Genomic DNA, 139,894 nt, shown 5'->3' with positions numbered 1-139,894 from the left:
CCTTTCTCTTGTGGGTCTTGAGACCCTGGGCTAACCTCCGAGCCACGCTTGCATCCATGTCTGCAATAAAAGAAGATCATCATGGCTTTGAGATGGAATAAGAAGAAGGGGAAGTACTATAAAAAGGAGAGAAGAAGAAAAGAGGAGACAAAAAAGGGAGAGGTACCGACAGGGTTAAGGGGGCTCAGGCGACGTGAACAAAAGTTGCTCCCTCAAAAGTTCGGGAGAGGGGGGCTCGATAGGCCTCGAGCTTTTTTGAGGCCTCAAGGTCGTCCCTTTCCAGGCTAGAGGCTCGACGGGCAGAATCCCTCAGAGAACCCCAAGGGGTAACCCTAGCTCCAAGGTTGGGCATCGGACAGAAGAACCTCTCCTTCCAGTTATGGATGGAAGAGGGGCACCTTTTAGCAACCCCTTTCTACCGAACTGGGGGAGAAGTACCACCAATCCCTTGCCGAGGGATGACGTTTGAAGGTGTAGAAGCTCCTAAACAAAAAATAGTCGACCGAACTTTGACTAAGCTACAAAGGGAAAGAAACCCTATCAAAAATCTAAAGGAGTTCGCACAACGGAAGCTAGAGAAATGTTCAGAAAATGAAAGAGAGCAACAACAAAGGCGGCAGCGGGAGCCGAAGTCCGGCATGGAAGGCCTCCTGGTACAGACAGAAGCGACCGGGAGGAGGGCGCTAGCCCGTCAGATGGCCCGGGAAGCTCCAGCTCGTACTCCGGAGGAACTCCATATTGAATCCTTATCAGTGAGAGTTCATCCGGAGTCAAGGAGCTAGGGATGGTGTCCGACGCAAAGGTCGGACAAGGTCGATCCTAGCTACGGGTTCGTCTACGGTACAGTACTATAGGAACTGGGGCTGACGAACTTCTAGAACTACTAGAAGAAAAGATATCGAAAGATATTTGGATCGAACGAAAGCTACAAAATCCCAAAAAAATTAGAAAAATAGCGAATAGGCCCTTAAGAAGCTAAACGAAAGGGCACAAAAAAAAATAGAAAAATAGCGAGAAGTTCTAGGACTAACCTAGGTTGGCCTGGGGAGTGCGGGAGGATGGCAAGGGCGATGGGAGACCCAGAGGATGCCTAAGGTCGAGAAGGATGCTAGAGGAGGATGGAGCTCTCGGAGAAGAAGAAGGGACCGAAGGACTCTCTCAGGCAGGGTGAAACCCCTAAGGAGGAAGATGTTTTAAATAGGCAACAGGACTCGGAGCGGTTATGATCGCGGATCCTCTGACCGGCCTATACCTGCTGCGTGTCCCACTCACTTTGACAGGCTGTTGAAAATGGCTGCAGCTGACAAAATAATTATTGCACCGTACCTAGAGCCATGCCTAGGAAAATCCCAAAAAGAAGAAACCTTTTCCAAAAAAGCTCCAGTACCAGCGTACCGAGCGTCAAAATATCTGACGACCACTGAGTACGAAAATCGAGGAGAGCAGCTTCGACCGTGAGAAATTCTCTGTACTTCCTTCGTTCGAAACCCAAACTCGGAAGTAGGGGGACCGGTGTTGGGTATAAAAGTGCCCCCCGATCGAAGTCTGCAGAGGACTGATCCTTCGGGCTCCTCGGCTCCCGATCTTGTACGTGACACCTCTCCGAACTCCCTCGATCGTCCGAACTTCTTCAACGATGGGTCTCAGTGTTCACCCATCGGGCCGCCCAAAGGCCCTCTGAGCCTCGCTGTTAGCCATCCTTCTACAGCAATCGACTACCCCGAACTTCTTTCGGCTCGTCAGCATCCGAGCTTCTCCGACAACGAGATTTCTACAGTAACCAGGCTCCTTCCACATTTCTACGATGTCGACCACCTTCAGGATTCCAGCCGAGCTCCTGCGATAGCCGAACTTCTACCACGAGCGGCCTACTCCAAACTTCCACCACGAGTGGTCTGCCCCGAACTCCTGCTGCGAGTAGTATACTCCGAACCCTTATAGCGGACGGCCTACCTCAGAAACCTACTGTAAGCAAATCCCATTCGAGCCTCTGTTGTAACATATTCCTTCCGAACTTCCATTACAGGTAGACTTCAGTCGAGCTTCTTCGTAGTCGGGTCTTGTGACAATCGATCTTCGATCGAGCTTCTACAATGGGACAGGACTCATCAGCCAGGTCGCTACTCTGAGCTCCCATGATAACTGACCTTCGACCGAGCTTCTACAATAAGCGGTCTCCTTTCAGTTTCTACAAGAACCAGACTTCGACTGAACTTTCATAGTGGTTGGATATTGGATGAGCTTCTACGACGATCGGCTCCAGCAGCTGGATTCCTACAACGATCGATCGCCTCCTATGTCTGCCGAACCCCCCAATGCCATCCGAAGTCCATCACCAGCCGACCCTCCATCAGATCCTTCACAAAATCGAACTTCCCCAACGGATCATCTTCAGGTGAGTTTTCACATCGGGCGAATCACAGACGGACTTCTCTAGCAATCGGATTCCTATCGGGCTTCGCCAATGGAAAGTCTCTATCTGAGCTTCTACAGCAGGTGACTCCCACCTGTATATCAGTGCCTAAGCTACCCGATGATAGTAGCCTCATCAGCAGCTTCGGAGACATCCAAGCTTCCCAGACCAACGATAGAGAGCCATTCTGCTCCATCAGATGTCCCAACCGAGCTCCAGCCGACGGATCCGAGCTCTCTGACAAGTCACGACAAGAGCCGCCCTCCTGCTCTACTCCCTGCAACGGATTTCATGCAGCTCCATCACTCTCTGGCAAGTCCCGACAATGGAAACCACTCCACTCTCCGCAACAAGCTCCACGTGGCCCTGAACGACCCCTGACGCCACTACTCTCCGTAACAAACTCCACACGGCTCTGAGTGGTCCACTACCAGATGGTTACAGACGTCGCTGTCGTCGGTTACACCCTCCGTCTATATATAAGGAACCCCCAGACATGTTCTTCTCTAAGCTGGTAACTCTATCTCGAAACTTTGCCAAAATTTCTGCTCGAGCACTCCATTTCTGTTGAAGCAGAGTACTGACTTGAGCATCAGAGGGTCTTACCGGAGTACTCCCAACTCCGGTTTAGACTTCTTTGTAGGTTTCGGTGGCGCCACGATCATCCCAGCTCTAGCTTCTCTGACTTCGATGGAATTCTGCACCAACACATTTAAATTTGAAATTCAAACTTCTACAGTAAATATTTTATTGTTATATGTTCAGAATACATTATCTTTGTATGGATAGTCGATCGCCATAATCTGATCACGTCGGGAGGGTCTGATCATCGTAATCAGCCACACAGTATGTCTGACCTCTGCAGATCATCCACATGAAGCTCTCGATCTGATCGGCTCCTCATGAATGCTAGTTCATGGCAGAATCTTTTCGACGGCGATGTTGATCGAACTCCTTCGATCTTGATCTGTCGACTCTTTGGATGCTTCGAATTATCAGTAGAGGTATTGAGAGGTTGATGAAACTCTTTCTAAAATTTGGTGGCTCACGACACTCGTAGCTCACCTTTTCACTTCCGAACCCTAGGCCAAAATCCTAGGTACTCACCGAAGAAACTTGCGCCCACTCTGTTTCTTTCTTTTCTCGCTTTTCTTTTCTTTTCTCATATAGGAAAGCTTTCTCACACCACCCTTCTCTCTAGGATCAGATTAGTGCATGCCTTATCTTCTCTTCTTTTTAAAAAGAGTGAGAAATGCATCTTTGCAGCGTTTTTTCTCCGCGTGAGAGAATAAAGATAAGTGGTTGCTCATTTGAATTCAAATCGAATTTGAATCAAATGCCAACCAACTCATGTTTATCCACTCTTGGTGTGAGAAGAGAGAGCGTGGCTACTTTGTGCGTGCATAATTTTCATGAGAAACCTTTTCTCGTGTGGAAGAAGTAGTGCACGAAATAAAGGGTGGGCGCAGAGATTTGTTATCCATTCAAATTCAAACATCTTTTGAATTTGAATGGCCAACCAATCTCATCTTTATCCATTCAAAATGGAACACAAAGAAGGGTGTGAGATGGCTTCTGTGTGGGAGAAAATTCATGAGAACTCATTTCTCGTGAATTCAAATGGGAGCATGTGAAGTGAGGTGGCGCAAGGAGATTAGTCAAGGTGGTTTGAAATCCAATTGAACCAACCTTATTTAAAATAGGTTAGACACAATTACACTAAATTAAATCCAACACAATTAGGCTTAATTAAGCTCAATAAAATTCTAATCAAATCAGAAATTGACTAAGCCCAACTCCTGATCAAATCAGTGACCAAAACACCTTAGCGATTAGGTCAACACTTAACTAATCGGATCAAATCCAACTAAATCCAATTCAATTGGACTTGATTCAAAATAATTACTCAATCAAATTGAGTAATTAGTGATCAAATTACTAATTAAACTTCTCATAAATACTGAGTCCAAATTCGATGGGCAATTGGACATCAGAGTCCATCGATATGAAATCCTGATCAAAAAGTCCCAAACCAGTAAGACTCTTGACCCCGGTACCCAAAAATATGTGATACTCGTGATCAGAGAATCTGATTCTTGATCATAGAGTTTTAGACATGTAGGACTCATAGTCCACGAGCATTAGGATTTTTCATCAGCCATCAGATCAGATAGAAACCTCTAATGTGTGTGACCCGCAGGTTCGAACCTAAGCCGGTAGCACAGGAACCAATTCCTGTACTAATCGAAGTGACCATCTAGTAATGGTATCCGACATTCAATAGGTCGAATAGTCACAATCGCAACATTCAGAACCTACGTGAATATGGTTACTATATAATTCATCCTTTTGACCCTTTGTGTTTAGGATGACTCAGGGTTAAACTGTCAACCCTGATTAGATCATCCGAATCGCGCTCAACTCCAACAGTCCTGTGACTCCTCACTAGGGACTACCCTGATCAAGATTTTGCTAAATTAAAACATGACTGTACACAGCTCCTGAACTGGAGTGGTCAATCCCATCTTGACACACACACCGACAAGTCAAGTACTTGACTACACCCAGCATCCTTCCGTCACTGAATTAGAAATTCAGATAGTCTAGTGCCTAAGTGTAGTGAGTTGCTTGCAAGTCACCATGGCGGTCTCAGGTCGGGGACATTTATACCCATATCCCATCAGAGCAAATTTGACAGTAGAAATAACTCCGGAATCGATCACATTCAGTGCAGATGTACCTTTACATCTCACCTGTATGCCATACCATGTCTCCACACTCCTTGGTTAAGAGGACAACCAACCATATGGCACACAACGACCTATGCTTGATAACATCGTTATCCTTGGTAACAACGTATCATTTGGTCGCGAACAGGTTAAGGACTAAACGACAAATCCTCCTTCGTCGAGTCTAAATAGTCCTAAGGACTTCACCACAATACAGGAGTTCGTTAGAAGATGAAATAATTTGTGATGAAAAATACTAAAATAACTTTTATTTTTATAATTTATATACTAATACAAGAAAGAGCACAATCATCAACAGGCTGACGATTGGCTTTGGGACACTATTCCCAACAATCTCCACTTGGCCTAAAGCTAATCGGTGTAGTATCTAATACCCATCTTCGACTTGAAGTCATCGAACTCCTTCATCGTAATGGCTTCAGTGAATGGGTCGGCCAAGTTTTCCTTTTTGTCGATCTTTCGAAGGTCGATGTCACCTTGATCCACGATTTTCTGGATGAGATGGTAGCGGCGTTAGAATATGCTTCGTCCGTTGGTGTGCCTTCGGTTCCTTCGCCTGAGCAATGGCTCCAGAGCTGTCACAGTAGAGCAGAATGGACCAACAAGGGAGGTGCTACTCCGAGCTCGATGATGAATTTTCTCAGCCACACCGCTTCTTTGGCAGCATCTGATGCAGCGATATACTCTGCCTCGCAAACTGAATCAGCCATTATGTGCTGCTTGGAACTCTTCTAGCAGACAGCCCCACTGATGTGCAAATCTTAAAATTTGTAAATAAAACCGCAAGCGCACAGTGTGCAGAGTAGCACGACCAGCGAGCACGGGTCAAACCCACAGAGACTTGGTTTAAAAATGATTTTCAAATCTATGCTCAAGCGAGCTTTAACGAAAATCGAAAATCGAAAGTTGTTTGCTAAAGACAATAAGACTAAGGATCTAGGTTTTTGAATCCACTAGATCTAGATTAGGGAATTCTACCTAGAATTTTTTTATTGATCCTAACGACTACTCCTCTTGTCTTTCCCAAGCATAGATTATGAAGGGACTAAGGCCCAATGATAACCCATCAAGATTCTTTACAGGGGAGTAGTAACTAGGATCTTAGGGTTTTCTCCTCCTATGCACTGAATCAAGCATGAACTATGAAGGGACTCTGACCCAACTATAGTTCATCAAAAATTCTTGATAAAAGAGAAGAAAAAGAAACCCTAAGAAAAAGAAAGAACCCTATGTAAAACCCCTACTCATGATCTAGCTTCATCGCAAACCCTAGAAGGGATGCCAGCTAGACATGATCTAAATCTACTTACAAAATTTAAATGCAGAAAAATAAACTACCCTAATTTCATAAATTAAACTATCCTAATTGCATAAATTTAAACTGCATAATTTAAACTAACCTAATTGCATAAAATTAAATTGCATAAATTAAACTATCCTAATTGCAAGAAAAATAAATTGCATAATGTAAAGAGATAAAATTGCATAAAAATAAGATTTATATAAAAAAAATTTATTACAAAATTCAAAGCTCGAGGCTTGAGAAGAAAGCTAAAAACCCCACTATCTAGGGTTACAAGCTTGATCGGAAGGAAAGAATCCTTAAAAAGGGCCTTTGGGGCTTTTTATAGGCATTTGGGGGTTATAAGTTTTCAAAACTTTAGATGTGGGACTAAGAGATTTTAGAGGGCTGTTAGGGGTTTAGGGCTCAAATCTCGCTCAAAAAGCACTTAAATCCATCAAGAAACCCTAGAAATTATTTCAGCCGTCCGATCTTCATCTAAAGGACCCAATTCATCTAATAAATCAAGCCGGGAGTGATTCTGGGCCGTCGGATCACGATCTGGAAGCTGCCGTTGGATGCTGCAGAGATGGGATCAGGTCGGATGCATCGCAGACCGTCCGATCAAGGCGCTGGAAGATTTCGTCCGTTGGATCGCGCTGCAGAAGGATCCCGTGTTGTCCTAGTGTTTATTGATTCTTGCAATTGCCTTGATTACGGTTGGATCTTGACCGGCTGCGATGGTGGCCGTCCGATGCGCAAAAATATGGAGCGTTGGATCTTGATCAGAGAAGATCGGACCATCGAGTGATGTGAAGTTACCAGGTTGCCCTTCGGACCTTCTTCTCTCTCCTCATGAGCCCTGGACCGCGCACGTGGATCGGGCTCGCGATGCGTTGCGGTGAGCCGAGACTCGCTGATTGGCTGGTTTATGGTGCGCCGATGGGTCCATGGTCCAGGCACCTGTTGCTGTGGACCAGGCGGCTAACCAGATCACCAAATCAGTTGATTTTTGACCAATTTTGACCTGATTTGACTCGGGTTTGACCCAATTGAGTCTTCTTTCTTCATTCTTCAATTCTGGGTCAATTTAACTTCCGTTTTGGCGTAAATTTGTACCGTTGGAATCCTCTTTTCCTTGTTCTTTCTATTGATGACCTCTTCTTCTACAAATATAATAAAAATAATCAATTTCCTAATAAAGTTAGATAATTTAGATATTAATTGATACTTTTTATGTTTAATTTGTGACATAAATCACACCCCCCAACTTAATCATTGCTAATCCCTTAGCAATGTACCAAAATAGATCATATTCCAAAAAGATCCTTCCTTTGCAAATTAATTTAAGATCAAAATTCAAGAAGTTTTCTAGTATTACTAAGTAATGAGCTTCGAATTAGAATCGATAGTCAGTCTACTTAGAAGCTTCTTAGAGTACACTTAAAGTTTTATAGCACTTGTGTGAGTGATAACTAACTTAGTATTTCAGTATTAACTTGTACAGGCCAATTGTATCATTTTTCATAACTTAGTTCGATTAATTTTCTATACACCCCAGATTAAACAAAGAACTAAGGTAGCTTTCACACTGTTTTTTTTTTTTTTTTTTTTTTGTTGGAGCATCCTGGCCTCCCACCACCGTTTGACGCGAATCTCAATACTTGACTTAGGTGAAGAGACCCGGTTACTAGGCTTAGGGCAATCCACATTTACTCTGTGTTTTGCATTTTATTTCAGGCAGGTAGCTCTTTCCTTAAATTCAAATTTCTTCAATTGGGGTGTAGAGAAAATTATCTAATTTAAATAATACTCAAATTCTTAATTGGCCTTACAATTAATACCTACTTTACCTTGTTAGTGTGCATGTGCAATTGGAAGTGCTAATAGTCTTTAAATGACCTAGGCCACAAGAGTCTAACCAGCTAATCTTCTCCGTGACTCACTACATTTATTAGCAAATACTTTCTAACTTACTCTTATTTCTTTCTAGATTAATTTATTTTAATTTTTTTTTTTAATATATTAAATGCAAGAAATAACTCATAGTGGAAGAAAAAAGAAATGATAACACCTGATTTGTTCAAGCTCTCCCCCCAACTTGACCGACATTATCCCCAATGGAGTTTATCTAATTTATTTATCCTAAGCAAACTGAAATAAAAAAAAAAATATTAGAAATTAAATAAGCTGGGTTGCCTCCGAGAAGCGCTAAGTTTTATGTCTTCAGCCAGACCAAACCTCGAAGTAATTTAATCAGAATAAGTTGGTTCATAAAGAACCATGGCATCTTCAACAGTCTCGACAGGTAATTCCAAGAATGGTTTTTAATCGTTGACCATTAACTTTAAAGATAACACCATTACTTGGGTTTTCTATCTCAACAGCTCCGTGTGAAAAGACTTCCTTTACTAAAAATGATCCTGTCCATCTAGACCTAAGCTTTCCTGAAAACAGATGTAATCTAGAGTTATATAAGAGCACCTTTTGTCCGATATTGAAAGTTTTTCTCATAATTGATTGATCATGAAATGCTTTGGTTCGTTCCCTATATATCCTTGCATTTTCATAGGCTTCATTTCTAAGTTCTTCTAATTCATTCAACTGAAGCTTCCTATGGTTTCCAGCGTCGTTCAAATTTGTATTTAGTTGTTTGATGGCCCACATGGCTTTGTGTTCTATCTCAATAGGCAAGTGACATGGTTTACCAAACACAATCCTATAAGGAGACATTCCTAGATTGGTCTTGAAAGTGGTTCGGTATGCCCAAAGTGCATCAATTAATTTCAAAGACCAATCATTTCTATTGGCACTAACATTTTTTCCAAGATCTGTTTGATTTGTCGGTTTGACACTTCAACTTGCCCACTAGTTTGAGGATGATATGGTGTGGCCAATTTGTGGGTGACATTATACTTTTTCATCAATGTTGCAAAAGGTCGGTTACAAAAATGGGTTCCCCGATCACTAATGATTGCCCTAGGAATACCGAAACGGGAGAGAATATTTTCTTTAAGAAACTTAATGACCATTTTGCTATCGGGTGTTCTACATACAATTGCTTCTATCCATTTTGAAACATAATCAACTGCTACTAGAATATATTCATTTCTAAAGAAATTTAGAAATGGTCCCATGAAATCGATCCCCCAAACATCAAAAACTTCAACTACCAAGATTGGATTGAGTGGCATCATGTGTCGCTTGGTGATTCGACCCATTTTCTGACATTGAGCACAACTTTTACAATATTCATGAGCATCCTTAAACAAATTGGGCCAATAAAAACCACATTGGAGAACCTTAGCAGCAGTTTTCTTAGACGTGAAGTGACCCCCACATGCTTGATCATGACAAAAAGATAAAATATTCATGACTTCGTTATCTGGGATACACCTTCTAATAATTTGATCAGGACATTGTTTAAAAAGATAAGGATCATCCCAAATGAAATACTTCACTTGGACAAAGAATTTATATTTATCCTGCTTAGTCCAATGAGAAGGTATCTTACCTATGGCTAAATAATTTACAATATCAGCAAATCAAGGTTCAGTAGACACAGACATGAGTTGCTCATCTGGGAAAGATTCATTGATGGGTGGTTCACTAGATGGTGCGACTGGAATTCGGGACAAATGATTTGCTACAACGTTCTCAGTGCCTTTCTTGTCCCTAATTTCTAGGTCAAATTTTTGAAGGAGCAAAATCCATCTGATTAAGCGTGCCTTGGCATCCTTCTTTGCTAGGAGATGTCTAATGGCTGAGTGATCGGTGTAAACAATGGTGTGGGTCCCAACTAAATAAGATCTAAATTTCTCTAAAGCAAAGACAACGGCAAGAAACTCCTTCTCAGTTGTGGTGTAGCTAAGCTGCGCATCATTTAAGATTTTACTTGCATAATATATCACTCTAGGCAGCTTATTTATCCATTGACCTGAGATTGCACCCACAATATGATCGGACGCATCACACATTAATTCAAATGGTTCAGACCAGACAGGAGGATGAATGATTGGAGCTGATACAAGTATTTTTTTAGAAATTCAAAAGATTCCAAGCACTCATGAGTAAATTCAAATTTGGTATCCTTTGCCAAAAGATTAGTCAGTGGACGTGCTACTTTGCTAAAGTTGGCAATAAACCTTCTATAGAATCCAGCATGACCTAAAAATGAACGTATTTCTTTCACAGATTTAGGTGGTGGAAGATTTGCAATTAGATCTATTTTGGCCTTGTCTACTTCAATCCCCTTTTTAGAAATGATATGGCCAAGAACTATTCCCTGTTTGATCATAAACTGACATTTTTTCTAGTTGAGAACTAAGTGCTTCTCCTTACATCGTTCTAGAACTAATTGCAGGTGATTCAGACACTCAGAGAAGATTAGGCCAAAAACAGAAAAGTCATCCATAAAAATTTTTAGATATCGTTCTATCATATCTGAAAACATGCTGATCATGCATCTCTGGAAGGTTGCCGGTGCATTACATAGTCCAAAGGGCATTCGTCTATAGGCAAAAGTACCAAATGGATAGGTAAATGTAGTCTTTTCTTGATCTTCAGCGGCTATGGGGATCTGGTTGTAACTGGAGTATCCATCAAGAAAACAGTAAAACTCTTGTCCGGCTAGTCTTTCCAACATTTGATCAATAAATGGCAAAGGAAAGTGATCTTTCCTTGTCGCAGCATTCAACTTTCTATAGTCTATACAGACCCTCCATCCCGTTTGGGTCCTAGTTGGGATAAGTTCGTTTGCATCATTTTGGACCACTGTTACCCCAGATTTTTTGGGTACTACCTGAACTGGGCTTACCCAAGAGCTATTAGAAATAGGATAAATTATTCCACTATCTAGGAGTTTCAGAATCTCCTTTTTAACTACATCCTTCATAGCTGGATTAAGCCTTCTTTGGGCTTCTCTTGTTGGTTTAGCCTCTTCCTCTAAGTATATTCTATGTTGAACTATAGAAGGGCTTATTCTTTTGATATCTGCTATGGTCCAACCTATTGCTTCTTGATTTGCTTTTAGAACTGACACTAACTCCTCCTCTTGCTTGGGATCTAGGTCTGATGCAATAATTACAGGCAAAGTTTCTTTGGATCCTAGATATGCATACTTGAGATGTTCTAGGAGGGGTTTCAGTTCTAAAATGAGTGCTTCCTCTATCGATGGTTTAGGTGATGATTTCACCATCTCAATGATTGGTTCAGTAGGAAGTGTCGATTCCTGATTAATCTGATTTTCTTTAAGTATTTCATTGACATCCTCAGACTCATGGATTAACCAGGGGTTAGACTCTAGGTCGACTTCATCATCACTAATGTCAATGGATTCATAAATACCATCTTGGACTACATTGACATCAGCATGAGAAGAGGATTCCTGTTCTAAGTTAAAAACATTAAGCTCAATGATCATATTCCCAAAGGATAACTTCATTAGACCATTTTGACAATTGATTTCAGCATTGGCCGTAGCTAAGAATGGTCTTCCTAAAATGACAGGTATATGTCCTTTAGGATTCGCAACTGGCTCAGTCTCTAAAACAATAAAATCTACAGGAAAAATAAAATTTTCAACCTTTATCAGAACATCCTCGACCATTCCCTTAGGGATCCTGAGAGATCTATCGGCTAACTGTAATGTGATCCCAGTAGGTTGAAAATTTTCTAATCCTAGTTGCTCATACACCGAATATGGAAGGATATTCACACTAGCTCCTAGATCTAGCAAGGCCTTTTTTATATTGGTTTCTCCAATAACACAAGAAATTGTTGGAGCTCCAGGGTCCTTATATTTAATTGGCACATGGCTAGATAGGTATGAACTGACACTTGCAGTCAAAAATGCTTTCTTTGGTACATTAGTGGTTCTTTTCCTAGTGCAAAGATCTTTTAAAAATTTGGCATAAGTTGGAACCTGATGGATTATATCTAAAAGAGGAATATTAACTTGGACTTGTTTAAATACCTCTAAAATTTTGTCTAAATGTTCAGATTTATTGGATTTCAGTCTGTTTGGAAAAGGAGCTCTAGGACTTTTAAGTACTGGACTAGGTGAATTTTTAGTTTCTGGTGCTTGAGGTTGAAAGGTAGTAGTTTTAGAAGGTGACTCGGCAGATGAGTCCTCTATATCATCAAGTGCAACTACCTTATTGTCTATTTGTTTTCTCGATCTTAAGGTATGAATGGCATTTACACCATTAACTTGATTTTCTTGTTGGGGTCGTGGACCATTTTGGTTCCTAGGATTTGGCTCAGGTTGGCTAGGTAACCTACCATGTTCTCGTTCACTAATGGTCGAAGCCAGCTGACTTACTTGCATTTCCAGACGGGCTATAGCTTGGGTGTTATTATTTATGAATTGACCCGTGGTTTGTATAAAGCTGGTATGTGTCTTCATCATGGCTTCTAGGCTTTTCTCTAAAGAGGTAATTTTCTTGTCATTATCATGGAAGCCTGGCGGGTTGTTCATCACTGGGTTGGACCTTAGATTTTGCTGATTGAAATTTGGATTGCCTACATTAGGATTCTGAGACCATGAGAAATTCGGGTGATTCCTCCAACCTGGGTTATATGTGGGTGCATAAGGATTGTTCAATGGTCCTTGATAGGTGGCATTCACCTGTGCACACTCATTCGAGTAGGAACATTCTTCTAAGACATGGTCTGGTGCATTGCACCCTTTACACATGGGTGCAGATATTTGATTTACATTGGCTGGTCTCTGTAATTCTAAGGCTTCCAATCTACGTGTTAAGGTTGCAATCTTGGCCTCTGATGCTAGGGTTGGTTGAATTTGATGCATTCCTCCTCTTGAAGGTGTAGCTTTATCAGGTTCCCTGTTGTTTCCCACTGTAAATTTTTCTCGGCTAGGTCTTCTAAGAATTGCCAAGCTTCAGTAGTTTCTTTGTCCATAAATTAGCCTTGGCACATAGACTCTAGCATGGTTCTTGAGTTTGAATCTAACCCCTCATAGATGATCTGGCATAGTCTCCAAGTTTCTATTCCATGGTGTGGGCATTGGGTCAAAAGATTCTTGAAACGATCAAAGTACTTCCAAAATGATTCACCAGCTAGTTGGTAAAATTGATTTATTTCATTCCTAATCCTAGCTGTTTTATGATGGGGGAAATACTTTTTCAAAAATATTCTCACAAAGCCCTCCCAGGTAGTGACAGAATGGTTTGGCAGACTATAAAGCCACTTCTTAGCATCATCCTTAAGGGCAAAGTTGATTAATCTAAGTTTGATCTCATCCTCTGTTAATTGCAGTTTCATGGTTGTACATACCTCCTCAAATTCTCTAATAAATATATAAGCATCCTCTAATCCTGTGAATTTTAGAAGCATATTTATGATTTGAGGTTTGATTTCAAAATTGTTAGCTGTGGATTGTGGCAACCTGATACAAGATGGTTGGATGGAGCCAACTGGATAACACAAATCCTTAAGGGTCATGGGTTGGATTGGTTCAGCCATTGGAACAACAGGAATTGACTCAATTCTAACTAGACGACCTGACACTCTTCTCCACACACGAGGTGTACGGTTCTCGATGTTTATATAATTTTTTTTTATAAAAATTTTTATGTATAAGAAAAAGAAAGAAAAGAGAAAAAGTTCTAAAGAAAAGATCCTAAGGAGTCCTAAATCTAAAGAAAAGTAACCAAATTAATTTAAATTTTAATAAATTTTTTTTTTATTTTTCAAACAAGTGAAATAATAAATTAAACTCAATCTATCCTAGAGTTAACCTAAATCTAGACAGCTCCTAACTGTTCCAAGATGACCCTTCAAGCCTTCCAAGTGGAGATTGATCAACTAGTTAGCCAGGTAAGTATAAGAGGTGGGAGGTTTACTCATCGTTGCCTTTCTAGACACCAAACGAGTTGGCCAGGCCAGCAACTGAACCAATTTAACAAACCACCCTCAGGGACTTGCCTAGACACCAACTAATCAAACAACTCAAACTTGGTAGAACTCTTAGGGTTCCTTGTCCTATTGAGCTCGAATTCTTTAAGGTTGACGTCTAATTGATTTTAAGATTAAAGGTCTAGGTAATGCAATATGATGGAGATAGTTTTTGGGCTAAGGAAGGGTAATAAAATCCCCACCTTATCTTGTTAATGGGTTGATGCCCTTAGATTAATTATGAAAATGCAAATGCAAATAAACAAGATGACCAAGAATGTAAAAGATTTTAATTTAGAATTTTTTTTATTTTAATATTTTACTTCACGATTATGAAATATCTTTTGTTTTGTTTTTTTTTTTTTGTGATTAAGTAAATTCAAATGATTAGGTCTAAAAGGAAAAGTAATTAACTAAAAATAATAAAAGAGAAATTAGAAGCGTACCTGAGTTTTTCAGCAATCACCAACTAAATCTAGAAACCTAAAGAAAAAAGAAAGAGAGTTATAAAGCACGAAGAACAAATATTTAAAAATAATTTAAAATGCCAAATCCCCGGTAACGGCGTCAAAAACTTGATGTGCAAATCTTAAAATTTGTAAATAAAACTGCAAGCGCACAGTGTGTAGAGTAGCACGACCAGCGAGTACGGATCGATCCCACAGAGACTTGGTTTAAAAATGATTTTCAAATCTATGCTCAAGCGAGCTTTAATGAAAATCGAAAATCGAAAGTTGTTTGCTAAAGACAATAAGACTAAGGATCTAGGGTTTTTGAATCCACTAGATCTAGATTAGGAAATTCTACCTAGAATTTTTCTTATTGATCCTAACAACTACTCCTCTTATCTTTCCCAAGCATAGATTATGAAGGGACTAAGGCCCAACGATAACCCATCAAGATTCTTTACAGGGGAGTAGTAACTAGGATCCCTTAGGATTTTCTCCTCCTATGCACTGAATCAAGCATGAACTATGAAGGGACTCTGACCCAACTGTAGTTCATCAAAAATTCTTGGCAAAAGAGGAAGAAAAAGAAATCCTAAGAAAAAGAAAGAACCCTATGTAAAACCCCTACTTATGATCTAGCTTCATCGCAAACCCTAGAAGGGATGCTTAGCTAGACATGATCTAAATCTACTTGCAAAATTTAAATGCAGAAAAATAAACTATCCTAATTTCATAAATTAAACTATCCTAATTGCATAAATTTAAACTGTATAATTTAAACTAACCTAATTGCATAAAATTAAATTGCATAAATTAAACTATCCTAATTGCAAGAAAAATAAATTGCATAATGTAAAGAGATAAAATTGCATAAAAATAAGATTTTATGTAAAAAAAAATTATTACAAAAATCTCAAAGCTCGAGGCTTGAGAAGAAAGCTAAAAACCCCACTATCTAGGGTTACAAGCTTGATCGGAAGGCCAGATCCATTAAAACAAGGGCCTTTGGGGGCTTTTTATAGGCATTTGGGGGTTATAAGGTTTTCAAAACTTTAGATGTGGGACTAAGAGGTTTTAAAAGGCTGTTAGGGGGGTTTAGGGACTCAAATCTCGCTCAAAAAGTACTTAAATCCATCAAGAAATCCTAAAAATTGTTTCAGCCATCCGATCTTCATCTAAAGGACCCAATTCATCTAATAAATCAAGCCGGAAGCGATTCTGGGCCGTCGGATCACGATCTGGGTGAAGCGCTGCCATTGGATTATGCTGCAGAGATGGGATCAGGTCGGATGCGTCGCGGACCGTCCGATCAAGGCACTGGAAGATTTCGTCCGTTGGATCGCGCTGCAGAAGGATCCCGTGTTGTCCTAATGTTTATTGATTCTTGCAATTGCCTTGATTACGGTTGGATCTTGACCGGCTGCGATGGTGGCCGTCCGATGGTGCAAAAATATGGAGCGTTGGATCTTGATCAGAGAAGATCGGACCATCGAGTGATGTGAAGTTACCAGGTTGCCCTTCGGACCTTCTTCTCTCTCCTCATGAGCCCTGGACCACACGCGTGGATCGGGCTCGCGATGCATTGCGGTGAGCTGAGACTCACTGATTGGCTGGTTTATGGTGCGCCGATGGGTCCATGGTCCAGGCGCCTGTTGCTGTGGACCAGGCGGCTAACCAGATCACCAAATCAGTTGATTTTTGATCAATTTTGACCTGATTTGATTCGAGTTTGATCCAATTAAGTCTTCTTTCTTCATTCTTCAATTCTTGGGTCAATTTAACTCCGTTTTGCATAAAATTTACGCCGTTGGAATCCTCTTTTCTTGTTCTTTCTATTGATGACCTCTTCTTCTGCAAAATATAATAACAAGTATCAATTTTCTAATAAAGTTAGATAATTTAGATATTAATTGATACTTTTTATGTCAATTTGTGATATAAATCACCTGTGGACCGCATATTATTTTCGATGGACCACATCCTAACTCTGTGGACCGATCGGTCAGTCCACCGTGCATCGAAGGTAATAAAATTTATTTTTTAAGATATTTTCACTTGTTTTTCGCTCTAATTTTTATCTGAAAAAATTAAAAAAAATATGCATTAAATTCTTTATTAATTTTTTAATATTTTGATATTAGATTTTCAATTAAATTAAATCAATATTTATTTTTTATAAATATGCTCTAATTTTATATTTTTTTAAAATTATTTATTTTTGCAAGACAATCTAATTTATTCATGAAATTAGATTTTTAAGAAGATGTTAGCACCATAAATTATCAAAAATATTTTTAATAAATAAAAAATATATCACTTATTAATAACAGTTAGAAAGATAAACGACATATGAAACAGCTTCAGCCTAAAATTCTTTCGGCATCTTCTTACTCTTCAACATGCATCTAACTGTTGGATGTATGCCCTAGAAACCAAATTGAGTGATACTTATAAAATTTTTTTAAGGCATAATTTATAAAATTGATTTTTATATTAATAAAATTAGATTATTTTCATTCACATTATGTTTAATTGTGTCTGTGAATCATCCATTGGATTAATAGGTATGATAACACATATTCTTAAGAGTTGAAAATTTGAGACATGTATTATTATAGTTAACTCATAAATTACTTCTGATCGTAGGAATATCATGGAGACGGTGATCGATCTGAAAGATTGGTGTATGATTATTTTTTTCGGATAGGTGAGTCTTGAATCTATGGTGTAGAGATACTGGAGCGAAAGTATGGGTATTTGTTAAGAATAAGAATACTGAGAGTGATCAATCACGAACAATCATAAGAATATCACCTTCTCATCAGTGATATGTTCATAGCTATGGTTGTGTATTTAGTTTTCTGACCTGAGGTGCATCAGCCATTTATCTTGAGGATACTATAGTTTGACTACGTCATAACTCAATCTCCTAGCCATACGGAGTCTTGAGGTGTAGATGTTCATTATAGAAATTAGATTACACCAAGATGGAATCTATCGATCTCGATAAAGGAGTAGTTCTATGAAGATTATGAGATTGAGTCCTAAAGTTTATAGTCATGACAGTGTGAAAGATAGAAAGATATTTATATTAGATTTCACATCAGACTCAAATCGATTGATTCTATCATATGACAGGAATGAGGTTTGATGAGTTAATTTTGATCTTAGTCCTGTCAGAACTTACGATAGAAGAACTAGATCACATGATAAATGTACCTAAAAATTTATTCTTCAGTTCTACTGGATTGTCACCACATGCTGCTAGATGTCACTGGTGGATTATGAGACTAATTAAGAATTATTTTGATGATCAATGATTCTTAATTGACTGAATTGGAAAGAGTTTCGATCCATCGAAAAGAGTTTCGATGATGTTGCTGATAGAAATCATAACATATCTCACTACCAGACAGAATTGGACCTGTGAGATCACACAGACAAAGATTTTGATCTTCGATTGCACAATTGGGCTAAGTGTAGTCTAATTGGGTTAGAATTAATTAAGTCCTAGTTTTAGGTTTAAGGAAGCCATGCTAGCACATGGTTAAACTCATTTTCTTCTACTTGATTTGGGTTCTCTATTAGATAGGATTTAACCAAATAGAAACAAGTTTGAATTGGGTTCCAAATGTTGGTTAGCCCAGGTTCAATTCATGACCTAATCAGCTTAGGTTTGTGGGGCCACCAAGTATTGGCGCCACCCAATTATTCTCGCCAATGGAAGGGATGTGCGACCACATGGATTTGATCCATGTGTGTCACCCAAATTCAGATAAGAGAGAGGGAGTGGGACAAGCCTCATCCACTAATAGATAAGGATGTATAAGAGATATGATCTCATTTGAATTCAAGGTTGGTTCAAAATTTGAATTGTTTGAATTCGAAATAGAGGAGTTTGAATGGGACGATAACCATCCTATCCTTTCTCCATGCCAACTAGCTTTTCTCGTTAGTCTTCTATGACAAGATGTGGGCGAAAATCAGATGGGGCGGGAACAGAAGAGTCCTTCTATTTTAAGCATCTGATTCGATCAGATTAAAAGATAAATAGGGCATTATCCATCACAGGAGATATTTTTTTATGAGAAAAAAATTCCATCGCCTCCTCCCATTCTCTCCATGCCAACTCCCTCTCCACTCTCTGATATCTGAAGCTCTTCCATGTCCAAGTGTGTTGGACAGACCATCTGGTGGATTTGAAGTGTGAAAAGACATCAGATCTGTGCAAGGAGTGAGAAGACTGTGATCAAGCATCGATCGGAGCCTTGTCAAAGATCAGATTTGAATCTAATCAAGGAGCTTGCAGATCTGTCTAGGAGTAGATGAATTGAAGAAGGAGAAAGCATCACAGATTAGATTTGAGTAGATACCTATAGAGGCTGGATAAGTATGCGGCTCAACAGCAAACTTCAAATCCAATGATTATCAGACTGCGATGTCCTTCTACCAGCACAAGGTGATTAACATTATCACATTTCTCTTCTTTCTTATATGCTAATATAAATGGTTAATAAATCTGATTTAAATCTATGCATCACATGCCAGATCGGATCAAAAAAATTTTGAAATCCACTGTCTCTAATCCCAACCGATCTGGTGCGTAATACAATCCTTCAACTGGTATCAGAGCCAAGTTGTATGGATCATAAATCTAGATTAGATCAGATCTGATTCAAATATCATCTAAAGTAGTGATTAGATCTAATAATATTAGATTAGATCTAATTTTCAACATGTTTAAATAGATCTAAAAATAGTTTAGATTTGATCGCAAGCATGTTTTTAGATTATATCTGTTTTGATATATGAGATATATGCGTAGATCTAGTTTAAAGTCTAAGTAGCCAAGTACTCCAATTAGATTTATCACTAGACCATCCGATCATAAGAGGAAGCAGCGATTAAAGTCCCTCTCTTGTCCAATCAAAGGATACTTTTATGACGTGTAGGGGTACTGTGTGATTACATTCCATAAAGAAGAACAGCAAAAGGAAAAACTTAATTTTCTATAAAATCTTAGATCCAAAAATCCTATATTTTGATGCATAATTAAGTTGTTTAGACTTTAAAATTATTTTAATTTTTAAATTAAAATTTTTTATTATGCATGGATCATAAAACTTTATGAAACTCATTCCTGATACGCTCGTCGAGTTGACTCGCTTCTTTTTCGAGCCGACTTGAGCCCCTGGCGAGTTGACTCCTTTTCATCAGAGTCGACTTGAGATCCTATGGAATCAGCTTGGTTTACAGACAAGCCAACTTGGTTTAGCGAACTATGGCAAATGGGTTCTCTGTTCATCATAGGGAGCGGGCTCGGTTTTAGACTTGAGTCAACTTATTGTGATGAGTCAACTGGAGTCTAAGGTGAGTCGACTTGAGGGTGAGCAAAAAATTTTGCATGTGATGCATTGTTGATCTAAATTGTTTAGACATATGATTAGACCCATGGACTTAATTAAAAATTAAGATATAAAATTAAAAAGATTTAAAAATTAAAAATTGAAGATCTAAGTCAATTTCATAATACATGGGTTAAGGGTGTAGGTAGCTCAATTAGGTCTAGTTTGAGCGGTTGATCAAACTGAATCAAATATTGGTTATGATGGGATCAAATGTGCTCATGACCAATCCAAATAGTTGAATTTGATCAGATCGATTTATAGTTACATATTATCGATCAACTTAAGATCTAATTTAGCTCAGTAGTTCGAGTCTAGGTCAATAGGCTAACCTGATCAATTCTAATCAATCAATTTAGTATCTAAAGTAAGTATATAGATGATGATTTCTTAATTGATTCCATTGTTTGACCTGGCCAATTCATTGGTGTCTAAGAAAAATAACAGGGAGACCCCAACACATCTTAACTTATCTAATGATGTGTCTTAAATTTATCGCAAGCGCATGGTGTGTAATGTAGCACATCTGACGAGTATGAGTCGATCCCACGAGAAATTGAATTTTAAACTGTATTCAAATACTTACTCAGGCAAGCTTTAAAGAAAAAGAGGAGAGATTGTTTGTTGAATTACAAATTACTTAAGCAGTAAACTAATCAAATATAAAAGGTAAATTATCTAAAAGATCTAGGACTTTTGAATCCATCAGACCAATGAATTAGAGAGCCTTCATATGATTTCTCTTATAATGTCCCTTGATTAAGGTGTAAAACATGATCAAGTATGGATCATGAAGAGATTTAACTCAACTATGATCCATCAAGCATTTTATTTTCATCCTAATTAAGAGACTTTTCCTTTCTTTACTTCTCTTGTGTTGTCCAAGTATAGGCCATGAAGGGATTCTGACCCAACTATAACCCATCAAGATTTTCATAAGAAAAGAGAAGAAACGATTTAGAAAATTGTGAGCCTTCTACCAATCATTCACTCTTGCACCGAATCAAGTATAGACTATGAAGGAATTCTGATCCAACGATAGCCCATCAAGTCTCTTGACAAGAAAGATGAAGGGAGAAGGACTTTAAAATTACAAACTCGAAAAGAAAAATTCAAAGGAGAAGATTTCTATTCATGGTCTAGCTTCATCGCAAATCCCAGAGGGATTGCTTAGCCAGACATAGTAGATTTGAAGTACGAAAAAAAATTAAAATAAAATCTAATTCTACTTGCTGAAATTTAACTTGTAAAAATTAAAAATTATAGAATTAAAAGATATAAAAATTTAAACTATCTTATTACATAAATTAAAATTATAGAAAAAAATAACTAATTTATTACTGAATAAAAATTCTGATTATAAAAATTTTTAACTCCTAAGCCATTAACAAGGCTTGGAGTTAGAACAGAAAATAAAATTTCTTACGGAACCTAGGTTCTCTCCCTCTTCTAGCTTGGGACCAACATCCTCCTGGCGACTCTCCTTCTCATGTATTGGAAGGAAAGGTAGAAGAAAGTGAGAACAAGATGACTAAAAAGTTTAAAAGGTGGGTATGCCTGCCTATCATACAGATCTCTTACAAGAATTATGGAGTGGAGAGAGATATCTCAATAAGAAAATGTAAAGAATTTTTTATAGATGTTAGGGGGAGAAGATTTTCATAATTTTTTGATGTGGGATTAAAAAAAAGAGTAAGAATTAAGATATGAATGGATGAAATTTGAGGGATAAGAGAGGATAAGGCAAGCCGTTTAATTTCCATGATGTCTCAGATTTTATTTCCGCATGAAGCGTGCATCCATTCGTCTGCTCGCATGAAGCCCATGGTCCCGCTTGACCACATGAAACCGCTTGTACCGCTACTGCTTCTTGCGCACTTCAACGCATGCGCCATGCCTCCTGGATTCAAATCGCACCCACCTGCTTCCATTTAATTCATGCAGCGCCAAGCCCAGCACCTTCTTTTTAAATCCTAGGTGGCCTCATTCCATGTTGCTGTCATTTAAATCCTTCTGGGCCCTCATGACTTTTAATGCTCTTCCAACAAAAACTGCATCACAGCAACTTTTTAAGAACCATGAGTCCCATTATTTAATTTTTGTTTTCCACTTCTTCAAGCCAACGCCTCATGACAAGAAGACTCCATGTTGCATATTCCCATGACCAGCCAAGTCCTCTAACCCATTAAAAGCTATATGGGCCTTTAAAAGCTTTGGGCTTTTAGGCTTAGTGATCATAGATATCAGGCTATTATTTCCTTAAAGATTGCTGATTGATTTATGAATAATTTTTTTGTGATTAATAATTAACGTCTCCATGCAGCACTTCTTTTTTACGAGATATATAAAAAAAATATCAATTTCAAAAAAAATAAAGATAATTTAATTCATAAATTAATATTTCTATGGATAAATTTATGCACTTATCACCTGACCATTTTGAAAGATTATGTTTTATATTAGATTACTTGTTGACTCGAGCTAACCCATGCTACTAGGTTAGTCATAACTATTATGACTAATTAAGAAAGAGTCCTAAATCAATTTTTTCTAATAAAATATTAAGTCTAACGGTCTTCCACCGTTGTAGTTGTGCAGGCCCTTTTCGGGGTTGACTGTTCTCGATAGGACATAGTGGTTCAGTTGCATTGAAAAAATGCAACCACGCTATTAAGCATAAGATGCTGTAGGATTGAGATAGAGTTGGGCTCAATATTTTGGATACGGTGAGAGTCCCAATGATGGTTTCATTTCGCACAAATGGTGGGTCTGACTTAACTAAGAAGTGGGCCAATATTTCAGACATGATGAGACTTTACAAATTAGAGATCGGAGTTAGCTGCAATATATTTAAAGAAACATTGGACAAGAGTTATCCATTTATTGGTTGGCCCATCACCAATAATTATTAGGTGAGATGGTGAGTCAATTGGTGAGACCACAGCACCCATTAAAATTCTTTGATCATGGAGGTTTTTATTTCTCTACTGAGAGAGTGGGGATCTGAGAAAAATAGTGAGAGTCTTAATTTATTTTTAAAATAAAATTTTTAAAATAAATTGATTAAGTCAATTATAAAATCTAATTAAAACTTTTGACTCTCTATAGGAACAATGTCTGCTTCCAATCTCCTAGCTAGAATCTTTGAGACCAATAAGTTAACTGGATCGAATTTTAAAGATTCGCTTTGGAACTTGAAAATTATTTTGAGTTTGAAAAATTAGCCTATGTACTTGACCAAGACCTTTCTCCTTCTTCAACCCATCTGACTGCTGATCAGAGAGCATCTCATGAGAAGTGGTTGGCGAGGATAATAAGGTTAGGTGCTATGTGTTCGCATCAATGTCTAACAAATTGCAGTGCCAATATGAGGACATGAGGACTGTCAAGCAAATGCTGGCTCATCTGCATTGTATGGTGACCAAAGCCATGCAGCTCGCTATAAAGTATCCAAGCGACTCTTCAAAGCGAAGATACGTGATGGACAGTTGGTCAATGATTATTATTTGATAATGATCAAGGACCTTGAGGAGCTTGAGAAGCTCGAGATATCCATGGATAAGGACTTACAGATTGACCTCATTCTACAGTCCTTGACTGATTCATATGGTCAGTTTATTGTAAACTTTCATATGAATAAGATCCAGTGCATCTTGGCCGAGCTTATGAATATGCTGGTCACTACTGAGGAAACTTTGAAGAGTTTAAGGGGCCTTGTACTTGCTATGGAGTGGACTTCTTCTAAGAGAAAGTCTATTGGAAAGAAAAAAAATCCACAAAGAAATAGAAGGTAGAGAGCAAGAAGAAGATGGTTCCAAAAAAGAAAGCCACTGATAAACAAAAATATTTTCATTACAATATTGACAGCTACTGGAAGCAAAACTACCCTGCTTACCTGGCGACACTGAAGAACAAGAAGAAATGTGGACCTTCTGAAGGTATGCTCATCATAGAAATAAATCTAACAGTTTCTTCTACATGCAGTTGGATGCTTGACTCTGGATCTAGTGTTCATTTATGCACTTTTTTACAGGATCTTAAGGATAGTTAGAGGCTGAGGGATGGTGAAATGATCCTACGCATCAAGAACGGAGCAAAAGTTGCTGTTATATCTATGAAAACATATCCTCTATGGCTACCATCAGAGAATATTTTACTATTAAGAAACTATTAGCTTGTACCTACTGTGAGCAGGAATCTAATTTCTATCGTTTGCTTAACGTAAAAAGATTATGTAATTAGTTTCTTTAAGGATCACTGTAATATTTATTTTGAAAATAATAAAGTTGGTAGTAGTTTTCTTATGAACGGTCTTTTTCAGTTATATGTAGATGCTTTTGTGAATTATGTCAAGCAAAATGTCAATGCCGTAGGTTCTAAACATCTAAGAGATAACGTAAATGAAAAGTATTTGTGGCACTTAAGGCTAGGTTACATTGGAAAAGACAGAATTAATAAATTGAAGAAAATCGGACTGTTGGATCCGTTGACTTACAAGTCATATCTGGTCTGTGAATCATGCCTTCAAAAAAAATTGACCAAGCTGTCCTTTATAGAACATGGGAAAAGAATCACAGAGATACTTGCTCTGGTGCATTCTAATATTTGCGGTCTATTTGATGTGCCAGTCAGAGGAGGTTTACTCTACTTTATTACCTTTATCGATATTTTTTTACGATATGGATATGTGTACCTTATGCGTCATAAGTATGAGGCCTTTGAAAAGTTCAAAGAATTCAGATATGAAATAGAGAAATAAACCAAAAAGTCTCTGAAGGTTCTTCGATCAGATTGAGGAGGTGAATACCTTAGTGAAAAATTTTTAAATTATCTCAAGAAACATAGCATTGTCTCACAGCGGACTTCGTTTGGAATGTCTCAACTCAACGAGATTTTAGAATAGAAAAATCAAACCTTATTAGATATGGTTTGTCCATGATGAGCTTCATAGACCTTTCTATTTTTTTAGGAGGACATTATCTTTTGACCACCATATATATACTGAATAGGGTTCTATCTAAAATCATTCCTACTACACCATATGAGATATAGCATGATAAGAAACTGAGTCTGAGTCATTTCAAGATTTGAGATTATCCATCCCATATCAAATGACAACAGACGAATAAGTTAGAAATCAGGTCCCTTAGAGCTCGTTTTATTGAATATCTTAAGGAGTCTTTAGGATATTATCTCTATCTTTCAGAAGACCATAATATGATTGTGAGTCAATATGCAGTCTTTCTTGAAAAATAGTTTTTTCAAGATGGAGGCATCAAAAGATAGATTAGGCTCGAGGAGAAAGTCTCTGAAGAACAGCAAGCCTTGGAATCTGAGGAGCCAATTCAGTCTGAGCCAACCCACGTACTTTCTCCTCCATCTTGTAAGTCTAATAGGATTTTTCATCCTTCTGAGAGGTACTTAGATATTATCCTAGAGGATGTAAAGAAAATATTTCTCATAAAAAATAGGGTACATGGAGATGACCCCAAAACTTATTATGAGGCGATATCATATCGACTCCGAAAAATGGCTAGAGGCAATAAAATTAGAAATTGATCGATGTACTCCAATCAAGTCTGGACCTTGATAGATCCACCTGAAGATACTGTACCTATTGGGTGTAAATAGATCTTCAAGAGAAAGATAGGTACAGATGAAAAAGTAGAGACCTTTAAAGCTAGGCTCGTGGCAAAAGAATATAGTCAGCACGAAGGCGTTGACTATCAGGATACCTTCTCGCATGTGGCATGCTTAAGTCCATCTGCACATTGCTTGTCATTGCAGCATATTTCGACTACGGAATATAGCAAATCGATGTGAAAATAGTATTCTTGAATAGATATCTTGAGGAAGATATCTATATGAAACAACCGTTTGATTTCACTTTCAGTGATAGTGATCACAGGGTTTGCAAATTGTAAAGGTCCATTTATGGATTCAAACAAGTATCTCGGAGTTGGAATGTTCGTTTTAACGATATAATCAAATCATTTAATTTTATCAAGAACGAGGAGGAACCGTGCATCTTCAAAATGGTTAATGAGAGCACTGTCATATTTCTCATATGGTACATGGATGACATTCTCCTGATTGAGAATGATATTTTCATATTAACTACCACTACTATAGGAAAGGGCTATGACAGTGATTGATAACCATTGCCATAGCCAAAAGGACCACTACCATAATCTACAACAGTGGTTCCGCAACCACTGCCACTGTCACTATTGCCGTAGGTCTATCGCAGTGGTTTATATAACTGCTGCTACATACCGTGTATCGCAGCGGTTGCTCAATTCCTGCTATATCTTTAGATATAATAGTGATTTACAAACTACTACTATAGAGCCTATAGCAATGGTTAGGTAATCATTGCTGTATCTAAAGTAGCGGTTATCCATCCATTGCTATAAATTCTATAGCAGTGGTTATTCAACTGCTGCTATGTCAAGTCTATGACAGTAGTTATAAATAACCACTCCCGTAGACTCTATGGCAGTGGTTTTTGAGCTGTTGCCGTAGTAAATACTGCCATAGGCCCTTTCTATACTAGTGCACGGTCAAAGTTTGGTTATCTAAAGAGTTTTCTATGACAGAGCTAGGATAGATATCTTTCATTTTAAGGATTAAGGTCTATAGAGATAGATCTAGGAGGATGCTAGGATTGTCACAGAAGATGTACATTGAGAAGGTACTGAAGAGATTCAGTATGGAGAACTCCAAGAGGGGTCTGGCACCCTTCAGATATGGCGTTCATCCCTTTAAGAAAATGCATCCCAACATATCGGAAGAGATTGAACGCATGAGCAAAATCTCTTTGCTTCGGCCATAGGGAACCTCATGTACACCATGCTTTGTATGCGACCTGATATCGCCCATGCTGTGAGTGCCATAAGTAGATATCAGTCGAATCCAGATGAAGAGTACTGGACTTCTATTAAATATATTCTTAAGTACTTGAGAAGGACTAAGGATATGTTTCTGATCTTTGAAAAAAGAGAACTTAAAGTGCAGGGGTATACTGATTCAAACTTCATGTCTGATACTGATGATCGAAAATTAACAGCAGAAAGCATCTTCTTGTGCAATGATGGTGCTGTTAGCTGGAAGAGTTTCAAACAGACTGTAATTACAGACTCCACCATAGAAGCAGAATACATCGTCGCATCAGAAGCTGCGAAGGAGGCATTCTAGTTCAAAAAATTTATTGTAGAGCTAGGTGTGATGCCATCAGATGCTATCCTACTCTACTGTGACAACAACGGCACCATAGCCCTAGCTACCAGAAATTCAAGCACATCGAGCGGCGGTTCCACCTAATCCATGATTTTTTCGAGAAAAGATACGTCGAGATGAAGAGAGTCGATACCACAGACAACATGGCTGATCCACTGATAAAGCAATTGAGCCAACAAAAGATTGAAACCCACCTCAAGAAGATAGGATTTAGTTTTGTAGCTAATTGGCTTTAGTGCAAGTGGGAATTTGTTGGATGTATGTCCTAGAAGACAGATTGATCGATATTTGTAAAAAATTTTTAAGATATAATTTATAAAATTAATTTTTATATTAATAAAATTAAATTATTTTCATTCACATTGTATTTAATTGTGTCTGTGAATCATTCATTGGGTTAGTGGATATAACAACATATATTCTCAAGAGCTGAAAATTTGAGATATGTGTTATTATAGTTAACTTATAAATTATTTTCGATCATAGAAATATCATGAGGATCGTAATCGATCCAGAAGATTGGTGTATGATCGCTTCTTTCGGATAGATGAGTCTTAAATTTATGGTATAGAGATATCAGAGTGAAAGTACAGGTGCTTGTTAAGAATAAAAGTACTGAGCATGATCAATCATGAACAGTCATAAGGATATCTATCTTCTCGTCAGTGACATGTTCATAGCTACGGTTGTGTGTTTAGTTCTCTGACCTGAGGTGCATCGACTATTTATCTTGAGGATGCTGTAGTTTGACTACACCATAACTCGATCTTCTAACCATATGGAGCCTTGAGGTATATGTTGGTTGCAGTATATTCATTGTAAAAATTAAGTTGTATCAAGATGGAATTTATCGATCTTGATAGAGGAGGAGTAGTCTTATGAAGATTATGAGAGTGAATCCTAAAGTCCATGGTTATGGCAGTGTGAAAGATAGAAAGGTGTTTCTATTATATTTCACATCAGACTTAAATTGATTGATTCTATCACATGACAGGAATGAAGTTTGACGAGTTAACTTTGATCTCGATCCTGTCAGAACTCACGATAGAAGAATCGGATCACACGGTAACTACACCTAGAGATTCATTCTTTAGTTCTGCTGGATTGCCACCATATACTGCTAGGTGTCACTAATGTGTTATGAGACTAATTAAGAATCATTTTGATGATCAATGATCCTTAATTGGCTAAATTGGAAAGAATTTTGATCCATCGAAAAGAGTTTCAATGATGTTGCTGATAGAGATCATAACATATCTCACTACCAGATAGAATTGGACCTATGGGGTCACACAAATAAAGATTTTGATCTTGGATTGCACAATTGGATTAAGTGTAGTCTAATTGGATTATAATTAATTAAGTCCTAGCTTTGGATTGAAGAAAAATATGCTAGCACATGGTTAAATCCATTTTCTACTACTTGATTTAGGTTTCCTATTACATCGGATTTAACCAACTAAAAGCAAGCTTGAATTGGGTTCCAGATGTTGGTTAGCCTAGGTTCAATTCATAACCTAATTAGATTAGGTTTGTGGGGCGCCAAGTGTTGGCGCCACCTAATTATTCTCGCCAATGGAAGGGACATGCGACCACATGGATTTGATCCATGTGTGTCGCCCAAATTCAGAAAAGGGAGAGGGAATGGGATAAGCCTCATCTGCTAGTAGATAATGATAAGAGATATGATCTCATTTGAATTCAAGGTTGATTTGAAATTCAAATTATTTGAATTTGAAATATAGGAGTTTGAATGGAACAATAACCACCCTATCCTTTCTCCGTGCCATCTGACTTTTCTCATTAGTTTTATGCAACATGATGTGGGAGAAAATCAGATGGGGCGGTAACAGAAGAGTCCTGTTTTAAGCATCTAATCTGATCAGATGAAAAAATAAATAGGGCGTTGTCCATCACAGGAGATATTTTTTATGAGAAAAAAATTCCATCGCCTCCTCCCATTCTCTCCATGCCAACTCCCTCTCATCTCTTTGATATCTGAAGCACTTCCACGTGCAAGTGTGTTGGACATGCTATCTGGTAGATTCGAAGTATCGAAATCCATCAGATCTATGCAGAGAGCGAGAAGACTGCAATCAAGCATCGATCAGAGCTCTGTCAGAGATCAGATTTGAATTTGATCGAGAAACTTAATTGTAGATCTGTCTAGGAGTACACAGATTAAAGGAGGAGAAAGCAAATCAGACCAGGTTTGAGTGGATATCTATAGAGATCGAACAAGTGTGCGGCTCAACAGTGAATCTCGAATCCACTGATCATCGGATTATAATGTTCTTCTACCCGCACAAGGTAATAAATATTATCACATTTCTCTTCTTTCTTATATGCTTATATAAATGGATAATAAATCTGATTTAGATATATACATGTATGTCGAATCAGATCAAAAATATTTTGAAATCTGCTGCCTCTAATCTGAGCCGATCTAGTGCGCAGTGCACGATCCTTCACTAGCCATATTTAAAATTATTTAATTCTTTTTTTGATTACTTCAATTTATTGTGGCGATTTAGGACTGTTAGAGGGTGGAAAATTTCATATGTTTCATAGAAATTGTTAAATTCTTTGGAAGAAAGTTCACCTCCTTTATCAGTCTTTAAAGCTTTGATTTCATAACTACTCTCTTTTTCTACAATTGCTTTAAAGCTTTTAAATACTGCAAAAGCTTCAGATTTATTTTTTAAGAAATAAACCCAAGTCTTTCTATTATAATCATCAATAAAGAGTAAAAAAAAATTATCAAGTAATGGTGATTTAATGGGGCCACATACGTCAATATGGATAAGTTGAAGTGGCTTAGTGGCTCTTGAGATAGCTTGCTTTAGGAAGCTCTTTAATACTTGCTAAGTAAACATGCTTCGCATAGTGGATCGAGATGATCAATTGTTGGCATGTCCATTGCCATTTTCTTTTCTCCTAAAATTTTGAGTTCTCCAAAATTCAAATGGCCATATTGCATATGCCATAGCCATGACAAATCATCCACACATCTTCAAATATATGGCTCCAGCAATTTATAAATTTAAAAGGAACATCTTATTGCTTGTCATTGATAATTTAGCAAAAAGATTAGCATTTTGATCCCTTAACCAAAGGTTACGATCTTCTAGATAAACTTTATAACCCTTCTCGATCCAGAAGTTGCCCTGGACTTAAAATATTGCTTCTCAACTTTGGAATATAATAAATATCAGACAATATTTTATGACTATTATTTTTTGACTGAATTAAAATTATACCTTTGTCTTTGATTTTCATCTTGGATGAGTCTCCAAAAGTTATATGCCCACCAATATTACTATCAATCTTCATAAATTTACTTCTATCACTGGTCATATGATTACACGCTCCATTATCAAGATACCACATACTCTTCTTATTTTTGCTTTCTTCTTTAAGTGCAAGCAATAAGACTAGCTCCTTTTCAACTTTATTTTCAATAAGGTTTGTCTTCTCTTCAACTTTTTTGCTATAGCACTTTCAAGAATAATAACCAAATTTGCCATGATTATAATATTCAATATGAGACTTGTCATACTTTTTTCATTATTTCTTCTATAGTTGCTTTTTCCTCTTCCTCTACCACATCCTCTTGAAGAATTTTGATTTTTATTCACATATGAAGAATTTTGTTTATCTCTTCTTCTTCCTTGGCCATAACCATGACCACGACTATAAGTTCTTCCACATCCATAGCTCCTTCCACCTCTCTCAAAAGCATCTCCCTTAGTTTTAAGAGAGAATTTTGCTCGCAAAACTTACTCCACAGGTTCATATTTACTTTTGTTTATTCTTTCTTCATGTGCATATAGAGATCTATTCAATTGATCAATCGACATAATCTCAAAATTCTTGGACTCTTCGATAGCCACTCCCACATGCTTAAACTTATAATTAAATGAGTGAATTATCTTCTCAACTATACGAATATCTTCTACTCAGAATCTCCTCTATTATTCTAAGATAGTCTAAGTTAAGCATTCAGAGGTCTCTCATCGAAAAACTTTCGAAAAGTAAACTTTCTCTATTTGTGATGTTTTAGGATCGATCTGAATATTGAAGCGAATATCCAATCATTATCGACCATATCGAGATCTCCATTCAGCTACTTGAATCTCTTTATCATCCCCTTTCATTTTTCTAACTCATTAGTCTAAGCCGGACCAATCCCCAGCAGCAGCAACATTTAACAATTTTTATGGATGAAATCAATCAACCTGCTTTTAATAATGCCGCTCAACAATTACATATATAGCTACTTGTAAATAGTCTGTGATGAGCAAGAACAAACACTTCAATTATTGTGATTTTAGTATCTCAACCAAAAGTACTTTACATATTATTTGATGAGTTCAGCTCAATATTTGAATGAATTTTCTTCTGTTTTTGGACCAAGTAAATGCAAGTTTTGGGCCTAAATCAATTGCCAGTTGCCCAAAATCCTAGCAAAAACAAACCACTAACAAAAATGTACTATATTACATTTTGTATTTTAATAAGTTTAATATGATCAAATTGTAAAAATGTCATAGAATTTGTAAATAAGTTGTGATTGGTTTCTTTTTAAAAAATAATTTAAAAAATAATTCAATAATTTATAAATTAAAAATATTTTAAATATTATTTTGATAAGTTGATTAATGAAAAAATTAATTAATTTTTTATAATAATTATTCATAAAAAAATAGATCGTAAAGTCTATTGCAATCACATCCAGTAAATTTTTTTTTTAAACTTTAATGTAAAAAAATAGCATTGGCTTTCGTTACCGCCATGTCAGTCCACAACGTTGTATTTCTCCCTTCCTATGAGAGAGTTCACGTTCCATCTCAAATGGCCTCGTGCTGCGACTTACCCAATTCCTCCCGTTCTTTCTTTCTCACACTACCACTTATCCCATATGACACGGTACCGGAACTGGAAAATTACCCAGGGTTGACCGGAAATGAATGACATTCTGGTAAATTCGTACGTCAAGTAAAAGGCGTCTCTAAAATCAATGCTTCCTGCCATTTTTCCCTCTACCGCCCGTGAACGTACCTTCCCCCGTTCAACTTCAACTTCAGCCTAAAGAGAGAACAGTACCACACCACCTCCACTTCCACGCGAGTGATGGAGATTTTTCTTTATTGTTTTACCGTGTTGGCAGGAATTGAGGTGGTCCATCGACTGCAGTTAAGTGAGTGCGGGTGCCATCCCGTTCCGTACCTCTACCCGATCTGGACCATGGAGCCCCGCACATGACGACATATCCATCTTTACCGTCTCCATCAACTACTCACCCGGACTCAACCATCTGGTTAGCATTTCTTCGTATCAATCAATTGCTGCTGGGATGCATTTGCTCCGTGATCGGAGTCAAAATCATATGAAAATTAAAAAAAAAAAATTCATATATATTTTTTTTAATGCATGTTTGATGCATGATCGAAAGCAAAATCAAATTAAGATCTCTGAATGAAAATTAAAATCTTTGGCGATCAAATAATAGCTGGAGTAAAAATTCCTTTTTTTTTTTTTCTTTTTCTTTAAATCATGAAGTAGTTCTCCTTCCAACGAAACACAAACGTGCCCTCAGGCTTCTATCTTGGATAAATCTGACCAGAACGGCTCTCACTCGCTCATCGAGGGTGACTCACTCCAAAAATCCAAACCCTGCTATCCGTCCGGTGCCAGTATTAATGATCGTGATTGATCCGGCGAATGGGTCCCTTCAACCCCCATGTGCTCTTGCCTCTGTCTCCTCCCCCTCCTGCCTCTCCTTCATCATCACGCATTTCCCTTCCTCCAACTCATTGATCTCCTCTCTCCCTGCCCGCGCTGCTCGTTCGACTCCATTTCTTTTTTCTATTCTATTCCAATCCTTTTCTTCTTTTATCCGCGAGGGCCATGAGCGGCGTCCTGACGGGCCACTCTCACCAGCGCCAACAGATGACACCGGGAAATAACGATAACGGCAACGGCAATGGCAACGGAGTCCCGCTGGTGGTGAAGAAGGCGCCCTCGAAAGACCGGCACAGCAAGGTGGACGGCCGCGGCCGCCGGATCCGGATGCCGATCGTCTGCGCCGCCCGGGTCTTCCAGCTGACCCGCGAGCTCGGCCACAAGTCCGATGGCCAGACCATCGAGTGGCTCCTCCGCCAGGCCGAGCCCTCCATCATCGCCGCCACCGGAACCGGCACCACTCCCGCCTCCTTCTCCACCCTCGCGACCTCCCTCCGCCACTCCACCTCCTCCTCCTCCGCCCCTCTCGACCACAAACCCCAGCACCACCCCTCCGCTCCCTTCATCCTCGGCAAGCGTCTCCGGGCCGACGACGACGACGACGACTCCTCCGCCACCAAAAATGGCGGTGTAGGAATGGGGCCGATGGGCGGTTTCTGGGCCGTGTCGGCCAGACAGGACTTCGGGCAGGTGTGGAGCTTCGCGGCGCCGGAGATGGTCGTGCCGCCGGGGTCGCTCTCCGGGAGCTTCGCCGTCGCTGCGCAGCCCGTCGGGAAGGCGTCGGCGGCGAGAGGCGGGAACTACCTCCCCATGGTGCAGGGCCACCTCAACCTGCTCGCTTCCTTGTCGGGCTCGCCAGCTGCCGCTTCAGCGGCGGGCAGGAGTACTGAGGACGAGCCTCGCTGATTGCTCTGGTGTTTCGCTGAGGTTGGGTGTGAGGGATCCCTTCCTTGGAAGGTTAGGGTTTGTGGACTTGGAATGACGTAGTTAGCGTTTTACTGCTTCCCCTCTTGCCGTCTTTCTTTGTTTGCGCGTAGGCGTTCCATCTTCTGCTCCTCTCTCCATTGGACTAGAGATTTTGGGATTGAAATGGTTTTCAAACTGCTGGCATTCGAAAAGTAGAAAGGATATAGAATTTCGGTTAAACCTCAAATTCTTGGAAGTTGGATGCCGCAGCGAATGCAATCAAAAAGGAACTGAAAAGATTAGGTTTTGATTCGTAGTTGAGTGTGGAGTGTATCGATTGAATTCTCTTCTCTTCTTCGCAACCCCAAGGAAGCACCATGGGAAGTCAAAGAGTTAATATTGAGATGAAGTGAGGGTTTGGGAGCTCTGCTTCATGACCGTGATCATTCTCTCTATGTCTTCTCTCTCTATCTATCTATCTATCTATCTATCTATCTATCTCTATTTTAAAGAAAAAAATTATTGGTTAGGGAAAGCTTCTGTGCTTGGCCCGTAAGTTCTCCACTTTTAAAGCTCGATCTGTATTAATTCTAAGCCAGAATTTTTGGGTTTATCGGCATGGAAGTTTCTGTATGTAATTCTGGACTGTTTGGGTGTTCGAGTGCAAATAAAAAGTGTAGCTTTTTACCAAAAAAATATAAAAAATAAAAAAGTGTAGCTGATCTTGCTGCTAAACTTGGTTATGCTCTCAGTATCTAATTGGCGCGAATACAAATCTATATTCTCTCTTCTTTTGTTTCTGTGCCTAGCAAAAAGATAAAAAATAATCATAATCATGTTCTAGTGTAGTTGAGCCTATGTAATTGGTTTTTTGAGTTTGATGGATTCACACTGTTCAACTTGAGTAAATCGTATTCAGTAGATCACAAGCTTTATTTTTGAACTTAATTTTGGAGGAAATATCAAGAAAACGGGCAGATTTAAATCCAGTATTCTTTCCTGAAAGCAGCAGTTTCCAAACCTGAACCACAGTTCATGTATCATTTATGGCTCCAAGATTGTTGCATATTTATTTTCACTTCACATGCATTCATGAGCATTAGCATTAGCATTTCAGCATATTCCATGTCCATTGCCATATATATATACATACACACACATTCACTAGTCTTTTTATCAAATCTTGGTTTCTCTTTGCAAGAATTCATCAACTGTGCGCTGGGAGAGACGGTTGGACTGAAAGAGATGTCTGCACATTTCTTATTGACTCGAAGCTGAGCTAACTTTATCAAAAAAGTTTGGTGCTTAGGATTGATTTTAAGGCTTGAAATTGGAGCCATTTCTCCTTAGTGAAAAATCAAAAGAAGGGCAACCAAGCTCTAGTTTACTGTGTTCAAGACAACTTGCCTTTTTCTGAGTCATCAACTTCCAAAGTTGGTTTAACCATCAAACGGCTTTTAATAGTAGTGCAATATGATCTTACCAAAACTAATCTAAATTATGTACTGGTTGAGGTGCTGCCTTTTTGGTTTGAGGGCCTACATTGCTACAGGTGTTAAATGAACAAAAAAATTTATAGGGCTGCTTGGAATTTCGTAGCTGGGCCAACTTGTTTATTTGGATACCTCCAACTCAAATTGTATAGTAAGCAGCTTGGTGGTTGTAACTTAGAACTATTTTATGGTAGCTTGACTTGTGGTCAATATGGCCACGTGATCCTTGCCCGTCCCTTCTCATCCTTTTTCCAATCCTACTCTTAAGTCAATCCTCACCAGCCCCCTTAATGCTATTGCCAGCCCCCACCACCTGTGGGAGGCCCACAGCCATCTCTGCTGTCTCAAACTTCACCATAAAAGCTTCTCCTCCTCCTCCTCCTCCTCCTTTCCTTTCTCTCTCCTACCCCTACCCCACTTTTGAGCCCCTCCTCACTATTGCCATCAATGTTGCTGCTATCCTCATCGCCTCTAGGATACCCACAACCATCTCCACTGCATTGGACTTCATCACATCGCCCTCTTCCTTCACATCACTGCCTCCACCATTATTCATTCCCTCCACCCTCCTCCACCTTCTTTGCCCTTTTCAAGTCCTGCAATGCCTCCTACTCTCTTCCCATAGCCGCCTAAGTTGATACCCAAACCCTCTCCACTAGTCACTTTGATACCTCTTCAACCAAAAGACCCTTATCTTCATGCATGTCAAATACTCTGACCTACCATCCACTTTCAAGGTGACAGAATGTCTATTAAAGACATCTCTTTTTATCCCAAACTCTCCTCAAAACATAAGAATTGAGCATTTTTGTAAGTCAATATCGAAACTTCAATTGCAATGTGAGCTGAGTTGTAGTATAACTTCAACTAGAAGCCTCAAACAGCTCCTATAATTAGTTTAAGTTAGTTAAATTTCTTTAGATTTAAACTAGCTGAGATATTATTGTTAGGTTAATAGACCTTTTTGAGTCAAATGTGTGGAGACTAAAACACAATAATCAAGCTTGTGCTAATTAATTCAAAACTTGATTTAGTTGAGTTCAGTAATGCATTATTTGGACAAGTTATTTTCTAGATTTTTGTAACATTTTACTTAAGTTAAATATATAGATCAAAAGTGACATAGATTTCATGATAAGTCTCTTTTAATGAGGATGCCATTTTTGAAGATTATGTTAACTCTACAAAAAAAAAAATTATGTTAATGCATGTACATAAGGAACCCCTCTCTAGAGTGAATTGCACTCCATTGATCATTATATAAGATATATACAAGTTATAATAAAAAATTGCTAAGCGGGGATAGCTCAGTTGGGAGAGCGTCAGACTGAAGATCTGAAGGTCGCGTGTTCGATCCACGCTCACCGCAAATATTTTTTTATAATAAAAATTTATAAATAATTTTTATAAAAAAAGAACCACTCTATATAAACAATTCAAAATTCTCAAAAATATTATTTATAAAAATATCAGAAAATAAAATTAAATATAAAAATTTAAAGCTCTATGACCCTGGATATAAAATCCCCTAATTTTTTTAAAAAATAAAAGCTACTTCTATGTAAAACTTTACAACTCTTAAAAGTATTATAATAAAAATATTAGAAAATGACTTTAAATATAAAAAAACTACTCCTCTCTTAAATTTAAATGTCTCAAAAACATGAAAATTATTTTATGTAAAAGTTCAAACTTGTCCTACCCTTGATATAAAAGTCTCAATAATATGTTTTATATAATAGGAAATTATTTTATACAAAAATTTAAAATTCTACTATCTTCACATAAAAGTCTCGCTAAATCTCAATAATTTCAAAAGGTATTAATCAATAATTTTAGATATAAAAAGTTTAAAATTATCTTGTTGTATATATAAAATTTTCAAAACTTTTATCTCTTTTAATTAATTAAATATTTAAGTATGACTATAATAAACTTATTTTTCCATAAATCATAACATAGAAGTGATAGATCATAATCAGTATATGCTTTTCTCATTGAATGCTAATTTATTAAATATTTTTATAAATAATTTATTTTCATAATTTTATTCTACATATATTTTATTCATAACAACTAAAGTAATAAGTATTGGAATTTTTTTTTCGAGAGTTTTGTTTGTGAAGTTTACAAATATAAAACTTCTTTAAACAATTACAATAATCTATAATTTATGTAAGGAAATTATGGTATAAAATCAGTATTATTATTTGTAAAATTTTTGGAAGAAGTTTATGGTTCTTTTAAGTTATAAAGATTTGCATTACATTTATAATAGTTTGAATTTATTTAAAGAAAAATAATAGAATATTTATCTAATGAATCATTAAGAAAATAATATATATCATCCATAGTTTACATATTTATATTTTTTAATAAAATTACAATTATATTTTGCTTAAATTATTTTGGAATCATGAGTATTTAGTAATATTTCAAAAAATAACTAAAAGCAAAATAAAGGTATTATTAGATAGTTATGATTAAAATATAAATGGATATAAATTACAAGAAAAGGTTAGATATAATGTCGACAAAAAAGATGGCAACAACATCAGCATTATGAACAATAAAAAATAAAATTATAGGACTATTCATATAAAGAAAGAATCTCACAGTAAATATCTAATTCATTTACTAAATCCACACTAGTATTATATAATAAGTAGTTTTTATAATGACAGAAAAAACTAGACTTGCTATATCAATATAGGCTAAACGATATTTTTTATCTCTAATGTTTACGAGGCAATGATTAGAAATTACCAATCATTAATTTGCTTTGCAACGAATTTTGTCCTTCTAAATCATGATTAATGATGTAGATTTTTTTTAAAATATCTACCTTGGATTTTTATTAGAAAGCATTCGGATGAAAATACTCTTAGAAGTGTTTTAGCTTGAATCTCCCTCTCTCTCTCTCTCTCTCTCTCTCTCTCTCTCTCTCTTTCTCAGTGCTCTTTCCATCTCTCTTTATATCAAACATTTGTTAATTTTAGCTTCTTGAAAATATTACACAAATTTGCCAGTTCTAGAATTAGAAGAAAAATCTTATGCTATTTTAATGTTAATATTTTGCTCGACATTAATATTACTTTTCATGTAGGTTTTTTGAGAGAAAAAGAAGGAGGCTCACTCACACTACATTAATTTTTTAGATTGTGATACTTGGGGATACACTACCTAATTCTTGAATCCAGATACTTTAGATGCTAAGCAAAGGATATGATAATTAAGCAAGCCTTTTTATTTCTTACAATTAAGTTTCTTATTAAATAGTCTCTATTTTTTATGCAAACCATATAATTATCATTTTTTTAAGATACTTGTGCAACCTTCATTGTTTTATTGTTCTTGTAAAATTTATCTTTGCAAAGTTTATACTAAAATAGCTTATACAATTATAGACTTTAGATGTTTAACTATAACAAGGAGGTTTTGCAACTACAAAAAAATTTGAAGCTAAAAAGAAAGTTGTGCTGATGATAAGAAAATCAACAACTTAAATTTTATGATTTTTAGGTTTTATAATATTGTTCAAAATAGTTCTTTGGGAAAGTTCAATACATTTATTTGTATAGATTTAAGAAAAAGAAGATTTTGTATGAATCTGAAAGCAATATAAGATGTTAGATTTTCTTAATCTACTTATCTTAGAATTTAGTTATTTCAAGTTTGAGTCAAGTTATAAAGCTTCCACATGTGTATTTTTGAATCTAAAACCTATAAAAACTCATTAATGTACTCAATTTTCATCATTAAAATTTACAATATTTTGTCTTTGAGATTCTTCTCAATTATCTTGTATGATAAGGGCCTACACAAGAGCTCACGGTACAAAGCTGTGAATCTGGAGGAGACACTTATGCAGACTAAGATTTTTTAATTGAACCTTATATAAACGGATGGTTTAAGCTAGAAGGATTGGCAAGAAAGGAAGATGCCACACCTTCTAGTTATTATTTTGATCTTAATCGTATTTCTAGTTCTATTTTTGGTTCTACTTCTTATTTCTAGTTCTTTTATTGTGCTACTTTATTGTCATGTAGGATAATATGCTCATCTGGTCTCCACATCTACATCATTCCTCTCTTATAAAAATTATTATTATATTTTAAATAGTTATATCTTTTTATCTTATGCAATCATATGGATATTTTAAGAGTCATAACACTCGATATATGTACTTTGAGATTATATAAGAGCAATTTGTGCAAAGGTTGTGTTCTTACACATTGCATCTTCACTAGAGGTTTCATATAATAATAAACATAAGCATTGCATGTCTATCGTTCCAAAGCCAATTATAATAGTTCACCCTTATTTTTTTTTACATAGTCTTTGCTTACACTTTCCTAGAGTACTTTGTTCTCCTACTAGCATCATGTAATACTAATATTTATCTTACAATATTTATTTTGTATGTTCTTAAAAAAAAATATTAACAAGAAGCATAAAAGTGTCTAGCAAAATTTTAATTATTTTCATGCTTTGCTTCTCAAATAGTAATTATGACTATGCTTGTAAAGATGTTAGCCATCTTGGTTACAAATTGCAAATATTTGATTATTATGACAGCACACAGACAACTTAATAGCAACTAAATAATCACCATGTAAAAAAGTGGTGGATTTCTATAAAAAGAATTTGCTTTATAAAATATCTATATATCTTTTATTCTTATGAAATAATGAACCTATGCTATAAGGATACGTGATAATTTGTAGGCACTAAATATTATTACTTACAAGGATGTTTACAATTTGAATCATGAGCATATAATTGAAATATGCATGTTCTTCATTTCTATTTAGTAACACCTATTTTGCTTTCAGTTATTTATCAAGTAATTATTTATATGTGGTTTTTCTTGAACTAGTTTAGCATTAGCAAACATAGCTATCCAAGAAATTAAATGTTTGATCGAACACATCCTTATTATTGTTGGTGGTTCTCTTGCTTTTTGCCATTAATTTTTTTGAAATAAAGAGAGTCTGTATGAGACAAAGCACATACAGTCATCTAGTTTTATTGAAAAGAAGCTAAAAAAATAGAATGATAGATTCATTAGGAATGTAAATAAGAAAAAAAAAATAGTAAGGAGTTATTTGATTGAAAAATAAGACACTGCTATAAGTAGAAAATAGGAACCATGAAGTCGCACAATAAGTCCAATGAGCTAGGAAGGAAGCTAGCTAGTCCAAGCTTATATGGAAGCTATTAATCTTTTCCCAAATCTTGACAAAGCTATAATCGACTAATCGTTAAAGAGATTTAGACCCTTTGCAACTAAAGCAAAAGGACACAGCCCTTTTTGTAGAAATCCTTGCTTTTATCTCATTCTAGCATAACTAGAAAATAGCAACAATGAGCATAAGAATAGCAGGCTATAGATCTTTAGAAAAATATTTTTACCTCCAATTAGAGCATAAGTCCATCAAAGATCTAGAAAGCGGAGGAACCCCAAGCTAATTTGAAAGATAAAAGGGTAGCAAATGAAAATGTGCTTCTTAGATTTAAGAGGATCATCAAAGAACACATAACCCCTCAAAAATTTCTTAAGATTCTTGAAAAGATTTTATCTTGTAGTCAACTTATTTAAGTTAGATAACCATAGATAGCATTTGACATTGGAGGGGTTTTACACTTCTAGAGGTTTGAAGCAATATCCCATTGGACCCTTCTAGAGTCTAAGAATCTATAACATGAGGCAATAAAGATAAGCTTGCTTACCTGCTTTCCAACCAAAAATTATCTAGAAGAATATCCAATTCAGCCTGGGCTTGAGAAGAGGGAGGAGAAAGGCATCTGAGATTTCAATATTGAAATATATATCGAGTTGAAGAATGAAGCAACTTTCTCTAATTTAGATAGACAAGCCCAAAATAAGTTTGCAAAGGCTTCATTTAAGGAAATGTCCATGGTCCAATAGTCCTTCCAAAATAGAATATCCGTATCATTTTCAACTAGATGTTTGAATCTGCTCCAAAAAAGGGTAAGTAACAAATAGTGTCCCACCATAAACTGGAGCATTTTCTTTTAAGTTTCTTTTTTGAAGTAAATAGAAGAAAGGAGCCTTGTCCAAGGGTCCAGTTCTCTTTTGAGGAACTTCCAAGCCTGATCAATGTTAGTCCTTTAAAGATTTCTAATGTTCCAATTTAGCGATTCAGAACAAATGAAAACTTTAGTGTTGACTTCTTTTACAACTTCATTAACTTTGGAGGTCTTTGATATTCTTACTACAAAATTATATGAAAATCAACGATTCCAGAAAAGGCGAGGGTGTTCTTACAATTAGATTTGAGGAACAAACTTCATACTGGTAATGTGCTTGCAAAGAAAGACTGGTTTGTGAATTCTAGTTGTTCTCTTTGTGGTACTAGTAATGAAACTATGAATCACTTATTTGTAAGGTGGTTATTTACTAGGAGTATTTGATGCTTTAAAAACTCAATTGGGACTTAGAGGGAGACCTTGCACAATGCATAACATTTGGATAGTTTAGAGAAAACATAATCTACAAAAATTATCTAAGAAGGCATGTGACCAACTGTTGGTTATTATGTGTTGGCTGGCTATAGGTCTTTAGAAAAACCATTTTGTCTCCAAGCAGAGCATAAGTCCATCAAAGACAGAAGACGGAGGAACTCTAAGCTCATTTGGGAGATAAAAGGATAGCAGATGAAAATATGCTTCTCAGATTTAAGAGAATCATCAAAGAACACATAAGCCCTCAAAAATTTCTCAAGCTTCTTAAAAAGATTTTATCTTACAGCCAGATTATGTAAGTTAGATAACCATAGATAGCATTTGACTTTAGAGAGATTTTACGCTTCTAGAGGGTTGAAGCAATATCCCATTGGATCCTTCTAGAGTTTAAGAATCTATAATATGAGGCAATACAGACAAGCTTGCTTACTTGCTTTCCAATAAAAAATTATCTAGAAGAATATCCAATTCAGCCTGAGCTCGAGAAGAGAGGGGAGAAAGGCATCTAAAATTTCAATATTGAGATATATATCGAGTTGAAGAATGAAGCAACTTTCTCTATTTTAGATAGACAAGCCCAAAATAAGTTTGTAAAGGCTTCATTTAAGAAAATGCCCATGATCGAATAGTCCTTCCAAAATAGAATATCCATATTATTTTCAACTAGATATTTGTATCTGTTTCAAAAAAGGATAAGTAATAGATAGTGTCCCACTATAAACTGGAGCATTTTCTTTTAAGTTTTTTTTTTGAAGTAAACAAAAGAAATGAGCCTTCTCCAAAGGTCCAGTTCTCTTTTGAGAAACCTCCAAGCCTTGTCAATGTTAGTCCTTTTGAGGATTTTGATGTTCCAGTTTAAAGGTTCGATATAGGTAGAAACTTTAGCGTTGGCTCATTTTGCAACTTCATTAACTTTGGAGGTCTTCAATATTCATACTACAAAATTATTTGAGAATCAACAATTCAAGAGAAGGTGAGGGTGTTCTTATGGTTGGCTTTGAGGAACAAACTTCATATCATTGATGTGCTTATAAGAAAGGCTAGTTCATGAATTCTTATTGTACTCTTTGTGATGCTAGAAATAAAATCGTAAATTACTTATTTGTAAGGTGGTCATTTACTAGGAGTATTTGGTTTACTTTAAAACTCTAATTGGGACTCGGAGGGAGGCCTTACATAATGCATAATATTTGAGTAATTTAGAGAAAACATAATCCACAAAAATTATCTAAAGGCAAGTGATCAACTGTTGCTGCTATATATTGGGAGATTTGGCGTGAACATAATATAAGAGTTTTTCTCAAAAGGAATGGCTCTGTTTTTACCATGGTTCAAAAGATCCTTCACTCATTTCGAAGCTGAGAATATTTGTGTACTAGAAAAATTGAAAATCTCCATAGATACTTGTGGGAGAAGCTCAGATCCTTAGCACAGACAATAAGATGACCTTTTGAATTTGTTGTAATGTCATTTCCTTAAGTTTTCTGGACTCTATAACCATTGTAAGCAGTTGTCCCCCTATTAACTTCAAATTTTCTATGTAAATCTCTGTTACCATGTACATATTATGATTTCAATAAAGCGGGAGTAGCTTCACCTACATCCTATTTATATGTATATATAAACCTCTTTGAGTACTTTTTTTTTTTTTTAATATAACCGCTTCTTTGGCCATGTAAACTTTGTCCAGCTGATCTTATACAAGAGGCCCAGGATATTGTCTAGGCCGTTCCAATAGAGGGACTTTCTTAGCGATTCAATTTTTTTTAATAACCATCTGAGAACTTGATGGAGGCTTTGAGGAAGGTTAAAATAATTAAGATAATGGAACAGTCTCTTCCTTGATCCTCCTTTCCATTCATGCAACTCTATCAAATTGCTTTATGTATAGCGATTCCATTTTGGCCACCCAGGGGGGCCAATCAAATTTAGAGAGCTTATTGGGTTTTAGAGGAATGCCAAGATAAGATATGGGTTGAAGAAAATAGTTGGTGGTACCATCACGGTCATTGAAGAATTTGCAAGTTCCAGCCATTTTGGTCTAATGACTCCTATATTTTTTTTTTTCTTCAAAATAACTTTTTAATCCTTCTAGACAAGGGTTCGCACTTTTCCATATCCAATTGATACTCATTTCTATGCTGCAAATCTGTTATGCACATTACTTTTACTGCTAGTCCTAGCCACAAAACCTATGTTGCCTCTGGAGATTTGTTCCTGGCAATTATTGTGCTGGAAGTTTTTATTGTTTTTGGGCTGTATTTAAATAGGGATTGGACTAACTTGGTTGCTAATTTTGATGCACGTGGCAGCCAAGTTTTAAAACTTTGATGCTGTAATTATAAAACTTTGACACCCTTTATCATTCTTGCTATTCTTTAAAAAAATTTAGTTCTTGCTCTTTCACGTCTTATGCATCTCCTTTTTTTTTTTTTGGATAAGATGTCTTATGCAAAAATGAAAAAGCAAATGCTCAAAATATATGAAACAGGGATTCTGTTAGTTTTTATTATAGTATTTTTTGCATATACATAAAAATCTTTATCACCGTCGCTCCTCTAACTCCATCTTAGATTACCTTAAAATCAGCTATATAGTTTTATAATATTTGCGAGAGCAATGTGAGACAGGCTAAGCTTTCTTACCATTATATATTCTATCAAGTGAATGATGCAAATCACATATCATTGCTTTGGTATACTCCTGTTTAGTGCATTTACATTTACTTTTTGTTTCTGAGAGCAGGAGAAGCATGTAGTAAATAGTATGTGATACCCCAAAATTGTCAAAAATGAATTTGCACGGATCTTAAAGCAGTATAAAATAAAAAAAATTGAGAAGAAGACTCCGTTAAGGAGTCTTCTTCTCCTAAGTGACTCCCGACCGGAGTCAGAAATCACCATCGGGAAGAGTCAAACTCCTCCCCTCGGTCCTATTTAAAAGGGAAGGGCTTTCTCTCTTCCCCCCCAAAGAATAGAGAGCAATCGGTGAGGATCGTCAAAGATTTTTGTGAAAGTCCTTTACCGTGCCTGCCTCGATTTCTCGCCACAACAGTCGCAGGAGCTCAAAGGGTGTAGTCATCTCACAAGAAAATATCCAGCAAAGGGATACTATGATCTGATCTATGAATTGAAGATTTTGAAAAGAAAATTATAGAATTATATGGATTTGTTGGAGTACTTATAATGTAAGTAATGCTTCACTTTTTTAGATTATTCAATAAATTATAAAATATTTTCTATATTAAACTATGCATGATTTATAAATATGATGCATGGTGTTTTGAATTGTTGAATATGCTTCTTGTTGATTTATAAATATGCATATTAAATTCGATATGGATTATATTGATTGATTTCAATATCACCTGATTTGTGATTTTCGAATTAGAATATGAACAAGTATTTTGAATTGAGATGGATTTTGATTCGCAGCCTGACTAAGTTTCGAACCCTATCAGTGGAGGTTATATGCTGGTATTTCGATATTTTGCCAGTAGAGGTTATATGCTGGTATTTCGATACCCTACCAGTGGGAGTTATATACTGATATTTCAATACCCTGCCAGTGGAGGTTGTGCGCTGGCACTTTAATACCTTGCTATTGGGGGTTATACGATGGTACCTTGATTTAGTTTATGGCTGTCGAGATATGTATGTTGTTTTGAAAGAAATTGATTTATGAATCGAAAAATTTGAAAATAAATTTTGAAGAACTGAATTTGAATGATCTTATTTTGATTAGTGTTTTATGTTTAAATTGATGCATCTTGTATGTTTATTTTTCAGTATATTATTATTACTAACCTTATCTAGCTAAAGTGCACATTGCTTACTGGGTTGTTTAGCTCATAACGAGTTTTTATTGTTTTTACAGATTCAGAGAGCTAGCTTGATCCAGAGATTCAATATGGGAGAGTGAATTAGAGAAAGCTTTGACATTTTATTTTAGATTAGGATTTATTAAGATTTGATTGTAAAACTATGAAATTTTATTTTGTAAGATATTTGATTTAGTTAATTGAAATAAAGTTGAGTCATAAATTATTTAAATTCTATTCTGCTGTGATGCATTGATATCGTGATAAGATGCCTTGCATGCTTTTGGAGAGAGTTCTTCATGTGTATGCGGCAATTGCCGCACCTTCGGCTCACAATCTCATATCGAAGGCTGATAATTTATATGAAATCAAAGCATAAGTGGATAAACTATATAACACATAGAATCAAATACGAGTGTAGGTGGGTAGGCATTAAGGACATTGGGACAATGACTTATACTGATCATGATATAATTTAGAAACTTAAATTGACACAAGTACACCAGTGGATTGAATCAAAGTGCATAGCGAAAGTTTAGTGGTCTGAATTGTTTCTAAGTCAATAGAACAGTAAATTGATTGAAGGATATTATGATGAAAGATTTAATTTTAAAATTTGAGAACTGATTATGATTTGAGATAAAAATGACCTTGAATTTGAATACTTAAGCAAGAAAAAATTTTGAGATGATATTTTTTTTAAAAGGAGAAATGTGATACTCCAAAATTGTCAAAATGAATCTGCACGAATCTTAAAGTAGTATAAAATTAAAAAAAATTTGAGAAAAAGACTCTGTTAAGGAGTCTTTTTCTTCCTAAGCAGCTCCTGACCGGAGTCTGAAATCACCATTGGGGAGGAGTCAAACTCCTCCCCTCCGCCCTATTTAAAGGGGAGGGCTCTTTCTCCTCCCTCCCAAAGAATCGAGAGCAATTGGTGAGGATCGTCGAAGATTTTCGTGAAAGCCCTTACCGTGCCCGTCTCGATTTCTGCCATAGCAGTCGCAGGAGCTCGAGGGGTGTAGTTATCTCAACAAAAAATATCCAGCAGAGGGATACTGTGATCTGATCTATGAATTGAAGATTTTGAAAGAAAAATTATAGAATTATGTGGATTTGTTGGAGTACGTATAAAGTAAGTAATGCTTCACTTTTTCTATATTATTTAGTAAATTATAAAATATTTTTTATATTAAACTATGCATGATTTATGAATATGATGCGTGGTGTTTTGAATTGTTGAATATGCTCCATGTTGATTTATAAATATAATATTAAATTCGATATGGATTATATTGATTGATTTCGATATCACCTGATTTGTGATTTTGAATTAGAATAGAACAAGTGTTTTGAATTGAGATGGATTTTGATTCGCAGCCTGACTAAGTTTCGAACCCTACCAATGGGGGTTATATGCTGGTATTTCGATACTCTGCCAGTGGAGGTTATATGCTGGTATTTGATATCCTATTAGTGGAGTTATATGCTGGTATTTTAATACTCTACCAGTGGAAGTTATCGCTGATATTTGATATCTGTCATTGGAGGTTATACGGTGGTATTTTGATTTAGTTCATGACTGTCGAGATACTTATGTTGTTTTGAAAGAAATTGATTTATGAACCGAAGAATTTGAAAATAAATTTTGAAGGACTGAATTTGAATGATCTTATTTTGATTAGTGTTTTATGTTTAAACTGATACATCTTATATATTTATTTTTCAGTATATCATTATTACTGATCTTATCTAGCTAAAGTGCGCATTGCTTATTGGGCTGTTTAGCTCACGACGAGTTTCTATTATTTTTACAGATTCAGATTCTTGATCCGGAGATTCAATATGGGAGAGTGAATTAGAGGAAGACTTTGATATTTTATTTTAGATTAAAATTTATTAAGATTTGATTGTAAGACTCTGAAATTTTATTTTATAAGATATTTGATTTAGTTAATTAAAATAAAATTGAGCCATAAATTATTTGAATTCTATTCCGCTGTGATGTATTGATATCGTGATAAGATGCCTTGCATATTTTTGGAGAGAATTTTTTATGAGTATGCGGTGGTTGTCACGATCTCTGATTCACAATTCCGGATCGAAAGCGTGACATAGTATTGCCTTGCAAAATTATTAACTTGCAACAAATATAACATACTAATATAGTACAGTGTCAAATCAAAATATTATTGTTCTTTAAGTGCTATATATTCTTTGCTACTCTACGCATGCTAGCATTTGTGCTGGCACATAAACTTTCACATAAGATGCTTAACATGCACATTGTTTCATCAAGGTCACGCTAAAAAAATATATATAGCATCCGGATTATTTTTATTTAGAGAACTATCTTATGCAATTACAATCATGCCATCAAATATTATGTAATTTTCGAGCTCCCCCTTGCATGGCCATGGGCTCTTACAATATATTGATGCCGAAGCAAGAACACAGAGTTGCAAGGAGGGAGATCCTGGGGTTCAGTGCTTTTGGTTCATCACAGGCCACAAGACTGACCATACATGCAAAGGAGTCATGAAAGGGAACCAATCTGTGACAGGCACAGGAATTTGAGCTTCTCTGATCATAGCAACTTGAACACAAGATGCTGACTTCGCGAGCACTTGATCCATTATATAACAAACCTTCGAAGCTCAAAACTTCAGGTTAATTATTAATTTACATAAACAAACGTCATGAGATCTGCTGCATGACTTTATTTAATTCTCGCTCTCCTCATGCAAGTTGCAAACACATAGCGGATCATTGCTCAAATATGGCTCGCTCTCCATTAGTCTACGAAAGTATGATATCTTCAAACCTTTTCTTCGAGCCATATCAGAACGCACTCTATCTGCGTACCTCGTTTGCGAACCTGTTATTACAACTGCTGTCTCATCTGTTACAAAATTCGCCAGTGCTACCATTGTATCAGGTTCAGTGGCTGAAGAAGCATCCACCATGAAAATATGAGAGAAATAGCCAGGGCTGATGCCACTGTTTTGAAGCCTGAAACAAGTCATGAAAGTTGATACTATCACTCTGAACTTGTGGAGATCAGAGAGTGAAGGACTGGAGAAACATTCGCCGTCGTGCGAGCACAGCGGGAAGACATCATCTGGCACGTCTTCGACCTCTCGAAAACTGGCATTGGCACGGAACAGATCCGAGTCTGGAATTCTTTTGTTCAGGCAACTGATAAGTGTATCACAAGTGTGGTTTTTAGGAGAAGTCACCAATATGCGGCTGGCATTCATGTGGAAGTAAATTTGGAAGATTGCTTCTGTAATGGTAGTCCCAACTGTGGAGAGAGTAGAGTTTTTCTGTGGTACAGAAGGTGGTCCATTTATGAGATAAGGGGGAGGACCTTTGAGCCGTAAAATATTATGGATTGCTGACATTTGATCAACCCCGAAACGCTGATTCAAAAAAGATGCAGATGGTTGAGAGATCTCTGTGGTTCTTGGGTGACAACTTGGGAAAAGCACATGATGAAACGAAGGAGCTAATGCAGCCTTCACAGCCTGGTGAGATCTCTTTAAACAGGTTCTATTGAAGGAAAAGCTAACATCATACTTGTATGATGGAGAATAATTTGAGAGAAAATCATTTCCAAACTCGGTCAATATGTGAGTACTCTTTACCACCCCAATCAGTCTTCCCTGTTTCACCAAAAAAAAAAAAAGTAATAATATGTGCGAAGCATAATAACTAACCAATTTTATAATTGATTAATTAATATGCAAAGGAATAAAAATTATATCGTCTACATCAAAAAAAAAAAAAAAACAAAAGACCCAAAAATTTGATATGTATTGGTCTTGCTTTAATATTACAACTTGTTTGTCACTAGAACATATCAGGAATCTAAGAGTTAGTTTTTTGCTTGTTCGGAGTAATCTCCAACTCTCACCAAAATTAGTTATAATAAAAGAATTGAGCATATGATGTCATTGCAGAATGAATATTGCCTTTTTTTTTTTTTTTTTAGGAAATGAAGATTCCATGCTAAAATACTGTTGTTGTTTTTTCTTAATGATTACTAAATCTTCTTGTAGTTGGCTAGAGTTTCATAGTATATCCATGTCATATTATTTCCAAGAACAAAAAATTACAATCCAACTGTGATTACAAATGTGCAAGGTTGAACTTATCTTATATAGTCCATTTCCAAATTATAGATGCAAACCTCAAATTTGGTCTTCTTTCCTGATCGTCGCACAAAGACATATCCCTTGATAATAGATATGGTCGTCTCTCAGGAACGGAAGTGATTTTAAATGACACAAGTGCTTTCTCATCATTCTGAGCGCTCCTGTAGAAATTCTTCTTCTTCATTTGCTTCTTCAACTTTTTATTATCCAGCTCCAGAGGTACTCTATACAACTGGAATTTGCTCCATTTCTGGTCATAGTAGGTGCAATATAAGTTGCTCATAGTAATAAAGCAATATGAAAATGGACAAATGCACCAACACACAACACATGGGACAGCCACCTCAGACAACAGAGATCCTAACTAGTCCAGCATGGGTGAAAATGCGATACTACCAATATATTTCATCCAACTAAAGCAATCACCACTAAATGATTCCCATATCATTATTCGATGTTCAAATCGAGGTCTGAATTGGCAGACCAGTATGGATTATTTCTCTGGTTGCCAAAATGATGCAAAATGAACTAAATCAATGTCCAAACCTAGATTTTCATAATATCACATAGATCATAGGCAGGGTTGGAGCTCGGTTAACATTCATTTGAGTGAACTAACTCAGGAAATAATGGTAAATAACTGCAGTTGTAAAGGGGGAAAAAAAAAATACTTGCGATCTTCTGAGTTAATTTTAGTGATCTGTGCTATATTTAGGTTCGAGAGGCAATTACTATGTATAGGCATTTAAATCTTTCAATGACACACCACAGATCAAAATATATATCGTTTCCATCCTGTCTTTCCGGTATGGCTTAATTATTGTCATCCACCAATATCATCAATCCTTGGTATAGGCCACTTAGAAGATGAGGCTCCGCTATGAAACTTAGTTTGACTGGAAAAAATTTGATGTGCTGTGGATAAACAGAGAGTGCCTCTCCCAAACTTCACAAGATGCCTCAACTAGATCATTGCCATCTTCCACAACTACAAGACAAATGAACTAAAACATATATTCTTAAATGGGAGCAATGTTCTGTTTCTTCTCTCCAGGTTTTAACTATATCTTGGCAACCTAGTCAAATGCAATCAAGTGACTAGGTTCTTGTTAGATAAAAGTTTCTTATCCTTTATTCTCTCTCTTTTTTTTTCCCCCAATATGCAAATTTTCTTGATTTGGAGAATCACAAAGCTACAAATTACTGAAGCGGGTAGGATTTTTCATGCAGTGTATCCGGGGCCTCGAGCTCTTCTATGAAGACCACAAGAAGAGAATGTGAATGCAGAATCTCAAGGATGCATAAAACTTGGCTTATGTGCAAAAAACAATGCATTTAAGCATAGGTTTGGTACTGATGACCTTTGGCAACATAGGCATTTGACAATTATCTGTATTTAAGTACGTGATAAAATCAAATATGCTAGAAAGAAGCCTGGTATGACAAGTACAACAAATGTATAAGAAATGTATATGACAAATGGTTTTTTGATTATGTCTTAAGTTACAAGTTTTAGAAAGTTGAGTCCATATCAATTCTAAAACATCACTTAAGATACCAGTTCAAGTCCATGTTGACTTGCGACATCACTTCAACTCTAAATTGATTTGCTCTATTATATATGGTCCTTGTAACCCCAAAGGAAAAGTGCAATTGAGCATCTCAAAGATCAGATGTATTGAGGAATAGAATTTGTGAGACAATCTTGTACTTTATAATACTCCATTTTTTTAATAGTCAAGTTTTTGTATTATCTCTATCTGTATATGTAGGTCAATAGACTGAACACAAAAATCTTGATACTCTTTTTTTTTCATCTTATTTTGTTATTTTTCTCACTGTCGCAATAAGTGGTATTAGAGTCTTGATCTTTTCGAGGCAATGACAACTGTAAAATTCAAAATCAAAAGTTCAATGATGTGAAGGACTTCGGCATCTGACAAATTAAGATATGAGTCATTTTGATGCAATAAGGGCTGTGAAAGGTATTGAAAGGTAAGAAGAAGTTACTGGATAGCATATCTGATGAAGACAAGAATGAGTCATGGGTGAAAGCTCATAGTATAATTTAATTATATTTGATAGATGAGATGCTTGAAGAAGTCATTGAAGAAAATGCAATACCTAGATAATAGCTAAAATTAGAGAGCAATACATAACCAAATCACTCATAAATCGATTATACCTAAATTATTGCCACTACCACCTGTATATAAAAGAATGTATGCCCATACAAGATCATGTAGATAATTCAATAAAGTTATTTTAGATTTTAAAAATATTAGTATTCAAATTAATGATAAAGATTAGGCTCTTATTTTATTATGCTCATTACTACCATCTTATGAGAAATTCATCAATACCATATTGTGTAGTGGAGAATCTCTTTTTATTAGTAATGTAAAAGATGACTTACAATCTAAAGAGTTCAAAAAAAAAAAAGATGCCTTGGAGTTGTAAAGGAGAGTCAAGGAGAAGACATGATTGCTAAAGATAGGAGTAAATACAGAGGTTCTAGTAGTAAGGATAAGTCTAGATCAAAATTGAAAATAAAAATATCTATTGTTTCGTTATCAAAAGGAATGACACTATAGAAGACTTTGTCCGGAGAGAAAAGAAAAGGGTGAAAAGAGAGAATCTATCTCTGAAGCTACTAATACTAGTGTAGATTGAAAAATTTTGATTATGTTGGTAGTGAAATTTTGCTAGTTAGTGTCAATAGCTCTGGGAGAGCATGAATTTTTTATTCTGATTATTTCTCTTATATAATTCTTAATAGAGATTAATTTTCTACCTATCACATTAGAAAAGAAAAGTTTCTATTGAAGACAATAAATCCATTGCAGTTATTGGTGTTGAAACAGCTCAAATTGAGATGTATGATGGTATTGTGAGAATTTTGGCATGTTGCGAAATTGAAAAAGAATTTGATTTCTTTGGATACTCTAGATTCTCAAGGATATTATATGATGAGAATGGTTTGTTGAAAGTCTCTAAGAGAGCTCTTGTGATGATGCACGGAAAGTTGGTTAATAGATTCGATCACTTATAGGGTAAAACAAATAATGGGTACTAGAGTGGTTTCTTCATCATTAGAGTTGTCAGATATACATTTAGGGCACATTAGCGAGAGAGAGAGATGATGATTCTATTCAAAAGAAGCTTGCTTGATTGTATGAAAATAGAGAAATTGGACTTCTGTGAATGTTGTATATTCAACAAATAGTGCAAGGCAAAATTCAATATTGACATTCATAGTTCCAAGGGCCTATTAGATTACATCCATTTAAACCTATAAGGCTCCTCTCCAGTTGCATCAATGAATGGACATCATTGTTTTCTAATACTTATTGATGATTGTTGTAGAAAGAAATAGGTGTATTTTTTGAAACACAATAATGGTGTGTTTGTGAAATTCAAACAGTGCAAAATTTTTGTTGAGAAGCAGACCAAAAAGAAGATTAAAACATCAAGAATTGATAATGGTTTGGTGTGTTATTCGGGTGCATTTAACTAATTCTACAAGAATAAAGGTATAATGAGACACCGCACTATATAAGGAATATCATAACAAAATGAAATTGCAAAACATATGATTAGGACATTTATGGAGAGAGCTTGATGTATAATCTCAAATACTAGACTTATGAAAGTTTTCTGGATTGAAGCAGTTAATACAGAATGATACCTAATAAATTGGTTTCCATCAACTACAATTGACTGCAAGATTCTGTATGAGGCATGATCTAGTCACTCTATTAATTATTTTGATTTGAGAATATTTTATTGCCTTGCATATGTTTATGCAAATGATAGTAAACTTGAACTGAGGGCAAAAAGATGTATATTCATAGATTATGCAGATGAGATGAAGATATATAAATTGGGGTGTACAATATGATTTTAGGTTACTTAAAATTACTGTTAGCAAAGATATTACTTTTGATGGATGTGCTATGTTAAAATAAAAGAAAAAAAATATATTGACAATGCAGGTATTGACCTTGATGTTAGTAAACAAATGGAGTATGATGTTAAAACTCCAAGGAGGTCATCACAAAACTCTCCAATTTAGTCCAATAAATCATAGATGTGGGATTCTATCAAGGATGATTCATGACAATAACAATAATAATATAATATTTCTACTGATAGAGAGAGAAGGCAGATTAAACCATCTTCTCATTATGTAGACATCTTTCAATAGTTGAGAGTATTGTGGGTGAGAAATATTCCTCATATCATAATGTAGTTAACAACAAGGAGTCTGCAAAATGCTTCATGGCTATGAATGAAGAAATTGAGTCACTTAGAAAAAATCATTCTTAGAAGTTAATCTAGTTGCCAAAGGGTAAAAGAGTAATATAGGCTGTAAATATATTTTCAAGAAAAAAGAAGGCATTCTTGGGGCTAAGGTAGGATGGTTAAAGGTGTTGTTAATTGTAAAGAGACATTCAGAAGGAGAGAGTGGACTTTCATCAAGTATTCTCTCTTGGTGTGAAGCGAAGCGCGATATATGTTCTACTCACCATGATTTGTATTTTTAGTTTAGAGCTTGAGTAGCTTAATATTAAAACTATCTTTTTGCATTGTGAGTTGGAAGATCAAATCTCTATGTCATAGCTATAGAGGTTTCTTATTCCAAATAAAGAGAATTATATTTGCTTATTAAAGAAATCTTTATATGGTTTGAAGCAGTTATCTGGACAATAGTATCAGAGGTTTAATGCTTCCATGGTTGATAATAGTTATACCAAAAATTACTATGATAACCATGTTTACTGTAGAAGCTTCTAGATGATTCTTATATATATCTCTTGTTATATATTGATGATACATGGATTGCAGCTAAAGATAAATCTAAAATCAATGGTCAAAGAAGAGCCACTTCGGACCTAGATGATCTATTAGCCTCGAACTAAGCCAAAGGGAAATCATGATTCTGCAAGGCCAAAATTTCCGACAGTGGTTATGCATAAGATTGCTATCAGATCGCAATGGCCCAGATGAGTTGCCCAAAATAATTGGATAACAGCTCACCTCGATTGCATATGATAAGTAGCTAGAGTGTGATCTCCACAGTTATAACCACTATCTACTATGGAAGCAGCCACCAGACTCCCTTTATAAACAAGGAGGTGATAGGGGACCAGGTAAGCTCTCGAGGCCCTCTTGCTCTCTTCTTTCCACCATTCTCTAATTTCTGGCTGACTTAGCATCAGTAGTGTTGCCCAGCTATGCAACCCAAGAGGGGGGTGAATTGAGTTTTTAAAAATTTAAAATTAACTTACAACTATGAGGATTATTTAACAATGAGCAGGATAAATGTGGAGAGTAAAATTTATGCAAGGTGTAGAAGTTGGATGCAAGAATGCAAGAAGATAAGAAAATTTAAAAGGAGAGCAAGTAAGCACAACACAAATAAAAAGATTTATAGTGGTTCGGTGCCAACCTTGCACCTACATCCACTCTCCAAGCTCCTACTTGGAAATTCAAATCCACTAAACCGTATTCAAACCGAATACACCGTCGGAACCTCCGACTCTAGCTATTCCAAGCTAGAATACTTATTTTTCAGATACAAGCTAACCCAATATAATCCGATTCAAGGTTTGAATCAACCTTTCCATATTTTGGAATCCTTCCAAAATAAAAAATCAACTCAAAAATAGAGTATAACACTTAATCACACAGAAATACAGATGTAGCTCTTTTAATAAGCAAATAAAGCTTTAAATACACTTTACACAATAAGAACGAAGCTCTTCTGATTTCTCTCAAGATGGTTGAAGATTTGAATGAGCTCTTAAGGGGTTGGTGAACTTGAAATAAAAGCTTTTTGAACGTTTAAGAGGGCTCTTGCTTAGGGTTGAAATGAATGCTTGAAGAATCTTTTCAAAATCTTGTTGATTTCCTCCTTTAAGTGCCTTTTATAACTTCAAATGATGGTGGAGAGTAATCTGGACTGAAATAGAGCCATTAGAGCACATTAAATGGGCATTAAATGCAGTCAAAATGAGCTGAAAACTAGCCGTTGCGGAGTTTTTCTGTCACAGAGGTCGACTCATGCTCATGAGTCGACTCATGGGGTCGACTTCTATGGCACAGAATAGAAAATGACTGTTCTGTAATTTTGGCCTACACAGCAGCAGAGGTCGACTCATGCTCAGGGATCGACTCATGGGGTCGACTCACAAGATGTGTCAGCTAAAGAATTCAGCGTGCCATTCAGTCCCTTTTTGCCATAAGTCGATTCATGGGGTCGACTCAAATATATAAACATGATTTTCTTTCAAAATACATATTCAAAAATATTAAAATTATCTTCAATAAATTATAAATCTTATGTTCTTGCTCTTGAGGCTTCCGAATCAGAACTTGATAAAATTACGATTTTGCTTCTGAAATACAATAAATCTTTTTTCAAGCTAAAATCATTAGTAACCCCCTCAAATACTTTATAATCATCAAAATCAATTTAAGGAGCAACAATCTCTCCCTTTTTGATGATGACAAAATACTTGAGCAAAAGCATATATAAAGCATTGAACATGAATTTCAAATTTATGAAGATGCATCACTTCAATATCATAGCTAAATATTTGAACAAAATGCATCATAAGCAATTTGAAGATCCATTTGAAATTTGCTTATAAGTTCATTTGCTTTAAAAATTAGATAAAAAAAAAAGAGTTGACAATTTTGGTTCTTTGACACATTTGCTTAACAATTTTACTTATTACTAATTTCTTTATTGCTTATTGCTTATTTCTTTATTGCTTATTGCTCAAATTCAATTTTGATTCTCTACTCTCCCTTTTTGGCAACATCAATTAAGATTCTCTACTCCTCCTTTTAAGAGATCTTGAAAGGACAAATTTTCTTTACTCTTCCTTTTTGATAGCATCAATTAAGATCTTAAGAGATTTTAAGGATAGAGAAAAGAAAAGAAAGATGACAAAAAAGGACATATTTTCTTTACTCTCCCTTTTTGATATCATATTTTACTTCTTTAGCATCCTTCTTTAATTGCTTATTTCTCTACTCCCCCTCAATATAGCAAACATAAAGGATATATCAACTTGCTCATTTAGAAGATATTCGAATTCATAGTATTTCTCAGCACTAATATGAGTTATTTTTCATATCTCATAATTAAAATAATTCAATTTGATCACATTCATAGATATTTATTGAAAGTCAAAGCACATATATATATATATATATTCAAAAGTGACTGAATACAAAAGGTGTCTCAATACACATGAGTCAACTCAAAATACAAATGTCATGGATAAAAACTATCCAAGAGTTAATTAGCCAACAAATACAAGCCCATAAGATAGATCCTAGACATAGGAGACAAACTAATCTAGATCTAATAGATGTCATGGCAAGAGGGATCAGAATCTGAAGAATCAGAGATAGGGTGAGGAGATGTAGGATCAAATCCACGAGCACGACCTCGACCACGTCTGCCTCGGCCATGGGTAGAGGTACCAGCACGAGTAGAGGGGTGAGAGGATCATGGAGCCTGAGAAGCTACGGACTGTGCAATAAAAAAAAATCTGATGGTGTCCAAAAGATCCAAGGCTCTCGATACAGACTGCATCAGGGCACTGAACTGAGTAGAAGCATTCTCACTGGAGCTCCTAATCTCTCTCCTCAAGAAGTCAAAGCTACTCTCTAAAACTCCTCGAAGTCTAGCCGCCTCTGCAGATAGGTCTGAGACCTCTGTGATATCCTCATGCGGCTGGGGATGGGCTAAAGCTAATACTTGCCCCTGTAAGTCTAATACTCTACCTGTCAATCTCAAAATACATCCCTCAAGCTGCTCAATACGTACCGACTGATCAGTAAGCATCTGAAAAATAGTAAAAATGTGAGGGATTAGAGTCTGGTCTGAGTCACCTTGGGATGTCGATCTCTGAGTAAAGACTGAAGTGGCAAACTGCTGAGATAGAATGGAGGCAACATGCTGGAACATCATCTCAATCTGATCATCTGTTAGTCTGAACTCTGAAGGATGTGCCCTGCTCTCTGACTGTGGAACTGAAGCATGCCTCCTCACAGACTCTGAAGGACCAGCCTTGTGATCAGATATGAACTAAATATCTGAGGATGCTCTGTGATCACGAAGAGGTGAAGATGGTCTCTCCTCCTCTGCTCTATCCTCTGCTCTCTCCTCAACATCCTTTGTCCAACTGCCATCAATCTTAGAGAAACCCATGCGATGCAGTGTGTGGCGGTTGATGGTGTTAGAATGAGATAATCTAGCAACTGCCTTCTCCTCAAAACTGATTCCGAACCTTCTAAAAACTAAGGTGAGTGCCATACCAAAAGGCAAGTGAGCCTTGGACCTATTTAGGGTTTTCCTCATGGCCTCAAACATCAATGTCGGAAGGTTCAAGGGGGTTTGGGTGATCACATGGTACATAATGCAAATGTTTCTACCAGATAGAAGGTCGTATCTACCACTCCTAAGGACAAACAATTTGGTTACCAAGTGATGTAACAGCCTCATCTCAATAGAAAAAACTTTTGCTTCCAATTTATTTAGACTTTCAGTATAAGTTCTCCCTAAGATAACATTAATTCCTTCTTCTTTAATAGGGAGCTCCATATTGGTATAGCCTTCACAAGGCAAATGCAGTATCTGTCCCAAATGTACTGGATCAAGAATAACATCAATACCTTTTACTATAGATTTCACTGTTCTATTGCTATAGCTCAAATTTAAGTAAAATTCTCTGACTAGATCGACATAAGTATTTTCTTTTAAAGAGCAGTAAAATTTTTATCCTTGATACTTAATCTTCGATCCAATAGTGAACCCTTCTTTTTCAAAAAACTTGAAATCAATATTTTTTCCGGATTTCACTTTCCGATCAGAGAGAGGTACCTTGCTTGGGCTGATTGGGGACTGAGTGGAAGCTGAAGCAGGACCTGGAGCAGGGATTGGAGTAGGAGAGGGCTCGACTGCTAATTTCTTTCTACGCACACTCTCTTCCAACCCGCGAATAAATTTTTTCCTCTATGGAAGCTTCATTTTGGGAGCCATTTGCACAAGAAGGACTTGCACAGAGCTTTGGAGACTAAATGTGAGGGAGAGAGGAAAAGATTCTAGTGGAAAGGCAAAGATTTTGGAGAGGTGATATACCAATTTGGAGAAGATGGATAGAGTCTAGGGCAAGCTCGAACCACCCCAAATGAAGAAGGAAGAGGAGAGAAACTTGGTTGCTAAACGGGCGATTTGAAGAGTGAAAATCGGTGGGAGGAGATATTTGAGAGAAATCTTTGGTTTGAGGGAGAAGAGATGGAGAGCTTTTGGTTCGATGGGAGGAAGAAGACGAAGGGCTGAGTCGACTCAAGAAAAAATTCTTAATAAGAAGAGAGCGTCCGAAGGATTTTGATAAAATTGCAAGTTTACCCTAGGGTAGACCCTGGGGGTCGACTCATGGTACAGAAAAATTCAAAAGAATGATGAAATAATTTTAAAAAAATTTGAAACTCTGAGAGAAAGATGTTTACCCAAATATTGATCATGTGAATGATAGTTTTAAGCTTTTGAGCTCTTAAAAAAAATAAAATTGAACTCAATAGATTTGGTTCAATGAATTTTTGACATTAAGAATTTGAAATCAGAGAGATACTTAAGCTGATGGATCAAGGATTCCTAGTTCTCTTCTAATTTTACAAAATCTATCTTCACTTAAGGTCTTGGTAAAGATGTCAGCCAATTATTTTTCAGTACAAACATAATCAAGAATTATATCTTTATTTTAGACATGTTCTCTTATGAAATGATACCTAATTTCAATATATTTTGATCTAAAATGCTGATTTGAATTTTTAGTTAGATTTATAGCACTGGTGTTATCACATCTTATGGGAGTTTCATTGAGTTTGATGCCAAAGTCTTCAAGTTGTTGCTTAATCCACAAGATTGGAGCACAACAACTTCCGACTGTAATGTATTCGGCCTCGACCGTAGACAGTACTATCGAGTTTTGCTTCTTGCTAAATCAAGAGATTAAGTTAACTCCAAAAAATTGGCAAGTTTCACTAGTACTTTTTCTATCTAATCTACATCCAGTAAAATCGGCATCTGAATATCCTATCAAGTCAATTGATGAGTCCTTAGAATACCATAGTCCTAGAGTTTGTGTACCATTTAAATATCCAAGGATTCTTTTAACTGCATTCAAGTGAGATTCTTTCGGATTTGATTGAAAGCGAGCACAAAGATAAATACTAAACATAATATCTGATCTACTAGCAGTTAAATATAATAGAGAACCAATCATGCCTCTATAAAATTTTAAGTCTATATTTTTACCTCCTTCATCCTTGTCAAGCTTACATGATGGGCTCATGGATGTACCAATTACTTTGGAGTTCTCCATTCTAAATCTTTTGAGTAGTTTTCTTATGTACTTGCTTTGGGTGATAGAGATTCTTTTCCTTGTTTGTTTGATTTGAAATCCGAGGAAGAATGTAAGTTCTCCCATCATACTCATCTCGAACTTTCCTTGCATGAGCTTAGCAAAATCTTGACAAAGAGTTTCATTAGTAAATCCAAAAATAATATCATCAACATATATTTGTATAACTAATATATCATTTTGATAATGAAAAGGGTTGTGTCTACATTTTCTCTTGAAAAACTATTATTAAGCAGAAATTTGCTTAGCCTTTCTTACCAAGCCCTAGGTGCTTGTTTCAAACCATATAATGCTTTGTTTAATTTAAAAACATGATTAGAAAAAGCATGATTTTCAAAATCTGGAGGTTGTTCTACATAAACTTCTTCAGCAATATATCCATTTAGAAAAGTACTTTTGACATCTATTTGGAATAACTTAAAATTCATAAAGCAAGCATATGCAAGTAGAAGTTTAATTACTTCTAATCTAGCAACAGGTGCAAAGGTCTCATCAGAATTAATTCCTTCTTCTTGATTATAATCTTTTGCAATTAATCTCGCTTTATTTTTTATCACATTTTCATGTTCATCCAATTTATTCCTATATACCCATTTTGTGCCAATTATTGAATAATTTTTAGGTCTTGAAACTAAAGTCCATACATTATTTCTTTCAAATTGATTAAGTTCTTCTTACATTGCATTTATCCAATTATAATCTTTTTCAGCTTCATCTATGATTTTAGGTTCAAGATGAGAGACCAAAGCAAAATGATTGAATGCATCTCTAAGTGAAGAGCGAGTTCTTACACCATGTATAGGATCACCAATGATTAGTTTCTTGGGGTGATTGTGATAATACCTCCATTCTTTGGGTAGATCATTTATACCTAGAGGTTGTTCTTGTTGTTCTTCACCTTTCTCATCCTGTTTGTCTTCATGCTCTTCATCATCTTGAATGGTTGAGTCTTTTAGAGTGATCTCCTTTATCCCTTCTATAAGAAGATCTGCATCATCAATACATTCATTCTTTCTTGAAAGAAGATCATTAGTTTCATCAAAAACAACATGTATTGACTCCTCTACTATTAAAATTTTTTTGTTGAAAACTCTAAAAGCTTTACTAAAAGAAGAGTAACCAAGAAAAATTACTTCATCGGATTTAGCATTAAATTTTCTTAATCTTTCTTTACCATTGTTCAAAACAAAATATCGATAACCAAAAATATGAAAAAATACAATGTTTGATTTTCTTTCTTTCCAAAGCTCATAAGGGGTTTTCTTTAAAATTGGTCTAATTAAAGCACAGTTTAATATGTAACATGCCGTGTTAATTGCTTCCGCCCAAAAATATCTTGAAAGGTTGCTTTCACATAGCATAGTACGGGTCATTTCTTCAAGAGTTCTATTTTTTCTTTCTACTATCTCATTTTGTTGGGGTGTCCTAGGTGCTAAAAAGTTATGGTCCATATCTTTTTCATCACAAAACTTTTTAAAATTTTGATTTTCAAATTCAGTTCCATGATCACTTCGAATATTTTGAATTGAAAAACCTTTTTCATTTGTGACTTTTCGATAAAATTTTGAGAAAACATGAAAAGTTTCATCCTTATGTGCTAAGAAGAAGACCCATGTAAAACAAAAGAAATCATCAATAATTATAAAATCATATCGTTTTTCACCTAGACTAGTAGTTCTAATGGGTCCAAATAAATTCATGTGCAATAGTTCTAATGGCCTAGAAGTTGAAACAATATTTTTAGATTTGAATGAGACTCGTGTTTGTTTATCCATTTGGCATGCATCACAAATTCTATCCTTTTCAAAATTTAATTTGGGTAAGTGGATAATCAATTCTTTTTTAATAAGTTTTGAGAGTGAATGCATGCTAATATGTGCAAGCCTACGATGCCAAAGCCAACTAGTCTCATTAATCTTGGCATTCAAGGCTACCAGACATTGCATGCTTATTTTGGAAAGATCATTTAAATCTACCATATAAACATTACCATGTCTATGCCCAACAAATTTAATGCCTTCATTAATAGGACTAGTTACAATGCAAACTGAAGATTCAAAAATAACTTTGTATCCTTTATCACAAAATTGACTGATGCTTAATAAATTATATTTTAAACCATCTACTAATAAAATATTTTTAATATACTTGGAGGGAGTGATACCAATGTTACCTATACCGATGATCTTTTCTTTGCCATTATCTCCAAAGGTGACCATCCCTCCATTTTTAGCATCAAGTGTGATGAATTGGGATTCATCACCAGTCATGTGTCTTAAGCACCCACTATCAAGATACCATCTCCAGTTTGCTCCTTGGGATGCAAGACACACCTATACACAAGAATCAAGTTTTGACTTTAGGTACCTAAGTTTTCTTGGATCCTTTTAGGTTAGTCATAATGGTTCCTTTTGGAACCCATATTTTCTTTACATTTAAATTTTTAGATTTGTTGAAAAAATATGAATAGAATTTGTGTCCTACTTTATCACATTTAAAGCAAATTATATTTGAAAACTTGTTGTACGATGAGTTTACAAAGATATTTTTTAAAAATTTTTATTTCTTTAAAGGGTTATATCCAAGACCAGCTTTATCATAAATGATCTTTTGATTGTCATGTATCATGTAAAGTTTATTTGAATTTAAAATAAACTTTTCAATCATTAGTTTTAACTTGGCAATCTCATTTTTTAAGTTCAAATTTTTTTGAGATAGGATTGATTTTTCATTTGAAATACTCTCATTTTCTTTTAGTAAAGATTGATTCTTTGATTTTAATTCTTTGTTCTTTACCCCTAGCTTCTTTAGTTCATCAATTAGGTCATAAAATGCTTCATGAAGTTCTTCAAAGGTAAAGTCAATAGGAGTTTCAGTATTTACCTCATTTTCATATGCCATAAGGTACAAGTTGGCTTGTTCATTTGAGTCTTCTTCTTCAAAACTTAACTCATCATTTTCGCTCCATGTAGCCATCATGGCCTTCTTCTTATACTTCTTGGATTCTTCTTCAGTTGTGGGCATTCAGACTTAAAGTGTCCCGATTTCTTGCATTCATAAGAAATAAGGGGTTGCTCCTTATCCTTCTTTTTGCTATGTTCTCCTTTTATAGGTGGCCTCTTCCTCATTCCTTGTCTTCTTTTCTTCAAGAACTTCTTAAACCTTCTAGTAATGAGGGTCATTTCTTCATCCTGCTCTTCATTTTCTGTATCATCGGATTCTTCATCAGGTTGAGCAGTGGATTTGAGGATAATTATCTTCTTCTTTTTGACATCTTCTTCTTAGTGTTGTTTCATGCTTAGCTCGTAAGTCATCAATGATCCTAAAAGCTCCTCCAAGGATAAGATATTCAGATCTTTGGCTTCTTGGATTGCGGTCACTTTGGCTTCCCAAGTCCTTGGTAAAGACCTAAGAATCTTTCTTACGAGATCACTGTTAGAATAAGACTTACCAAGACTTTTTAGACCATTAATAATATCAGTAAAATGAGTAAACATCTCAGTTATTGATTCATCATGCTCTATTTTAAAAAGTTCATATTTATGCACAAGCATGTTGATTTTTGATTCCTTCACTTGATTAGTTCCTTCATGAGTTACTTCTAATCTATCCCATATTTCTTTAGCTGACATGCATGTTGAAATATGATTAAATTCATTAGCATCTAGAGTACAATACAAAATATTCATGGCTTTAGTATTTAGTTGAGCTATTTTCTTATCAACCTCATCCCATTCTTTTTCGGGTTTGGTTGATTCCACGCTATCAATTATTTTAGTGGGTGTGTGTGGTTCATTTACTATGATACTCCATATATCATAGTCAAGTGCTTGAATAAATATTTTCATCCGAGCTTTCCAATAGGTATAATTTGACCCATTGAAAAGTGGAGGTCGGTTTGTGGACTGTCCCTCGGCTAGTGAAGTGCCAACTTGAGTTGTCATAGATCTTTAGCTCTTTGATGGTTAAATCAAAGTAAGGCTAGAGCACCAAGTTCTGATACCACTTGTTGTCCAGCTATGCAACCCAAGAGGGAGGGTGAATTGAGTTTTTAAAAATTTAAAATTAACTTACAACTATGGGGATTATTTAACAATGAGCAGGATAAATGTGGAGAGTAAAATTTATGCAAGGTGTAGAAGTTAGATGCAAGAATGTAAGAAGATAAGAAAATTTAAAAGGAGAGCAAGTAAGCACAACATAAACAAAAAAAATTATAGTGGTTCGGTGCCAACCTTGCATCTACATCCACTCTCTAAGCTCCTACTTGGGAATTCAAATTCACTAAACCGTATTCAAACCGAATACACCGTCGAAACCTTCGACTCTAGCTATTTCAAGCTAGAACACTTATTTTTCAGGTACAAGCCAACCCAATACAATCCGATTCAAGGTTCGGATCAATTTTTTCACGTTTTGGGATCCTTCCAAAATAAAAAATCAACTCAAAAATAGAGTATAACAGTTAATCACACAGAAATATAGATGTAGCTCCTTTAATGAGTAAATAAAGCTTTAAATATACTTTACACAATAAGAATGAAGCTCTTCTGATTTCTCTCAAGGTGGTTGAAGACTTGAATGAGCTCTTGAGGGGTTGGTGAACTTGAAATAAAAACTTCTTGAACTTTTAAGAGGGCTCTTGCTTAGGGTTGAAATGAATGCTTGAAGAATCTTTTCAAAACCTTGTTGATTCCCTCCTTTAAGTGCCTTTTATAACTTCAAATGATGGTGGAGAGTAATATGGGCTAAAATAGAGTCGTTAGAGCACATTAAATGGGCATTAAATGCAGCCAAAATGAGCTGAAAACTAGCCGTTGCGGAATTTTTCCGTCGCAGGGGTCGACTCATAGGGTCGACTCATGCTCGTGAGTCGACTTCTATGGTACAGAACAGAAAATGATTGTTCTGTAATTTTGGCCTACACAGTAGCAGAGGTCGACTCATAGGGTCGACTCATGCTCAGGGGTCGACTCATGGGGTCGACTCATAGGGTGTGCCAGCCAAAAAATTCAGCATGTTGTTCGATCCCTTTTTGCCATGAGTCGACTCATGGGGTCGACTCAAATATATAAACATAATTTTTTTTAAAATACATATTCAAAAATATTTAAATTACCTCCAATAGATTACAAATCTTGTGTTCTTGCTCTTGAGGCTTCTGAATCAGAACTTGATAAAATTATAATTTTGCCCTTGAAATACAATAAATCTTTTTTCAAACCAAAATCATTAGTAACTCTCTCAAATACTTTGTAATCATCAAAATCAATTCAAGGAGCAACAAGTGGATTCCCACCAAAAATAACTCTAGCAAGAGACTTCTATTGCGGGTTCAATCTTCACTGCTCATATCCCACAACCACAAGGATGACTTGATTAGTCTACCTCACACCAGTTGATCTGAAGCTTAGTTTGGAAAGTAGTAGCAACAAATTGGCACTAGAAGTAGGGACCTAAGCTCATTTTTGAAAGAGAGTAAGAACACTTCATCACCATGAGACCATGCAAAGGGGTGTCAAATGCTTCATGCCATACGAACACCTCTACATCTAGGCCATTCGAAGCATTGCCTCCGCTAATTAATATATTGCCTCTACTAGCCGACAAACCACCTCCACCTAAAGTGCAAATTCCATCACCCCAGTCCATGTTGGGGGTGGCCCCTGAGCAGTTCAATTTGCTCGTACAGTCGATGCAAACCCTGATCGCAAAAATCCAAGGATTGCAACAGATAGCCATGGCTCCACCAATGTGCGAGGCTCCGCATACAGTTGCTGTCTAGCAGACTCCTTGGTCCGCTCCCCAAAACTCGAATCAAGTACAACAAAGCCAACACAATCAATCTAGGAGTCTCGAATATGGTCATTAGAGATGCTCCCAACTTAACAATCAAGAAAGTTTTTGTCACACCCCGAACCCAACACTTGGGTGGGACACGTGATGGCTGCACATTCTCTAGGACAAGTCCTAAAAAATATGCAAGATTTATAAAATTTTTTATAATCTCAACATTCCATGAACACTATCGAACTCAGTTCATAATAAATAATTTCATATTAACAAATATTAACCTTGTACAATGTACAAAACTCAGCCATCCAGCTATTACTGATGATGCTCTATCTAATCAATCCTTTCAACCATATTGCAACTATAGCCCAATGCATGTATCCTGTAACTCTAAAAAAGAAAAGAGGGGAAGAGAAGGTAGTGAGCTTTACAGCCTAGTAAAAATTTTCACATACTAATACCAATATAATAATAATAAATAAGAACATATCAATAGTTATTACTCATATAAATCACATATCAAAAGATACCATGATTTATAAAACATATTTAGCAAACATATATCTTTTTGTGTAATAAATCATATCTTATAATTATCTCAAAATAACACATCAAATCTGATCATATGAAGGTGCTCAACTCTGGACATCACAGCTACATTCCAGCCCATGATAGGGCACCAATACTGGCTAGCCTAGAGGACCATAAGCGCTCAAACCCCAACTACCACAACTACATTTATTGCCTATGGCAAGGCACTAACAGTGGATAGTTTAGGGAATCATAGATGCTCAACTCTAAACTACCATAGCCACATTTATAGTCTATCACAAAGCATCAATATTATAGCTAGTCCTGTGGACTACCACAACCATATTTTTAGTCTGTGGCAAGGCATCAACAATGTGGCTTAGCAGTACAACCTCACATATGGTCATACAATTTAATTATCGACTTGTTAGGTATTGAAATTCCAGATCACACCTTTTTTATGAAAGCTTGATGCATATGATTATTAAAATCTATCCAAATCAAGATCATTGATATGTAATACATAAAGTCATATAAGTCATAAATATATACTTAATAATTAAATATATAATATGTCACTATTAAAAATATATGAATTAAAATCACTGATGCATAAAATAATTTTTATATAAATAGATGACCAATGTCCAAAAATTCTTACCTCTACTATCGTCAACCTGTACTCACTAGATTTACAATTAAGATGTCAAAAATCTTGCTTGTTATCCTCTTATCCAAGAAATTATTCTCCTACAAATTCAAAATTAATATTAAAATAAAATTCATAATGTAATGATTATCTATCTAGAACCCTGTATCGGGGTTCATTGGGTCCATTGACAAATCTTTGGATTTTTTTTCCACATGGATCCCTTGCTTCATCTAAGAGTAAATACACAAGTCCCTAAAATTTTCCATCTAAAATTTTTCTAATCCATCTAAGAGAGAGAAAAAGAGAATAAATAAATAATTAACTAATTAATTAATTGATCAATTAATTGATAATCAAATAATTAGAGAAGAGAGAGAAATGCTCTCCTCTCTTCTTTTCTTCTTCTTCTTCAAAATAAGGGGTTCTTTCCCATTTCTTTTTTTTCTTCCCAACCATGATGATGGTGGAAACTGGGGCCGACCACCTACAATGGCTCCATGTGGCAGCGAGACTATGCTACCGAAGACAACTCTTATCAGTAGAGGTCGGCGGATTTCTAAATCCAAAATAGGGACTGTCCTATTTAAAAGTAAAATCAACGGCTTGCCGGTTCCATATCGTGTATCGACGATGAGGAGAAGCCTGAAAAAAAAAAGAGAAGGAAGGGGAGGAAGCGACCTAGGTCTGGCGAGGCCAACGAAGAGGGATCCGATGGTCTTTTTCTAGCAAAATCAAGAAATCTCGGAGGGAAAAACTTAAGAGATCCATGATGCTTGATGATGATTCCTCGAGAAATCATGATGGAGTTCAAAGGAGGGGTGGTGGTCCTCTCATAGAGGAGATTTTCTAGGATTTATTGGCCCATTTTGGCTTGGATTAGGCCTCTATCCTTGATCTCGTCAGTCATGGGAGAGGAAGAAATAGAGTCCAATCTGGACTCTTTTCTTTGGTTTCTTCTCTTTTTTTTTGACTTTAAGATTTATGCGAAAGAAGTTAACAAAAATCAGGATTGGATTCTTACATTCTCCCCCCTTTAAAATAATTTTTAAGATGCATAATCCTCATATTATCCATGAACTTCTAATAGTCTACATCTCAGAGTGCTTGCTTCATAAGTCCTCAACCTAAATAATTATGTGATATTTTAAAATTAGATCATTTCTTTTCACAAGATAATGAATGTCCTTGATCTCTTAATCTTGGCTTAAAATACACCTCATTTCTTGCCCACAAAATTGTTTGCTCTTGATTAATTTCTTATGAAAATTATAATTGACCCAATCTATTTTTAGTAAAAATAGAAGAATCTAGAGCATTAGATGCTCACCATAATCTATGGCCTTCTTTATCATTTTAACTTCTAACATGATGTAACAATTAAACTCTTATCGTAGAAAATGTCAAATCTATTCAAATAAATAGAGTGATAATGTCAAGACTAAGAAAAGGACATCTATACCCAAAATTTTTTGCATTTGAGTTCAACCAAGGATTATCAATCCAATAACCATAAACTTAAGATGCTCAAAATTATTTTGATCATTACCAATAACAAAAGAACCAATCACCGAAGATGGTATTGCAATCTAGATAAGCCCAAGGATCAACAATTTGTCCTTTTGTTTATCAATGGCGGTCTCTAAAAATCAAATTAAGTCTCCAATCATTACACTTATTGAGTTAGAATTAGTACTATTAACTAGTTTTAATATAAGTGAACCACGACATTTCTGCTGCACACTCTGATCTAAACCCACTGATTCCTCTGGGGTTACCAAATGAATCTTAGTAAGAATAGTGCTTTACTTCTGAATCTAAAAAAAGATCATCCTTTTAAATTTTTTGATAGGTTTAGAGCAAAATTTTTTAAGTTTTTTTGTCCCTCGAACATATCACATCAAAATTAACCTTGATCCACTTTCATGTTTGAAGTCTTTGCATAAGATCTACTACTCATCTAAAATTCCATAAATCCAGAACTAATTGGAGTGAGTGAACCCTAGATTTATCTAAAAATTAATTAAATAATTCTGATATGTTCTCCGATAACGGTGCCAAAAATTGATATATTCTCCAACAACAACGTCAAAAATTGATATGATTGTAATATTGTCATTAGGATACCGTGATTATTAATCTAATTTCAACTTCAATAGAAATTAAAAATATGTAGAGAGTAGTGAGTCGGATCGAATTCATAGAGAAGATAAAATTTTGATTTAAAATTTTTAATTTTATAAAAAAAATTGAAGAAAGTAATTTATGTCGAAAAATAAAAATTAAAAGTATGAAAAATAAATCAGATACTAAGATCTACTATTTAGATCCTAGCTTCTACTTGCAATAAAAATAAATAATAAAAATTTAAAGAGTATAAAATAAATTGATACTAAGATCTACTAATTAGATCCTAGTATTTAATTATAATAAAAATAAAAAATAAAAATTTAAAGTATAAGAAAATAAATTTTTCAGTTACTAGAATTGAAATTTAAGTACAAAAAATTTAAAAAATAATAATAAAATAAAATAAAAATGAAACTGTAACAAAGATCTAAAGTTAATCAGTTCAGTCTTATCAGAAAGATGGTTGATGATCTCTTTTTTTTTTCATACTCCGTAGAGCGAACCGACTTCTCTTCTTCTTCTCCTTGGGTCCCTAAAGTTCTCTTATTTTTTTTTTAAATATATGTATAGTTATCCTACACAAGTTTATAAGAAGTAAATTCTTCTTTGATTTGGTAGAAAAATTTAGAAATACTCAAAAAAAATTATTTATGTTCTAAACATAACTCTTTATTGAGTTTTCTTAATACTTTATCCCTCAATATCTCACAAACTCTCTAGTCTATATATCAATTTTCTTTTAAAAATACTTGGTTTAACTTGATTCTTAAGTATAATCAGGTGCTTCAATGTTAAATATTAACTTACTTGAGGATTTAAAAAAAATATATTATTCTCCCTCTAATTTAATCAACATTATCCTCAATGGAGTAGGAAAAATGAAGTGTGTATGCAAAGAGAAAGAAAAGGAGAGATGTCACCTGATCCAGAAGTCTTTTCAAAATTAGAGAAATGAAGTGTGAATGCAAAGAGAAAGAAAATGAGAGATGTCACTTGATCCAGAAGTCTTTTCAAAATTGGTTCTCCCCCTAACTTAGCTAAAATTATCTTCAAATTCCTACAAAAGATACTAAGACTTGATTAACCTAAAAAAATATCAAAAAAAAAAGCTGAAACTGGGTTGTCTCTTAGGAAGCGCTAAGTTTACCATCTTCAGCCAGACTATGCCGATTCTTTCACCTACCCCATATAAAATATTGGATTGATAAATTTTAATAATTTTTAATTATCAATCTCAGAAAGATAGCCTACAATAAATTTTAATATTTTATTATCAATCTTCAAAAAATATTTTACAATCCCATTCTTTATCAGTTTTATTTTTTTAATATTAAAAAGATAATTTACAAACCCATTCACAGACCCTTGTTTGTTGAGAATTTCTCCTATTTGTTCTTCTAAAATGCTTATGAATTGAGTTTTTGGATTATGAGTTGAGTTCGAAGCAATGGATGCTGGAAGGGTGTCACTTGATTTTAAATATGCATACTTAGATGTGATCAAAGATGACCTCAATTTTGGGGGAGGTGATTTTAAAGTGAAAGAACCAGCTTCTAAGAATGAAGAAAATAGGACTCTTGGTGAATATATCTGGGGTAACTCATCCGTTCTCTTCTTTCCTTTGTCCTTTTCACTCAGATCAATAACAATTTCGGGCTCAGATTTCTCTATTGGGTTAGCCTCAGTACTAACCTCCTCTTCTAAATTTTCACTTTGGCTAGCATTAGTACTAGCCTCTTTCCCCTGATCTTGGAATGGATCCTTAAGAATCTTATCATTTCTAAGCTCAGAGATTACTTTGTCATTTTCAAATTAAAGATTCTTAGGTGGAACATTAAATTGATGACTAGGTCCAGGTGGTTGGTGGATGGATGGATTGTTTTTGAAATTCGATATTGGTTGGCTTGGTAATTGACCTAATTCTCTCCTTATGGTAGACTCGGCTAATTGACCTATTTGTGCTTCTAGCCTAGCGAGAGATTGTTGTTGGATCATAATCATTTATTGAAGTTGGTTGAATCTATCGTCGGCTAGATTGGTCTATTGAGGAGGTGGGTATGGAGACTGATTGTAATAGGATAGCTGAGTAGGCTAACCTTTATTATAAGCATAATTCTAGTATTGGGGCCTATTTTGAAAGTTTTGTACAGAAAAAATTTGGGTTGGGCCTGAGTCTGTTGAGCTCTCCAAGAAAAATTAGGATAGTTCCTCCAATCTTGGTTATATGTGTTTAAGAATGGATCATTGACAGGATTGGAGTAATCTTGAGCAGCTTGAACTTATTTTTGGATGAAAGATGACAACTGTGCAGCCGTAGGACATTCACTTATATGATAGGCTGGGCTAGTACAGATAGAACAAATCTCCTGATAATTGAAAGATTGTGTGTATTGCATAAGAGATTGTGGATCTAGAGCTAGGTATTTATCTATAAGAAGATCAACTTTATCTAATTTTTGAGCTATCAGGTTCAAATCGATCTTAGGACTAGAATCTGAATGTTTGATTCTATAGAATGATAAAAATATTAGTGGGTTATAGGTGGAAGGAATAAAATATTTTTTCATCTGCCTAGGTGGATCTCAGGATTTCCAGCCAGTTGATTATTAGGTGTAACATTGATCAGCCATTCAACTTCAAAATTAGGTTCAACTAGATCAAAATAAAAAAAATTATACCGTGCATGTACCAGTGCAAACCCTAATATGTGTGGTTTAGATCTTTTTTTTTAAGAAGAGGGAGAAAAAAAAGAGAAGAGGAAGAAAGAGAGAGGTTCTAAAGGTGAGAACCTTAAAAAAATCCTAAACCTAAAGATGAAAGATGAGAAGAATTAGTTATGGTTGAGTGTTAATTGTAATCAAGTTAGCAAGCAATTAAACTTAGACACCTACGGATTTTCTAGACCTAACAATTTGATGTAGAATGGCTTAGCCTAAATACAAATTAAATTTGTTCTCACTTCCTTCAACTTGCCAGGTAAGAGGTGGAGTCATGGGGGTCTCTCTGTTGCTTGCCTTAGACACCAATTAGATTGATCAGGTAAGCTAACGAAATCAATTAAATAACCACGAGTCCACTTAGGCTGAGTCTTTGTAACCTCTTACCTTAGACATCAGTTTCAAAGGTGAGTCCAGACTTACTAATCAAACTTAGGTGCATGAACAAGGTAAATTAGATGCATGAAACTAATCAAACTTGAAAATTTATCTCATTTCCAGCGATCACCAAAAGAAAATCTAAGATGGTGAATGCTTCTAACAATTAAGTTTCTACTCTTATCATGCAATTTTTGTTAGGTTTATGTATATGAATTTTAGGTTAATTTTAAAAAAAATAGTAATTAATACTAAAAAAATAGTTAAAATTAGGGATAGGATTGATCTCATCAAGCAAAAATAGTTAGGGTTAGAGTCGGGTCGAATCCACAGAGAAGGTAAGATTTTGATTTAAAATCTTTGATTTTATAAAAAGCAAATAAAATTTTGAAAAAAATAATTTTAAGTCAAAAAATAAAAATAAAAAATATGAAAAATAAATCCGATACTAAGATCTACTATTTAGATCCTAGCATCTACTTATAATAAAAATAAATAATAAGAATTTAAAGAGTATAAAGTAAATTGATACTAAAATCTACTAATTAGATCCTAGTATCTAATTATAATAAAAATAAAAGATAAAAATTTAAAGTGTAAGAAAATAAATTTTTCATTAATTAGAATTCAAATTCAAGTATAAAAAATTTTAAAAAAATAATAAAATAAAATAAAAATAAAACTATAACAAGGATCTGAAGTTGATCAGTCCAGCTTCATCGAAAAGATGGTTGATGACCTCTCCTTCTTTCTTCATACTTTGTAGAGCGAACCGGCTTCTCTTCTTCTTCCCCTTGGGTCCCTAAAGTTCTCTTTTTTTTTCTCTATTTTTTTTTTCACTCAATTTTTCTTCTTCTCAAGACTTATTTCCGAACCCCCTATTTATAGATAAATTTTTTATCTTTTTTTAGTCACAAAAGGAGTCCTAAAACCCTTAAAATTAGTATAAAACTCATACTGATTTTTCCTGACCATCGGATCTTCCTTGGACTGCCCAAATCTAATCAAAAACCACTGTTTAAATCCTTCTTATGGTCGAATCAATGCTGACTATCTGATCACATGATAGATTGAATTCTGGCCATCGGATGGTGCCTTTTATCTCCTTAACACAGTCGGGACAAACAGCAACCGTTGGATCGAGCGATAGATTGAATTTCGACCGTCCGATCGCATCCAAAAATCCTTCTTTCAATCGGCAACCAATGTGGACCATTCAATCTCCCTCAGAATTGATATCAACCATCGGATGGTGTAATTTTTCTTCTGTTCGCCCGTAGACCGCACCAAAACACCGCGAACTGTTTCTATGGACTGCGCCATTGCTTCTGTGGACCGAGCGGTTGGTCCACCGTGCACCGAAAGCAATAAAAATTATTTTTTATGATATTTTTATTTGATTTTTACTTCAATTTTTGTCTAAAAAATTAAAAAAAATATGTATTAAATTTTTTAAAATTTTTTCATTATTTTGGTACTTAAATTGCTCAATTAACTCAACATCTATTTTTCATAAATATGCTCTAATTTTATATTTTTTTAAAATTATTTATTTTTATAAAAAAATTTAATTTATTTATGAAATTAAATTTTTTAGAAGATGTTAGCACCATAAATTATCAAAAATATCTAAAATAAATATAAAAAATATCATTTATCAAATTTCAAATCGATCTTTTCTTTTAAAAATAAAATTAACTCCAAACCTCAACAAATTACAAGACTTCAAATCAACATCCTTATGAGTAGAATCAACATCCCTAAGATGCTCAAAATTTTTCTGATCGTTACCAATAACAAAAGAACCAATCATCGAAGATGGTACTGCAATCTAGATGAGCCCAAGGATCAACAATCTTGTTCTTTTGTTTATCAATAGCGATCTCTAAAAATCAAAATAACTCTCCAATCATAACATTTATTGAGTTAGAATTAGTATTCTTAACTAGTGTTAATATAAGTGAACCACTACACTTCTACTGTGTACTCTGATCTAAATGCACTGATTCCTCTAGGGTTACCAGGTGAATCCTAACAAGAATAGTGCTTTACTTCCAAATCTAAAAAAAATCATCCTTTCAAATTTTTTGATAGGTTTAGAGCAAAACTTTTTAAGTTTCTTTGTCCCTCGAGCATGTCACATCAAAATTAACCTTGACCCACTTCCATGTTTAAATCCTTTGCATAAGTTCCACTACTCATCTAAAACTCCATAAATCTAGAATTAATTGGAGTGAGTGAACCCTAGATTTACTAGAGAATCAATTAAACAATTCCAAACCGATCTTTCTTTTTAGAAACAAGATTAACTCCAAATCTTAACAAATTACAAGACTTCACATCAACATCCCTATGAGTAGAATCAATTCAATTATTCATATAGAATTTCTTTCATCATGCCTTTAGCATCAATAAATAAATCAACATATGAAATGTTATCCCTTATATGTTAAAACTTCATATAAGTCTTCCATTTTTTTTTTCAACTCAACTTGATAATAATAGTAAGATACCTTAGATTAGCTCATAAGCTTAGCTCTGAGTTGAAATCTATCATACCCGATAATTTCTAACAAATATAAAAAAAATCAAGTAAGCTGATCCAAAGATGATAGTTTAAAGTATTAAAGATTTTATCATAATATATATCCCATGTCCTCTCAATAAAAATCTAAACCAATCAATAGAACCCAATGTCTACATAATTAACCAATAAGTGCAATTCCCCAAAGAATATTCCAAACTCTAAATAATTTGTTGCTAAACCCAAAATTTACAACCAAATAATCAATAATAGAACTAAGGTGGGCTATTATGGTTTGCATCTATATCAAATTTGAAATTCCAAAATTATTTAAATAACAATTAAATAAGTACACACCATAACATACAGATATTGCAAATGATACTCCAGGGTCAACATATCTTACTATTAGGTCAACTTCACTTATCATGATTAGAAAAGATAAATTATTCAACCCTTTTATACTCATCATATGCCAACTTATGCATAGATTTTTATCTCTATGCTTAATGAGCTTAAATCCTAGCTCTGAATCTATTTCTGCTATGTCCCTTAAGTCCCTAATGATCTTAACCTACGCTTTGATACCATTCTGCTATATCCTAATCACTTATATCATAGTCCCAATGATTATAATCTAAGCTCTAATACCACTCAATCATGTTCCGAACCCAACATCTAAGTTGGGCACGTGATAGTTACACACTTTTATAGTGAGCCCTAAAGAATATGCAAGGCCTATAAAATTTCTTACAATCTCAACATCCCATGAGTACAATTGAACTCAATTCATAATAAATAATTTTATATTAATAAATATTAATCTTGTATAATATATAAAACTCAGTCAACCAACTATCACTGATGGTATTCTATCGAATCAATCTTTTCAACCATGATTCCAACCATAGCCCAATGCATGTACCTATAACTTTGAAAAAGAAAAGAGTAGAAATAGAGGATGGTGAGCTTTACAGCTCACTAAGAATTTTCATACGCCAATATCGATATAATAATAATAAATAAAAAAATATCAATAATTCTTGCTCATATAAATCACATGCCAAAAGATACCATGATTCATAAAATATGCATAACAAATACGTCTTTTTATGCAATAAATCATATTTTATAATTATTTCAAGATAACATACATTGGATCTGATCATATCAAGGTGCTCGACTCTAGACTACCATAGCCACATTTCAACCCATGACAAGGCACTAATACCGTGGCTAGTCTTATGGATTATCACAACCATATTTCCAATCTGTGATGAGGCACCAATATCATTGCTAGTCCTGTAGACTATCAAAACCATATTTTTTATCCATGGTGGGGCACCAATACTATGGCTAGTCCAGGGGATCATAAGTGCTCAAGCCTCAACTATCACAACCATGTTTATAGTCTATGGTAAGGCACTAATAGTGGCTAGTCTAGGGGACCATAGGTGTTTAACTCTGAAATATCATAGCTATGTTTACATTCCATGGCAAGGTATTAATATCGTGGCTAGTCCTGTAGAATACCACAATCATATCTCTAGCCTATGCCAGGGCATCAACAACGTGGCTAGCCCAAAGTACCACAACCCCACATATAGTCATAGTATTCAATGACTAGCTTATTAGGTATTGAAATTTCAGATCACATCTTTTTTGTGAAAGCTTGATGTATATGATTATCAAAATTCATCCAAATCAAGATCAGTGATATGTAATATATAACATCATACAAGTCATAGATATATACTTAACAATTAAGTATGACATGTCACTATAAAAAACACATGAATCAAAATCACTGATGTACAAAATAATTTTTATATAAATAGATGATCAATGTTCAAAAATTCTTACCTCTATTGTCGTTAAACTAAACTCACAAGATTTACGATCTAAATGTCAAGGATCTTGCTTGATATCCTTTTGTTCAAGAAATTATTCTCCTATAGATCCAAAATTAATATTAAAAAAAATTTATAGTATAGTCATTATTTGTCTAGAACCCTCTACCAGGGTTCATTAGGTCCATTGACAAATTCTTGGATTATTTTCCTCGTGAATCCCTTGGTTCATCTAAGAGAAACTAAACAAGTCTCCAAAATTTTCCATCTAAAATTTTCTTAATCTATACAAGAGAGAGAAAAAAAATAATTAATGAACTAATTAATTAATTAATTGATAATCAAATAATTAGAGAAGAGAGAGAAACCCTCTCCTCTCATCTTTTCTTCTTCTCCAAAATAAGGAGTTCTTTTCCCTTTATTTTTTTTTCTTCCCAACCACGATGATGGTGGAAACTAGGGCCGGCCACCTACAACGGCTCCATATAGTAGTGAGACTATACCCTCAATGACAAGCCTTGCTAATGGAGGTTGGTGGATTCCCAAATCTAAAATAGGGACTGCCCTATTTAAAAGTAAAATTAGCAGCTTGCCGGCCCCATACCCTGCGTCGGCAATGAGAAGCCCGAAAAAAGAAAGAGAAGGAAGGGGAGGAAGCTACCTAGGCCCAGTGAGGCCAATGGAGAGGGATCTGGTGGTCTTTTCTCAATAAAACTAAGAAATCTTGAAAGGAAAAACTCAAGAGATCTATGGCCCTTGGTGACGATTCCTCAGGAAATCATGATGGAGTTCAATGGAGAGGTGGTTGTCCTCTTATAAAGGATATTTCTTAGGATTTATTGGCCCTATTTGGCTCAGATTAGGACTCTATCCTTGATCTCATTATACACAAGAGAAAAAAAAATAGAGTCTAATCTGGACTCTCTTCTTTGGGTTCTTCTTTTTCTTGGCTTTAAGATTTGTGCAAAAGAATGTAATAAAAATTAGGGCTAGATTCTTACAATTCTCCACATCAATATGTTCTCTACCCCGACACTCAGAATACTATATTGCCGAAGATGCCAACATACATCGACTATAGGAGATGAAAAGGCAAAACGAAGTATTGCAGATCAACCCAACATAGAATGGTGAGGTTGGTTTCGACATGGATCTATCTTTCAACAAGAGAATCATGGATGAGCCAATCTCAAATCAGTTTAAAATGTCCCAACTAGAGCCATACAATGGGATAACCAATCCTATTGATTGCTGGAGAGTTTTAAGACTCTCATGCTCCTCCATAGAGCTACAAATGGTATTCTTGATCGAGCATTTCCTTCCACCTTATGAAAGATAGCTCAATACTAATACTCGAGCCTCCAACCAAACTCCTTTTATTCTTTCAAGCAGCTAAGCCGATTATTTGCGGCCCACTTCATCAGTGCAGAAAGTAACATTGTATATTAGATTCCCTCATTAACATGAAGCAGACAGAAAAGGAATCCCTCAAAAACTACATGAGCCATTTTAGTACGGCCACTCTGGAAGTGCACAACCTAAACCAATCGATTGCTATGTCCGCTCTAAAAGGTGGACTTCTCATGTGTCAGTTCCTTTTCTCCATAGAAAAAATGTGTCCAAAATATTTTGCTGGGATACTCACCTGAGTAGAGAAATATGCAAACACCGAGGAGACAATGGAGGGACATGGGGGGGTCACCTGAGAAAAATCCAGAGGAGAAAAACATAGGCAACGAAGATATCAAGAGTGGGCCAAAATAGGACAATCTCCATAAAGGAAAAACTCGCACCAATCTCAGACTCCATCTCGAAGAACCACCTTGGGAGTGATGATCTCACTTTCCACCTTGTTCGGTACATATACCCCCCTAAATACTCCATGGGCATAGATCCTGATGGAAATAAAAGATCAAGAATATCTATCATGTCGAGGAGAATGTGGGCTCCCCCCAACAAATGAGACCTGACAAATACTATCTTTTTCATCATGACCATGGCTATACCGAGGAGTGCTTTCAACTCAAGGATAAGATCGAGGTGCTTATTCAACATGATGGCTTGATCGGTATCTTTAACAATCATCGAGGACAAAACAAAGACCACCCTGAACCATTGCGGCTTGAGAGAAATCTAGACAATTGACTTATAGCTGGGGTCATCAACACTATTATCAAGAGAAGCTCGGTGGTGCTTCTAATGTCCTTGGGTGAGGAGAAGAGCGAGAAACCATAGTAAAGAAGTAGAAGACCAAAGATGCCATCACCTTTTGCTGATGCAGATTCATAAGGAATTCACTCCCCACATAACAATGCAGTCATTATATCATTGACTATAGGTAATTATGATGTACACCATATTCTAACTGATAATGGAAGTTCTATCGATGTATTGCCTTATGATGCTTTCTCTAGGATGGGTTTAACCTCAAATCAGCTAGGGAGATTCAACTCCCTCCTCATAGGCTTCTCAAGGGAAGCCATCCTAATCGAATGAGTGATTATCCTATCAATCATCATAGGTCAGAAACTATGACAATCAACCTTTCAACTCGATTTTCTAGTCATCAAGATGCTATTAGCTTGCAATGACATACTATGCCAGCTAAGATTGAATGCACTTCAAATCGTTATGTTGACCAACCACCTATTGGTGAGATTTTCGATGAAGAATGGGGTTGGTGAAATCTGAGAGGTTGCTTATCCAGACTGGCTAGCAAATGTAGTCCTCATTAAAAAGATAAATGAAAAGTGGCATGTCTGCATCGACTTCGCTGATCTCAACTAAGTGTACTCGAAGGATAGCTACCTATTACCTTGGATTAATCAATTGGTCGACATGACATCGGGCCATAAAATTTTTACTTTCATGGATTCTTTCTCGAGCTATAACCAAATCTGGATGGCACCTTAGGATGAGGAGAAAACTATTTTTATCACTAACCAAGGTCTTTTTTGTTGCAACATCATACTTTTTGACTTAAAGAATGCAAGGGAGACCTACCAAGGACTGATGAACAAGATCTTCAAAAAATTGATCAAAAAAATGTGAAGGTTTACGTGGACAATATGCTAGTCAAGGGCTGAGAAGCAAGTGGGCACCTTGCCAACCTTGAGGAGGCCTTTTTGATCCTTTGCAAGTTCTAGATGAGGCTTAACCGGAGTAAATATACTTTTGGAGTTACATTCATTAAATTCCTCAGTTTTATGGCCCACAACAAGGAATTGAAGCCAATCCTAAAAGATTCGAGCTATAAGTCAGATGAATCCTAAAGTCGATAAAGAAGATCTAATTCCTTATGAAGAAGATAGCAGCTCTCAATCAGTTTGTTTCTAGGTCGACAGAGCAATACCTATCCTTTTTCAAAACTCTAAAGTAAGCCAAGAACTTTCAATGGATCAATGAGTGTCAGACAGCATTCTATGAGCTAAAAAAAGATACCTTGGCACTCCATCTCTCCTCAACAAACCCAAGCTAGATGAGGAGCTACATCTATACTTTACTATTTTCTCGACCGCAATAAGCTCAGTACTCATATGGGAGGAAGGGGGCAACAGAAATTGATCTATTACATCAATGAAAACCTCTACAATGCCAAAATGAGATATGTGAGGCTCAAGAAGAGGGTCTATGCTTTGATAATCTAGGCAAGAAAGCTATGCTTATACTTTCAAGCCCACATGGTAGTGCTCCTAACAAACCAGCCAATGAAAACTATCCTCCACCAACTCGATACCTCTGGTTGGTTAGCTAAGTGGGTGGTAGAACACTCAGGATTTGATGTAAAGGATCGGCATCGGTCATCCATCAAGGCACAAGTGCTAGCCAACTTTATCCTTGAGTGTGCCATCCTAGAAGAAGATCCCTTTGAAGCTGAGCTAAGGAAAGTAGAAATGAGGAGCTTGGGATTTTGTATGTCGATAGATCCTCGAGCTTGCAAGGTTCAGGAGCTAGTACTTGTTGAAAAATATATCCCAAAGTCAATCATCAGCCTGTTGACGATTGTACTCATATTTATAATTATATATAAATTTTTATTAATAAAATTTATTTGATTTTTTCATCATATTTTGTCCAGCTTATTTGAACTCCTGTATTGTGATGAAGTCTTTAGGACTATATTTAATCGACAAATAAAGATTTATCGCTCAGTCCTTAAAACATATTCATGATCAAATGATATACTGTTAATAGGATAATAGCTATATCAAGTATAGGTTATTGTGTGCCATATAAGTTGGTTGTCCTCTTAACCAAAGAGTGTGGGATGCTTGTATGGCATGCAGATGGAATGTAGGTATACATTCACACCGAATGTGATCATTTATCGAGCACTCTACTGTCAAGAGTAGCTCGTAAAGGGTATGGATATAAGTAACCCACGGTGACTTGTAAGCAACTCACTATACTTTAATACCGGACGATCTGATTTTCTAATTCAGTGACGGAAGGTTACTGGGTGCAGTCAAGTACTTATCAAGTCGGTGCATGAGTCAAGATGGAATTGACCTCTCTAAATTAGTAGGAGATATGCATCAGTGTATTTCAATTTAGTAAAATCTTGATCAGGATAATCCATGTGATGGATTTGAAAGATTGAAATATAATATGGTGGATCGTATTAGGGTTGACAGTCAAACCCTAGGTCACCTTGAGTATTAAGATCAAAGAAATGAATTATACAGTAATTATATATCAATAGGTTCTAGAATGTTGCTTTGCGATCTTTCGATCTATCCGAACGTCGGATCCCATTACTAGATGGTTACATCGGTTAGTATAAGAAATTATTTCTATAATACCAACTTAGGTTCGAACCTATAGGGTCATACACATTAGAAGATTCGATCAGATCTGATGGCTGCAGAGTCTAATTGGATTGTGACTCTGTTGAAGAGTCTCACTGAAATTGGGACTCTGGAGGAGAGTCCCACTGGACTAGGATTCTATTATTAATAGAAAATTAATTAGTAATTAAATTATTAATTGACTCAATTTGATTGAGTAAAGAGCTTTGGATCAAGTCTAATTGAATTAGATTCAATTTGACTTAGATTGGATTTGATTTGATCAAATCTGATTGAAAAAAAAAATTAATCTTGATTCGATCAGGATTTGGGCTCAGCTAATTCTTAGTTGGGTTAAAAATTTATTGAGATAATTGAGCTCCTAATTAGATTAGATTTATTTCTAATATTGGGTTCAAATCAGATTTGATTTAGTTTAGAATTAATTTGAAAATAAAGAGTCCAAGCCAACAGGGACTCTATCTCTTTATCCTTACACCACCCCTAAACCCATGCCCTATTCTCAGTGCCAAATTGGATTTCACTTGAGATTTTTGGCATCATGAGAGTGGGCCAGTAAAGGTGGGTGGCAATGCATCATGAGTCATGATCATATCTCTTGTCTAATTCAAATGCGATCCAAATTAGAGATAAGGAGATAAGAAAGAAAGAGATTTTTCAAACAAGAAAAGAAGGAAGGCACCAATTAAATTTTTCCTAAATTTCTTTGAGAAATTTTTAGGTGTGTGAGACTTCTAATCTCCTTCCCCATACCAACTCTTAATTTTGAAAATTTTGAGATGCCCAAAAGATGTCCGATGTGGACTCTATTGGCGCCCTCCTTTTGACCAAAACCCTAATCCCCTTATTATATAAAGGGGGCTCCAATAGTGGATGCCCCATATGTTCTCCTTTGCTAGTTTACTTTTTCTTCAAAGCTCTTTCTCCTCTCCTCTTCCTCCTCTAGATATTCTCTTTCTTTGGAGTGTTCAAGGCTTTTGAAGAAGAAGAGAGAAATTAGCCTCAAAGATCCTTGCAAGCAAGCACTTCCAAGGAGCCTAATCTACATTGGTCTTCATGTGGACTTTCTGTAGAGGCCAGACGACTTCGTGTGGCTGCGAGCAACCTAAAGGAGTGTCTATTCAAGTGTTAAACCAGCAAAGATCATCAATCTATAGTTCGATAATGATTTCTGAACTATTTTGATTGTTTGTTATAGATCTAACGGTTAGATCTAGATCGTTGCATCGATTAGATCGATGCAGATTTTTATTTTCAGATCTTATGAGCATATTAAATCATATTATAGATTTTGATATGGTAGTCTAGATTAGATCTTATGCATGTAAATTGAGTTAAAATATTTAATCTGATACTTTCGCTGCATAAATTTTTAAAATTGCATGCATAGTACTGCCTATGTTTTCTTTAATTGGTATCAGAGCCATGTTTCTTTATGATATAATTTAATATAGTTTAGATCTAATAATATATCTTTAGATCTGATTATTTACTATTTAAATTAGATTAAAATATATTTTATTTTTAGATCTGATTTTTTATATGTTAGATTAAATAATTTGAGTAGCAAAGTACTCGAATTGGATTATCACCAGGCCGTCTGGTCATAGGAGCAAGTAGAGTTATATAACCCTCTTCTTTCATTCAATAGGGTGCTCTTATGGTGGTAGGGGTGCCACTGTGAGGTCCCATGAAGAAGAAAGCAAAAAGAGAAAAACTTACTTTCTTGCAAAATCCTAGATCTTGAAATCCTAGGATTTATTGTATATGATGCAAGTTACATAGAAAAGTAGTTACATCTAATCTTTATAATCAAAATTATTTTAATTTAAAATTATAAAAATTTAGATGTGATCTAAAAAAATTTTATGATTTAATATAAAATATTTATATGAGAAATAATTTTAAAACTTAAACTATGTTGATGCTAAACTTAATTAAGAGTTAAATATTGAATCGATTAGATCTAAAATTATGATTTAAGATCTAATGACATTGCATAAAACATGAAGTATGGGTTGGCTCAAATCAGATCCTCTTAATTGGATTAGATCTAATGTTAGAATCAAAGAGTTAATTGATCATATAGAGAAATTGATTAAGTCTAATTAAATATTGAATTAGATTAAATTAGGATTTCTCTAATATAATAGTTGTAGATGATCAAGTCCATGTCTTTGATTAGATCAAATAGACCTTGATTGTGGCTTAGTAGTTGAATCTGAATCATTAAATTGATCAAATCGAAACTAATTAATCAATTAGTGTCTAAGATAAGTTTGGCATTTCGACCGACGATTTTTAATTGAGAGCGACTTATCTGACTATTTTGATGGTGTCTAAGGCAAGCTTAGCTGACACTCCCACCGATCTCACTTATCTGACCAATTTCATGAATTATGTTTTGATTATATCGCTAAGTGATTCAAGTTAATTCATGTCATTAAGGTTGATCAGTGTGATTGATCTAGATATCAGTTCGACCGATATGACCTTAATCCGATTCAATGACTTAGTGAAGTCAGTGGGAGGATTGTGGTCTACTGATTGATCTCTTCTCTTTTTTTTTCTTAATTCAAAATTAAATTCTCTAAATTATTAGATCTCTTAAATGAGATAGTTATGGTGATAATTAAATCATAGCCTCCTATTAAGTTGGGTGATAGTGGGTCCAATAGTATGATGATCATTGGAGGCTCAAAGGCCTGGTGCTGATCTGCTATTAGAATTATCATTCATAATATGATGACTTAGTCGAGTCTCTCTAACAGTTGGTCAAGTTAGCCGACCAAAGTCGGGTCTAATCATTTGATTGTTAGATTCACAAGTATAATCATGTTAATGGTTGGACCTAACCCAGGCTTATAGAGAAGACCAAAGTCAACTGAAAAGTTACCTGGGGCTAAACTAAATACTAAAAATTATTTAATGAAATAATTGATTAATGAACCTACCCATGGGATGCACATGGGTGAGCCGGCTAAAGTCGGGCTCATGTGCAGTCTTTGTAGATTCTAGTACCTGCTAAGAAATTAAAGTAATTTCTCGAGTTAGAAGTAAAGGCTACCAACTCGTAAAAAATAGTATGAAAATCTTTAGACTAAAGTCCATGCCTTTAGGATTAATTAATTCATATACTAATTAAGTTTTGATTTTTTTTCTTTTATGCAGATATGGCTTCAAACTTATCGCTCCGATCACTGTTGGACAGTGAGAAGTTGACGGGATCCAATTTCGATAACTGATATCGAAAATTTAAAATCATTCTGGAGCATGAGTGGATCTTGTATGTCATTACAGATCCGATATTTGAGGAGCCTGCTCCTAATGCTCATGGTGCAGTTCGAGATACTTATTTGAAGTGATTCAATGACTACACTATGGTTCGTTGTATAATGCGGGCTTCAATGAACGACGAGTTCAGTCGAAAGTTTGAAGAGGCTTAGCCAGAAAATATGCTCAAAGTATTGAGAGAGTCTTTTGGTACTCCTGATGATGTTGAGCGATACAAAGCTAATTGCATCATTTTCAATGCTCAGATGAGGGAGAGAGCATCGATCATGGATCATGTATTATACATGATCGAATAGATCGAACGACTGAGCAAGCTCGATTTCTCTTTATACGAACAGCTAGAGAAGGATACGATCCTAAACTTCCTACCCAAATCCTACATGCCGTTTCTTAGTTATTTTAAAATGACGAAGCTTGTAGTCAACTTCCACGGCCTGTTGGGGTTGCTACAGACTTTTGAGAAGGATCACCAGCTCCACATAGAGATGGTGAATGTAGTGGAGGATATTCTTCGGATAGGCATCATCCCTTTAAAAAAAGAAAAGAAAAAGAAAAATAAAAAGATGCAAAGTATTGGGAGTCAGACCCAGAAGCCCAAGTTGAAGACCGACCAGAGTTAGGCAACGTGCTTTTATTATAAGAAGCAGAGTCACTGGAAGATAAATTATCCTCAATATATAGTTTTCTTGGACCCTAACAGGCCAAAGAAGAAGCAATCAATTGCTGGACAAGATATTTATATGATAGCACGTTGTAACTTCTCAGTTTTTGATACAATGACCTGGATATTGGATACCAGTAGCCCTATTAACATTTATAATTCGTTGCAGGATCTTCAGATCAGTAGGAGATTTAGAGATGGTGAGAGATTTCTGAATGTTGAAGATGGAAGATCATTTCCAATTCTAGCTTTAGAAATTATCAAGCTTGTGTTCGAGTCTCATTTTATTGTTCTAAATGAATGTCATTACTGTCTCAATTTTCTTTTGAATATTATTTTGTAGGCCTTTTGGCCAAATCAAATTATGAAATATCAATAAAAAAATTTTTTTTGATATCATTTTGAATGGTGTTACTATAATACGTGGATAGTTGAACAATGGTATCTATGTTGTATCTAGGTCTAATATAATATACATATCTAATAAATATCCTAGGATAGTCGATGTCACGGATGTCTACCTTTGACATTGTAGGCTAGATCATATTAACAAGAACAGGATGAACAGGTTAGCTCAAGAAAATTTTTTTGATAACAATAATTATGAATCATTGCCAACCTGTGAGTCTTGTCTACTTGAAAAGATGACCAAATCATCTTTTACTGAAAAAGATGAACGAACCAGTGATATGCTGGGTCTGGTACATACTGATGTATGTGGACCCATGAGCACAAGTACCAGAAGAGGGTACCACTATTTCATTATGTTCACAGATGACCTATCTAGATACGAATATGTCTACTTGATAAAATACAAGTCTGAATTATTTGAAATGTTCAAACATTTCCGTAATAAAGTAGGGAAATAAACTGGAAAGAATATTAAAACTCTTCGATCAGATCAAAGAGGAGAATATCTTTCTGATAAATTTCTAACATATCTTGAGGAGAATGAGATTCTTTCTTAATGGACACCTTCTGAAATGCCACAACATAATAGTGTGTTAGAAAGAAGAAATCGAATCTTGTTGGACATAGTTCGATTCATGATGGACTTTTCTAGTCTGTCGATATTCTTTTGAGGATATGCACTTGAGTCGGCTTGTTATGTGCTTAATAGAGTTTCTAATAAATCTGTAAGTAAAATACCATATGAGATATGGATAGGATGTAAGCCAAGGCTCTCTCATCTTAGGATTTGGGGGTATCCGATTTATGTTAAACATTTAAAATGGACAAACTTGGAGTCGGGTCTGATAGATATATTTTTATAGGATATCCTAAAAAAATTAAGGATATTACTTCTACCTTGCTGATGAACAAAAGATATTTGTCAGCCTTAGGACAGTCTTTTTAGAAAAAAAAATTCTTAAGGAAGGGATTAATGCCTCTAAGGTTGAACTTGATGAAGTTCAATAGGTAGAACCGACACAGTCTAGTGAATCCACAGAATCGAATTTGACGATGTCAAATCTAGAACCTATTGTAGAGGCATTATTAAGGAGATCCAATAGAGTATCACGTCAACCAGACATATACTGTAGTTTTTTTATCCGAGATAAGGATCCTGTTGAGCTTGATGAGAATAATGAGGATCCAATCATCTATATGGATGCAATGCAGAGATCCAACTCTGATAAATGGCTTGAAGCCATGAAATCTGAAATAGAATCAATGAAGGTCAATGATGTGTGGATATTAGTTAACCCACCTAAAGAGATTAAATCCATAGGATGTAAGTGGATCTTCAAAAAGAAGAGGAGCGCAGATGAAAAGGTGGAGATCTATAAAGCCCATTTGGTTGTCAAGAGTTATCGTCTGACTATGATGAGATGTTTTTCCCTGTGGTAATATTAAAATCCATTCAAATTATGCTTGCGATAGCAGCATACATGGACTATAAAATCTAGTAAATGAATGTGAAAATAGTTTTTTTAAATAGAAAGCTGAAAGAAGAAATGTATATGATACAACCTAAGAGTTTTATATCCACAGATGAGTCCAAAGTGTGCAAGCTTTAAAGATCCATCTATGGATTGAAGAAGGCATCTAGGAGTTAGAACTTGCATTTTAATAAAGTTATCAGAATGCATAGCTTCATTAGGAATGAAGAAGAACCCTGCATTTACAAATAGATAAACAACTCTGTAGTTGTATTCCTCATTTTGTATGTGGATGATATTCTCTTAATCAAAAATAACATCCCCGTATTACAAGGAATAAAAGTCTGGTTATCGTCTCAGTTCTTTATGAAGGACTTGGGAGAAGCATCCTACATCCTTGAGATGAAGATCTATAAAGATAGATCAAAAAGGTTGCTTGGATTGTCCGAGTCCATGTATATAGACACCGTACTGAAGTGATTCAGTATGGAGAATTTTAGAAAAAGCTATCTCCCGATAGGCCATGAAATTTCTCTTTCGAAGAGGGATTGTCCGACAACTCCTCAAGAGAAAGAGCATATGAGTAGAGTTTCATATATTTTGAAAAAGATTCTATAATGTATGTCATGATATGTACAAGACCAGATGTAGTATACTTACTAGGGGTAGTGAATAGATACCAATCTGATCCAGAAGAGAACCACTGGAAGGTCGTAAAGATCATTCTTAAGTATTTGAAAAATACTAAGGACTAGTGGCTTGTTTATGGTGAAACTAACTTGAAATTAGTGGGGTTCATCGACTCCAGCTTCAATCAAACCATGATGATAGCAAGAGTGTGTCGGATTATATTTTTATCCTAAATGATAGAGCAATCTGCTGAAAAAATTTTAAACAGCACACTATGGCTAACTCTGTTTGTGAGGTGGAGTATATCGTGACATCTGATGCTGCGAAAGAAACTATATGGTTGCAAAAGTTTATCGACGAGCTCAAAGTGGCACCCTCCATCGATGGCCCTATCCTGTTATATTGTGACTATTGGAAAATATATCTCAAAATCAATCGTCAGTCTATTGATGGTTGTGCTAATTAATATAATTATATATAAATTAATTAATAAAATATTTATTTGATAATTTTTATCATAAGCTTGTACATCTTCTATATCGAACTTCTATATTATGATAAAAATCTTTAGAACTATTTTAAATCGATATAGAAAGATTTATTGTTTATTCCTTAAATGAGTTCGCGACCAAATAATATACTATTACTAGAATGATAGACATATCAAGTGTAGGTCGTTGTGTGCCGTATAAGTTGGTTGTTCTCTTAACCAAAGAGCGTGGAGACACTGGTATGGCATGCAGGTGAAATATAAGAGTACATTTCACTGAATGTGACCAACTCTGGAGTACTCTGCTGTTAAGAGTTATTTCGAAGGGATATAGGTATAAGTGTCCCTCCGACCTGAGATCACTATGGTGACTTGCAAGCAACTCACTGTGCGTTGGTGCTAGACTATCTAAATTTCTAATTGAGGATCGGAAGATTTCTAGATACAGTCAAGTACTTATGAAGTCGGTGCGTGAGTCAAGATAGAATTGACCACTCCAAAGGATTGGAGAGAATGCTTTATGTTTCAATTTAGTAAGACCTTGGCCAGGGCAGTCCTTGTAAGGAGCCACAAGATTTATTAAATTGAGACACATAATGGATGTACTATTAAAAATTGACAGTTTAAACTCTAAGTCATCCTAGCATCAAGGATCAAAGGGATGAATTATATGGTAACTATATCCAAGTAGGTTTTTGAGTGTTGCTTTGTATACATTCGACCTATCCAGACATCAGGTACTATTGCTAGATGGTTACTTTGATTGGTACAAAAATCTACTTCTGTGCTATCGACTTAGGTTCAAACCTATGGAGTTACACACATTAAAAGTTTCTCTCTGATTAGATGGCTAATCTGAAGAGTCCCACTGGACTGGACTCTGGTGAAGAGTCCCACTGGATAGAGACTCTGCTGAAGAGTCCCACTAGACTAAAATTTTATCATTAATGAAAGATTAATTAATGATTAGATAATTAATTAACTCAATTTGATTGAGCATTAAAATATGGATCAAATCTGATTGAATTGGATTCAATCAGGTCAGATCTGATTAGGTTAAGAGATGACCTAATCGATAAGAGAGAAATGATCCTGATTTGATCGGATCTATGACTCAATTAATTTATTAATTTGATCAAATTTAATTGAAATTATAGGAGCCTAATTAAATTAGGTTCATCATATTTTATTTAAATTTAATTAGATTGAGTTTGATAGAAATCCAATTGGCTAAACCCTAGAGTCCCAGATGAATGAAACTCTCTCCCCTGCACCTTTCCTTCTCTCCATGCCTTATTCCATCACACAAATTGGCTTACACACTAAAAAATCTATGTGAAAATATTTTTTTGTTGCCCATTAGGGATAGGACTTGATTGGTTTTAAATTAAATTCAAAAGGTTTGAATTTAAACCTAAAACCCTATCCCTATCCTTTCACATGTTTGCTCCTTGTGAAGGTGCCTATTATGTGTGACCAAAGGAAGTGTTCTTGATTGTTTTCCACTCCCAAAATTCCCTGGTAGGTCTCTCTTTAAGTCAAATAAAAGTAAAAAAAAATAAAATTATATTGAAATTTAAAATAGTCTGAATTACAATAAAGTCCAGCTCTTATCCCATCTAATCCCATTTGTGCGACAACCATAAAATGCTCACATTTTTGTACACCAACCACTCTCTAATTTTTACCACGAGATACTAGAGGGAAAGAGGGGCTGAATACTTTTTTTGGGGCATGAGGTTTGGGTGGGCTTCTATCTTCTTTGACGTGAACAAAGAAGGAGATCGATCTCCTATTGGGTGAGAGATCTAGAACTGTTCTAAGATTTCTGGATGAGAGAAAACCAAAGAGAAGAGTGTCTTCATCTATTTTTCCTCTACCATCTAGTATCCTCCTCTGATCCATCTTCGACATCGAAAAGATTTGAGATGATCGAAGAAGGAGATCAAATCAGATCCGCCATCAAAAGCCGACTGTGCGAGCTAGTACTCCCGTAGAGAGCTGATCGATCCAAGGGCTTCGTGTGGACCATCCATAGAGGTTGGAAGTTTGTGCAGCTATGAACGATCAGAGAGGACTTCCAGATCCACATTCTCAATCATGAAGTTCGACTATCCACGCTCATATATTAGGTTCGGAACCCTGATAGTAGTACATTAAATCTATTGCTAAATATTAATTTTTGGTTCACATACTTGTTATTTTAAATTTAGATTTTTATGTATATAAATTCATATCATAGATTTATTTGTAGAAGTTTTAAGATCAAATCTTATATATATATTTATAAATTAAATAGTTTAATCTAATATTTTTTACTGTAAAATTTTTGAAATGTATGCATGAAATCTTTGTGTATCTCAACAGTAGTATCAAAGCCACGATTCGATATGATATGATATTATGTATATTTAGATTTATAATTTAATTTAGATTAAATTTGATATATGATATTTAGATCTAAAATTAGTTATAGATCTAATCGCACAAATTGATATAAGGTTGTCCTGTTGTAAGGTTTACTCCTTACAGTGCAATGGTTGTCCTAGTTTGTACTGATCCTTATAAAATTTGATTTTAAATTGAAGTATATAATTTTTATTTATGATGATTATTATTTGATTATGATATAATTAAAATATAATAATCAGATTTAAAATAATTTAGATTAGATCTAAATTATTTAGATTAGATGATCTGAGTAGCGAAGTAATCGGATCGAGTTTGTCACCAGACCGTCCGATCATAGGAGGTAATAGAGATTAGACCTCTCTTTTTTTCATTCAATTGGGTCCTCTTATGACATATAGGGGTGCCATTGTGACTATATCTCATGAAGATGAATACGAAAAAAAAAATTTACTTTTCTGTAAAATTCTAAGATTGTGTATATGATACATTATATGAAAAGTATTTACATCTAATCTTTGTAAATAAAATCTAGAATCATGAACATATTTAGAATAGTTCTAAAATAATTATGATTGACTTTATTACTATTTATCTAAAATTATTTTAATCTAAAATTAATACAATTATTGTAGTTCGCCTGTTGAGTCGACTCAGTATTATTTCGATCGATTCAGGATCCTGGTTAGTCAGCTTAATTTTTATTGAGCTGACTTAATAAAATAAGCTAAAAATTATAATTAATAATTCATCATCAATAAGTCAACTAAGTCTTGAAACTTAGTCGACCTATTGTGATGAGTCAGCTCAATCTAGAGGGGAGCCGATTCAAGTTTCAGATCTAAATAATCATGTATAAAAATTAATTATAAAAATATTTTATAAAATTTAAAATTATTTTCAAACATCGACTCTTACCCACAGCCTCAAACTTAATTAAGAATTAAGTTAAATAAATTAGATCTAGAATTATGAATTAAAGATCTAATGTCATTCACATAAAACATGGGTAATGGGTTTATAGGTTAGCTTAATCAGATCCTCCTAATTGGGTTAGACAGAGGGTTAGAATCAAAGATCAAATAAACTAAAAAAAAATTTAGATTAAATCAGATTTTTTTAGAACCAATACAATAATTGTAGTTGGTCGATTTCATGTCTTTGATTAGACCCAAATGGACTTTGATCTTGAGCTCAGCGATCAAACCCAAATTCATAAGTTGATCCAATTGAAATTGATTAACCAGTTGATGTCTAAGATAAGTTTGACAGTCTTGACTGATGATTTTTAATTGGAAGCTACTCATATAAATTGAGTCTATGACGAGTTAATGGCATATCCCTCCCATCGATCTCACTTACCTGGCCAACATGGTGAATCAAGTTTTGATCAGATCGCTTAATGATTAGGGCTTGATCCATGCTTACTAGAAAATTAGTTCGACTGATTTAGGTGCCCCTAGTTCGACTTGTCTTTATCCTCGATATGACTTGATGAAGTCAATGGGAGGATTGATGGCTTGTCAGTTGGACTGACTTGTTTCTAGTCCACCCTGATCTGACTTGGTGAAGTCAGTGGGAGGATTGAGATTTGCTAGTTTGTGTATTTAATTCTGTTAAAATTATATTAACCAAATTTTTTAAATTATTAGATCCATAAAATGAGCTACTTATTGTGATAACTAGAACATAGCCTTCCATTAAGGTGAATGATAATGGATCCATTATTTATGATTAACATTGCAGGTGCCATCCGTCTGGTGTTTCTTTGAATGATGGAATTATTATTCATCATATGATAACTCTGTTGCACTATCTGATGAATGATTGGATTGGCTGAGCCATACTCGAGCTCGATTATTCATTAGTTAGAATCACTGAGTAGATTCATGTTAATGGTTAGACCTAACTAGGACTTTCAGTGGAGCCCATCGCCTACTGAAATAAAATTTGAAATGAAATTAATTACTAAAAATTATTTGGAGAAACAACTGGTTGAGAACCTACCCATAGATGCATATAGGTTGGTCGAGCCATACTCGGACCTATATGCAGTCTGTGTGAATTCTAGTATCCGCTAAGAAATTAAGGTAATTTTTTGAATTAGAATTAGAGGCTACCAATTCGTATAAAATAGTAAGAGAACCTTTAGACTAAAGTCCATATTTTTAGGCTTGATTAATTCATATACTAATTAGGTTTGTGTTTTCCTTTCTTTTCAGAAATGGCTAGCAATTTGTCGCTCCATTCATTGTTTGACAGTGATGAGCTTATTAGATCCAACTTTGATGGGCAGTATCAGAAGTTGAACATTGATCTTGAGCCCAATTTAGCTAAAAAATTTAGGGCTAAACCGAGTCAAGCAGACTATGACCCAAATAGGCAAAAGAGAAATAAATAATTAGTTGCTGGTCAAGGTGCTTATATGATAACACCTTATAATTTCTCTATATGTGATACTACTACCTAGATATTGGATACCGAAAGTCCAATTCACATATCCAATTCATTGCAAGGACTTCAAGTTAGTAGAAAATTTGAGAACGACGAGAGATTTCTAAATGTGGGAGATGAAAATCAAGTTCCAATCCGAGCTTTAGGAGTCGTCGAGTTTATTTTCAAGTCTAATAGTATCATTTTAAGTGATTGTCACTATTATCCATCTTTTTTGATGAATATAATCTTTGTTGGCCTTTTGACCAAAGATGATTATAGTTTATCAATAAAGAATGATTATTGTGATATCATTATGAATGATGTTACAATAATATGAGGATAATTAAGAAACGGCATCTACATTTTGTCACAGCCTGTGAATATAATGTACACTCCAAATAAACATCCAAAGTTAGATAATATCACAGATGCCTACTTTTAGCATTACAGGCTCGATCATATTAGCAAGAGCAAAATAAACAGATTAACACAAGAGAGTATCCTCAATATCAATGATTGTAAATTATTGCAGACCTATGAGTCTTATCTTCTTAGAAAGATGACTAAGTCACCTTTTACTGAAAAAAGTGAACGAGCTAGTAAAGTTCTAGGTCTAATGCATAGTGATGTTTGTGGACCTATGAACATTAGTGCCAGAAGAGGGTATAACTATTTCATTACATTCATAGATGACCTATTTAGGTATGGGTATATCTACTTGATGAAACACAAGTCCGAATCATTTGAAATGTTCAAACAATTTCATAATGAAGTAGAGAAACAAACTAAAAAAAGTATTAAGACTCTTCGGTCTGATCGAGAGGGTGAATATCTTTTCAGTAAATTTCTGATATATCTTGGAGAGAATAAGATTCTCTTATAATAGACTTCTCCAGGGACACCATAGCATAATGGTGTCTCAGAAAGGAGGAATCGAATCTTGTTGAACATGGTTCGGTCCATAATGGGGTTTGCAAGTCTGCCAATCTCTTTTTGGGGATATACACTTAAGGCAGCCTGTTTTATGTTCAATAATGTTCCAAGCAAGTCAGTTAGTAAAATACCATATGAGATATGGTCAGGGCATAGGTCGAACCTCACTTACCTTAAGGTCTGGGGGTGTCCGACTTATATCAAACGATTACAAACAGACAAGTTCGAACCTAGGTCCGATAAGTATAATTTTGTAGGATATCCTAAAGAAATGAGGAGATATTACTTTTACCTCTCTGCTGAACAAAAAGCATTTATTAGCAGTAAGGCACACTTTTTAGAAAAGGAGTTCCTTAGTGAAGGAATAAGTGCCTCTAAAGTCAAGCTTGATGAAGTTTGACAGGTAGAAGAATCGACACCAATGATGGAATTTGAATCAAATTTGATAAGATCAAACCCGAAGCCTAATATACAAACATCCTTAAGGTGATCTGATAGAGTACCATGTCAGTCGGATAGATATCTTGATTTGTTGATCTGGGATGGAGATCCTGTTGAGCTTGATGAGAACAACGAGGATCCAGCCACCTATATGGATGCAATGCAGAAGTCTGACTCTGAGAAATGGCTAGAAGCCATGAAATCTGAAATAGAATCCATGAAGATCAACAATGTGTGGATATTGGTTGATCTACCTGAAGGGATAAAATCTATAGGGTGTAAGTAGGTCTTCAAAAAGAAAAGGGGCATAGATGGAAAGGTGGAGATCTATAAAGCTCGTCTAATTGTCAAAGAATATTGTCAGCATTATGATATTGACTATGACAAGATATTCTCTCCTGTGGCCATGCTCAAATCCATTCTGATCATACTTGCGATAGCGGCATACCTGGACTATGAAGTCTGGCAAATAGATGTGAAGACAGCTTTTCTAAATGGAGAGCTGAACGAAGAGGTGTATATGATACAACCTAAAGGGTTTACATCCATAGATGAGTCCAAAGTGTACAAATTTTAGAGATCTATTTATGGATTGAAGCAAGCATATCGGAGTTGGAACATACTTTTTGATAAGGTGATCAGAATGTATAGTTTCATTAAGAACGGAAAAGAATCCTGCATATATAAGTGGGCTAATAATTTCGTAATTATATTTCTTATTTTGTATGTAGATGATATTCTCTTAATCAAAAATGATATCCCTGCATTACAGGGAATAAAAGTATGACTATCGTCATAGTTCTCTATGAAGGATCTGGGAGAAGCAGCCTATATCTTAGGGATGAGGATCTATAGAGATAGATCTAAGAGGCTGCTCAAATTCTCTCAATCAACATACATAGATACCATACTGAAACATTTCAATATGATGAATTTCAAGAAAGACTATCTTCCGATAAGTCATAAATTTTTTTTTCGAAACAAGATTGTCTGACAACCCCTCAAGAGAGAGAGTGTATGAGTAGAATTCCATATGTCTTGGTAGTAAATTCTATAATATACATCATGACATGTATGAGATCGGATGTGGCATACTCACTAGGAGTAGTGAGCAGATATCAATCAGATCCAGATGAGAACCATTGGAAGGTTGCAAAAATTATCTTAAAGTATTTGAGAAATACTAAGGATCAGTGGCTCATTTATGAAAAATCTGACTTGAAACTCGTGAGATATACTGATTTTAGTTTTCAGTCAGATTATGATGATAGTAAAAACGTATCAGGATATATCTTTATCCTAAATGGTGGAGCTGTCTGTTAGAAAAGTTCTAAGCAGCACACTATGACCAACTCAATATGCGAGATGGAATACATCACGGCATCCGATGCTGCAAAGAAAGCTGTGGCTAAGGAAGTTCATCATTGAGCTAGGAGTGGCACCCTCCATTGATGGTCCAGTTCTGCTTTATTGCGATAGTACTGGAGTCATAGCTCAGATAAAGGAGTCGAAGGTACATCAGTGGATGAAGCATATTCTGCGTCACTAACACTTTGTCTGAGAAATTATGGATTGAGATGACGTCGATCTTCAAAAGATCGATGAAAAGAAAAATCTGGCCGATCCATTCACTAAAATCCTTATGGTAAAGGAGTTTGAAGATCACAAAATAAAAATAGGTATACGATAATATACCGATTGACTTTAGTATAAGTGGGAGTTGTTGAAAATATATTCCAAAGCTAATCGTCAGTCTATTGACGGGTGTGCTAATTAATATAATTATATATGAATTAATTAATAAAATATTTATTTGATAATTTTCATCATAAACTCGTACATCTTCTATATCAAACTTTTATGTTATGATGAAAGTCCTTTAGACTTTTAAATCGATAAAGAAAGATTTATCGTTTAATCCTTAAATGAGTTCACGACCAAATGATATGCTATTACTAAGACGATAAATATATCAAGTGTAGGTCATTGTGTGCCATATAGGTTAGTTGATCTCTTGATCAAGGAGCATGGAGATGCTGATATGGCATGTAAGAGAAATGTAGGAGTATATTTCACTGAACGTGACCAACTTTGAAGTACTCTACTGTCAAGAGTTATTTCAAAGGGATATGGGTATAAGTGTCCCACCGACCTGAGATCACCATGGTAACTTACAAGCAACTCACTGTACTTTGATGCCAGACTACCTAAATTTTTAATTTAGGATCGAAAGATTTTTGGGCACAGTCAAGTACTTGTGAAGTCGATGCGTAAGTAAAGATAGAATTGAACACTCCAAAGGATTGGAGAGAATGCTTTGTATTATAATTTAGTAAGATCTTGATCAAGACAGTCTTTGTAAGGAGTCACAAGATTTATTAAGTTGAGATACATAATAGATGTACTATTAAGAGTTGACAGTTTAAACTCTAAGTCATCCTAGCACAAGGGTTAAAGGAATGAATTATATGATAACTATATCCAAGTAGATTCTTGAGTGTTGTTTTGCATATATTCAGCCTATCTGAATATTGGGTACCGTTACTAGATGGTTATATCGATTGGTACAGAAATCTGCTCCTATGCTACTAGCTTAGGTTCGAACCTATGGGGTCACACACATTAGAAGTTTCTCTTCGATCAGATAGTTAATCTGAAAAGTCCCACTAGACGGAGACTCTGCTGAAGAGTCTCATTGGACTGAAACTCTATTATTAATGGAGAATTAATTAGTGATTAGATTATTAATTAATTTAATTTGATTGAGTATTAAAGTTTGAATCAAATTTGATTGAATTAGATTCAATCAGGTCAGGTCTGATAGGTTATGAGATGACCTAATCGGTAAGGGAGAAATGATCCTAATTTGATTGGATCTATGAATCAATTAATTTACTGATTTGATTAAGTTTAATTGAGATTATGAGAGCCTAATTAGATTAGGTTCATCATGTTTTATTTGGATTTAATTGGATTGGGTTTGATAGAAACCCAATTGGCTAAACCCTAGAGTCGTAGATGAATTGAACTCTCTCCCTTACGCCTTTCCTTCTCTCCACCCCTTATTCCATTGCACAAATTGGTTTGTGTGCTAAAAAATCTATGCCAAAACCCTTCTTTTATTGTCCATTAGGGATAGGATTTGGTTGATTTTAAATTAAATTCAAAAGGTTTGAATTTAAACCTAAAATCTTATCCCTATCCTTCCACACGTTGGCTCTTTATGAATGTGCCTATTATCTACAACCAAAAGGAAGTATTCTTGATTGTTTTCCATAACCAAAATTCTCTAATAGGTCCCTCTTTAAGTTAGATAAGGGTAAAAAAAATTAGAGTTAAATTAAAATTTAAAATAATTTGAATTGCAACAAACTCCAGCTCTTATCCTATCTAATCCCATTTGTGCGACAACTATAAAATGCTCATATTTTTGTGTGCCAACTACTCTCTAATTTTTACCATGAGATACCAGAGGGAAAAAGGGGCCGAATATCTTTTTTGAGATGTGATGTTTGGGTGGGCTTCTATCTTCTTTGGCATGAACAAAGGAGGAGATCGATCTCCTCTCGAGTGAGAGACCTAGAACTGTTCTAGGATTTCTGGATGAGGAAAAACCAAAGAGAAGAGTGTCTTTATCTATTTTTCCTTCACCAAGCAGCATCCTCCTCTGATCCATCTTCAACGTAAAAAAGATTCGAAGTGATTAATAAACACTTAATTTAAGTCATTTAAAACAGAAAATTATATTTAATTTATTTTATTTATTAAAAATTTGATGCTTCTTTTTATGTTTTACAGGAAAGATGATCGCCGATACAAAGAGTCCGATTCATAGATCAAAAAGACTCAAGTTTGAAGAAATTTGGACTTAAAATAAAATTAAAATAAAAGAAGGATGTATACGGTATTATAGAAAATGAAGATACTATGCAAGGAATCTAAAAGGATATAGATGTCATTGTGAAGAAACAAAAGTTTCTTTTTGGAATACAAAAAGAATGTTTCACGTGGTAGTGTTCCTGGGCACGCGAGTGAGCGCGTGGGCGTGCGGGTGAGCGCAGACGTGGGACGGACGAAGGACGGACGTGACGCGGGCGAGCGCGGGCACAGGCGCGGCATCGCGCGGGTGTGGGCGTGCAGGCGTGGGTGCGAGCGCGGCGAGCGGGCGCACAGCAGGCGGGTTCGCAGGGAGTTTTTGATGGCGGACGAGCAGATGCTTATTAAAGAAAAAAAATTAATATTTAGAAATATTTTGAGAGGAAAGATTTGTATTTTCTTTATTTATTTGTGATCTTTCCATCTCATCCATCCATCTTTTAGTCTTAAGTATTTTTTTAGTCCCATATCGAAAAATCATGTAAAACTCCTCCTTCCTAATACCTATAAAAAGACTTTTATACTCCCATTGGAGGGGGAGCCCAGAAATTCTTCTAGAGCCTTGCATAGAGGAATAGAAAGGGTACTTCATGAGCAGCTAGGCTAGCAATCTCGAGAGTGGAGAAGAAATTTTGTAACGACACAGAGATGGTTTATTGTTCTAAACTTTCTTGTATTTCTTTATATGCAATAAAAATTATGCTTTTTATCGTCATGAGTTCTTTATTTGCTCTCCTTCACATGCTTTTATTTATGCTTTCTTGTTAGATTAATATTAGGAATAATTTTTACTTTCCGGAGATGCGCCGTGATCTACAGATACGGAGCGTGCCGAGGAAAGAAGAGTTGTTTACCTAGTACTTTCCAGAAACGCACCGTGATCTACGGGTACAGGGCGTGCCGAGGGAAGATAGATATTTTTCCTAAGATTAATCGCATCTATTTAATAAAAAAAGAGATACAACTCTGCTAGTGCAAATTAATTCAAAACTCCCGAGCTCTTTATTTTCTAAGTACATAAATTTTAAGATAATTCATTTTCTAAATCAAAACAACGCTTCTTTTTTTTATTTTGTAATCTCAACTTAGCCCAAGGTCCCTGAGGATACGATCTCGACTCATCCTACCTACGTAGTGAGTAGAGTTATTTTTGGTGCTATCAACGACTATGCATCAAATTTTGGCGCCATTGTCGGAGACTTTGGTACGGTTGAATTAAAAAAAAAAGCCACTGACATTTCATAACACTTAACTAAAATAGCGTAACCCCAAATATAAAAATTTCTAACTTGATTGGATACCTTGTTTCTTTGCATCTCATCTCCATAATTAACTTTAAGGGCGCAACCCATTAACTAAGATAAGGTAGGGATTTGATCACCCTTCCTTGGCCCACAAATCACTCCCTTGTATTTGCATAACCTAGACCTTAATCTAAAATCAACTAGACGTCAGCCCTAGGAATTTCGAGCTCAATAGGATAAGAAAGCTCTAGAATTGAACCGAGTGCGGATTGATTAATTGCTCGATGTCTAAGGTAAGTGGTTAAAGAAAGTGGTTTTCTATTGGTTCCGTTGATTGACCTGGCCAACTCAGTTGGTGTCTAAGAAAAGCAACGAGCAGGGAACCTCCCACATCTTACGCTTACCTGACCGAGTCAGTTAGTCAGTCTTGAGCTTGGAGTGCTCAAAGGCGGTCTTGGAAGTTAGGAGCTGTCTAGATCTAAGTTAACCTTAAGATAGAGAGTCTATGATTGTTTAAGTTGATTGCAATTAACATCTAAACATTAACTAATTTCTCCCTTTTCATAGATTTAAGATTCTTAGGTTCTTCTCTTTAGATTTTCTTCATTCTTTTCTCACTTTATTATAAAAATATATATATTATAAAAAAAAAATTTTGTGTTTGCTCTACAATATAATTGTAAGGTGTATGCTTGGCCGTAGATCATTACGATCAGAAATCCAACCTTTTGATCCAGAAATAGAAAGAACCTTTAGAGCCAACAGACGCAAAAATATGGACCGAAATCAGGAGAATGGTCCACCCAAGCAATTGAAGAAGTACTTTACTCCTTCCACATATACCTACTCTCCTTGTATTCAAGTGCCCCCTGTGGAGGCCACTCAATATGAAATTAAGTCCAGTATAATCCAAATGTTACCTTCATTTTATGGACTTAGTAATGAGGACCCTTATAAACATCTTGAAGAATTTCTTGAGATATGCTCAACTGTCAAAATTCACAACTTCTCCGATGATGCTCTTAGGTTAAAATTATTCCCTTTCTCACTTAAGGACAAAGCCAAATACTGGCTACATACTTTGGATTCCATGACTATATCAACCTGGGACCAGCTGCAAGGAGAGTTTCTCAAGAAATATTTTTCCATAAAAAAAACTAATCAAATAAGGAAAGTCATAACTAGTTTTTTCCAATTAGATGGAGAAATGTTTCATGAAACATGGGAGAGATTAAAGGACCTTATTAGAAAATATCCCCATCATGCTGTACCCAAGTGGTAGTTAATCCAATATTTTTATGATGGGCTCTTTGAAAGACATCGACAAATGATCGATGCATCATGCGGTGGGACATTCATGCTGAAAAGTGAGGATGAGGCATGGCAACTATTTGAAATTTTAAGTGAAAATTCATTACATCATATGTCTGCCTCTATTAGAGATAAACCCATGTTAAACCCAAAGAGAGGTAGAATATACGAAGTAGGAAATGCCATAGATATCCATCATAAGGTAGATGAACTGTCCCAAAAATTAGATCGTCTTCTAAATACTGGACAATCCCTGATTCCACCTAACCCAATCCAAGAAGTTTGTGCATTGTGTGCAAGTCCGAACCATTTTGTTAGTGAATGCCCAGCCGCACCTCAATTTCTTGAGTTTGTGCACGAGCAGGTTCAGCAAGCTCAAGTCCAACAAGCTCGCAGATCAGGAAACGATTCATATTCGAACACTTATAACCCCGGCTGGAGAAACCATCCAAATTTTTTTTGGAGACCACAACTAGTGGTTGGTCCTGCCACATCTCGACCTCAATATCAGGACCCAATATATAGGCATGGACCATACTATCAATTTCAAAATGTTCCTCAACTGTCTACTACTAGTCACAGCTCAGCTTTTGAGGAAAAAATTCTGAAATACTAGAATGATTAGAAGTCAACACTCAGACCCTTAACTTCCACACACAATCCATTGCTAAGCTAGAGACCCAAATAGGTCAACTAGCGACTGCATTCAGTAGGAGGGAAGGAGGAAAATTACCTAGCCAACCCGAGAGCAACCCAAGAGGGTAATTTGTGATTGAGAGCTCTAATACCCCAGAAGTTTTTTCTGAACATGCCAAATCAATCATGACTCTGAAAGTAGGAAGGTCATTGAACATACTAGTAAAACCAATGAGACCGACCCTAAACCTCTAACCGAAGCCAAATCACCCAAGAACAAGGAGGACCTGAAAATAGAGAAGGAACCAACTACACCAGAATCATCTTACTTGCCTAAACTCCTATTTTCGGATGCTCTGAAAGCCCCTATTCCTGCAGATAAGAAGGGAGAAAAACTCGATGAGATGTTGGAATTGTTTAAGCAAGTCCAAATTAATCTTCCCCTTCGAGACGCAATCAAACAGGTCCCTGCTTATGCCAAATTTTTGAAGAATTTGTGCATCCAAAAACGTAAATCTAGATCACAAATTCTAAAGAAAGTATGCCTCACTGAACAGGCTAGTTCTGTCTTCCAGCATGCCACTCCTCCAAAGCTTAAGGACCCAGGAGCCCCCATCATTTCTTATGTTATAGGAGATTATCACATTGAAAAAGCTCTTCTGGACTTAGGGGCAAGTGTGAATCTTTTACCTAGTTTGGTGTTTGAGCTTTTTGGATTCGAAGAACTGAAACCCACATCCGTCACACTGCAATTAGCCGACAGATCCATTAAAGAATCATGTGGAATGCTTGAGGATGTCTTGATCAAGGTAGATGAGTTTTACTTTCCAGTTGATTTTTTGGTTCTCGACATGGAACTAAGTGGCAACCCAAGATAAATTTTTATCATCTTAGGACGACCCTTCCTAGCTACGGCAAATGCATGCATTAATTGTAGGACAGGAGTCATGGACGTATCATTTGGGAATAAAAAACTGAGACTGAATGTGTTTGGTGCTTCCCAAGGACCATCAATGGATAGTTGCTTCGAAGTAGATTCACTAGAAGATATTATAGAAGATGCAACACCTACAATTCTAGCACCAGACCCCTTAGATACTTGCTTGGCTCACTTTGGAGTGTATGACTTTGAGGGATATATGAAAGAAGTTAACACCTTATTGGATACATCACACGATAAAACCACTCCTCCATGGACAATCAAGTATGAACCATTACCCACATTAGCCAGTACACCAATAGTCCCATCTTTAGAATCACCACCTACGTTAGAATTGAAACCCCTTCCTGCTACGCTCAAGTATGTATTTCTAGGACCCAATGACACCCTGTCGGCAATCATTGCATCAGACTTGACCCCTAATCAGGAAGCACAATTGGTTGGTATTCTGAAGGAACACAAAGAGGCTATCGGTTGGTCCATTGTCGATTTAAAAGGAATTGACCCCTCCATTTGCATGCACTATATTCACTTTGAGATAAATGCCAAACCCCATCGAGATATGCAGAGGAGATTGAACCCAAACATACGTGAAGTAGTAAAGAAAGAGGTGGTAAAGTGGTTAGATGCTGGAATCATCTACCCCAGATCCGATAGTAAATGGGTCAGTCCCACTCAAGTAGTACCTAAGAAATCAGGTATTACTGTGGTTGAGAATGAAAAAAATAAACTGCTTCCCACTCGCATATCATCTGGATGGCGAGTATGCATAGATTATAGAAAACTGAATGCCGTTACTAGGAAAGATCATTTTCCTTTGCCTTTTATTGACCAAATTTTAAAATGGCTAGCAGGACAAAGTTTCTTCTATTTTCTTGATGGTTATTTAGGATACAATCAAGTACCTATATTTTTGGATGACCAAGAAAAAATTACCTTCACCTGCCCCTAGGGCACCTTCGCTTTTCGGCATATGCCATTCGGACTCTGCAATGCACTCGCTACATTTCAACGGTGTATACTGACCATTTTTTCGGATATGGTGGACAAATATCTTGAAGTTTTTATGGATGATTTTTTTGTGTTTGGAACCACCTTTGAGGATTGTCTCCATAATCTTTCCAAAGTTCTTAAACAGTGTATGGAGACAAATCTTGTCCTAAGTTGGGAAAAGAGCCATTTCATGGTGTGGAAAGGAATTGTATTAGGACATATTATTTTTGAAAGAGGGATCGACACTCATGTTAAGATTCGAGCAGGAATAGGATAGACACTCTTTTAGCATCTGACTGAAGACGTTAAACTTAGCACTTTTTGGGAGGCAATCCAAATTTCTTTTATTTTGTTTTAACTGATCTTTATTTTTTTTAAGAATAAAGGACTGCTCTGTATGGAAGAGTCTGTCAATAAACTTGACATCTGACTGAAGACGTAAAACTTAGCGCTTGTTGGGAGGCAACCCAATGATTTCATATTTTTTTTTTACTTTACCGCAGCTGCAGGAATTTAGAACAAGAGCCTATTAATCAATGAAGCTATCTTCAACTTTTGAAGCAAAATTATCCCAGGTGCACTCTCTCCTTTTATTTTCTTTGCTTTTCTACTCCATTGAGGTCAATGTAGATTAAGTTGGGGGGGGAAAAATTAATCAAATCCTCAAGTATGGTCAGAAATAATTAGTTTTGTGTATCCAAATTTTATTTTGATTAAGAGTCAATTAGGCATCCTAAATAATGAATGATTAATGGTCAAGATAATTTTAGAGATACTAAGGAATAAATTATTAAGAAAACTCAATGAATGGTAGGATTTAGACTAGACCAAATTTTAGGAGTGATTCTACAACCCTCTTCTTACTGATCTCAATAAAGAATCTGCTTCATGAGAGATTGGGTGGAAAGATCGAGGTATGCAAAAATTCTTCTTAAAAAAAAAAAAAAATATTAGTTTCCTACTGAGTAACCGGGCCCTTTCGTCTAAGTAAGCGTTGTGGTTCGCATAAAAAGGTAGGCAATGTTAAAAAAATAAATAAATAAATAAATAAATAAATAAATAGTGGATAATAAGAGGACTAAATTATAAGAAGATAATAAACCTCTCTCCCATTAAGTTAGAATATTTGAAGAGTAAAGTGGAGAGTTGGTGAAAGAAAAGCTCTTGAAATTTTTTTAGTTAATACTCAGCCACTAATTGGGTCAAATTGATAATCTAATGAAATATCTCTTTAATGGTCTGACCAGGTATCATCTACCTTTTGGGATGCCTAACCTAATTTTGGATTCAAGATCGAGTCGGTACACAATGCTGATATATCTATTTTACTCGAGGATGCGCAAAATTCAAGTTGGAGAGTGTGATAAATACTTAATTTAAGTCATTTAAAGTAAAAAATTATATTTAATTTATTTTATTTATTAAAAATTTGATACTTTTTTATATTTTATAAGAAAGATGATCGTCGATACAAAGAGTCCGATTCATAGATCAAAAAGACTCAAGTTTGAAGAAATTTGGACTTAAAATAAAATTAAAATAAAAGAAGGATGCATACGGTATTATAGAAAATGAAGATACTATACAAGAAATCCAAAAGGATATAGATGTCATTGTGAAGAAACAAAAGTTTCTTTTTGGAATACAAAAAGAATGTTTCACGTGGTAGTGTTCCTGGGCGCGCGAGTGAGCACGTGGGCGCGCAGGTGAGCGCGGACGCGGGATGGATGCAGGATGGACGTGGTGCGGGCGAGCGCGGGCACAGGCGCGGCATCGCGTGGGTGTGGGCGTGCAGGCGTGGGCGCGAGCGCGGCGAGCGGGCGCGCGGCAGGCGGGTTCGCAGGGAGTTTTTGATGGCGGACGAACAGATGCTTATTAAAGGAAAAAAAATAATATTTAGAAATATTTTGAGAAGAAAGATTTGTATTTTCTTTATTTATTTGTGATTTTTCCATCTCATCCATCCATCTTTTAGTCTTAAGCATTTTTTTAGTCCCACATCGAAAAATCATGTAAAACTCCTCCTTCCTAACACCTATAAAAAGACTTTTGTACTCCCATTGGAGGGGGAGCCCAGAAATTCTTCTAGAGCCTTGCATAGAAGAATAAAAAGGGACTACTTCATGAGCAGCTAGGCTAGCAGTCTCGGAAGTGGAGAAAAAATTTTGTAACGACACAGAGATGGTTTATTGTTCTAAACTTTTTGTATTTCTTTATATGCAATAAAAATTATGCTTTTTATCGTCATGAGTTCTTTATTTGCTCTCCTTCACATGCTTTTATTTATGCTTTCTTGTTAGATTAATATTAGGAATAACTTTTACTTTCCGGAGATGCACCGTGATCTACGGATACGGAGCGTGCCAAGAAAGAAGAGTTGTTTACCTAGTACTTTCGGAGACGCACCGTGATCTACAGGTACGGGGCGTGCCGAGGGAAGATAGATATTTTTTTTAAGATTAATCGCATCTATTTAATAAAAAAAGAGATATAACTCTGCTAGTACAAATTAATTCAAAACTCCCGAGCTCTTTATTTTTTAAGTACATAAATTTTAAGATAATTTATTTTCTAAATCAAAACAATACTTCTTTCTTTTATTTTGTAATCTCAACTTAGCCCAAGGTCCCTGAGGATACGATCACGACTCATCCTACCTACGTAGTGAGTAGAGTTATTTTTGGTGCTATCAACGACTACGCATCAGTGATCAAAGAAGGAGATCAAATCAGATCCACCATCAAAAGCCGACTGTGTGAGCTAGTACTCCTGTGGAGGGCTGATTGGTCCGAGGACTTCGTGTGGACCATCCGTAGAGGTTGGATGCTTGTGTGGCTACGAACGATCAGAAAAAATTTTCAGATCCATATTCTCGATCATGGAGTTCGACTATCTATGCTCAGGTATTGGGTTCAGAATCCTGATAATAGTAGATTAGATCTATTGCTAAATGCTGATTTTTAGCTCACATACTTATTATTTTAAATTTAGATTTTTATGTATATTAATTCATATCATAGATCTATTTGTAGAAGTTTTAAGATCAGATCTTATGCATATATTTATAGATTAAATAGTTAATCTAATATTTTTTACTATAAAATTTTTGAAATGCATGCATGAAACCCCTGTGCATCCCAACAGCGACAGCACTGGCGCCATTGCTCAAGCCAAGAAGCCGAAGTCCCATCAGTATACCAAGTATATTCTACGCTGCTACCACCTTATCCAGATGATCATAGATCGCGGTAATGTCGACCTTCAGAAGATCGACGGAAAGGAGAACCTAGCCGACCCATTTACTAAAGCTCTCGAAATCAAGGAGTTCGATGATCACAAGTCGAAGATGGGTATATAACACTGTATCAATTGGCTTTAGTTCAAGTGAGAGTTGTTGAAAAATATATTTTAAAGTCAATCATCAATCTGTTCACGATTGTGTTCATATTTATAATTATATATAAATTTTTAGTAATAAAAATTACTTGATTTTTTTATCACATTTTATCCATCTTATTTGAACTTCTGTATTGTGATGAAGTTCTTAGGACTATATTTAGTCGATAAAGAATAATTTATCGCTTAGTCCTTAAAACGTGTTCGCAGTCGAATGATATGCTGTTAATAGGATGATAGTAATATCGAATATAAATCGTTGTGTGCCATATAAGTTGGTTGTCTTTTTAACCAAAGAGTGTGGAGATACTAATATGGCATGTAGGTAGAATGTAGGTATACATTCACATTGAACATGACCATTTATCGAGCACTCTACTATCAAGAGTAGCTCATGAAAAGTATGGGTATAAGTGTTCCTATGACCTGAGATTACCATGATGACTTATAAGTAACTTACTATACTTTAGTATCGGACCATCTGAGTTTCTAATTTAGTGATAAAAGGTTACTGGATGTAGTCAAGTACTTATCAAATCGGTGCGTGAGTCAAGATAGAATTGATCCCTCTGAATTAGTAGGAGATATACATCAGTGTATTTTAATTTAGTAAAATCTTGGTTAGGATAATCCATGTGATAGATTTGAAAGGTTGAAATACAATGTGGTGGACCGTATTAGGATTGACAGTCAAACCCTAGGTCATCTTGAGCATTAGGATCAAAGGGATGAATTATACGATAATCATATGTCAGTAGATTTTAGAATATTGCTTTACAATCTTTCGACCTATCTGGATATCGGATCTCATTGCTAGATGGTTACATCGATTAGTATAAAAAATTATTTCTATGCTACCGGTTTAGGTTCAAACCTATGAGATTCGATCAGATCTGATGGCTATAGAGTCCAATTGAATTGTGACTCTGTTGAAGAGTCCCATTAGGATTGGGACTCTGGAGGAGAGTACCACTGGACTAGAACTCTACTATTAATAAAAAATTATTTAGTAATTATATTGCTAATTGACTCAATTTGATTGAGTAAAGAGCTTTGGATCAAGTTTATTTGAATTGGATTCAGTTTGATTTGGATTGGGTTTGATTTGATCAAGCCTGATTGCAAAAAAAATTTAATCCTGATTCAATCAGGACTTGGGCTCAGCTAATTTCTAATTTGGTAAGAAATTTATTGAGATAATTGAGATCCTAATTAGATTAGATTCATTCTAATATTGGATTTAAATCAGATTTGATTTAGTTTAAAATTAATTTGAAAATGAAAAATCCAAGCCAACAGAGACTCTATCTCTTTATCCTTACACCACCCCTGGACCCATGCCCTAATCTCAACACCAAATTGGATTTAGCTTAAGATTTTTGGCATTATGAGAGTGGACCTAGTGAGGGTGGGCAGCAATGCATGATGAGTCATGATCATATCTTCTGCTTAATTCGAATGCGATCCGAAATAGAGATAAGGAGATAAGAAGAAAAGAGATTTTCAAATAAGAAAAAAAGGTAGGTGCCAATTGAATTTTTTCTAAATTTCTTTGAGAAGTTTTTAGATGTGTGAGACTCTTGATCTCCTTCCCCATGCCAACTCTTAATTTTGAAAATTTTGGGACACCCAAAAGGTGTTTGGCGTGGACTCTATTGGCGCCTTCCTTTTGACTAAAACCCTAATCCCCTTATTATATAATGGGGGCTCCAATAGTGGATGCCCCATATATTCTCCTTTGCTTGTTTATTTTTTCTCCAGAGCTCTTTTTCTTCTCCTCTTCCTTCTCCAGATATTCTCTTCCTTTGGAGAATCTAAGACTTTTGAAGAAGAAGAAGGGAGAAATCAGCCTCAAAGATCCTTGCAAGCCAGCACTTGTAAAGAGCCTGATCTGCACCGATCTTTGTGTGAACTTTCTGTAGAGATCGGACGACTTCGTGTGATTGCGAGTAATCTGAAGGAGCATCTATCCAAGTGTTAGACCATCAGAGATCATCAATCTATAGTTCGGTAATGGTTTCTGAACTATTTTGATTGTTTGTTATAGATCTAACGATTAGATCTAGATCGCCGCATCGATTAGATCGATGTAAATTTTTATTTTCAGATCTTATGAGCATGTTAAATCATATTATAGATCTTGACATGATAATCTAGATTAGATCTTATACATGTAAATTAAATTAAATTATTTAATCTGATACTTTCGCTATATAAATTTTTAAAATTGCATGCATAGTACTGTCTATGTTTCCTTCAGCACTAGCCCAGAAGGTGTAGTTATAGAATATAACCTATGATTCGGATTAAGACCTCAACTAATGAAGCCAAGTATGAAGCCATTATAGCTGACCTCAAGATCACTGAGGAGCTAGGTGTGCAATAGTTGAAGGGTTACAGTGACTTGAACTTCATTATCGAGTAGGTCTAACGAGAATATAAACTTACAAAAAGTAAAGGACATCACTTCTACCTTCACTAGCTTTGACATCTAACAAATCTCCATATTGAAGAACTTCTGAGAGGACCTGTTGTCGAATCTCACCACCTCAGGGTCAGCCAACCTCTAGAAGAGTTTATATTTGAAATCTTGAAGATGCCCAACATCAAGAAACTGGCATCGATAATGTAGGTGAACCCAGAACCAAGTTGGAAGGATTCCATAGTTAGGTACCTTTGAGATGGAACACTATCAACCGACCTGAATGAAGCTCAAAAACTAAGATATCAGGTGCCCCACTATATCCTTTATGGATATAAGCTATACAAAAGGTTCTTTTCTTTACCTCTCCTCAAATGTTTGCACCCATCAAAGGCAAATTACACACTTTAAGAGGTATATAAAGAAATATGCAGCAACCATCTAAGGGATAGATCCCTAGCTTACAAAGTACTTCAGCAAGGATGGTACCGGCCAACCCTACAACTAGATGTAGCCGAGCTTGTAAGAAGATGTGATTGGTGTCAATGACATGCATACATCCGATGTCAACCTTCAACCCTATTGGCATCAATCAGTACATTTTTTATGGTCACCATCAACTACTTCAAGAAGTGAGTCGAGGCAAAACTGTTGGCTCGCATCACTGAAAATAAGGTGTATGATTCCATCTAGAAGGCTATTATCTGTTGATTTGGTTTGCCTCCGATTGTCATCACCGACAACGGTCTACAATTTGATAATACTCTATTTACTGACTTATATAAAGAATTCGACATCACACATTGCTTAAGCTCTGTCAGCCACCTCCAAACCAATGGGGAAGATAAGGTAACTAATCAAACTCTTTTATATGACCAAAAGGCAAGGCTAGATTGAGCCAAAGGGCTATAGATGGAAGAGCTATACACCGTGCTATGGGCATACCAGACCATACACCTCCAAATTCTTTTGGCCGATAGTAGCAAGACCCCATTTAAAAGATCCTGGCTCATCAGCTCCCAAGCATAGAGTACAACAAAGGCTGAAGGGTTGGAATGCACAATCCATGCTCGGCCTCAGTAGGGGCATGAGTTGAGCCCAAGCTAGACACTCTAGCTCAAGAAGATGTTGCCTGGCTCCACCCATCATCTTTGGGGCCTGATGATGATAAAGTTTGGGATGACAATACTGCTCACAGGGGAGGGCCCAAATTGGGCTGACCTTGATTACATTAAGATCAACAAATGGACCTTTGGGAGCAACCCATTGGCTCAAACCTTTAGCCAAACTCGAGGTGGGCCGACCTGAGGTAGGCTCAGTGCAAGCCCACTTTGGTGGCTCCTCGATAGTGTCTGGCTTCTTACTTTTCTTCGACACCACCAAGTGAATCCTCTCTGAATCATTTGTCCTTATCTCTACAAGCAACACCAAAGACAAAAGTTACAAAAAGTAAAGAGAGAAATTTGCAATAAGAAAAATTAATAGGGAGCTCACCTTAGAGATCGGTAGGGTTGGGACTGATATTGAATAAGGTCTGCTTGGGAAGTAGCATCTTCAATAGAGAAACTAGTTATCCGAACAAATTCTTCAAGACTCTGTGGTCGGCATCTGCCAACATTGGAGCTCAGTTCGTCGATTTCTGAGGATCCCGTGAGGTGGTAAAACCCCAATCCATTTGGTCGGGACATAGAAAAAATGCTCCTTGCACCCATGAATGGGGGGAGTTCCCCTAATGAGGTGTTGCCCCCTCCATGGAGAAACCTACCATCAATTCCTCTCCATCGGGTGCTTTTTCAAAGTGAAGCACTTCTAAACAAAAGAGAGGGAATATTGTACGTCGGTAAAAAAACAAAGAGAAGTAAAAGTCAAGATAAAACGCCATGAGTTTGGGACTACTGAACTCGAGATGATGTCAAGATATTTGAAAAGATGAATAAAATAAGAATGAAGGGGAAACCTCAGGCATGCCTTAGGGACTTCTCATAGAGTCTAAGCTGACCTTCAATAGGCTCGTAGACCTAAATGCTCAGGCTTGGGACTTCTAATCTATGCTTAGGAGGAACCCGATATTGGAGGCAGATCGCCTCTAGGTCCTCCCAAGTGAGAATTAACTAAAGGTGGCAGGGGCTGAAGGCTTCCTCAGCACTGACCTCATGTTCCTCAAAATCATATTTCGAGGATCAAGAGGGCTCATGACCTTGAGATGGGTTCTAGTCAATTGACCAGCTTCCTATAAATCCCATGAAACCACTCATCTTGGACTAGAAAATCGATGATGGACAAAAGAAAAGAGAAGAAGAGAGAGAGAGAGAAGAAAGAGAAAGAAAAAATACGAAGAAGTGCTGATCAAGCAGAATCAGACCAACCTCAAAATAATGCCAGCCTTACCACAAACTTAGTCACCGAAAAAATCACGTAGAAAGCATCGGATAGAGACTTGAAGTCACTACACCATGGCTACAAATCACCAGAGCAACACTTCACCACAGATCCCTACAAGCAATGGCTCAAATCATGCCACACCTAGTCACTATATATCATCGCCAAGTGACAGTACCCCATTGGCCAAGATGAGTTCCAATGGATCACCATAGTCACCAACTCAAATCATAACAAAGGCTCATCCAACTCATCCAGGTCTCACCACATATTACCATGAAGTAATTGCCCAAGCTAATTTGTTTGAGGTACATTTAAGGCTGCCCATCTCAGCCTCGATCAGACACTTCTACTCCCTATGATTGAACTCAAGCTCAATTCGAGAAGCGGCAGCAGCAATAAATAGGTTGAAAGTTTGGTCGATTGATAAATCTAAAATTAAGGAATTTAGCTATGGCCAAGAAGATTTTGGGGATGGTAATCCATAGAGATCGGCAAGTAGGCCGATTAAACTTATCCCACAAAAAGTATATAATGAATTTGCTTGAACATTTTGATATGGATAGATCGAAGCTAGTGAGTAGTTCTTTAGCCACACACTTTAGATTTTTCAACTTTATTATCACTACAAATCAAAGAGGAGATGAAGCATGTATCACATGTTCCATATGCTAGTACAGTTGGTAACTTTATGTATACTATGGTCTGCACCAGATGTAATATTTCACATATTATTAGTATAGTTAGTAGGTACATGGGCAATCCTATAAAGACACATTGATAAACCATGAAATAGATTATGAGATATTTGAGAGATTATACAAATATTGGCTTAGCCTATTATAGTAGTAGATCAACAAATAGTATTGTAAGCTATATTGATTTTGATTATATAGATAATTTGGATAAACGAGGATCATTAACTAGATATTTCTTTATTATTTTTTGTCGTATTGTCAGTTGGAAGGCTATATTTAGGTGTGCAGTTACTTTGTCCACAACTTATGTAGAGTACATAGCTATAATAGAGAGAGTAAACGAAGCTATATAATTGCATGATCTTGTTGATAGTCTTAGCTTACAGCAGTAGTTAATAGTTATACATTATGATAGCCACAGTGTCATTCACTGGGCCAAAATCCAATGTATCATGAGTAGACCAGGCATATTGATATTAGGTATCAGTTTATTTTGAAGATCACCAATAGTGATTTTATTGTAGTTCAAAAGATAGCCATTGTAGAGAATCCAACTGATATTTTAACTTAGCCACTTCTAGTTGATGAGTTCAAGCATTACTTGGACTTGATTGGTGTTTGTATAGATGAATGCCCTTAGGATTAGGTGCAGAAGAAATGATGAGAAAGGTTTTGACATATTTCACTTAGTAAACTTCAAGCCAAGGTGGAGAATGTTAAGTATGTCTTAAGTTTATAAGTTCTAGAAGCTTTAGTCGATATCAATTCCAAAAAGTCAGCTTAGGATACTAGTTCAAGTCCACATCGACTTAGGACATTAGTTATATATTAGTTTGACTTGATTATGGTAAGAATACCGGTTTGTGTCTAAATTGATTTGTTTTGTTATACATATCCCTTGTAATCCCAAGGAAAGAGTGCAATTGAGTGCCCTAGAGATCAAGCGTATTGGGGATCTAGAGTTTGTGAGGTCTTATAGTGAAGCTTTTGCGTTGTCTCTATATGTAGACCTAGGTCAATAGACTAAATCATATAAATATTGTGTGCTCTTTACTATAACATAGATAAGTTTTAGTGACCACCTTTAGTAGCTACCACAAAAACTTAGTCATTTATAGTATTTCTAGAGATAACCAGTATAACTGCCACATAAAAAGTCTTTTAGTGGTGGCCAAAAAATATTGGTCACTAAATGAAGATATTTAGTGGCCGTCACAACAGATTACCACATAAAGTTTTATATTTAGTAGCGGCCAACACCAAGCGACTACTAAATATTATATTTTTATAGCAATCAACTACGATCCACACAAAAAGTTATAATTTTAATAGTGACGATATTATGTGCATACTAAAAAGATCATTTTTGTAGTTGTGGCAGCTACCAAAAGATTTACTACTAAATGCTGACATTTAGTGGCGTCCATGTTCAGCCTTTACAAAAGTTTTAACATTTAAATTGGCTACTATATAGTCACCATCAATGATTCTCTTTGGTGGTAGTCATTGTCAACCCCTACGAAAGATAATATTTTTAGTGGCGACTCTAAAGTGGAGGACACTAAATAATAGATTTTTAATGGCAGCCATTGAATGACCTTTTTTAGCGATGGCCACAGTAAGCCCTCATAAAAAATCAGACATTTATTGATAGCTATAAGAATGTAGCAACTAAATGAGAAATTTTGTGACAACCACGAATAATTGACCATGAAATATTGATTTTTAGTGATGGCCATAATTAGTAATCGAAAATAGTAGCACTCTCATTGGCGGCCATGAAAATGATTGTTAAATGATAGTTTTTAAATGATATCCATCACAAATTGATCACCAAATGACGATAAGTTTTAAGACCCTTAAATTATGAAAATAAGATTTAAGTCCCTTTTTTTTTGTTGATGATTTTAAAACCAAGGTATACAACTTCTATTTATAATAGTGGCCCGTCCTTATATAATTTAGGTCGGATTCCTCTTCTTAGTTCTAATAAGATTCGGATTGTATCCTTCACATAAAAAAATGATTGATCTTCTTTCACTACCTTTACCATTGGATCACACTTTGTATAGTTTTCAAAACACGACATCAACTTCACGATGTATGTTGTGATGGAAGTGGTTCATCCTACTTTGAAAGTTGTGCAAAATAGGATCTCATGGTTGAGGTCATGAAAGAAGATCAATCATTCTTTCACACAAAAGATACAATCCAGCCCCATTCTAATATGATTCTCTTTCCTAAAATAGACATGACTAGTAACAATAAACTCAAAACCTAAAATTCTTTGGGAGATAAATCTTGAGTTATATATCAATTTTACCTTCTGTCGCTCTATCGGATTCTTCTCATATTAGAAGATACGATCAATCAAAGTATTACTAAAAAGAAAACTTTGGATTTGACCAGCTGCTTTAAATCTCAAATAATAAAATTTGGGCTCAATTGCTTGGAATGCTACTCTGTAAAATATGCGACATCACATCATAAATCTCAAAAAATTACTCGATTAAAAAATAAGATTATCTTAATCAGATATCAAATGATCAAGTTATAACCTTCAAAAATTTGGTCTGCAACTCGACTTTTCTTTGCAGTAGATCTCTTTCCTAAACCTTATCTAAACCTACACAGTAGCTAAAGTAGTCCACATCGTCTGGTAGTCCTTCTGAATCATAAAGCTCGATCAATCCTAAAATGAGATATGTTTGAATCAAAAATAGTTCAGAAAATTAACTCAACAAACTTGAGTAGTTTGGTTAATTTCAAATTGGGTACAATTATTTGGCCCTTGTTTAACTTAGATTTGAGATTTTTAATCTTATAGCATATTTGATTATTGGCTTTATTGGCCTATGGACACCCTTGTGGGTTAAACATGACTCATGGATTAGGTCCAACACCTACTTCTATATTTGGAAAAGGTCCAAGTCATGTAGAACTCATTAGTTAATTGAAAGAATCAAATAATGAGAAAATAAAAGATGAAATAGGATAGTTGAAGAAAACGATTGAAGAGGAAAGGAAGAAAAGGAAAGAGGATTGTTTGAAGTTCATTGCTTTTATGAGGGGATAAGGAGTAGTAGGATGTCCCATGGGACTTTTAATATGATTAGTTCTACCTTTTTGAGTATTTTTTTTATATATAGCTAATTGAACTTCTATATATATCACACAATAAGTATTACTTGTATCATTAAAAGATTATAATGAATATATTTAATTTTTTCTAATCTTTTTTGTGTAGTACATCATGCATATCACTTTTTACTTTTTATTTCTAGTTATATGACATTATTTTTTTATCCAATTTATTTTTGAATCAAAAAAACTATTAGATGAAGAATAGGGTTATTGAGTAATATGAATTCAAAAGATAGAAATCACGAAGTTTTAACAAGTACATTTGCATGTTATGTGTCGTATGAGTTGTTTTGAAGTTGAAATGTTAGCAATTGTTGTATGAGTTTTAACCATCATTGTAGGATGTATGGATATTTTTCTATGATTGTTATATGGATTTTTTTGAGTTATTTATTTTTTATAATATTGAAATATTGTTTCAATAAGAATGAATTTTTATTGTCTTTGCTTGAAGTAAATTTGAAGGCTTTGAATATAAAAGTAAATTATTATTATTCTAAATATATTATTATATAATTTTATAGCTCCTGTTATTTAAGAATACTTTTAGTGCCGACCACTTTATCAAAAAATATGACTTTTTTTTTAGTGGCCATATTTGACCATCACTAAAAGTATATTAGTGGTGGCTATTACTAATCACAACACATATCCCTTTCAGTGGCAACAGGAAGCTGCCACTAAGAAAATCTTTATTTGTAGCCACTAGCACCCATTGCAAAAAAAATAATCTTATAGTAATTGATATATGGTCACCATTAAAATATCACTCTTAATGACCATTACTTGACTGTAACGTGTCAATATTCTCCCTGCCTACCACCATATGGTTGTTTTGGAGAACAGAGTCTATGTCATGAAGAAGAAGAACCACCTCATTTAGCCACATGGCAAACATAATAAGCACAAGAGGAATGAGCCCATTTACAATTAAAATTTAGAAATGGGGGGAACTTTTAGGTCACCAACCAAAGTTTCATTAACCTGGTTTTTCTTTTGGGAACCTCAGGGGCACTGCTCCAGTATATTGAACCTAACAAACAGAATATTCTTTCTAGGGATGTGCAGGTAACATCTCGGGCCATGGAACCTAAGAACACTTATCGGGGCCTCACCATGGGAATCTAGGTAGCAACTCCCTAGGTTCATTAATAAATCTTGGAAGTATCAGTCACTTCTTTGTGGGAATCTACGAGGTTCATTTTTGTCCGTAAAATTCTTTCTTGGTACCTTCTATTACCATCAGAGGATAACAAAAGTCCTTATCATTCTATAGAAAGGGCTGAGCCATTGACAAATTTATCTTAGAGTTCCTTGAAGAAACTGAGAGACCGAGAAGCCAATAGCAGCGACCTTGAGTACCATTCGAGTGTTCTTGTTTATCTGGCTTGCAATATAATTTTAGCATTGGTTGTTGTTGATTATTGATACACTATGATGTGCTCCCAAGTGAACCTACCAACTTGTCACACTTTGGATATAGTTATGTTATAACATATGCAGCAACCATAGGAGCTCCAAGAACACTTTCAAGAAAGTGTCACCGACAATTCGCAAACTAGACATCTTCATTTTTTTCCCTTCATGGACCTTCAAACTTCTCCTATAATGTGCTCATGATAATTAAAGATATTTCCAATTCCATAATGTCCATCTTATACATATATAAATCACACATATTGCTGCACGTTCGTATTAATTCCCGTTGCTTCCTCAAATGTTACCGAATAGTTTAACCAAATATTTTACAGGTATAAATCCTAAAATTATCACTGCAATTTCAGCAAATAAAAGCAATTTAAAAAAATAATAATAATAAAGAATGACATTTGATCTTCTCTTCAATGAATTACTACGAATGAAAATGTGATATATATTTTTTGAATTAGGACGCACCTCAACGTAGAAGTCCTCTGCATAGAGCAGAGCAGCAAAATAGTCACCATAATTTGATAGGGAGAGGGTTTCATGAAGAACCTCGGGCACCGTATCCATCTCGATTTGTCGCTTCAGATGCTCAGGAATTTCACATACCGGCAGCTTGTTCTTCTTCTTCTTCTGCCAATGATCCACCACAGGCGGTGCAGCATCTTTCTCTGAATCCGATCCACCGGAGTCCGATTCGCTCGAAGGCCCACCGGAAGGCACTGCAGCATTTTCCAGTGACGTCTCGGCCAATTGGGGCGCTTCCTTGGCAACCGAAGCTGATATAACTGACGGCGCCGACGAACTAGCTGCTGATTTGGTATTGCAAGAAGAAGAAGGCAATGAGACACCGTCCAACCGGTGACCTTCCACAGATTCCCCTGGCAATCTTTCTGTCATTGTTCTGAGAGCTGGGCAATCGGCCAGTTCCTGAGCTTCCTTGGAAACCGATTCCGGCGATTTTTCTACAGCTTTCGACGAAACCGAACCGGCCGCGGAATGCCGATCTTGTGGTTTCTTCATGGATTTCATCACCCAGATGGATCGAACCGAAGGTTTGTTTTTCTTGCTGGATTTGTCCATGTATCAAAATCGGAAGGAGAAACTGCTGAAATCTTTCTAGATGGGACGGTACGGTTGGAGAGAGCTTTGGTGATGGGGGTGGAGAAAGCTTTGGTAGATGGAGAGAGAGAGAGAGAGAGGGTTTAGCAGGAGCATTGGATGATGGGTATTGGATACCCTGCGGCCGAAGACTACCATTGACTGGAAAAGTGCTCGAGTTGCGTGAGAGAAAAGCTTTCGTTGTCCACGGAACAACGGCACCATTTCTCAAAGTATCGTATTCAGTGTGCGCTACATACCACCTCTTAGCATACCATGAAGTAACGAAAAGGCGTACGAAGCCACCAAGCACTTGGCGAAAGGGCCCGCGAGGGAAGCGATCGCCAACGTGATGCAAGTGGATTGCCGATAAAATCCACAGGTTTTCAGAAAGCGTGGTGACGTTGGGTCTCCTTGCTGCCTGCCAGCTCGCCAGTTACATTAGCGCTCCACATAAATATCGTCGCCAGCATGGACTATGTACTATTATATAAATTAACGAAAAGGTGTACGGAGCTGAACAGGTCCAATGGCAAGTGCAAAATTTCTGTTTATAGTACTTTAAATTAAAGTTTTGTGGGAGAGAAGAGATTCCCATGCTAGAATAATCATGTCTGGACTACTGCAAGTTTTGTTTATAATACTTTAAATTAAAGTTTTGTGGGCGAGAAGAGATTCCAATGCTACCATAATCATGTCTGGACTTTCGGAGATATGCCGAGAAACGAATCTAAAATCTTCGGTTGTCAGGAAAAGAGGGATGGTCATTAGGATCACAAGCTTCACTTTTCTCTTTTTCTAGAAGTTCAGAGGAGTGATATCAATTGACGGTCCGTCGCAAAACATGATTTGTTTTCTGTTAATTTTTTAATTGAAGATATAATTTATAATGAATTATATGAAGTAATAATGATGATAATATGAAATTGACTTTCCACTCTCAACCAATGGGTGGCCAAGACAAAGACTAATAGCACTATGGGTTTATCAAGGCGGAGACCAATAGCCCCAAAAAATCTGAAAAACATCAATTATTCTAAAAACTTAAATAAATTTGTAGGAGCCAATATATTGGAATACCTATCTATCAATTAAAATTTGTAGTATCTTAATTTGTAGGGTTATATTGCAACGAAATTAAGTTACGATGTTTAAAATTTTTAAAATTTGGAATCAAAGCTTTTTTTTGCACCCAAATTTAAAAGAATATCCCTATAATTTTTCCCAAGTGTAATTCATGGTACAGCAAAAAAAACTACTTTCAAATTTATTAATATTGCATGAACTCACTCCGGCAAATTACATAGTTATGTGCATGCATTTTACATGGGATCCTAATAACACTAGAAAGAAGTTTTTCATCATTATCAAAAAAAAATAATAAATTATTCATATTAGCAAATTAGATACTTGCAATGCAAATGAAGGTGAGCTTTGGTCCAGTGGTAAAGTCACTCCATCATAACTTGGGTGCAGAGGTATAATCGAGTCAAGTTGAATCAAATAGTTAGAAGTTCGAGCTCGATTCAATTCAAAATACTCGGACTTCAAATTCAACTGGAGATTAATTGATTCTTAATATCTCAAGCTCAAACTTGACTTGATTGAAAAAAAGCAACACTTAAAATCGACTCAAATCAAATATCAACCAAATCATATTTCAGATCAAATTTGAACCTTAACCTATCAACAACATATTACTATATATTATAAATAAAAATAGTATTATAATAAATATATAAATTCAGATAGGCTCGTAAGTTTTTCAATCGAGTATCTTTGAACTTAAAAAACTATTCGAGTTATTCAAACTCAATAGTAACCAAGTCAAGTCAAACTTAGATCTGAATCGAACTTGAATAGCTCACGAACAGCTCAACTCTTTTACATCTCTATTTGGATGCCATGGGTTTGAAATATAGAAGTAACCTAAATGAGATATCCGATTCTCCCCAAATCATACTTGATTAGAGCTTATGGAAGGTTACCCTACTATATTTTGAACCTAGATTGTCATAAGTTATATATAACGAAATAATTTATCCAAAAATAAAAACCCTCGTCCTTGGAACTTAGACTAGATTGTGCTTAGCGACCTTGCGGTGTGATGGCCCACCTTACTCTTAATCCCTCCTATTTCTTACTCTGTATTTAGTTGGAGTCATGAGAGGAAGATGGATAGAATTGGAAGGATGGGTAGTCTCCATCCATCATTTGATTTAAACACTTTTAGAAAGGATGGATAAAAAAGATGGATTGTCTATCCATCCGGGCCCACAAATTCACATCTTTCCAATTAGAAAGGATGCACGGAGGATGGATGGGGTTGTTGAAAATAAATTATCATAACCACAAAAAAATCTCTCATAAATGTTTTAACTAAACCCTAATAACAATCCATGTCTCAGATATTTTCTTTCGTCTCTTCACTGTCGTTCTATTTCTTCTCAACGTCTTATCGCCTCAGCATCCTATCACAACTTACGGATAAATTTTTTTTTTCTATTTCAGTTGGAATGTCAAATCGAAATAGATTTTGTTCTTTTGTCTATCTAATATTATTTTTTATCATTTATCTGTATGGTCATTGTCAATGAAAAATTATTTTTTTCAATAATCCTGATTTTTACGAGCTATAACAGAAAGATGTTTCGTTCCTGACTCAAAGCAAAAAAATCAGAAAAAAATGGGAGCAAGCATGCGGAATCGCGGGGGATGGGGGAAGGGGTGGAGCGGGGAGGGTGGTTTTCCTGATAGACTCGAAACACTCAAAACAGAGGGTGATTTTCCTGGGTGCACGGAGGAAGCGGGTTGGGGGTCTTTTCAATTTTTTATTTGATAATAACTATATAAAAAAATAGATAATACATTGACTTCTCAGGAAATGGGTTGGTGGTTTTATTGGGTGCACTTTGTGACGGAGGGTGGTTCTCAGGATGAGGTTGATTTTTTTTTTTTATTTGATAATACATTGGGTTCTCGTGACTATAAATATAAAGACATAAATAAGAGGATTTTGAAAATAAACGATAATATTCAAATTTTAGTATCTTAAATATTATTATTTTATTTATTTATAAATTATTTATTTTATAAATAATTAATTATTTTTTGAAATATTCTTTTAAGATAATACATATGGAAGATAGTTGGAATGATGAGTGGGAGAAAGATTGGAAAGTTAAATGCGAAGAGGATTCTGAAAATAAACGAGTTGATTGGGTGGATTATTCTTTTCAAGTTATTAATACATTAGAATAAAAATAATGTATGGCTATAGTTCAACTTTTATGCCTTGTTGTCTATTCCACGCATTTGATGGAAGGATTTATTAATTCAAACTATGTAATAAAGCAATCAACAACAATAATGGAGAAAGAGAAAGTGAACGCCAAAAATTAATGGAACAGATTTCTAATAGTGAGCATTGTCGTGACTTACTTCGTCTGGGGCCTTATTTATTTGCCAAGTTGTGTGAAATACCTAGAGGCACCGGTAGACTCAAGAATAATAAAAATAGCAGTGTTGAAAAAAAATTGGCCAAATTTCTTTATACTTTGGCACATAATGAGAAGAATCATACAATCTCATTTTTTTGATATCGTTCTTTGGAAACTATAGGCAGCTAATTCTATGAAGAGCTAAAGGCTATTATTACTTTAGAAGATCTATTTCTCAAGCAACCAACAGGATCAGAAGTTCCTTCATATATATGGAATAGTAATCGATACTATCCATATTTTAAGGTAAATATAATCTTACAACTCATTTTAAATAATTAATTACTTTAATATATGTAGATATTTATAATAAAAGAATTTGTGTTATATCTATATTTTAGGATTGTATAGGTGCAATCGATGGAACATATATTCGTATAAAAGTGCCTAGAATGGATGCACCAAGACATCGAGGCAGAAAGAGTATCCAACACAAAATGTATTGGCTGCATGTGATTTTGATATGAAATTTACATATATACTACCTGGATGGGAAAGAACTGCATCTGATTCAAGAATTATTAAAAGTACTCTTGTTAGAGGTGATAAACTTATAATACCTAGAGGTAATATTAAGAAGTTTTCTCAAATTATAGATTATACATATTATTATTTTTTTCTAGCAAGGAAGGCTTGATGACTTTTTTCTCTTTAATAGGTAAATATTATCTAGTAGATGCAGATTTTATGTTGAGGAGTGGACTCATTACACCATATAGAGTGCATTATCACTTGAAAGAGTACTCAGAACATTCTCCAGAGAATTCTGAAGAATTATTTAACCTGCAGCATTCTTCATTATGTAATGTTATTGAAAGAGAATTTGGTGTGTTGAAGAAAAGATTTACCATAATTTCAGGCATGACAGAACCTCAATTTTTAATTGATATAGTTATTGAAATGGTACTAGCATAATGTATTTTATATAATTATTTGATGGGTATAGATCCTGATGAAACATTAATCGCTAAAGTAGATCAAGCACTTCCATGCAATGAAATACCTACTGAAGCAAATGCTACAAGGAGAGAAAATGATCAAGATGCTAAGCAAGGGGTAGTAATTAAGAATAATATAGCAGCACATATATGGAATGATTATATTACATAAAACCCAATGCAAGCAAGTGGAATTATACCGAGATTCAAAATTATGACAAATTGTATGATCTATTTGCAGAGGATAAAACAACTAGTAAAGGTGCTGTTAGTGCGAGAGAGAAAGTTCAACAATGGGAGGCAAATTTCATGGAGAATATTATTAAAGATGGAGTTGAAAAAATAATAATAAAGGATACAATCCACAATCTCTTAGTGAAAGAACTTCTCAAGCAAATCCTCATTTAGGAGCATCATCTGCTGGTAACAAAAGAAAAATAATTGATGTATTTGAGAAACAAGTAGAAGTTATCAATGCTAAAATAGCTAGTGTAGCTGAAGTAATTAAAGAAGCAAATTATATTGCTGAAAAAGAACTTTCAATTACTGAGAGGGGGGTTGCAATTGCTGAAAAGCTACAAAAAATTATTGAGGATGAAGTGTTCAATGAGCTGCTGAAGATTGATGTTCCTGAGCGTGAGTTTCTTGATGTTTTTTTTATTTTAAATCAAGAGTCAATAAAAAATTAGAGCTCTTTTTGGAGTTCACTTATATGTGCAAAGAATTATTGAGCAAAATGACGATCGAAGCTAAAGATCCTTGAATAGTTAAATATTTTGTGAAATACTTGAAAGTTGTTTTATCTTATATTTTGTTATAGACTGTTTATGATGCCTTACGCATCTATATTTGCAACCTTGGTATTAATACTATTAAGAGTTAGATGTTTGAGAGCTCATTTTGTTTTTTTGGATTGATCTTTTATGTAGTTGCTATAAATTTTTTTATTATTTTATTTGGGATGGCTTTTTATCTAATTACTATTAGTTCGTTATACTTAAATATTTCTATTTATATATTTAGATGAAACTTGTTAATAGCATACAATTTTTTAGTATATATGTGAGTGAATGATAGCAGATGATTTTTCACTTCCGACGCTTCATTGTATTTTTGGTATTAAGGATGTTATTTGATGTCATTGGGTGTTCTGTTAGTGTTGCTAACTCTTTTATATATTCCAGACTCCAGACTTGAGGCAATGGTTTTACACTATCGTTGAAGGCGTTATGCTTGTATATCAGGGCTAGAGGTTGTTGAGTTTCTCCTTTTGGCAGTTGAGTTTCTAAAGAGCAGACATCTAGCCATTTATATTCCAAAAAAAAAAACATTTTTATATTAATTTTTGTGTAACTTTCTAAAGTCAATATTTACAAGAATGATGCAAACTCCATATTAATTAACTTATCATACCATTAAACTCCATATACGCCTCCGTAAATTTAAAATTTATATAGGCCTCTGTAAATTTTGGCTTAAGATTGATGATCATTAGATGAGCACCATTTATATGCTATTGTTTTAAACTTAAACATTCTTTACGTGGAAGCGAATTGGTTACATCTAAATGGCTGCGTGTCTCTATAAGAAGAAGGTGGATATCATTATTTCTTTTAACAGTTGACATATTATTTTCTTGTAAATAAGAAAAAATTAAACTCAAATTATGAGAGCGAAGATATACCCATTGTCACACCTCAAATCTGAGATATAATATGGGCATATACTACTAAAAGATGCAACTTACGATAATATGAAACCAATAATTATAATCTCGAATATAATAAAAAATTTAAATCCATCATCTATTAAGTAATTAAACAAAAATTGGTTCTGACAACTAAATCCAAATTTAAACCCTAAAATCCATAACCTCAAAATTTAGAAAGTCATCAACTACAAATTCATAATTGATTTTATGGACTAAATTTCTGTTACAAAATTGCCGAGCTTACTAGTGCGAGCTCCAAGCCTAGACCATTTTTTATTCCCAGAGATCCTATTTATTTGGAAAAAGAAAAGATAAATAAAGAGAAATATGGGTTATACAGCTTGGTAAAAAAAACTTGTACTATCTTACTAGGTTAGACATAAGTTTTTTTTATGAACAATACATCATTTAAAAAAAATAATTATTATTTCAAAATAAAGTATTTCATAATACAATATTATAAAGCAAATCACACCTACATAAATTATCAATATCATGGTTCAAGTATATTGTATAAGTAAAATCATAAATTATTCTTTATCATTTGGTCATATCATAGTTCAAAGCATTGCTCAAAGATATTCGTGCTAAGATTACTTGTAATTAAACTAATTGATAAGGCATCGTATAGTATATACCAACTTTATATCCACTAGCAAGGCCGTGTATCATGTGAAACTAGTTTTAGATGTCAATTTTTTTCAATTCTAAATATCATATATTAGTATCTCAAAGCATTTAAAAATATATTTTTTTAAATCAAGCATACATATAGATGGAAAAACTAAATGACATGATAAAATTCATATTTCATAAACATATTATTTCTATTAAAAACATTAATAAAACTACTTTTCATGACAAACTATAATTTTTATGATAGATATATTGATCTTTTGTTTTAAGAAAACATAATATCATCAATAACAAATCATATGCATAAAAGATATATGGTAGTTTGAAATCTACTTATCTCTTTCACAAGAAATTTACTACAAGAAATCTTATTTATAGTGACAAGTGTTTTGTGGCAAAGAAAATTCTTATCACTGAAAATAAATATTCTATGACAAGAAATTATGCTTGTCACTAATTAGCATCAGTTGATTTATTTTGGTGACAATCAAATATTCTTGTCACAGATTATTAATTATTACTAACAAAATTTTTTCTTATCACTAGAAATTGTCATTAAATAAAAGTGCTAAAAACTAAAATATTGGTTGAGAAAAAAAAAATATTATTCATGACAAGAATTGAAATTCTGTCACTGAAAGACGTCAGTGATAATAATTACTGGTCACAAAAAATATTTTTTTGTTGTAGAAAAAATTTCAGTGACAATATTTACTTGTCACTGAAACAAAAAAAAATTATTAGAAAAAGTCATATGCACGTAGAACCTTTTTTTTTTTTTTTTTTGTAATGGGAGCGCCAAAACCCTGATTGAAAGCACTTTCTTTGTCCCCTCAAAAAAAAAAAAAAAGTTTCCTCTCCTCCACATTTACCACTTCTTCACAAACACTGGAACTCAGAAACCCCCACACCTCCATCTCTATTGGCAGTGAAGTGAAAGAACTTACAGCTGGCACCCTTCCAATTGAAACCTCTATTGAAGGAAACATTCTAGCACACATTGGATTGGATTTGGAGGTCGTTGCACCATATGAAAGGTTAGAACTCAAAACTCCAACTCTAATACCAAAAGTCTTTTCGCATAGATATGCCCATTCTCTGTTACTCGCTCCCTCTCCCCTACACTTTCGTGGTGATATTTTAGTTCCTAATTTGTTTTCTAATCTATCTAAACTAGGACTCTACATGGCAATTCCATTGATCCTACGTTATCTTTTCACCTCCAATGTATTTTAAATTCCTTTAGATCATTTTTATGGGTTCTGTTGTAGCATGGGTATGTTAAGTCTATTCTATCTTAAAATTTTGTGAATTGTTTGCTGAATATTTGATTTCTCTTATTACTCTCAACTATTTCAGTCTAATTAAAAAGACAATTCGAACATTCGGGTTAAAGTGTTGGGGTTTAGATCCTAGTTAGGATCTTGGTTGCTGAAAAGTATGAATGGTGTTTAAATGTTTTTGTGTTTAGAAAGTCTTACTATTTGTGGTATTCTATCTTTGTTATATTTACATGTGAGCTACAGATAAAAGCACCGTCACAATTATTTCATTGATTTTTGCCATTTATGATAGCTTGATATATATGATATGCTTGCCCTGCCCTGTTGGATGAGATGAGATGAGAAGGCTTGAACACAAGTTCCCTTGTGCACATATTATTCTTAGATGCTATACCAGTTAATTAATTAAATCTGAAACTGTTTTTCCCATTTTGCTTGCATTTGTTATTTGTTATGTTCCATGTTATCTTCCTTCAAATGAGGCAAGTTACATTTTGGCCACATATATGTAATAGCTATAATTAATTAGAGGAACGAGTACTAATTTAAGTTTTATTGCTAAACTTGTAACATACAAAAATACAAAGCACTTTCCTTGAAGCTATTATTCCACTTTGAACCCTTCCCTATTGCTCTATGGTACGTTGAAGTTATTGTACTGCAGTAGTAAGAGCCTGAACTTGTCGAATCAGATGATTAAATTGATGTGAATCTACCACAACTAGAGGTAGAACTGCTTCTGGCATGCCTCTCGAAAAAAATGATGAAGGCACAGAATTATTTTGTGCTCTCTGATTTATCATTTTTCATAAAATTTTGAGTAAAGCCCTTCCTCTGGCATCAATCTATTACTATAAGGCTCCAAAAAAAAGATGACAAGATTGATCCTAGACCGAGCTGGAGAGTTGATAGAGGACAAGTCGATTAAGACCACAAAGGGACCTACAAAAGAAGTCCTAAAACTGGTGGGGTACTCTCTGATTTAGGACCCTCCGATGCTCAGGTAAATCGGGACCGTAAGAACAGATAGTGGAAAATAAAGAAGTAGAAAGCAAAGGATGTGAATTGGAATAAAAAGAACTCAGATTTTCTTCAGTGAAAAAATTGAAAAGAGTTCAACAGAGTCTAGGCTCTGAGTATAACTTTTCACCTACCTCTCAGAGAGTATTCTCCCCTCTTTATATAGAGGGGGCTTGCTTAGGCTGTTAGACTGTTAGAAGAATTTGTTAGACTGTTAGAAATTTGTTAGACTATTAGTTTGTTATAACAAAATAGCCAGCTGTATGGAGATCGTGGGTTGTTCACCCATATGAAAAATAACTGTAGCATAGTTGGAAGATAGTTGTAGCAAAGCTGTAAAATAATTGTATCATAACTATAATCTAACTACAATATAGCTGAACGATAACTGACTTGAAGCTTTACTGACTGAGTAAAATTAGTTTAGTCTGATGAGATCGGTCAAATCCGATGTCCTCTTGCGGAGAATCGAGTAATATATCAATAAATCGGTAATAACCTGATCTGGCTTAAAATAGTGATAGTGAATCTTTAGATCAAGTGATATGATATGATAATGTTTCTCTTGTAGGTCGGCTAAAAATGATATCCTGATAATACAAACTGAGCAGGTCGGAGATTGGTATGAGGCTGATGTCTTCCGATATTGTCATATATCAGATTGAGATCGACATTTTGATGAGGTAGGCTATCAAATGACGTTGGCCTTCTGACGAGCTCAGCCTCTTGATGAGCTCGATCTCCTGATGAGGTGGCTTTTTGATGAGATCAGCTTTCTAATAAGATCAGCTTTCTGATGAGATCGACTTTCTGATAAGGTCAACCTCCTGGAGGTCTTGATGACATCCATAGTCGAGACTCACATCAGTATTTTTATCAACTTGAGAACTATTGAGTATAAGTCTTGGGGATATCGGCTGAGGTGGTGCGACCCAATAATAGCCAGTAATATTAATAATCAATTCAAAATAGTTTCGCAAGTTCCAGGATCTTGCATGCCACATCTCGAATCTTTCCACCAAAAATAATCTCCGATAATCTGTAAATCTTGAAGCAACATGATGGTATCTAAGATAATGCTTTCATCCAAGAAGAGGATATGTACAAATTTAACCGGTCCTTGGTGATGATCTATGACAAGAGAATCTAGAAGATGCATAGCTTTTGGGCAAGCATGTAGCTTCTCATACTTTTCCAATGTTTTTCTTGCAGATATAGTTCAACAGTTAGTTTTAGAAACCGTAGAAATGTCACATCTTAACAAAGCATACGGAACACAAAATATTACAGAGAAAAACCAACCTCCTCTTTTTTTTTTTTGGTTATATGCTTTTTAAAAGATGAACCTTTTGCAATACCCCGAAATCTCCTCAATTCTAATAATTTGAAGGTTTGAACCTGTGTCTTTAGCATAGCCTCACCCTTAGGTTCAGCTTTCACCTTCAGTGCACGGCTGAGAAACACTTCGGAAGCATGCAATAAGAAACTAGTGGTTTCCCAATTCTTTTAATGCATCAAAACATGCTACTTAGGCTTCCTTTGAAAAGATTAGCTGCATAAATTCATTCTTAGTGGAAACCAAGTCACACTCATTTTGCAAAAGAGTTTCCATGAGTTTCCAAGTCAAACTCATTTCTAAACCTACGAGATGCCACACTAGCTTTTTCTTTTGAGGAATGAGAGAGGACCACCACTAAGAGTTGTCTATGCCACATACTTGAGAAGCACCTCCAAAGATTTGAACCCGGAACATCCTCCCGATGGCATGGTGCAAGCTTTCTGTTTCCGTCTTCCTTCAACATGATACAGATGAACGAAAAATCTGGTTTTTACATCGAAGCAGTAATTAAAGTAAAATATGTATCACTGTCCAAAGGGAGATCAAAAAATACATAATTTTTGGATGTGCCCTAGATTAATTAGCATGCAAGCCTATGTTTGTGACTGCACCAATCACCTCTGGAGATCGAAAGAATGCATGCATCCCTTTCAGTTTCTGACTATGGTTGTTGCCACAAATTAAATCTAATCGTTCCAACATCTTAGAACTGCTCTTAAAGCCAAAGAAAGGGCAGACAAGAAGCACAAAACAGTTCCATTACCCAAAGTTTTGCTAGATGAGATCTACACATTTAAGTAGAGAAATTTTTTGTGCACCGCGGGCAGTATAGAAAATCTGACGTAGAGCGCGCCATTTTATCTGATTAGTCTATGTAGCTATCACTTTCTAACGCGCATTTAATGCCTGCAGTTTTACTTTTTCGTTTGAAATTATGAATGATGAAAATGTCTCTACTATTTAAAAAAAATTATGACATATTATATCCATATTATGACTTTCTGCATAATATTATGACATCTTGCATTATGAAAGTCATAATTTGATGCAGGATGTCATAATTTTTTTCAAAAAGCAGGGATATTTTCATCATTTAAAATTTTTAAATGAAAAAATAGAACTGCAAGTATTAAATGCACGTTGAAAAGTACTTAGACAAAAATATTCCTTTTCTATTGTAATATCTTGAGCCATATTATGACATCCTACATACACGAAGTCATAATTTAACGTAAGATATTATAATATACCATAGGATGTCATAATTTTCTATGTCATATTATGACATCCTACGTGCAGGAAGTCATAATTTGACGAAGGATGTCATAATATGCCACATAATGTCATAATTTTTTTAAAATAGGAGGGCATTTTCATCACTCAAAATTTCAAATGAAAAAATAAAACTACAGGTATTAAATATATATTGAAAAGTAGTAGCTACATGAATCAATCGGATAAGACAGTGTACTCCACGTTGGATTTTCTACACTGCCTGTGGTGCACAAAGAATTTCTCCATTTAAGAATGATTGAATCGGGCCGTACTTAGCGTGCAACCTAACCTTGTCTTCCATGTGTGCATCATTCTTGGAACCTAGCTGAGGGACCAACTAACGAGCAATGAATATATTAGTAATTCTTTGTACACTACATGTGGTGCAATAAAATTGATATGGAGTATACCATCTAATTACATTGGAATACCTAGTATACTTACTGATGGGATAGATATTTAATACCGTCCAGTTTTTTCTTTATCTAATTTTTAGTGACAAAAATGCATGCCCTTTCTTCTATAGAATAAAGAAGAAATAATATTATTACTTTCTGATGCAATGTATGACTTTCTATGAATATATATAATGTCATGAACTATATGTATTTATGACATTCTGAATAATATATATGATTTTTTAATATTTTATATGGCTTCTTATAAATATATATGACATCTTGAACAATATATATAACTTTTTGTGAGTATATATGACATCCTAAATAATATATATGACTTTCTAATATAAATATATATGATATTCTAAACAACATATATGACTTTCTGTGAATATATATGATATTCTGAATAACATATATAACTTTTTATGAATATATATGATATCCTGAACAACATACATAGCTTCTTAATGTCTTACATAACTTTCTGTCAATATATATGATGTTGGTGCAAAAATCCGCTTGCGCCGGAGAAGCTGGAGTCGAGGGAGTCGCGGTCGCCGCCGGGACCTGCAAAAGAAGTCTAAACCGGAGGTGGGGTTGCTCCGGCAAGACCCTCCGACGCTCAAGTCAGTTCTCGGCCTCAACAAAAATGGAGTGCTCGAACGAAAATTTTAGCAGAATTTTTAGGTAAAAATGAGAGCTTATCGAATAACGTATCTGGGATTCTCTTTTTATAGACGGAGGGGGCGACAAATTGATAGCGACGCCTGTAACCGTCTGATAGTGGGCCGCCCAGAGTCAGGAAGAATTTATTGCGGAGGGTAGTGGAGTGGGATCGTGGCTATCATCGTGGCTTGCCACGTGGAGTCAATTACGGGAGTGGAGCGGCGTCCGCTGTCGTGACTTGTCAGGAAGTGGTATAATCGCACAGGATCCGCCGCAGGGAGTGGAGTAGTATCGTGGCCGTTAATACGGTCTGTCAGGGAATGATGGAGTAGGGAAGAATTTATTGCGTAGGGTCCGCCGCAGGGAGTGGAGCAGTATTGTGGCCGTTACTGTGGCCCGCCAGGGGGTCCAGACTTGTCGGCCGAAGTTCGGTTGGAGTCGGTAGCGAGGTCCGGTACCCGTAGGAGTTTGGACGAAGTCTACTTACAGTTGGGGTCATGGGCGAAGTCCGGCTCCCGTTGGAGTCCGGATGAAGTCTGTCTACAGCCGTTGGAGTCGAGGACGGAGCCCGGCTCGCATAGGAACCCGGGCGGAGTCTTCCTGCAATTAAAATCAAAGGCGAAGTCCGGCTCCCGTAGGAGTCCGGACAAGGCTTACTGACAGTTGAAGTTGAGGACGGAGCCCGGCTCCCATAGAAGTCCGGGCGGAGTCTTCCTGTAATTAAAATCAAAGGCGAAGTCCGGCTACCGTAGGAGTCCGGACAAGGCTTACTGGCAGTTGAAGTTGAGGACGGAGCCCGACTCCCGTAGAAGTCCGGGCGGAGTCTACTTGCGGTCGAAGTCGTAGGCGGAGTCCGGCTCCCGTAGGAGTCCGGGCGGAGTCTTCCTGCAATTAAAATCAAAGGCGAAGTCCGGCTCCCGTAGGAGTCTGGACAAGGCATACTGGCAGTTGAAGTTGAGGACGGAGCCCGGCTCCCGTAGAAGTCCGGGCGGAGTCTACTTGCGGTCGAAGTCGTAGGCGGAGTCCGGCTCCCGTAGGAGTCCGGGCGGAGTCTTTCTGCAATCAAAGGTGAAGTCTGGCTCCCGTAGGAGTCCGGACAAGGCTTACTGGCAGTTGAAGTTGAGGACGGAGCCCGGCTCCCGTAGAAGTCCGGGCGGAGTCTTCCTGCAATTAAAATCAAAGGCGAAGTCCGGCTCCCGTAGGAGTCCGGACAAGGCTTACTGGCAGTTGAAGTTGAGGATGGAGCCCGGCTCCCGTAGAAGTCCGGGCGGAGTCTACTTGCGGTCGAAGTCGTAGGCGGAGTCCGGCTCCCGTAGGAGTCCGGGCGGAGTCTTCCTGCAATTAAAATTAAAGGCGAAGTCCGGCTCCCGTAGGAGTCCGGACAAGGCTTACTGGCAGTTGAAGTTGAGGACGGAGCCCGACTCCCGTAGAAGTCCGGGCGGAGTCTACTTGCGGTCGAAGTCGTAGGCAGAGTCCGGCTCCCGTAGGAGTCCGGGCGGAGTCTTCCTGCAATTAAAATCAAAGGCGAAGTCCGGCTCCCGTAGGAGTCTGGACAAGGCATACTGGCAGTTGAAGTTGAGGACGGAGCCCGGCTCCCGTAGAAGTCCGGGCGGAGTCTACTTGCGGTCGAAGTCGTAGGCGGAGTCCGGCTCCCGTAGGAGTCCGGGCGGAGTCTTTCTGCAATCAAAGGTGAAGTCTGGCTCCCGTAGGAGTCCGGACAAGGCTTACTGGCAGTTGAAGTTGAGGACGGAGCCCGGCTCCCGTAGAAGTCCGGGCGGAGTCTTCCTGCAATTAAAATCAAAGGCGAAGTCCGGCTCCCGTAGGAGTCCGGACAAGGCTTACTGGCAGTTGAAGTTGAGGATGGAGCCCGGCTCCCGTAGAAGTCCGGGCGGAGTCTACTTGCGGTCGAAGTCGTAGGCGGAGTCCGGCTCCCGTAGGAGTCCGGGCGGAGTCTTCCTGCAATTAAAATTAAAGGCGAAGTCCGGCTCCCGTAGGAGTCCGGACAAGGCTTACTGGCAGTTGAAGTTGAGGACGGAGCCCGGCTCCCGTAGAAGTCTGGGCGGAGTCTACTTGCGGTCGAAGTCGTAGGCGGAGTCCGGCTCCCGTAGGAGTCCGGGCGGAGTCTTCCTGCAATTAAAATCAAAGGCGAAGTCCGGCTCCCGTAGGAGTCCGGACAAGGCTTACTGGCAGTTGAAGTTGAGGACGGAGCCCGGCTCCCGTAGAAGTCCGGGTGGAGTCTACTTGCGGTCAAAGTCGTAGGCGGAGTCCGGCTCTCGTAGGAGTCCGGGCGGAGTCTTCCTGCAATTAAAATCAAAGGCGAAGTCCGGCTCCCGTAGGAGTCCGAACAAGGCTTACTGACAGTTGAAGTTGAGGATGGAGCCCGGCTCCCGTAGAAGTCCGGGCGGAGTCTACTTGCGGTCGAAGTCGTAGGCGGAGTCCGGCTCCCGTAGGAGTCCGGGCGGAGTCTTCCTGCAATTAAAATCAAAGGCGAAGTCCGACTCCCGTAGAAGTCCGGACAAGGCTTACTGGCAGTTGAAGTTGAGGACGGAGCCCGGCTCTGGTAGAAGTCCGGGCGGAGTCTACTTGCGATCGAAGTCGTAGGCGGAGTCCGGCTCCCGTAGGAGTCCGGGCGGAGTCTTCCTGCAATTAAAATCAAAGGCGAAGTCCGGCTCCCATAGGAGTCCGGACAAGGCTTACTGGCAGTTGAAGTTAAGGACGGAGCCCGGCTCCCGTAGAAGTCCGGGCGGAGTCTACTTACGGTCGAAGTCGTAGGCGGAGTCCGGCTCTCGTAGGAGTCCGGACGGAGTCTTCCTGCAATTAAAATCAAAGGCGAAGTCCGGCTCCCGTAGGAGTCCGGACAAGGCTTACTGGCAGTTGAAGTTGAGGACGGAGCCCGGCTCCCGTAGAAGTCCGGGCGGAGTCTACTTGCGGTCGAAGTCGTAGGCGGAGTCCGGCTCCCGTAGGAGTCCGGGCGGAGTCTTCCTGCAATTAAAATCAAAGGCGAAGTCCGGCTCCCGTAGGAGTCCGGACAAGGCTTACTGGCAGTTGAAGTTGAGGACGGAGCCTGGCTCCCGTAGAAGTCCGGGCGGAGTCTACTTGCGGTCGAAGTCGTAGGCAGAGTCCGGCTCCTGTAGGAGTCCGGGCGGAGTCTTCCTGCAATTAAAATCAAAGGCGAAGTCCGGCTCCCGTAGGAGTCCGGACAAGTCTTACTGGCAGTTGAAGTTGAGGACGGAGCCCGGCTCCCGTAGAAGTCCGGGCGGAGTCTACTTGCGATCGAAGTCGTAGGCGGAGTCCGGCTCCCATAGGAGTCCGGGCGGAGTCTTCCTGCAATTAAAATCAAAGGCGAAGTCCGGCTCCCGTAGGAGTCCGGACAAGGCTTACTGGCAGTTGAAGTTGAGGACGGAGCCCGGCTCCCGTAGAAGTCCAAGCGGAGTGATGGGAGTTCACCAACGGCAGTCGAAAGTCGGAAGAGACTTGTGAGGGTCAATTCCGCCAAGAACTTCGATCAAGGGTATCTTATACCCAACACCAGTCCCCCACTTTCGAGTTTGAATTTGAATGAAGCAAGTTTAGAGAGGTTGTCGCAGCCGAAGTTCCCCTTCTGACGTCTCGGCGCAACCGCCCTCGGATATATCAGCATTTAACGCGCGCATGCCAGAGCCTTTTTTCCGATTAGGGTGATCCGAAAAGTCTTTTCAAAACTCCCATCGAGATGCGATCCCAAGCGTCGCGCCGTAAAATTTGCGAACATTCAATCCTTGATAGCGGCGAGTGGGACACGCGGGACACGTGGTAAGCACCGATTGGTCTAGGGATATCCGCCACCATAATTGCGCTGAGATCCGCTGCCTTTTTAAACCCCCTACCCTTCCTTCGGGGCTTTACTCCGCCTAAAAGATGGCATCTTTCTTTCGCCTGAGAGCCTGGCTACTCAGCCACTCCCTCGGTACCCCTGCCAACTCCGAGCGTCTTCCGCGCCGGTCTTTGCCGTCTCTCTGCCATCCTTAGCCCCCCGATTTCTCTCTAGGGGGTAACCCCGCCAGGTCCTCCACCCCAGAGGCCATCCTCAAGAGGATGCCTAGGGCTTGGAGGAAGGCAGGGACGAGAACAGTGGTCTGCGAGTTCTCCAGTCATCGAGCGGCCGCTGAAGGTCCCTGTCGCTTCAAAGGGGGTTTGAGGAAGAATTTTTCAACAACAGGGGTTTAATGATGGAGACCGCCGGTAAAGGCGTTCTGCTTGAGAATTTTGGAGTAGCAAGATGGGGTGACACCGATCAGGAGGGCAGAGCTGTCGTCGCAAGCTGTGGCGGGATCCTTGATGTCGTCGGTGCCGAGGGACCAGAAGCAGTCGGCGTCGACGGTGGGGCAGCAAAACTTGTTGCGGGGACGGTGGAAGTAGTGCATGCCGACCTTGTCGGAACACTTTGGACGGTGGTTGTCACGGAGCATTTGGTGATAGCGCATATCTCTGGCGCCGCAGCTGCCTCCGGGGTGACTCCGGTTCTTCTTGAAACAGGTCTTCCTCGCCGCTGTCGTCACCCTGATTGCCCTCTAGAATCTATCCCATCCTTTTCCCCCCGGGGATGGGATTTCGGAGGTGGAGCGAAACAAGATGGGGCAAGAGCCGATAGGTCTGCTTCACGCACTGGAAAATGCGGTCGGAAAGGACAGGAACGGGAAGAGAAGTTTGCAGCTTGAAGCGGCCTCCGGGGTATCCTTTCCAAGCCGTATTTCGAGCCTTGTAATAATGTATTCTTTTCTGGCCCTCCGGGTCTTGTAACGTACATCTTGTTAGTTGAAGAATGAGAGGAAGATTTTGTTACCTCGTGAATTGCTGTCCGCTGAACTTCCTTCCCTCTCTCATCTTTTTTTTCTCTTTTTCTTCTTTTTCTCTTTTTTTTTTTTTTGACGTCGTCCTTAGGTCACCGGTGGCTCTTTTATTTGTGTTGAATTATCGTTTGCCAAGCTCCTTTTCGATTTTTGCATCGCTCGAAGATACTCGATTGCCATCATATCGATCCATCCTTTCCGCCAGCGGCCGCGGACTCGCCTGGGGGCCATTCGGGCTTGGTGTCCCCCTCAGGGCTTGAGCTCGGAGGTCTGAGCTTCTGTCACCCCGAGGAAGTTGTCCTACCTTGGATTTGCGTAGAAAGCTTTCTTGAAAGCTGGGATTCCTGATGAGGGCCCCAATCTTTGCCGCGATAGGGTTCTCTGCACCTTGGGTGCTGTTTATTTTCCAATCGTCGCTGATGTGGCCCATCGCCTTCCTTTTTCTTTTTCGTCTGAAATTTTTCCTCTGCTTTCAGCGAGGCTACGGGAGTTCGGTTCCCGTAGGTGAAGTCTGGGCGAAGTTTGGCTCCCGTGGGAGTCCGAACGAAGATTACTAGCCGTTGAAGTTGGTGACGGAGCCCGGCCTCCGTAGGGGTCTGGGCGGAGTGGAGTCCCCCTGTGATTGGAATTGCGGACGGAGCCCGGCTCCCGTAGGAGTCTGGGCGGCATCTTCCTGTAGTTAAAGTAAGGTGCGAAGTCCGGCTCCCGTAGGAGTCCGAACGAATTTATCACTAGTCGAAGTTGGCGACGGAGCCCGGCTCTCGTAGGAGTCCGGGCGGAACTTACCATCGGTTGAAGTTGGTGATGGAGCCTGGCTCCCGTAGGAGTCCGGGCAGAGTCCTCCTTGCGGTAGAAGTCGCGGGCGGAGCCCGGCTCCCGTAGGAGTCCGGACCTTCGATTTTGCTCAAGCTAGGGCGAGGTTTTTCTCCCATCTTTAGCAGGACTGTGGGGGCGCATGTGGGCGTTGCAGGAACTCTCTCCTCATTCGATCTGAATGGAACCGGGCCTTTCGACTTTGCTCAAGTTAGGGCGAGGTTTTCCTCCTGTCCCTAACAGGGCTGTGGGGGCGCATATGGGTGTTGTAGGGCCTCTCCCCCCATCCGATCTAAATGGAACCGGGCCTTCGACTTTGCTCAAGTTAGGGCGAGGTTTTCCTCCTGTCCCTAACAGGGCTGTGGGGGCGCATATGGGCGTTGCAGGGCCTCTCCCCCAATCCGGTCTAAATGGAACTGGACCTTCGATTTTGCTCAAGTTAGGATGAGGTTTTCCTCCTATCCCTAACAGGGCTGTGGGGGTGCATATGGGCGTTGCAGGGCCTCTCCCCCCATCCGGTCTAAATGGAACCGGGCCTTCGACTTTGCTCAAGTTAGGGCGAGGTTTTCCTCCTGTCCCTAACAGGGCTGTGGGGGCGCATATGGGCGTTGCAGGGCCTCTCCCCCATCCGGTCTAAATGGAACCGAACCTTCGACTTTGCTCAAGTTAGGACGAGGTTTTCCTCCTGTCCCTAACAGGGCTGTGGGGGCGCATATGGGCGTTGCAGAGCCTCTCCCCCCATCCGATCTAAATGGAACCGGGCCTTCGACTTTGCTCAAGTTAGGGCGAGGTTTTCTCTGTCCCTAACAGGGCTGTGGGGGCGCATGTGGGCGTTGCAGGGCCTCTCCCCCCATCCGGTCTAAATGGAACCGGGCCTTCGACTTTGTCGGGACGAGGTTTCCCTTTAGTTTGTTTGAATTGTCCAAAGACATACAGGTATGCAACTTTTGATTAAAATTAAGTTATTGGTAGTACATCCGTAAGTTTTCCGAGCTCCATGGTCGTGGGAGGTCGGCTCCTCCGAGTTCCTTAAGATAATAAGCTCCGGGCCGGACTACTTCTTTGACTTCATACGGTCCTTCCCAGTTTGGGATGAGTTTCCCCCGATCCTGAGGTTGCGAGACAGCGGCTCGTCGAAGCACTAGATCTCCTGCTCTAAAGGTTTTGTTCTTGACCCGGGTGTTGTAATATCGAGCGACTTTCTATCTGTAGGCTGCCATTCGAACCTGAGCTATCTCCCATCTTTCTTCCAGCAGGTCGAGATTGGCTCTAAGACTTTGCGAATTTTGGTGTTCGTCAATGCCACGACTCGTGCCGACGGGAGTTTAAGCTCGATTGGAATGACGGCTTCCGTACCGAAGGCTAAAGCAAAGGGGGTCTCCCCCGTAGGTAGCCTCTGGGTAGTTCGATACGCCCACAACACATGATAAAGTTCGTCCGCCCAAGTTTCCTTCGCTTTTTCGAGCCTCGTCTTAATCCCCTGCAAAAGGGTTCGATTAGTTACCTCAGCTTCGCCATTCGCCTGGGGATGGGCTACTGATGTGAAGTTGTGGGAGATGTTCAGATCTTCACAGAATTCGATGAATTTTGCTCCCACGAATTGCCGTCTATTATCAGTGATTAGGGTTCTAGGCAGACCGAACCTACACACGATCGACTTTCAGACGAAATCTTGCACTTTTGCTTCTATGATTTTCGCTAGTGGTTCGGCTTCAACCCATTTGGTGAAGTAGTCGATCGCTACAAGGAGGAACTTCCTATGCCCATATGCCAGGGGAATGGGGCCAGAATGTCCATCCCCCATTGTGCAAAAGGCCATGGGGCACTCAAGGGTGTGAGCTCGGTGGCGGGCTGTCTCTGGACGTTGGCGTATCTCTGGCATCGATCACACTTTTTGACATATTCAATCGAATCATGATGCATTGTTGGCCAGTAATATCCCTGACGGAGCAACTTGTGGGATAAAGATCTAGCCCCAAATGATTTCCGCAAATTCTTCATGTACTTCCCACAAGGCGTAGTCAGCTTCCGAGGGCCAGAGACATTTTAAGAGGGGCAAGGAGTATGATCTCTTGTACAACTTGCCCTCATAAAGGATGTATCGGCAGGCCTGATTTTGGAGCTTCCGGGCTTCTTTCGCATCCTGGGGGAGAACTCCATCTCTGAGATAGATTATCAGTGGGTCGATCCAGCTGGGCTCGTGGTCAATCTCCATCACGGGCCGCGATTCTTCTGTACTCGGATGATTTAGAACTTCAAAGAGAATGCCTTGGGGCAATTCGGCCGGAGCCGACGTCGCCAGCTTGGAGAGAAGGTCAGCCATGATATTTTCAACCTTGGAATCTGTCTAATGTTGAAGCTGCTAAAGGCGAGAGTGAGCTCCTTTACCTTCTCAAGGTATTTGACCATACTGTCCTCCCGCGCTTCGTAACTCCCGCTGACTTGTCCCACCACTAGTTGAGAGTCACTGTGCACCCGGAGCTGACCTATTCCCAGCTCTTTGGTGATTCTTAGTCCTACGATCAGAGCTTCGTATTCCGCTCCATTATTTGTTATGGGGAACTCGAAACGCAGAGCGTATTCCATGATGACTCCCTCCGGACTGACCAAAATCAGGCCTGCACCTGCACCCAACATGTTGGAAGATCCGTCCACATAGAGGGCCCAAAAGCGATCAGAGGGATCGGCCTCTTCTTCGGGGGAGTTCGGTTGGGACTTCAGGTCGTCAACTTTGCTTTGTTCAGGTTCAGCTTCCTCTGGGATGGTACACTCTACTATGAAATCTGCCAGTATTTGGGCTTTCACCGTTGGCCTGGGTCGATAGTTGATGTCGAATTTCGTGAGCTCGATC

General features: G+C 36.5%; 2 protein-coding genes, 2 non-coding genes and 1 pseudogene across 4 annotated transcripts; 3 read left to right on the top strand and 2 right to left on the bottom strand.

Moving 5' to 3' along the window:
* Positions 1 to 13,454: 13,454 nt before the first annotated feature.
* Positions 13,455 to 13,561, top strand: LOC140852679 (small nucleolar RNA R71). Its single transcript, XR_012135581.1, has one exon. It is a non-coding gene; the product is annotated as a small nucleolar RNA R71 (small nucleolar RNA).
* A 19,650-nt stretch (positions 13,562 to 33,211) lies between these two features.
* LOC140852655 (transcription factor TCP7-like) lies at positions 33,212 to 34,821 on the top strand. The gene has a single exon (XM_073246228.1). It carries the CDS (start codon positions 33,366 to 33,368, stop codon positions 34,104 to 34,106), a length of 741 nt encoding a protein of 246 aa, XP_073102329.1. The 5' UTR covers positions 33,212 to 33,365; the 3' UTR covers positions 34,107 to 34,821.
* Positions 34,822 to 36,895: 2,074 nt separating this feature from the next.
* Positions 36,896 to 36,968, top strand: TRNAF-GAA (transfer RNA phenylalanine (anticodon GAA)). The gene has a single exon. It is a non-coding gene; the product is annotated as a tRNA-Phe (tRNA).
* Positions 36,969 to 48,517: 11,549 nt separating this feature from the next.
* LOC105053563 (probable RNA helicase SDE3) lies at positions 48,518 to 118,742 on the bottom strand. The gene is given in 4 exon segments (XM_010934775.4): positions 48,518 to 49,570; positions 50,098 to 50,141; positions 50,144 to 50,312; positions 118,000 to 118,742. Coding segments are annotated over 4 exon segments (1,767 nt in total). The 5' UTR covers positions 118,612 to 118,742; the 3' UTR covers positions 48,518 to 48,628.
* On the bottom strand, positions 101,356 to 101,453 carry LOC140852719 (small nucleolar RNA R71; annotated as a pseudogene).
* Positions 118,743 to 139,894: the final 21,152 nt, after the last annotated feature.

This window comes from Elaeis guineensis, chromosome 11 (genome assembly GCF_000442705.2).
Source record: "Elaeis guineensis isolate ETL-2024a chromosome 11, EG11, whole genome shotgun sequence".
In the NCBI taxonomy this organism is placed as follows: domain Eukaryota; kingdom Viridiplantae; phylum Streptophyta; class Magnoliopsida; order Arecales; family Arecaceae; genus Elaeis; species Elaeis guineensis.
Note: the sequence above shows the minus strand (reverse complement) of the source record. Positions and strands in the feature narration are given on the sequence as shown.

Coding starts and splice junctions, on each gene's coding strand:
- LOC140852655 (XM_073246228.1), top strand. CDS start 33,366: ATGAGCGGCGTCCTGACGGGCCACTCTCACCAGCGCCAACAGATGACA.